We start from the raw sequence: 121,956 nt of genomic DNA, 5'->3' as shown, positions 1-121,956 counted from the left end.
CAGACAATACTTTTAGAAACTGCCCCCCCCCCCCCCCCCAAAAGTAGCGAAAGTGAGATATACATCTGGTGAGAGTTATAGTTCTAATGAAACGGTGGTAACTTTTCAGCTTCGTGCTTCTTCTTGGCGGTCCACTTGATTGACCTTTGTCTTAAAGTAATGATGGACTGTCGTTTCTCTTTGCATATTTGAGCTGTTCTTGCCATAATATGGATTTGGTCTTTTACCAAATAGGCTATCTTCTGTATACCAACCCTACCTTGTACAAGAGACTAGAGGTCGACCGCTTATGGTTTTTCAACTCAGATACTGATTATTGGAGGACCAAAAAAAGCCTATACTGATAATTTTTAGTTTTATTACAACAATACTGAATTATCACTTATTTTAACTTAATATAATACATCAATAAAATCAATTTAGCCTCAAGTAAATATTGAAACATGTTCCATTTGGTTTAAATAATGCAAAAACAACGTGTTGGGAGAAGAAAGTAAAAGTGCAATATGTGCCATGTAAGAAAGCTAATGTTTCAGTTCCTTGCTCAGAACATGAGAACATATGAAAGCTGGTGGTTCCTTTTAACATGAGTCTTCAATATTCCCAGGTAAGAAGTTTTAGGTTGTAGTTATTTTTTAAATAAGTTTAATGCTAGCTAGCAACATACCTTGGTTTACTGCATTCAAGTAACAGGCAGTCAGTCTCCTTGTGGAGTGCAACGAGAGAGAGGCAGGTCGTTATTGCGTTTGTACGGTTGCAAGATTTTATCCCCCGAGCTGACAAGGTGAAAATCTGTCATTCTGCCCCTGAACGAGGCAGTTAACCCACCGTTCCTAGGCCGTCATTGAAAATAAGAATGTGTTCTTAACGGACTTGCCTAGTTAAATAAAGGTATAAAAAAAGAAGCCTTTTTAAAATCTTTTTTTTAAATCGGCAAATCGGCAGCCAAAAATACCGATTTCAGATGGTTATCAATTTGTAAGTCGCTCTGGATAAGAGCGTCTGCTAAATGACTTAAATGTAAATGTAATGTAAATGTTATGAAAACCTAATTAATCGGCCATTCCGATTAATCGGCCGACCTCCACAAGAGACTGCAGAGACAGCATCCAAGATGGACGTTTGTATACACTGTTTCGTGGGGCTTGCCATCTTTCTAGATCCAGTTTTACTGGGATTACTACGCATGCGCACTAGCACTAACAAGGAGCAGTGAAGATGTCATCACGTTTTCCAAAAACATAAGAGAGCAGTTGCTTAGGTACTGTATCTCTACCCGACAGATAATAACAAAACGATCAGTATAACTGACTGATAGTTGTTATTCAGCAATCTTAAAAGTATTATCTATTTTTAAGAACTATTGAAATAGTGATTTTGGCAGACAGCAGGCAGTTTGTTGTTTACTTGTCTCATGATTATACTGTATGTTCCATGTATTGGGCCTGATTACTCTATTTAAACTGAGCTTTAGTATTTCATTTTCTTCTGTTTGTTTGTTTTTTTAAAATGTTTTTTTTCTTAATTGTAATTGTTGTTTGATCATTTTGTTGTCCTTTAATGTGGAAGAAATTCCAATAAAAACATTATTACAAAATTTGGTTGATGGCACCCCCTGGTGGATACAGTGTATTATTGCTGCTCGCGTAAAGTAAGTCATTGGTGATACCTTTACCTACCCTCTACAATTATGATATGGACAAACATAGAGGGCTATGTCAGCAATGTTAGTGTCTGTCAAAACTACTTCCTGAATTTTGTTTATAACCAACAAGAGTGTACATGTTTTAAGAAATGACAACGTCTACTCATTCCTATTCATGTGGTACCAAGTAAAAATTCAAGTTTATTGTCACCCACATAGAATGAAAACACCCAGCTCAGCTGGGGAGAGCCCAACAACCATGTTCCTTCAGGCCTACATCCACCACCTCAGGGTCCGTTTGTTTCATCTGCAATAATAATGATGTGATATAGACCCATGTCAACCATGGATTAGTTTCTCTTGGCCCATAGATATTTTTAAATGGTTATTTAATCTTTATTTAACTTGGCAAATCAGTTAAGAACGGATTCTTATTTACAATGACAGCCTAAGAACAGTGGGCAACTGCTCTTTCAGGGGCAGAACAACAGATATTTTCCTTGTCAGCTCAGGGATTCAATCTAGCAAACTTTCGGTTACTGACCCAATGCTCTAACCACTAGCCTACCTGCTGATAGATTACTTGCAGGTTAGTGTTTTTCGTCATGAATCTTGTTCTGGAGGCAGCTCTGCAGAGTTGTTACTAGCTGGAACAGCCACAAAGACATAAAATCTGATTTTAAACCTAACATTAACCACACTGCTAACCCTAATGGCTAACCTTAGATGAAGACCAAAAAAGTAATTTTTGTTTTCATAAATGTTTTCAATATAGGCAATTTTGACTTTGAAACTGGCCTATCTAAGGGGAAATTGCTCAGTTCTGCCTCCAGGACAAGACCCATGGCAATAAATGTCACCCTACTTCAGGGTGCGGAACTGTCTAACATCAACTTAACTAGGCTGGTGGCGCTCCCTGGGGGATGCAGTGTGTTATGGACACTTGCAGGAAGCAAGTCATTGGCTATACCTACCCCTCTACAATTCTGATGAACCTATGAATCTATGAACATAGAGGGCTATGGGTGTTTTTTGGGTGGTCTGGTTGACACAATTAAATGTTCAAATATTACAGTAACATCTGTGTTTTTATGCGTGCCATCATGTGTTTAATTGTATAGTTGATGGAAACTGGGGCGAGTGAGAGATGGACCAGTCCTAGAGAAGTAAGCCAGCAGAGGGGCTGAGCATAGCCCTGAGTCCCTTCTTAAAATGAAGATGCTCTTCCTCAAGGTTGGGTTGCTGGTAAACACTTTGTGACAAATACTGCTATCTCACTATGCTGTGGTTGAGGACGAGTACACAGGACTAAAGCTTAAAGTTTAAAGAAGGGAAGGTTAAGTCGATAATACAATGCTTTGTACTCAAATGCATGGAACGGTATAGAGGCCATTGCAACTCATAACATGCTAAACTATGGACTCTATGGAATATCCAGTGGTGTAAAGTACTTAAGTAAAAAATAGTTTTAAGTACTACTTAAGTAGTTTTTTGGGGTATCTGTACTTTACTATTTATATTTGTAAATATTTTCATTAGGAATGTAGTGAAGTAAAAGTAATGTACTTTTTACTCCCATACATTTTCCCTGATTTTTCCCTGTACTCGTTACATTTTGAATGCTCAGCAGAATTCACACACTTATCAAGAGAACATCCCTGTTCATCCCTACTAACTCTGATCTGGCAGACTCACTAAACACAAGTATTACAAGTAAAAGTATAAACCATTTCAAATGTCTTGTATTAAGCGTACCAGAAGGCACCATTTGATTTTTTATTGATGGATAGCCAGGGGCACGCTCCAACACTCAGACATAACTCAGACATAACTCTGACATAACTCTGACATAACTCAGACATAACTCAGACATAACTCTGACATAACTCTGACATAACTCAGACATAACTCTGACATAACTCAGACATAACTCTGACATAACTCTGACATAACTCTGACATAACTCAGACATAACTCAGACATAACTCTGACATAACTCTGACATAACTCAGACATAACTCTGACATAACTCAGACATAACTCTGACATAACTCAGACATAACTCTGACATAACTCTGACATAACTCTGACATAACTCTGACATAACTCTGACATAACTCTGACATAACTCTGACATAACTCAGACATAACTCTGACATAACTCTGACATAACTCAGACATAACTCAGACATAACTCAGACATTAGTCTGACATAACTCAGACATAACTCACACATAACTCTGACATAACTCTGACATAACTCAGACATAACTCAGACATAACTCTGACATAACTCAGACATAACTCTGACATAACTCTGACATAACTCTGACATAACTCAGACATAACTCTGACATAACTCTGACATAACTCTGACATAACTCTGACATAACTCAGACATAACTCTGACATAACTCTGACATAACTCAGACATAACTCAGACATAACTCAGACATTAGTCTGACATAACTCAGACATAACTCAGACATAACTCTGACATAACTCAGACATAACTCAGACATAACTCTGACATAACTCTGACATAACTCTGACATAACTCAGACATAATTTACAAAGGAATATTCTAAGTTTAAAACCAAATACTTTTAGACTTTTACTGAAGTAGTATTTTACTTGGTGACGTTCACTTTTACTTGAGTCATTTTCTATTAAGTTATCTTTACTTTTACTCAAGTATGACAATTGAGTACTTTTACCACCACTGGGAATATCCCATCAAATGTGACATCTATTGTTTTAAACTTTCTTATCTGCTCCTCTTCTTTTTCTCTCCCAAATCAAATCCGAGTTGATTTGTCACATGCACAGGATACAGCCAGTGTAGTGAAATGCTTGCTGCTTGCAAGCTCCTTCTCAACAATGCAGTGATAGTAACTTACATAAAATAAATACACACAAGAATATACACTGCAAGGTCAATATCAGTGGCAAACAATGTCATGGATACTGGTGACAGTTATATAATCAGGGTTAAAGTACATCCACCTTAGAGGATCAGACCACAAGCCAGAGTTTCAACAGTTCACTGCTGTGGTCAGTACATATATCTAATAAAACTGATGGAGTTGCTTATTAATAAAGAGTATTTAATCATTTACATTGATTGCTCTTGGCAGAGAGAATGCCCTGCTCCAATGGTGCTCTTCAAAGAACCAACTCCAAGCTTAGATAATACTTTGGGGATAAGAGTCAGCATGCAAAATACTTGTATTTTTTCATTTTCTTTTTGCACAATGATAGTGGGACTGATCCTGGTCTGTGTCTGGTGTCAATATGGCCATTCCTCCATAGCTACCTCAAACACATTGTCTTCTTCAGGACCTTGAGCAAAGCTAATGGGGAAAAGTATCCGTTGTAGAGCCTCCCAGGTTTAGAAAATGACCAGAGATAGTTGTAGAAACAAATGGATTGAATTAGTATAGTCGATTCATTGCTTTCCCAGCATCCCAAAGGGAGAGGGTACAATGGTACTGTAGACCAGAAATGGTCATAAGCTTGCATTTTGAGTGTTTGTGAAACATAGTCAAGACAATGCGTATGTGGACTTCTTATTAGTATCTGATATCATTATGATCAAACCAAAAACATCTAGAGGATGGTTGTGGTGGTTTCTGTGTGTTTAATGACACACACACACACACACACACACACACACACACACACACACACACACACACACACACACACACACACACACACACACACACACACACACACACACACACACACACACACACACACACACACACACACACACACACACACACACACACACACACACAGAGAGAGAGAGGGGCTGGAATCACTCTTCTCACTGCAAAGGAAGAATGTGTTCTATTTTGCCTGATCTCCACTGTGAACCTTTGGACCAGAGAGAAAACATTTAGATGACAACCTATCTGTTTTTGTGAGACTTCAGTAGGTAAATAGAATGAATCATAAATATTTCATCAGAGGCAGACTTCATCTGTTCTATTTGATAGGGCAGAATTTTCCCTCACTAAGGCTCAAAGCAAATAACTGGGGGCTTAGCCCCAAAAGCAGCTCATGATTGGTAGCGAGGCCTGATTCTTTGATTCCTGACAACTGTTCTGCCATAAGATTATGTGCTTTCCTGGGTTTGAAATCACCCAGAGAGAGGAATTAGATCTCCACAGCAGCTCCTGTCGTACACCGCGTTCTGATCTCTTCTCTCCTCATTTTTTCCACTGCTGTCTGTGCCTCAATTCATCTCCCTTTCCTCTGTCCTACACTTTGCTGAAGTTGCAGAGTGTGGTGTGAGCTAACTAACAGAGGCAGAGCAGAGCAGCTGACGAGCACAAAGCTCTCTGCCGCCCGTATCAGACACGCTGGGTGAACAAAGCCCCTCTGCTCCACAGACAGACAATGGTACAATAGCTGACGGGGCTGTTACAACATGTGCCATACTCGCATTACGGAAGGACAGATCTGGTAGATTGGACAATTCAAACGAGTTGGATGCATGATTAATGACAACGCAGTGTTAATTGGAGCAATTAGAAGAACATTGTGCTTTGGAAGTGTTCAAATTGCCTCTGTGTCCGCTGTCATTCCCCACATACAGGACAGTACAGTAGGGCGGTTGGGAACGGTGTTACATAACATTGGGAGTTGCCATTCCCACCCTCATACTCTCCGCTCCCTCTCACTGAGGTGTCAAACAGGGAGTCATTAACGTAGCCTTACTGCAGCAGACAAACCACATATTATTCAGACCAAAGCAAGTTCAGACAAGACAACACTACTTTTATGCAGCTAACCATATGAGCCTATTCTAGCCCTGTTTATACCTGGTTCAAACATGCAGCCTTTGTCCTGATCTTGTCCACATTCTGATTGTGCCCACATTATTAGTGTACAGTAGATGATTAAAAGACGTATTGTGATCTGACTGTGATCTAATCTTATACGTGTAAATAGACAAAATCAGGTCAAGATCAGGTGGACGAAGAATACATGCTAACGGCAGACATAAACAGGGCTATCGATTCATGCACACTCTGCCTACGATGGTATGATACATCTACTGATGCATCATCTGTAGCTGACATCCTGTTGGCTAAACCACAGTAGCAGCCAATCAGCAGAGGGATGTGCTGACTCAGTGGTACAGAACATGGAACATGTTGGCTAACTGTCCCACTTAGTCACCTACCACATCACACTCACCAGATGGCACCCCGCAGATGGCATGAGCAGCCGTTGGAGGGCACAGGAGGGGTAACGGACCTACACATACTGGACAGAGAGAGAGACAAATGGATCCATAGAGTCAGAATCCACATCACCAGAGGAGTACAGGCAGGGGACAAACCCTAAACCTGACTGGGGCCTTTGGTTCAGTAGAGAATTATCTGGTTCCCTAGTCGACTTCTTTACATGTAATTTGGGGTAGTCTCTCCTTTCTCTCTCTCTTTCTTCCTTCCCTCACTGCCTCTCTCTGTGAGTGAAGAAGTCTCACCCAGGGCTCTGTTGTCCGTCTATTCCTCACTTCCTTCCTGCCTCTGGCCAATCTTCTTCCAGAGGGCCAGTCAGCCATGCTGTACATGCTACTGAGAGGCATATGCCTTCTCCTCAGCTCTTTTGGTATGTCAAACACACTCACAAGACTTGTAAGGCATATGGTGTAGTCTGTGTTGTGCATCTGATTGTCCAGTCACTAACAGAAAGGAGACAATGACTCAGACCATAACATTAAGCATTACGACCCAAAATGGGTAAATAAGGGAACGTTATGTAGTGGTGAGGGATGATGCCGTTTGGTGAGAGTATCCCTTCAGAATGTGAATGTTTTCATAGAGTTAGTACAATATACACAGAGTGTACAAAACAATAAGAACACCTTCCTAAGACTGAGTTGCACAACCCAATAAGGGATCATAGCTTTAACCGGGTCAGTCTATGTCATGTTTTGTCCACTCGGTCCAAGTTTATATCCACAAAAAGCTCCAGTTGAAACTGAACAAGGGGAAATCATTTTCATTTTATAGGCCACCTCATGACTTTTAACGGAATACATAACTGTGGGATGGATAAAAAACTGTGAACATTATGTTATGTTTTGAGAATAAATTTGGGCTACTGGCTATGAAGATTTGACTGTTTGTCTGCTATCTGTATTTTTCTACAACTCCACCACAAATGTGCAGTCTGGGCTATGTGTAACATGGAGGAAAAAGTTATCTTGGCATTTATTTAAAATGACTGCTTTTACAGAAGGTCTTTAACCCACCAGAGAAAAGATGTAACACTATGAGATGTTCAGAAAGGGAGTTCACACACGTATCTTTCCCAGTGGAAATTCTTTATTGGAATGCTAAGTGGGGTTTGGTTGAAATAGGAGCACAGTTTGTGTTGGCATGGAGCGAGCTGCTGTGAGCGACAACAACTGTCCTCTCGTATTTCAGCTTCCCAAAAAGCAGACAGAAAAATGCTAAATATGCAGCAGTGTGACGTCAACCCTTAGATCAGCCACTATTTTTCGACAAAGGTGTCTAATTCCTTTCACCTAGGTACTTTTCTCCTTTATCTCCAATCGATCATGTCGGCACACGTACAATACTGTCTAATATATGTAGTTTACAAACAGTAGATTATTATATAGGCTATGTACAGGGGAGTTCAATTGCTAATGGATGACCTAGTTGTTGAGGAGTGTGTTTTGCTTCTTAAATTGCTCGTAGTATGTTCTTATTAAGTTTGATCAATTGTGTTCATGCAGGGCTCCCTTGGAAAAGAGGCCTTGGTCTCCATGCTAAAGGTAAAAAAGAAACTCCTTCAGCAGTAACCAACCCAGCGCAGCAGCACTGCTAAGCTATGAATGGTAATGACCACAGACTGAATAGCTAGGAATGTCAACCAGAGTTATTGCACTGGAGCTCTTCGTCCATCGCTACACCGCAACAGATGCAGCAGTATATTTCCTTAAACAGAGACCCATAAAGATGAGGACAGAATAAAATGTACATACAGTGGGGCAAAAAATGATTTAGTCAGCCACCAATTGTGCAAGTTCTCCCACTTAAAAAGATGAGAGAGGCCTGTAATTTTCATCATAGGTACACTTCAACTATGACAGACAAAATGAGAAGAAAAAAATCCAGAAAATCACATTGTAGGATTTTTAATGCATTTATTTGCAAATTATGGTGGAAAATAAGTATTTGGTCACCTACAAACAAGCAATATTTCTGGCTCTCGCAGACCTGTAACCTCTTCTTTAAGAGGCTCCTCTGTCCTCCACTCGTTACCTGTATTAATGGCACCTGTTTGAACTTGTTATCAGTATAAAAGACACCTGTCCACAACCTCAAACAGTCACACTCCAAACTCCACTATGGCCAAGACCAAAGAGCTGTCAAAGGACACCAGAAACAAAATTGTAGACCTGCACCAGGCTGGGAAGACTGAATCTGCAATAGTTAAGTAAGCAGCTTGGTTTGAAGAAATCAACTGTGGGAGCAATTATTAGGAAATGGAAGACATACAAGACCACTGATAATCTCCCTCGATCTGGGGCTCCACGCAAGATCTCACCCCGTGGGGTCAAACTGATCACAAAAACGGTGATCACGGACCTAGTGAATGACCTGCAGAGAGCTGGGACCAAAAGTAACAAAGCCTACCATCAGTAACACACTACGCCGCCAGGGACTCAAATCCTGCAGGGCCAGACGTGTCCCCCTTCTTAAGCCAGTACATGTCCAGGCCCGTCTGAAGTTTGCTAGAGAGCATTTGGATGATCCAGAAGAAGATTGGGAGAATGTCATATGGTCAGATGAAACCAAAATATAACTTTTTGGTAAAACCTCAACTCGTCGTGTTTGGAGGACAAAGAATGCTGAGTTGCATCCAAAGAACACCATACCTACTGTGAAGCATGGGGGTGGAAACATCATGCTTTGGGGCTGTTTTTCTGCAAAAGGACCAGGACGACTGATCCGTGTAAAGGAAAGAATGAATGGGGCCATGTATCGTAAGATTTTGAGTCAAAACCTCCTTCCATCAGCAAGGGCATTGAAGATGAAACGTGGCTGGGTCTTTCAGCATGACAATGATCCCAAACACACCGCCCGGGCAACAAAGGAGTTGCTTCTTAAGAAGCATTTCAAGGTCCTGGAGTGGCCTAGCCAGTCTCCAGATCTCAACCCCATAGAAAATCTTTGGAGGGAGTTGAAAGTCCGTGATGCCCAGCAACAGCCCCAAAACATCACTGCTCTAGAGGAGATCTGCATGGAGGAACGGGCCAAAATACCAGCAACAGTGTGTGAAAACCTTGTGAAGACTTACAGAAAACGTTTGACCTATGTCTTTGCCAACAAAGGGTATATAACAAAGTATTGAGAAACTTTTGTTATTGATCAAATACTTATTTTCCACCATAATTTGCAAATAAATTCATTAAAAATCCTACAATGTGATTTTCTGGATTTATTTTTCTAATTTTGTCTGTCATAGTTGAAGTGTACCTATGATGAAAATTACAGGCCTCTCATCTTTTTAAGTGGGAGAACTTGCACAATTGGTGGCTGACTAAATACTTTTTTTGCCCCACTGTAACTCCAGGAGATATGGCAGCTTCCAAAGCATGTTGCAAGAGAGCTGAAAATAAGCACCGACCGTATTCACATAATCACAGCTTGTTATGTGAATACAGTGGGTTCTTAGGTTCTGTTTGGTAATGATTGTAAAATATCTCAAACCTAACAACCTAATCAACCCAAAGAGAACCTACACTGTAAGCATCCACTGCCTTCACATAATTCATCCGGTGTGGTATGAATGGTAAAGATGTATTGGCTGCATACTGGCTGTTCGGTCAAGGTCACTGTCCTGTTTGAACCCGGCTAGGATATCTCTGAGTGAGTCTTCTCCCATTCATCCATATGGTTGTATTACAATCACTATGAATCAGCCTGGCACCCTCACTTAACCTGTGTCCATTTGGGTTATTTTCAACCAGCTCTTATGGGAAGTGTGGAAACAACTATGCACTTACATCATGACCCTCACACATAGCCATATAGTGTGGTTGTGGGTTGGTATGCCTGTTTTGTTATTGAGAGATGAATAATGTTCACCTCTGAAGCGCTCTGGGGGTGGGTGACTCATCCAACGCCTTAGGGAGGATTTCTGTGGGATCTGCGTGGTAGCATCAACAACAAACTGCCCATAGCAGAGGAAGCTGGTGGGAGGAGCTATAAGAGGATGGGCTCTTTGTAATGGCTGGAATGGAATTAATGGAAAGGTACAGTGCCTTGCGAAAGTATTCGGCCCCCTTGAACTTTGCGACCTTTTGCCACATTTCAGACTTCAAACATAAAGATATAAAACTGTATTTTTTTGTGAAGAATCAACAACAAGTGGGACACAATCATGAAGTGGAACGACATTTATTGGATATTTCAAACTTTTTTAACATATCAAAAACTGAAAAATTGGGCGTGCAAAATTATTCAGCCCCTTTACTTTCAGTGCAGCAAACTCTCTCCAGAAGTTCAGTGAGGATCTCTGATTTTCAGTTTTTGATTTGTTAAAAAAGATTGATATATCCAATAAATGTCATTCCACTTCATGATTGTGTCCCACTTGTTGTTGATTCTTCACAAAAAAAATACAGTTTTATATCTTTATGTTTGAAGCCTGAAATGTGGCAAAAGGTTGCAAAGTTCAAGGGGGGCGAATACTTTCGCAAGGCACTGTATCAAACCACATGTTTGACTCTTTTCCATGAATTCTATCCAACCATTACAGTGAACCCATCCTCCTATAGCTCCTCCCACCAGCCTCCACTAAAACAGCCTATAGGTTAAGAAGAATATAAACTATATAGTCTATGATTAGGCTGAGACATTTTTATTTTGGTTTATTTCCCCCCTGTAGCCTAGATGCTGTAAAACAAAAAAATAAACATTCAGTTGGAAAATAGGGATTAAAGAAAGGTGTTTAGACACAGCAAGTACAACCCAAACATTTTTAATAACAGAACAGGCTCCAACCGTTTTATTTCGTATGCATTCGTGAGTCTTCGTATGGGTTCGGAAAAGCCAAGTAGAGGGGGCTGAGTCCGAGCCGCACTGATAACTAGGTTGCATGTGACTAATCGAGTTTGCCAGTGAAGTAGGCTACAATTCATTCCTACGGAATGTTCACCTGAGAGAGCGAAAGCACTGCAAAATAACAGGTGAGTCTTCTTAGAAACGCATGTCACTGTTGCAATTGTTCACTAAATGAGTCATGTTATTTCCAATAAGTTACTTTAACATTTTTTGCGGATAAAATAACTTTAAAGAATTATCGTGTCTATCTACTGTAGCACAAACTTTGCTATGAGTTGTTTATAGTTCAAACCCCTGTTTGTTTATGGGAAGGCTAGTTTGTGAAAACAACTTGATACACGTCTAATGTGATTAACTTTACACACGGATAGTAATTCTGAAGTGAGGTAGTTTCATTGAAGTTTGAACCAAATAACACTAACCGTGATTCTCCATTACCTTTTAGACCGAATCGTTTTGAGAAATGTCGTGTCATTAGAAGCGAAGGACGATTGCACCGTAACCTGACTTAAAAACGGAAATTACAAATTCCCTGCTGAAGGAGCGTAGTTTACAAACGTAGTAAAGCCACTGGTGAAAACCCCATACATACAAAACGAAAAAAAGGAACATGGCAACGGGTGGATTTAAACCAAATGCACAGACAGACTTTCTGGAGGAATGGAAGGCTAAACGGGAGAAAATGAGGGCAAAAATGCTCGGGGACATCGCTGCGGCCACCGGCGCGTGCACTGGTGGTATTGCCACTGCGTCCCTGGGGAGCCACAGCAACAAAAGTGAGATGCGCAATGCTACCTCGAGCACCGAACTTAACAACAACGGCAACCCGGACCGCGGGACATCATACCCCATGGCTCGCTCATCATCCTCCTCAGCCTTGAAGAGACCTGACGATGACCCACACCCGACACCAGCCGTCAGAGGAGCGGATACACCGGGGAGTAACCTGAAGAAGACGCCGGAGAAAGTGCCCTGCACCCCACAAGAGTCCAGCCCGACTGCATGCAATGACCATGGCAGTGACAAGGAGAGCCCCTCACCCAGTAAAGGCAAAGAGAAGAAAAACAGTGGTCCAAGCGCCAGGAAGGGGAAAGGACAGATAGAGAAGAGAAAGCTGAGGGAGAAGCGCAGATCAACAGGTGTTGTCAGCATGCCGTCCACCGAGGTGAGTCCAAGCTGTCTAACTTTCATTTGTTTACAAATCATCGCCTAGTTAATTAGCATGACGCATGGTGTTGGATGAGACCGTTTACACTCTGTACTGGCAACCTGTAGGCCTATGCAACAACAACAAAAAAGTTATGAAAAGACGGCATAAAAGTTGGACTTCTGTCTCTTTGGTCGCGTCATTATCATTATGAAACGAACATTTCAATGTACCAAATGGGTTGGATATTTGTGGGGAAATAGTTTGAAACAGAGTAGCTTTAATGACCAATGAGAAGTTATCAAATGGGGTTCTAAAAACGTTCTTCTGACCTTCAAAAGCCCACATAAACATGTCTGTTCCGGTGGAGTGTTTATGAAGACCTTCTGTCAAGCACAGACATGAAAAAAGTCTCCATGAGTATGCTGAAAATGTGCAGAGGGCGCAGTATCGTTGTTATTGCACTTAAATCATGTCACAGTCTGGCCGCAGGGACATTGATGAAAGCTTGACCGCTAAGAACTTCCACCATCAGGGGAATAATGTTTATACAGTGCCTTCAGAAAGTATTCGCATCCCTTGACTTTTCCCACATTTTGTTGTGTTACAGCCTGAATTTAAAATGGATTTTGTGTCACTGGCCTACAAACATTTTTATGTTTTTAGAAATGTTTACAAATTCATAAAAAATGAAAAGCTGAATTGTCTTGAGTCTAAGTATTCAACACCGTTGTTATGGCAAGCCTAAATAAGGAAACAAATGTGCTTAACAAGTCACATATTAAGTTGCATGGACTCACTCTGTGTGCAATAATGGTGGTTAACATGATTTTCGAATGAGTACCTCATCTCTGTTCCCCGCACTTAATAATAATATAATATATGCCATTTAGCAGACGCTTTTATCCAAAGCGACTTACAATTACCTGTAAGGTCCCTCAATTCAGCTGTCAATTTCAAACACAGATTCAATCCAATTTCTCGCAATGAAGGGCACTTATTGGTAGATAGATTAAAAAAGCAGCCATTGAATATCCCTTTGACCATGGTGAAGTTATTAATTACAGTTTTGATAGTGTATCAATACTAGAGGTCGACTGATTATGATTTTTCAACGCCGATACCGATTATTGGAGGACCAAAAAAAGCTGATGCCAATATGTGTGTATGTCTCTCTCTCTCTCTGTATATATATATATAACGATGACAATTACAACAATACTGAATGAACACTTAGTGGGGCAAAAAAAGTATTTAGTCAGCCACCAATTGTGCAAGTTCTCCCACTTAAAAAGATGAGAGAGGCCTGTAATTTTCATCATATGTACACTTCAACTATGACAGACAAAATGATGAAAAAAAATCCAGAAAATCACATTGTAGGATTTTTAATGAATTTATTTGCAAATTGGGAAGTTTTAGGTTGTAGTTATTATAGGACTATTTCTCTCTATACCATTTGTAATTTCATATACCTTTGACTATTGGATGTTCTAATAGGTACTTTAGTATTGTCAGCCTAATCTCAGGAGTGCAATGCTTGAAGCACAGCGAAGAGCTGTTGGCAAAAGTGCTGTTTGAGTGAATGCATACGAGCCTGCTGCTGCCTACCACCGCTCAGTCAGCCTGCTCTATCAAATCGTAGACTTAATTTTAAGATAATAACACACAGAAATACGAGCCTTAGGCCATTAACATGGTCAAATCCGGAAACTATCATTTTGAAAACAAAATGTTTATTCTTTCAGTGAAATACGGAACTGTTATTTATTTTATCCAACGGGTGGCATCCCTAAATCTAAATACTGCTGTTACATTGCACAACCTTCAATGTTATGTCATAATTAGGAAGAAATGGTCTTCACACAGTTCGCAACGAGCCAGGCGGCCCAAACTGCTGCATATACCCTGACTCTGCTTGCAAAGAACGCAAGAGAAGTGACACAATTTCCCTAGTTAAAAGAAATTAATGTTAGCAGGCAATATTAACTAAATATGCATGTTTAAAAATATATACTTCTGTATTGATGTTTATTGTTAGTTGCAATGACAGTGCTTTTTTCGCGAATGCGTTTTTTAAATCACCCGTTTGGCGAAGTAGGCTGTGATTCAATGATAAATTAACAGGCACCGATCGATGATATGCAACGCAGGACAAGGTAGATAACTACACATGGTTGATGATATTACTAGTTTAACTAGTGATTTATGTTAAGATTGATAGTTTTTTATAAGATACGTTTAATGCTAGCTAGCACCTTACCTTGGCTCCTTGCTGCACTCGCATAACAGGTAGTCAGCCTGCCACGCAGTCTCCTCGTGGAGTGCAATGTAATAGGCCATAATCGGTGGCCAAAAATGCAGATTACCGATTATGAAAACTTGAAATTGTTTCTAATTAATTGGCCATTCTGATTAATCGGTCGACCTCTAATCAATACACCTAGTCATTACAAAGATACAGGCATCCTTCCTAACTCAGTTGCTGGAGAGGAAGGAAACAACTCAGGGATTTCACCATGAAGCCAATGGTGACTTTAAAACCATTAGAGTTTAATGGCTGTGATAGGAGAACTGATGATTGCTCAACAACGTTGTAGTTACTCCACAATACTAACTTAAATGGTGGAGTGAAAAGGATGCCTGTACAGAATACAAATGTTACAAAACATGAATCCTGTTTGCAGTAAGGCACTAAAGTACAAAGGCAAAAAAGTGGCAAAGAAATTAACTTTAATTCCTCAATACAAAGTGTTATGTTTAGTCCAAATCCAACTCAACATATCACTGAGTACCACTCTTCATATTTTCAAGTATGGTGGTGGCTGCATCATGTTATGAGTATGCTTGTCATCGGCAAGGACTCCAGAGTTTTATAGGATAAAAATAAACAGAATAGCGCTAAGCACAGGCAAAATCTTAGAGGAAAACCTGGTTCCGTCTGCTTTCCAACAGGCACTGGGAGACAAGTTTACCTTTCAGCAGGACAATAACCTAAAACACAAGGACAAATATTCACTGGTGTTGCTTACCAAGATGACATTGAAAGTACCTGAGTGGCCTAGTTGCAGTTTTGACTTAAATCAACTTGAAAATCTATAGCGAGATTTGACAGAGTTTGAAGAATTAAAAAAGAATATGTGCAAATATTGTACAATCCAGGTGTGCAAAGCTCTTGGAGACTTACCCGGAAAGACTCACAGCTGTAAGGTGAAGGTGATTTATAACAGGTTGATTCAGGGGTGTGAATACTTAAGTAAATTAGATATTTCATTGTCAATAAATTAGCACAAATTTGAAACATGTTATGTTCACCTTGTCATTAAGGGTTATTGTGTGTAGATGGTTGAGCAAAAAATGTGATGTAATTAATTTAGCATGTAGGCTAAAACAACAAAATGTGGAATAGGTCAAAGGGTATGAATACTTTCTGAAGGCGCTGTATAATGGGCATGTTTTATGACATTGACACTGGCTCTGTGCCTTGAAGCCACAGAGTGTAGTCTACATATTAGTAGGGGTCTGGCTTTTCTGACAGCTGCCCACACCCAGAGCATGCCAGTCAAGGAGTTTGAGAGGCTGGTCAGAAGCCAAGCCGTAAAGCTAGGTTTCATCTCCACAGATCATGCCAAACTATGTGCCACCATGCCCCATGCAACATCATTGCCTGTGTTTGTGTATTTCCCATGGTAAATCTAAATCCTGACATGGCGATCACTGTATGATTTGGACCCTCTTCACACAAGGCCTCTCGTGTTATGAAATTGATTGAATAGGTACGCTGGGGCATAATCAGCCTGCATGTTCTGTGGGGCACAATAGCTGTTGAGGGGGTTTCAGAGCAATAAGGAACCCAATCGCACCACTCTCCCTATGAATAGCTGATAATGGCTTCACGGTTAACCGAAGCAAACACTGGCTCTTCTGTGGCGTGTCAATCAGGACCACCTCCTGCATTCCAGGAAGGTGTCTCGTTTCAGCCTCCCTGTCCATCTCACCCTCTTTGGCGGAGAATGGTATGTGTCTACTGGCTGTTGGGGACCTCTGACCCGCTTAACAAATGCTTACTAAACAACGGAATACTGCTTAAGTGATGTGTGTGTTTTGAAGATAACGCTATCTGAGTGAGTACTCACCTTCCCTGAGATATTTGCTCGCTCTCCTTTTCTTTCTCTCTTTAGGTGTTGTGTCCCGTTTCCTGTTGGCATCACCGTGGCTTAGGCCTAGTTGATGAGCCTCATTGTCTGGGGACATCTGTGTTTTATGACCAGCAGTATGTTTATAAGGCTCTGCTTGGAGAGTTTCTTTCACTCAGGAGTATGAACTTTGTTTCATGTGTTGGGCTGGATCTCTTTGATAAAGGCTGCTGCTGTTGTGTCTGGAAGACCCAGGGCTGTTCGTCAGTGCAACTGTGAACAGGCTGTGTGATAGGGCAGGCTACATATTGGTGCCAATTAGCACTGGGCCATTCCATGGTAATGGAAAATATTGAGACTCACATTTTAAAGTGAAAACTGTATACCAAAAAAAAAGCATTGATTTCAAAGTTTAACAAATCATACAACTCTATGCACGAGGACTACTTTTAACATTTTCCACAGGAAATTTAGCAGAAACACATTCACAGGAAGAACTGTGCAGATGCAAAGTTTGGTAACGGAATAAAACTGAGGGAGATTGTACCGTAATTCTGTTGGTAAAATTTGCATCTGCACTGTTTCCAGTAAATGCTTATTTATTTTCTGTGTAAATTGTTCCAAGTAGTCATTGTGCATTCAGTTGTATGGTTTGTTAAACTTTGAAATCAGTAGTTTTTGTTTACATTTAAAAATGAGTCTCAGCGTAATTCCGTTACTGTGGTCATGGGTAGCTTAGCGATTTAAGAGCGCTGATCCAGGAACCAAAATGTGACTGGTTCAAATCTCAGAGCCGACTTGGTAAAAAAATCTCTCTTTGGTCCGTTGAACAAGGCACTCAACACTAATTCTGCTAAATGACTAAAATGTCAAACGTAAAAAGGGTCGGGCCGCAGGGTATAGCCGAGGGGATTTCTCAGAGCTTCTTCCTGGTTGCTGTTGAATCACTTGTGTAGTTTATGCAGATCTGTCATGAGCTAAGAGGAGTGTGTGTTTACCTGTACATAATCATGCTGATGTCTTTCACTCCACGGACAAAGCAATGTGATTATAACATTTATTTTCCTATGTGAATCTGCTTCAACAAAGTGCCCATTGGTAGATAAAGCCACAGCTCCAGCCTGATTGGTTGGATTATCATTGTCATTTTGAGCTCAAACGCAACAGTTTTGTTTAGGATCATATCTAGCTCTGGATATATGCACAACAGTCTCTCCAGGTGAGTGAGTTGAGTTTTCTCTGCAGACAGACCGAAAAGTTATTTCAAAGCAGTCATGCTACAATTACACCATCGAAACATCTTTAAACGCTCTTGAGTGACATACCATCATGTTGAAAGTTTTTCTTCAGCATATCTTGCTATTGTTGTGCTTAAAGTAACAGTGCTGTCAGTGAGGGATAAAGCAGAAAATCTTGAGTATATGGTATGTTGTGAGTCAGAGTTTTGCCCTGTAACTTCATGAACTCCCCCCTTGACCTGTACTGAAGCTCTGGGGAATGTAACATGGATGTGATAAAGTGGCCTGGTTCTAGTTCATATTTTTTGCTTTCAAAACCGTTTCTGGTCAAGCCAATCTGACTCTCACAACCAGAAGCTGTGGCATTCAGACGTCAGACGTTTGGACACACCTACTCATTCAAGGGTTTTTCTTTATTTGTACTATTTTCTACGTTGCAGAATAATAGTGAAGACATCAGAACTATGAAATAACACATGGAATCATGTAGAAACCGAGAAAGTGTTAAACAAATCAAAATATCTGTGAGGGGGTACAGGTTAGTTGAGGTAATTGGTACATGTAGGTGGGGGGGGTGGAGTGACTATGCATAAATAATAAACAGCGAGTAGCAGCAGTGTACAAAAGGGAGGGGGGGAGGTGTCAATGTGAATTGTCCGGTGGCGATTTGATTAATTGTTCAGCAGAGCTATGGCTTGGGGGTAGAAGCTGTTGAGGAGCCTTTTGGTTAAATCAGATCACACATTCCAGTGCTGCTACACTCCTCTGCCTGTCCTCTGGGAGCTGTATACGTTTTTGCTCCACTACTTCCGTACCTTATGCTGGGGCTGTGGTACTTTCTCTCATCCATCTGTGTTCAGTTTCCACCTCTAAAGATACCTCTCTTCCTGCTGTAGTACGATCATAAGTTATTCTGTTCTAAAGGCCTCCCATGGACTGCAGTTCTCAATGGAGTTGTCATTCACGTCTTTGAAAGCAATGGCCAGGGAACGTTTTGAGTATCAGTGCAATAGGGTGTTATTTAATTGTACGGTAATTAGGTCAAATGTAAAGCTTTCTATACGTCTGTTCTCAAGGAATGTAAGTGTGCCATTGGGTGGAGCCTGTTGTACTCGCTCCTAAAACCTTTCCCAAACAAGGTCACATCATCACTGGAAATACCATAGGGATTGGATCATGGGCTTGGATAAGCAAGGAATTATTTTGGCAGGGTTTTGGGTTGTTGGTGGAACAAAATGAATTTGTGAAGTTATGTTCTTTAATCCAAAGAGTGTTTCTTATATACCCAGACTCCTTTGCCAGCTATGTGAGTTTACAAGAACATTTGACAGGTTGACTAATTAGCAGGAGTTGTTGATTTGTTTACGGGGATATCTTTCGCAAAATAAGTTTTAAGGGGGGTGGGACTAATAGAAAAGTTCCAATAGAGCTGTGTGGTGAAAGTTGGGGGAATTCCACAGGAAGTTGTAGAGGAGGAAGAATGTGCAACTACTGTTTGCCTTGTTCCATGACATGGTTACCAGGTAGGCCCCTAATAAACGGGGCACCCAATGGTCTCTCAGCACCTCATAAAACACCCTGCTCCCACTAATGGGCTGTGGCACAGGGTTTTATGTATGTTTTTGGAACGTTGCATAAGCGACAGCTCTCATTAATGTGCCCTCTGACTAGGTGAGGCCCAGTGAATAGCCGTCCATTACCCTGTCAGGTTTAATCATATCACTTAAACAGACCAAGGGTATGTGAAACCTGGAGCCTTCAATCAGAATACAGTAGTGGCCTCTGCTTACTCCCCAGATAGTCTTTGCTTGTCACAGGTTAATGAGCTCACTTTCTGGCAAGGAATCCAGTTTTAAATGTTTTGTGACAAAACATGATCACATGAGTATTTTTACAATGTATGCATTTCAGCAGGCCTGACAAGAAAATAGCCTGCCTAATTTGGACTCCTGTTCCGAATGTGTAGGTTTGTAGAGTGTTCTGTTCTAACTCAGGCCATAGATTTCTCTGCTGTAATTGGGTCAGTGCTCTTTAGTTAAGAGGCTATAGGAGCTCCATGTGGTAGATTATCATTGTCCAAAAAAGAATGCTCCCCTGCGCTGCCCTTCTCTCCAAGAATGCAAACCTGATTGCCCAGGGTCAATGGGTATTGATGTCTTGAGCATGTGCCTGGTGAATGAGTAACAACCCCCCCCCCCCCCCAGCCTTTAGCACAACGGAACCAGACCCTATGAATCTACCTTTTACAGAGACCCCTGTTTGCACATTTTGTTTACGTGAGAAATGACATGCTCCTCTGTCACTGCTTGGATGACGCAGTGGCTGTCTGAGGGGCCAATCATTAACTCACAATCAAAACCAGGACCTTTCAGCGACATGGGAGACTTGTTGGTTACTTAATAAGGTGTTGTTGAGGTTAATGTCCGACTGTGTTGTGAAATGTGACTGAAGGATGGGTCAACTGTTCGAATAGTAAATCCTAACGTGACTGATCTTCCCTCTTGGTGTGTGGTTGACCAATACTTTAAACTATTTGTTTGTACCAAATTGTTTGTGTCCAATTCCCTGTGAGGCACTTCAGGATTTACTCTAAGACCTAGAGTAAAATGCCAATGCCTTCTCCTTTGAACTAAATGGGTATTTCTAAGTCGTTGTCTCCCCTCATAGAGGTTAACACCTTCATGATCCAGTAGCAGATGTGGAGACAGTGATTTTCCTTTCATCTGTCATATGTTTAGGCTTAAGTTTTCCTTTTTCCATACCTGTTCCCTCCGATACCAGCCATCACGCTAATAGTATTAACATGAACTGTTGCATGTTATTGTAAGTGAAATGTCCTGCCCCTGAAATCTGATAATAGCTTATGGTTTCACACGGATAAATGGGGTAGTGGTTTTCATGCCTCCCCTTTGGAAACTGCCACTTAGAACCCCCACTGTGTTCTTGTGGAAGCTTGGGCTGCCACATTCAACTGCTGCATGCAGAGATCCCATAGAGAGATTCAGTGGATTGGGATTTGTCTGCTGATCACAGCTACTGTCAATCTGTGTGTGTGTGTGTGTGTGTGTGTGTGTGTGTGTGTGTGTGTGTGTGTGTGTGTGTGTGTGTGTGTGTGTGTGCGCTCCTGCATAAATGTAACTTGTTTGTTGGACATTCCTGTGTGCTTGGCAGCAGTGGGGGATTTGTGAGTCAGCTGTAATCAGGCCACTGCATGATTAGGCATTCAGGAGAACTGTATGTTTGGATTCATTACAGTAGAACAGAATAGTATGCTGCTGCTACCTCTGTTTCTTTCTCTCCTCTTTCTATGGGCACGGAAAGAGTTGTTTTGGAGTGTTATTCTTCGTAAAACCCTTCGCTTCATTTTTATGGATGAGCTCTTATAGATGCTATGTCCACATACAGTGTCTCTAAAAGAGTTCCGGAACGTTATGTTGGTACTGCACACACAGCTAGAGAGATCCAGCACCACCACAGGCCAATGGGTTCTCTCTCCTCCCATTATGGCACCATGGTTCCCTGTCAGACTTTGTCCCCTGATAAGCGTCAGCAGAAGTAGGCTACGGTATCAGACACGGCAGCATAACAATCTAGCTAACCAAGGTGATGAATAATAAACATGCAAGTCATACTTCTGGGCTATTTTCATTCTGCTTCACCGCGTGGATAAGTGGGAGAGAGTCTTCTGGGTGTCATAGCAGCACCTAGCAGAGTGTAGGAATACGGTTGGTTGGTGATCTACAGGTGGAGGCGGTCAGGAGTGTTTGACATTCCACTGTGTGCTGCTGGGAGGACTGTGGGGGATGGGGGTCTTAAGCCTAGCTCTCAGTCTTTAAAAACACATTCACTTTACATGCATACCTGAGGAGGCTTAAGTTGATTTGTTGGAAGCTGGCGAAATGGGAGGGATTCATAATGCTTTGAAGAAATCGAATATTCTAACTGTTGACGTGTATGTTGTTAGTGTGGCTCATCTTGTTGATTTATGGAAAATACAGCCAGGCAGGCTCACATCAAAAGAGGAACCAAATTAAAAAGTGGTTCAGGAAAACAGCTTGAGAATGTAGCTGATAAACACTCTAAATCAAATTAAAATGTGGGTTCAAAGTGCTGTGGATATAAAGCCTTGATCTTTAAGTTGTTGAACCAAACAAATATGAATGAATGTGTTGTAGAGGATGAAAGTAACCACATGCCATCATACCCCTGGCTTTAAATCTAGAACCTCATTCTGTTTGTGTTTGAGTGTGTCCTTCCCCTACTGATCCTGTTGTGGGTAGAAGGAGGGTCAACTTGGCTGTGTTGAACTGATGCATTACTGGAACACATCCCACAATGTCCACAACAGACCAGTGATTGGCTGCTACTGGCAGCATACCTACCTTCCACCAACCCATGTGACCCACGTATGCGTTCCCAGGGGGCTGAGATGGGCTTCCAACCAACACCCCAACCTCACATCTTTCCTCGCTTCCAGCAGGCCTCTGGGGCACTGGAATGCTGTCCAAATCCCAGTTTGTATTTTTGTGCTGGAAGCCTTAAAGACTCTGTTATGTGGATCATGCCAGCCATGTGCTAGGGTCCGGAGGAAAGCTTGGTTTCCTCCCTGAGGCTGCTAAGAGGCACGAGGTGTACAAGGCCCAAAGACAACAGAGACACGGAGCAGAACAACATGATTGGTAGTCACTCCATTGTTCCAGACCATTTGCTCCTGCTTACACCCCTCATTGCTTACACCCCTCAGTGCCATCCCGTCTTAGAGAACGTTTGTGCGTTCTGTAACGCCCACGGTGACGATTAACCCAGCCAAAGGTTCAATTCTTCTGCTATCAGAAGATATTGCTTGGTATTGTACCCGATGTCCTTATGTGACATGTGGCCTGGCATGAAAAGTAGACACGGTGCTCTTTAATCACATTGGCAGATGCATCAACAAACCCTGTGTCAGTGTCCCCAACCCAGAGCTGAGGAATCTTGACAATATGGATACGCGCTGTCAATAGGCATACTTTCCTCATCACACGTCCTATCAAAACAGAGCGTCCACGTAGCTACAGTATCTAGGGTCATTCTGTTTACTCAAGGCAGGTGTCTTGGCATTTTACAAGCTGTCAAGTGTATGGGTGGTGAGCCTCTCGTTATCATTGATAATCATAGCCGTTATGAAGAGGTGTTGGCATGCATGGTATCTTTCCTCAAATTGAAAGCTCGGCGAGGAGCCGTTGTCCAAGACCACAGTGACCTGCCCACCATCGCAGTTTAAACTAAACAAAGTAGCACTTCTTTGGCCTCCCCAAACATATTTGAAATGTATTTTCACTGTAGGGGATTTCCTTCAAAGGATGAATGAGCTCCAACATGTTAAGTTCATCGAAGCATATCAAATTGGGTGCCAAGTGAATAAAGGCACAATCATTTTCCATCTTAAAAATTAGACATAAGTAAAGGCTTTAATTTCTGGGTAAACCGATGGAAAAGGGGTCTTAGAAACCAGAAAAAGTCTTAAACGGTATGAGAAATGCATCAAAAAGCAATGTTGACGTAAAGACTCCTTTCAAATAATATCAACACTTTATATTTAGTATTTGTTTTAAATTGTTAAGCTGCTTCTGTAAATTAAGAAATATTACCTTGTAATTCCATTGCCAAAAACATCTAAGATATTTTCTAATTTCTCTCCCTCATGAGAAACGGAGTATAATGAAAGTTCATAGAAGTAACAAGTAATGGTAGACCTACCAATTAATTAGTGATTTGACTTTTATCATTCAAGTGATTAAAACTCCTAATTCCGTTAGCAAATTGTTAGTTTTCACTTGTTAGCATTACCAAACTAATTGCGAAGACTGGCAAATCCAGCTCAAAAAGTTATACAAGCTTGGCGGAGTAGCTACCGAATGTCATTTTTGGTGAATGTAGACCATTTACAAGCGAGAGAAATGAAGCACATGTACAATGTTGTGATACATATTTTTCTGAAGGAAGAGCAGCATGTCTACACAGAAGAACGGAGCAGAAGAAAAACTCTAGTGGGAAGCACAGCGGGGGAAGAAACTCATTCGGACCTCTTTGAATTCTGGCAGAAGTGAATTGCATACAAGTGTAACTTCTTCACCTCATGTGCACCGCACAACAGAGACTTGCCAATAGATATGAAACGCTATGGACTCTCCAGATCCTCGCCTTCTCCCGTTGTGCAATTTACAAACATACACGTGACTGGCTCAACTGGTCTGGGGAACTACGGTAAGCTTCATAATGTAAACTAATGTGATGGGTGAAATGAAGAAAGCAATCTGATTTTATCTCCTAACATATTGCAGTTGACTGCAAGTATTAACTTAAAAAGTAGCTACAAATATTCACATTTATTGAAAAACGTCAAATAAATTGACGGTATAGAGAACATCCTGTGTCTTTTTCCAAATTCCCCAGTATATGGTATACCACCCAAGCCTAGTACAGATCAGGGATCCATTACCAGGTGTAAATCTACTTCCTTTACAGTAGGTCAATAACCTAAACAATTGTTTTGAAACTGAAGGTGGGATGTCATAGCTGGTCACCGCATTGTTTCTGCAGACATCTTTGAATCTTAATTCAGAGCAGATATTTAAGTTTTTGGAAAATTTGCTTGCATAAAAACCTGAGGGAGATTTTACCCTAATTGCATTGCAAAAATGTGCATCTACACAGTTCTTCCTCTACATTATTTCGTGTACACTTTTCAGAGGAAGTAGTCCTTGTGTATAGTTTTATGGTTTGTTAAACTTTGAAATCAATGTTTTTTTTGCATACATTTTAAAGTCAAAGAAACTGAGTCAAAGTGGAATTCTGTTACTGTTGAATTGCCCAGTAGCAAGCAATTCCACAGTGACAAAGGGTTATATTAAACAGCAATGTTATTCCAAACAGACACAGCATATACATGTCATTTCCTCCCTGTTTGTCTCTAGGAGTCTGTTACACCTCCAATGTAGATCATCTGCTCACTTACATTGTAAAACTGTCCAGTGGTCAGATCAGTGCAATGAAGTGTGTTACTGCTCTGTCCCCGCCAGCACTTATCTCTTGTTAGACGTTCTCCTTCTGCATACTGATAAGTATCCGTTTGGAACAGTTTTTTTCCTCCTCTCTTTCAAAAGTACACTGTTGCATAATTAATGCAGGCTTAATTGGTTTTGCCAGTTTGCATCACCCCCTCACCTAAAACCCTGCACAAAAGTTTACATTGAAGAGCAAGAGTCTCTGAGAGATGGCAAATGCCTCCTTTTAATCTCCTGGGTGATGACTGCACTTTTCAGAGAGAATAAACCAAATGGTAATTTTCAGCAGGCTTGCCCTGCACCATGTCGCCTCCGCTCCTCTGTGGGTATGATGAACCTTTTGTCTGTGGAGCCCAGCGACCTCTTAAAAGATGCACGGCCAATGAAACGCTCCAATCTAGTGTGACTGATGCAATTCTCATCCCCAAAACGCCCTCATTTATTGTGGATGCCTGGTCTGGGATTCTCATCCCCAAAACGCCCTAATTTATTGTGGATGCCTGGTCTGGGATTCTCATCCCCAAAACGCCCTCATTTATTGTGGATGCCTGGTCTGGGATTCCGCCCGTCCCCTTTTATGCTCGGCTAGCTGCTTGAGTCCTCGCATGGTATTTATTTATGTTAGGCCGGTTCCACTTTTTTGCATTCTTTCCTTTCTTTCTCTGGACTGGGGACTAGAGGTCACTCCTCTCTGGCTTATCTTGTGAAACTGCTTATTTGCATGGCAGTCCTCTAGTCTGCCCAGACCGTGTTTGTTTGTGTCCGCTGTCCAGAGAGTTGGAGATGCACCGCTCCTCCTTGTGTGTGTCCCGGGCTCATGAGTAAACATGAGGTGTGGTTCTCGTTCTTTCTTTCGCTCTCTTGCACAGTCTTTCGCTCCTTTCCCCTCCCCCCTCTTTCCTTTTCCCCTGTGGGCCAGCGGTGAAAGCTAGATGGCTGGATCCTTCTCCAGCAAGATGAAGGGGCTGGTGTTGCCTGCTCCGTCTGTCCACAGCGCTGGATTTATCTTTCCCAGCCTCTGTTCACACAATCCAAGTGCAAATAGTCCATGGACCAGCATTATCTAGAGAGGGAGAAAGGGACAGAGTGCCTCCAGTCAACACTCCTTTTGATGTGAATGATACAAATGCAAACAGCATGCTTCTGGGTAATGGAATTTAACTTTCAAAGGAATGCACAGGAAGAAAGTCAACCAAATTAATGCAGTGAAATGCTCGAAGACATTTGCCAATTTAAAGTATTAATATCAGACAGATGTTTCATGACAACACTCCCCCGTTGGTTATAATAATGATATTTAAATTGAACACTTGTCTTTTTAGTTATTTATCTACCTAACTTAGTTATATGCTTGTCGTTTAATGTAACGTCAGGACATTGTGCCAAAGAAGTATAACGTAGTAGTGAATCATGGTTTCCTGTTTCTGATTCTCTCTTAAAATGTGTTAACAACTTGACAGTGGGTTATAGTGGTCAGGAGGATATTCTCTCACAGAATAACTCACTTAGCCTTCATTCTGTGAACGTTCTCCCAGTATTCCCAGTAAGTATAATTCAGATACCACCAGGAGAACGATGATCTTCACAAGGGGCTCTCCCGAATAGAGCTGATTCCAATATTTTACGAGGACATTTCCAGAAATGGACTTTAACTGCAGCAGCAGCTTTTTGATGTGGTTAGCACAGCATGTGAAATAGAATTTCCTGTTTCCTGAGCTTCGCCGTTAGCCCCCCACGCTAACACAGCAGCCTTGGTAGGAAAAGCCATTTGCTCTGTGAACAACTGCCATTTAAAATCACTCTCTTTACAGTTCAGCTCTTGTACTGATGCCATGTCTCATGTTCTGTGTCATATCTGCACATCTATAGTTCTCAGGTGAAAAGGGGAATAGGGAAATGCTGTTTTTTTTCCTGATCAAACATGGACTTAACCTTTCCCACAATTCCCAGTGATCCCAATGTCTCCTCCTTGGAACCCAGACAGTGCTCTCTATGACTCATGGTCTACTCTAGTCTGCCAATGACCTAACACAATGGCCACTCTACACAAAGCCCCCTTTCTCATAGGAATGCAAAACATGCCTTAATCGTTTCCGACATAGAATATTGGGAGATTGTGTTACTCGTTCGGCATGCCATGCAAGGTGCGCTTTATTTTCCCTGAATGTTACTCCCAAAACCACGTATTGTCCTGAGAACAATGGTGTAACCACAGTAGGGGTAGTTTCTTAATCATTAAAATATATTGACTTTGAGGTGTCTTTTATCAGAGTAACTTAGCACTTTCCCCAAAATCCTCAAAATGAGGTTCTCACCGCCATCAATCCACAGTAGGTGTTCTCTAACATAATACCTAATTATTAGTATTATTGTTGTGCAAGTTTTAGTTTCCTGGAACACGTAGTGTTGACAGAAGGTGAGCGAGGGTTTTCTGAATTTTCTCTTCGCTGCTAAAAATCAGGGGGAGGAACGTGAAGTATATGTCACATTAGACACTTCAGGCAGATTGTGGAGGAGATAGCAGGCACAAAGCCTTGCAGCAGTCACATGCAGACTGTCAGATTTTTCCTAATGTTTCCAACGGTTCCTTGCTCACCTTTGCTTCTCTCTCTCTTGCTATCTCTCTTGCTCTCTCTCTTGCTCTCTCTCTTGCTCTCTCTCTTGCTCTCTCTCTTGCTCTCTCTCTTGCTCTCTCTCTTGCTCTCTCTCTTGCTCTCTCTCTTGCTCTCTCTCTTGCTCTCTCTCTTGCTCTCTCTCTTGCTCTCTCTCTTGCTCTCTCTCTTGCTCTCTCTCTTGCTCTCTCTCTTGCTCTCTCTCTTGCTCTCTCTCTTGCTCTCTCTCTTGCTCTCTCTCTTGCTCTCTCTCTTGCTCTCTCTCTTGCTCTCTCTCTCAATTCAATTCAAATAACATTCTAGTTTTCTCTTTTTTTGTTAATTCTTTTTGATGTGTAGTAATTATCTTTTTGTTTTCTCATGATTTGGTTGGTCTAATTGTGTCGCTGTTCTGGGGCTCTCTTTCTTTGTGAATAGAGCCTCAGGACCAGCTTGCTTAGGGGACTCTTCTCCAGGTGTATCTCTCTGTAGGTGATAGCTTTGTTTTGGAAGGTTTGGGAATCGCTTCCTTTTAGGTGGTTGTAGAATTTAACGTCTCTTTTCTGGATTTTGATCATTAGCGGGTATCGTCCTAATTCTGCTCTGCCTGCATTATTTGGTGTTTTACATTGTACATAGAGGATATTTTTGCATAATTCTGTATGCAGGGTCTCAGTTTGTTGTTTCTTATTTTGTGAATTCTTGGTTCGTGAGCAGACCCCAGACCTCACAACCATAAAGGTCAATGGGTTCGATAACTGATTCAAGTATTTTTAGCCATATCCTAATTGGTATGTCAAATGTTATGTTCCTTTCGGTGGGATAGTACGCCCTTCTTGCCTTGTCTCAGCTCATTCACAGCTTTGTGGAAGTTCTTTGTGCTTTAGGGCTGCGGTGTTTAGAATTTGTATTTGTTGTCCTGGCTTAAAGCTGCATCTCTGTCTCACCCAACAGCCCTGGGGTAAAGTGTTTTTTTTTGCTCATTTTAACCGCACATTTGTTGTTTGTGTACATGGATTTTATAATGTCGTATGTTTTTTCCCCCAACACCATTTTCCAGTAATTTGTACAGCAGACCCTCATGCCAAATTGAGTCAAAGGCTTCTTTTGAAATCAACAAAGCATGAGAAGACTTTGCCTTGGTTTTGGTTTGTATGTTTGTCAATTAGGGTGTGCAGGGTGAACACGTGGTCTGTCGTGCGTAAAGAGACAAATTGACATTTGCTCACTACATTATTTCCATTGAGGAAATGACTACTAGACTACTGTTAATGATAATGCAGAGGACTTCCACTTTTATGGATTGGGGTGATCTCAGTCGCTCGCTTGCTCACTCTTAATCTACTTTGGAGAAGCGGAGGCAGTCGTTTTACGGCAGATGAATAACCGTTGAGTTATAGGGACACTTAAAATGCCTGGAGGTGATGATGCTTCTTTGTTGTCACATGCCTGTAGTTTGGAGGCAGTTGGTTTCCTGTCACACTCTCTCTCCCTCTCTGTGGAGGGTTAATGTCTCTGGAAAAGTTACTGGGAAAAGTACAGACCTCAGTGTTCTGAACCTTTTATCTTTCACTTTGCTTCCTCTCTCCATTGGATTAATTATTGCAGTGAGATCCAGCATGCTGTCACATGCAGAGAGAGGGAGAGATGGAGGGCGAGGTTCTGCAATGGCCTGTAACGATGTAACTCCTCCTTTGCACAGTGTCTGCCACCACTTAAACAAAAACAGAGTTCCAGTATAAACATCAGTGCTTTAGGTTAAAATGATTATTGGTTGAAGATCAATTGGTCATGGAGGTTTGCTATTTAATTTTATGAACAGTGTATTATATAACCCTTTCACAGTGTAGATATCAGATATGGTATCACCATTACAATAATCTAACTATAGGGAGGCCCGTTAGATCAATCATCCAAATACGTTGTGCTGCTACGCCGATCATTAACATTGTTTTATATCGGTGTGAATTCACACCGTCGCCATCATCGGCGTAGATGTAAAAGGATACAATAGGAAAAGCAGGGGTAGTTGCCTAAATCGGTGCTTGCATGACCATCACTAACACTAAGGCACCCGCTTTAAACCTGTTGGCTTCTGCTGTCCTTATCAGGTAATTAGATCTATATTGTGGAGACACACGGTTGCCAGAGTCCCATTTAATCAGATGAACATGTTATCAGGGAAACCAACTGGAAACATGTGAAACACTGCCTCCTCCCTCTCCGGTCTTTTTCCCTCCCTCTCACCCCCGAGTGGCGCTTTGAAGCAGGCAAACGGATCGCTTTGGTTCTAAAATATTCAAGGAACTGCTATCAGATAGCTGTGATAAATGATGTGGGGCCGTGACTTGATATCTCCCCGTAATCTCGCTCTGGAGGCCTTCCCTTTCGTGTTTTGCCTATTTTTAGATGGAGTCAAAATCATGCAAGCCTTAGATGTATGCCTCCAAGTGGTGTTTGAGATTTAGTTCAACCTGAGGTTTTTCCTCATTGTCTGGTTTATGCAGGCATGCATACGAATTCTGCCTTATGATTGTTTTGTGAACTCCTCATTGGTTGAACGTGGCTGCTTGCATGTCTGCAAGGCTCTGAAATCCTCACTATCCCTCTCACTCTTTCTCTCGCTCACTCTATCTCACTGCCTCTCCTTCTCCACACATCTCCCCTGATTCATTCTTGGAGACTGTTACCCAATGCATGCTTGACCTGTTAATGGATTTCCCTGGAAGTAGACCATCTGCACCCCGAACTCTCTCTCTTGCTCCCCACCCCTCCCCCACATGCTGAACTCTTCTAGCGCCCCTCCCTCTGTGCCAGATAAGAAGTGATGGGGTTTGAGGTCATAGACACTGTAATGGCGGTGGCCATCTTGGTCTGTCTTCAGATCCAGAGAGCAAGGGAGAGAAGAGGTTAATTTGCCCAGACATTAACATTCCCAGATCTTTGTGGGGGGAGCAGGGAGCCATTTCTTTATCATGAATAACAAACGTCATGCTGGGCTGCGCTCTTGGCCATTTACACTGACTGTTTGTCTCAGTCTTTCCACGTTGGACCCTCCGGCTCCCTTGAAAACCACACCGGGTCCATTGCACATTTCTGGGGTGATCCTCTCTGAAAGGTGAGACTTAAGCAGAGGGAGGAGATGTATTATATGAATGTGATGGTAGACAAACTAACACAACAGAGATGGTACTTTACCCTCTGGGTGTTGTTTAGATAAACGAGGGAGGAAGTTGCCATGCGACTGTCCTGTGCTGATGGTAAACCAATGGAATGAAGAGCTTTAGACGCCTCTTATCTCACAGCCACCTGTCCCGGAACCACACCTGGTGTGTCAACTGTCAACCACCCAAACAGCCCACTAATTATAGAAACTGTTGGTGTGTTTATGTTCCTGGCATGATGTGATGCCTCGTCACGATCTCTGGGGGTGACCTCCATCTTTGTCATTTCTACTCTCTTTGTGTTCCCTCTTCCTGCGCCGCCAGGTTAAGGGGAGCGGTAAGGAGGATTTCAGTAATGGTTCTCAGGTAACACAGTGGCCATTTTTAATCTACTGTCTCATGTCTCAGTGATGGAATGGACTGGTGGGTTTATGAGCAAATTACCACCAGGGAATCATTCTGACAGAGAGAGTGTGTGTGTGTGTCAGGCCTGTTATTGTTGCTCTAAGCCCGCCCGCTGTCTCTGTGCTAACTGTTTTGCCAATGGAGCAGCAGTGCAGGAATGCACTAAACACGCAACTCTGCTGCCCTGCCCTGCCTAGCAAAGTCTGCCAGACTGCTTTTCTTTGTCAGCACTTCAAAACAAAAGTCCTCAGACCAGACCTGGGCCATTTGGCTACGTTTGCCCTCTCTGGCCCAAACAATGCTGATACAGAGGAAGTTTCACTGTTGTCGGGAAAGTGTTTTTGTTGTTGTCATGTTCTGCCGGGGGGGGGGGGGGGGGGGTAATATAGGGTAAATGCAGATGGGCAACCCTGTTTTTGTGTTTCAGCGTCCCCCCGGATAACTTTTATGTAGAGGGACTAAGAATCTCAGTTCTTGTGACTTTCTTAAAGGACATTCTATTCCAAAATGAATTAAAATAAATATGCTAACACTGTCAAAAATAGAATTTCCACCTTCAAAAAAAAGCCCAATAAGATATAGGTAAAGTGATTTGGTGAAATGAGTTTAACATATGCTTATAGTCTATTCATGGTCCATAGTATCATACCTGATAATAATCAGTAAGCATTATCACCTGTAGCCTATGTGATGCAGCATAGTGGCTAGAAATAAATAGGCTGAAGCATGGTTTTGCCAATCTGCATTTACCCGATTGAGCTAAGCATTAGCTAAATCCCAAATGTGATCTTTTAACAAGTTATCATCATATTTGATTAAATTTACATCCCAAAAGGTGTGCATATATACAGTGACTATAATGTAGGACTACCTGTAAGGGTAACTTGGGGTAATACGCCCCTGCCTGTACTTCTCTCAGAACCCCCCGTCCATCACAATTTGTCACTCCCAAAAAAGATTGAGGTAGGGTCTCGTTTTACCCCAAGTTACCCTGACCCATGTTATATTCAGCCCCACTCTCCCCTATATATATATACTCATGGTGGATTGCGGAGTGGTAAGGTTCTTTACCATGCAACTGCTAAAAAGTCTGGGTTTAAAATGGTGCCATTCGCAAAATATTTAGGAGTTGAGATATAAAGTAACAACAACAAGCTGACTAGGTAAATTGACCAACTATTGCACCTTGGGTTTGTCTGATTTGTCTATTCATTACTCATTTTGTTGCAGAGAAAAAGTAAATGTGGACTGTTCTTGCATCTTCAAAGTGCACCTCGGCAGAAATATTTTTTCCTGTCCCCCATTTTGTTACTGTGGCGGCAATCATTTTGCCATGCTGCAGCTCCACAGTGAATTAACTGCCGCGGAAACACTGGGCTGAATGGTATTCCCCCGCTCTGTACCACAGTGAAACAATGGGTCTCATTCACAATGAAAGGTGTCTCACCAGGATGGGAGTTTCTCTCCACTTTTTACAGCAGCTATGGCAGCACCACACCTTTCTTGCGGTGTTTAACTAACATTTCCAGGCTTGTCTTTCAAATGCATACAGACAAAGGAAGGAGCGCTAACTTCATGGAATTATGGCATTCTTGTTTGATATGGCAATGGAGTAGCTTGAAGCTGGCTTATGTGTGCCAAAGTGAAAGTTAAGCTTTTTCTGGCCTCAATAAACAACTTTCACTCATGAAGCGTCACTTAAACTGTTTTATGTGACCGTAAACTGAGCTATGTGCTTCCCAACAATATTTCATCAAAGGGAGCCGCACATTCCATATGGTAGTGGGATGTTTTCAGGCTCAGAACTAGTTTTTTTTTCTCTCCATTTTAGTAATTTAGTAGAAGCTCTTATCCATACTGGTCCCCTGTGGGAATTGAATCCACAACCCCGGTGTTGCAAGCGACATGCACTACCAAGTGAGTTCTGCTGCACGTGTAACTCTCTTTTATACCAGACAAGACATGCCCAACACCAGCCTCATTATTCCAGTGCCAAAGTTGTTTTACTGCATCTCTATGCCAAACATATTTCAAGCTGAGAGTTTAAATGTTTGTTTTCTCCCCATCTGTTGAGTAAAACAGCTGTTTTGATGTTTTGGCCTCAGAATTCAGGCATTTACTAAGTTTCCCGTGTTTTCTCTACTCTCCCTTGGGATATTGTGATTGATTTTAAAATAGAAAACATTTCTAACATTTCTTAACTATGCCACTTTGTTTACATACTCATCTCATATGTATATACTGTACTTGATACCATCTACTGTATCTTGCCTATGCTGCTCTGTACCATCACTCATTCATATATCCTTATGTACATATTCTTTATCCCCTTACACTGTGTATAAGACAGTAGTTTTGGAATTGTTAGTTAGATTACTTGTTGGTTATTACTGCATTGTCGGAACTAGAAGCACAAGCATTTTGCTACACTCTCACTAACATCTGCTAACCATGTGTATGTGCAAATACAATTTCGCTACACTCGCAATAGTATCTGCAAAATATGTGTGTGTGACCAATAAAATTTGACATTCAGAATTCTACAAACACAACTTGGTTCAGAACCCAGTCTCTGCCTGCCTCACTGGTGAATAACTCTTCCTACAAAGTCCTTAAGGCCCTTTATTCATATTTGCTCTTCATGCAGATAGATGTAACTGACATTTGATACGTGTAGACCTAAAGTCTTTATGCAAATACGCGTCATTCATTCACTTCCTCCTTCCTTATTGAAGCCAAATAAGTAGCATTACTCATGTATGTCATCATTGTCATGTTTGACAGGAAACGTATGAAGCACGGCCCAGAGTGTTTTTTTTTTAAGATGGCAAGTTTTCAAACTATTCAGTTACTGTGTGAGGATATGTATTGACTATTTTAGAGAGTGTTTCATGGTAAGACTGGTCCATGATATATATATATATTTATATTTAAACATGACAGAATGAGAATCTGATAAACATTTGCTGAAAACCAGCCTGTTTTTGTTTTCCACACTCTTATCAGCTCTGCTCGACACTGTCTGTCTGGTTGTTAGTTTACTTTGGGAGGAAAACAACCTAGTCATTCGACAAGTATTTCCGGTTTATGGCGGTATTTGTTGTACTCCATTTTAGATAATGTTAGCTAAATGCTAAATATGGCTAAGTTAGATTTATGTTTTTGTTCAGTGTCTTCCATGGAAGCTGAGCAACACCGGCACATTTCTGAAACAGAAGAAAAGGGTTATGGAGACAACGAGGCCTGACGGGCATAAAAAATGTACTAATGCAATACATTCTCATTGAAGCCCTGGAGAAACATGAGGAAGGTTGCATGTTCTCCTTTTTCAAATAAAAATGTTTTAACATTCCTGTGTATCTGTAGCATTTGCTGTATGAAAAATAGTCTTCTCTTCCGACCTGTAGTGGGTATCGCCACACTGACCAAACCAGCAATGTCAACCCCATCATTGAAGGTCTTTTAACTTACAGTGAAGCAACCCTTATTTACCATCTTTCATTTATTGTAATGAACAGAATAGCATTTTATGGATCTTCACTGGAGTCATAAACTCAGGAACTCTGCAACATCAGGTGTAGTTCACACGAGCCGGTGAGTTCCACTGCCTTGGCCCTCTCACTTAATCAGAAATCCAGATCTCTCTGAAGTGTCTCCAGAAGAACAATGCCCTGGAAGCCATCAACCCATCCTGGATAATAGTGACACTGTTGTAAAAAATCAGCCATTGAACCAGTTTCTCCCCATGTTCTCTCTCCCACTTAGTCTCTCTTTCAAACTCCACCCCCCTCTCTCTTTCTTTCTTGCTCTCTCTATCACACTCTCTTTCTCTCTCACTCGCTCTCTCTCCGTCATCGTCTCCTCAGCTCTCTTTCCCCCCTCTGTCTTCATCTCCTCAGTTCACACTCATTGTTTTTACAGCCCCTTTGCCCCCTCTAGCCATTGAAACATTGTCAGTGTGTTCTGTCTGTATGATAAGTAGATGTCACAAGTTGGGGTATGCCAGTCAAAACAGAGTGTCTAGGGATTTCCTTGACTTGCTCTGAGCCACTCACACACTGATCAAAGCACAATGTCTCAAACATTGTACCCAGTCACCCTCCTGGGCTCCTTCTTAGGTACTTTACATTGCCATATAGTATCATAGTCCTGCCATGTTGGCCTTACACGTGTTAGGTAATGCTAGTCTCCTTTGTGTTGAGTAGTTTAGTGCATTCCCTTGTGAAGCTGCAGGTGTGAAAGGGTGTTGGCTTAACATGTTCTGACTGGATTGTGTATTGGAAAGTTAGGACTGGGAGAGACTGCTCTGGGGGACATGCGAGAGAGAATGAGTGTGGAAGAGAAGTGTTATTGAAGCCATGTGCTGTTAAAACCTAGTGCTTATGGGGATCTTCTACAAAGGGCAAATAGTTTAAATGGCTCAAATAACTTCTGATATCAGAGAGGTGATGGAATTTAATTATGCTCTCTTCTACACTTCACAGAGGATTTGTGGTTCTTAGACTTGGGTTTCAATTTCAAATTGCTTATCGGCCCTGAAACAACAGCCACATTTTTTGCTCAACATCAAAGCACACATTTTAATTCCAGGTTAATTTAAGCTAAACAGTGGTGTTCGAAGTTGCTAAATGGTAAAATAACCTTTTTGATATTGTGATTATCAGCTAATCGTCTGAGTGGGTGGTCTTGCCCTCTCAGGGCCTGGAGTTGATGACTAAAACAAGTTGATTTGAACCTGTAGTCTGTAATTCACACTGATTCTCACTCTCATTACCTCACTGTGTGGCCACGGCTCTGTTCTCACTCAAAGGCATAGAGGTGGCAGTGCGTCCCTTAGCCAGACTTGGTTTAACACTGTGGGCTGCCAGAGCTGGTAGCGGGGGTGGTGGTGTTAGGCCAGCCAGCTTGTCCCGGAAAGCAGGGTAAACTGGCATTAGAGCGCTGGTTCATACTTTATAGCTCCGTAGTGCTGTGAAGTGCTTTATCAGCCTATGGCATTGTTTGTTTTTTATGCCCAGTGTAGCAAATCCCTGTCTGTCTCCATGTGCAGTGGACGTCATCATGTCTATGAACAGATGCCAATGAATCTCTACCCTTTTGCATGACTCTCCTCTCTTCCTGTAGTGCTTGTGGATTTGCAGTGCATGCTGGGACTTGTGGTATGCTTCATTGGCCAACTGGGGTATTTTGATATTACTCCAATCAAAGTGTACCTGTGGTCTGCAGATTGTATTTTGACACTGTTTTTATGGGCTGAACTGAAGATGAGGTTTAGTAGCTCCAGAGATGTACAGTAGGACTGAGGAAATCAGATGGCTGTTTCTCTCCAGTGTACTTATACCCTTTAGGGGTCTGGCAGGAATGGGCTGTGTAGTTGCCCTGCAGGGAAAATAGTTCCTCTACAAAAGAAAGGGACCATTAGACACAATAATGCAGAGCATAATCAAAACTTAATCAGTATGGAGCACAAACTGGTATGAAACACGATGGTAAACCAACTGCAAGAGCCTACTTGCTTTGATTTATTACAGCATTCTGTTAGACACAATTGAGATTACATAAGAGAATCACACAGGCAAAGGCTTCTCCCTCCAGCTCCTATCCACCTACATGTGATTCCACCCACAGTAGGCTACGTGGAAGAGATGGCCTCTAGTGCTGCTATAGCACACTGTTCAGTCCAAAGTACTCAACCTAGAAACAAATAGTATGTTTATTAGAGAAAGAGTTCAGACAGAAGCCTCTCATCTGCTGTGATCCAGCCTCAGGAGAGTTGCATTACCCCGCTTGTCCTGATTCAGGAAGCACCCAAAGAGAGAGCGATATCAAGAAAATGTTTCATATCTGACGTTCTTGTGCTTGAATGCCACCCTTGGCAAAAAGAGACGGAATGCCGGTCCCCGGCCGGGAGGCACAGACGGTGAGAGAGGAGAGGAAGTACAGAATGCCTGAATGCTCACTCTTATTTTTTTTTCTTTCCTTTTCCTTGCAACCATAGGAAGAAAGAATAAACCTGGCCCTGAAATAAGTGGGATGTCTGTGGGTGTTTTGTGTGGGGTCTCTCTCAAAGCACTCTGTGCAATTTCCTTGCTTTTAGAACACTGTTTTGTCTGTCATTCTCACCAATCCCATACTTCCTAGTCCTCAAAATGAGAAGTAAAATACATAGTTGGTTTGGATCTCCTGTCCTGTGGTTCTAACCAATAACAGGCCTAGAACCCCAATGCGTCTTCAGCTCATGTCTCCCCGTTGTCCACCACAGCGTCAACCATAGCCGATAGAAGATATTTGGCCGGTGGCCCCACAAATTTAATCACTCAACCAGACTATTTTCATGTTTGGGAGCTGTTAGGAATCTGGTTTATTTTCTTAAGTCTGCTACTCATCCCTCGCTATGGCTGGGAGTGCAGACAGCTCAAAGTAAAACCCTCAGCAACCCGATGAGTTTCGCACTGGCTGCCACTACTGGGAGGATCCGAACTCAGTTCATTTACATTCCTCTGATATTGGGACTCACTTCAGAGACTCCATTACATTTTCCCCAGAACACCAGTCATCTGCAGACACACACACACACACACACACACACACACACACACACACACACACACACACACACACACACACACACACACACACACACACACACACACACACACACACACACACACACTGGGCCCCAGTTTTGGGATTCATTAAGTCTATATTTTACCTTCTGTGTGTTTATACAATGGGCTTAAAGTTAACGCTGTTATTACAGTATATAAGTCACAAAGGAGTCTTTGTTATACATCTCTGATATACCCCAAAGCCATACTACTTTGATTATCCCATTAACATTTGTTATACCTTAGTTTTAATGCAGAGAGTGAATTTTAGACTTGTACATAGGCCCCGAGAGACTAGTCTCTGGGCCTTCTGCCCTCATTGGACCAACCCCAGCTTGAACCAATCAGAATGGCAATGTAGCGGCTGTCCTCCGCACGTCACTCTTCACCCACTGCGCTGCCTGGTGATTATGACCTGGCTTGGACGCTGTGATTCTTGGACTTTGAGATATGTGTGGGTTATTCGATCCACAAGAAACATATGTGCAAGTGTACACAGTGCATTCTCTCGGTTTTGCGTTGTTAAATGGTACCAAATGTGTGCGGAATGTGTTGACGTTGTTAGGTTGTGCAGTCACAAGGCCTGTGAGGAACCCGGGAGCCTGTGTTGCGGCATTGCACTGTGTGATTTTTATCCAGCCTTTACATGGGAACTCGGCTCGTTAGTTCCTCATTAGTTAATGCCCAGGAATTCAGGGAGCTTCTCTGTCTTGCTGAAAAATAAACTCTTCAGCTGAGCTCTTTTTGTAGAAAACGTCTGTTTTTCTGAGCCTCCTGTTCCCAGCTTCCCTTTTGGTCCCCCTCTCAAGAACCCTTGGAGGAAATGAAAGTAGGAATGAGCTTTGTGCTTTGAATGGACTTGGCTGGGGGGGAATCAGAGGTGCGAAGTACGTCTTCAGTGTTCTCCTGTTTTTCTTTTTCTTCCAGAGGGGCTGTCAATCAAAGATACAGTAGTCCCCTAGAGTTCCCACAGCCGTACGGTAGGTAGTTAGGTTAATGTAGGTGTTCAGTCAGCCCTGTGTGTTTTGGAGGGGCTGTTCTTATGTCTTAACTTCTTGAAGCTACCCATCCCTTAAGCACGATCATTTTCATCAGCAACCGCTGAATAGCATAGCGCCTCAGTCAAATAATATTACTAAAAATATTCATATTCATGAAATTACAAGTGCAATATTGCAAAACACAGCTTAGCCTTTTGTTAATCCACCTGTCGTCTCAGATTTAGAAATTATGCTTTACAGCGAAAGCAATCCAAGCGTTTAAGTTTATCAACCGCATGACAAGACATTAAGTACACTTAGCATCAGGTAGCTTGGTCACAAATCAGAAAAGCAATGAAATGAATCGTTTACCTTTTGATCTTCGGATGTTTTCCACTCACGAGACTCCCAGTTACACAACTTTTGTTCCATAAAGATTATTTTTATATCCAAAGTACCTCCGTTTGTTTGTCGCGTTATGTTCAGAAATCCACAAGAAGGAGCGGTCACGACAACGCAGACAAAGTCCACAAACATGTCAAACGTTTTTTTTATTGGACGGAAAAGCAATACCTATCCAAACTCTGTTGCGTGAGCAAAACTCATATGACCACTTGGCGCGATGTCATCGTTCTGGCTCATTTTTCAAAATAAAAGCCTGAAACTGTCTGAAGACACCTTGAGAAAGCGATAGGAAAATGAATCTGGTTGATATCCCTTTAAATGGAGCAATCGGAACATGGAGTTTTCAAAATATAAGCCACTTCTTGGTTTGAGTTCTCAGGGTTTCGCCTGCAATATTGTTCTGTTATACTCAGACAATATTTTGACAGTTTTGGAAACTTTAGTGTTTTCTATCCTAATCTGTGAATTCTATGCATATTCTAGCATCTGGTCCTGAGAAATAAGCAGTTTACTTTGGGAATGTTATTTTGACCAATCATAAAAATAGTGCCCCCTAGCTTCAAGAGGTTATTAACACTGGACTTAACCTCAATCGGGAATTCTTCATGTGGGGCTACCCATGCAGGGACCAGGGTCATGCACATTTTTTGTTTGGGCCATTGGGCTTTTATACACATTCCTTTTCAAATGCTTTGTTTGGGAGAAGTGCATTAACATAGTTCTCTAAATAGAAAATGACTAATACACACAATGTCAATTTTGTCAACCGCAAAATTGTTAGTCAACCCTGGAGGAGCATGTCTGTCAATTTGATGCCAAACCAACTTTGCATCAAGCTCCTCAAGCACATAAATTGCCATTGTCGTTAAATCCCTTAAAACGTCCCCCCAAGGAAATGCCATATTTTGTGAGTGATCGCCTTTATGTAAACTGTGTACCATGCATCTGCACAAATGAGGATTTCTGTAAATAAATGGTGGTTGATGGTGCAGATGGATTGATATTTTGAGTGGAAACCCTTCATGGATCTGAGGGTGGCTGGCATTTTTCCTTCCATGCACTGAGCGGCTTATAGCACTGCCTCATGTTTGACTAACAGATGATCCGGTGTACAAATGGGAGATGACGCGGTATACTCTGTGTGTGGCATTTCATTTTAGAACCTTGCCTAATTAAACATTCGCTCCATCTTTTGATTCCTTCAAATTAAAGTGGGATGATACAAAAGCTAAGAAGAACATGAGCATGAATGACAAAGCTAATAAGAAAAGAGGAGGACAGTTTGTTTCCCAAGGCTCGGTAATCCCATTACTACATTTGATTCTTGGAGTCAGTCTTAGTGTGTTTTTTTTCTCTCATTTTGAGAACAAGGAGCTCCATGTGAAATAATTGAATTGTGACCTACTCTGGATCAGTGCCCTGCGCTGGTTGCCAGAGGTATGTTTTGTTGCTATAAGACATTATCTCCTTAATTAGTTTGTTGTTGTATTGCCGAAATTGCTTTTAAACAGGCCAGTCCCCTTAATGAGATGGAGGGAAAATATCCTGAGGAGGAAATCAAGTCTTCAGTGCCATACTTTTCTAATGGCCCAAACTAAAAAAAGAGTCCTGCCTTGGAGCTGTTGGAACTAGGCTACACAGCAATACCCCACCACTCTAGTATTCCGGAGAGTGAAACCACATTGGAGGAAGTTTGTGTGTGGTATTTGATTGAATGATGAATACCCCTTCAAACTCAACCTCCAATGTGAAGTGAAGGATGACGCGGGAAATAGAAAGGGACAACATGTTCTCCCACTACTCAATGTCCTCAGTTTCCCCTCAATAAGTGTGGGTTGTGCTATCACACTACTTTGAAATTGCCCTGGGTGCCAGACCAGACTTTCTGCGTTCAACAATGCCATATCATTACAAGACCAAAAGAAGTTAGCTAAAGCAGAAAATGAAACGGGTGGGCCTGGCAAAGAGTATGAGAGAGGTAGAAACTATGCATTTAACATCAGATTGTTCTGATTGAAATATATACTGCACTCTGTCCAGATCAATGCTCCCTACATGTATTTGAGGTCATTGTGTTTCTAGGAGACCTGTTGGAGGTGTGTTGTTTTTATTTAATTTCACCTTTATTTAACCAAGTAGGCTAGTTGAGAACACCTTTATTTAACCAAGTAGGCTAGTTGAGAACACCTTTATTTAACCAAGTAGGCTAGTTGAGAACACCTTTATTTAACCAAGTAGGCTAGTTGAGAACACCTTTATTTAACCAAGTAGGCTAGTTGAGAACACCTTTATTTAACCAAGTAGGCTAGTTTATTTAACCAAGAGAACACCTTTATTTAACCAAGTAGGCTAGTTGAGAACACCTTTATTTAACCAAGTAGGCTAGTTGAGAACACCTTTATTTAACCAAGTAGGCTAGTTGAGAACACCTTTATTTAACCAAGTAGGCTAGTTGAGAACACCTTTATTTAACCAAGTAGGCTAGTTGAGAACACCTTTATTTAACCAAGTAGGCTAGTTGAGAACACCTTTATTTAACCAAGTAGGCTAGTTGAGAACAAGTTCTCATTTACAACTGGGACCTGGCCAAGAATAAAGCAAAGCAGTTTGACACGTACAACAAGACAGAGTTACACATGGAATAAACAAACATACAGTAGAAAAAAATCTATATACAGTGAGTGCAAATGAGGTAAGATAAGGGAGGTAAGGCAATAAATAGGCCATGGTGGCGAAGTAATTACAATATACCTATTAAACACTGGAGCGTTTTGATGTGCAGAATATGAATGTGCAGGTAGAGATACTGGAGATATGAGTCTCCAGCTTCATTAATTTTTGCAGTTTGTTCCAGTCATTGGTAGCAGGGAACTGGAAGGAAAGGCTGCCAAAGGAGGAATTGGCTTTGGGAGTGACTAGTGAGATATACCTGCTGGAGCGTGTGCCATGGGTGGGTGCTGCTATGGTGACCAGTGAGCTGAGATAAGGTGGGGCTTTTCCTAGCAGAGATTTGTAGATGACCTGGAGCCAGTGGGTTTGGCGACTAGTATGAAGCGAGGGCCAGCCAACGAGAACATACAGGTCGCAATGGTGGGTAGTATATGGGGCTTTGGTGGCAAAACGGATGGCACTGTGATAAGACTGCATCCAATTTTTTGAGTAGAGTATTGGAGGCTAATTTCTAAATGACATCGCCGAAGTTAAGGATAGGTAGGATGGTCAGTTTTATGAGGGTATGTTTTAGAGGTTGACCGATTTAAAAAAAAAAACATTTTTTTTAAATTGGGGTCGATTTCAAGTTTGCATAACAATCGGAAATCTGTATTTCTGGTTTAAATGTTTTTTATTTATTTAACTAGGCAAGTCAGTTAAGAACACATTCTTATTTTTGATGTCGGCCTAGAAACGATGGGTTAACTGCCTTGTTCAGGGGCAGAACGAAAGATTTTCACCTTGTCAGCTCAGGGGATCCAATCTTGCAAACTTACAGTTAACTAGTCCAACACTCTAACCACATGCACTCCACGAGGAGCCCGCCTGGCTACTGCGTGAATGCAGTAGAAGCCAAGGTAAGTTGCTAGCTAGCATTAAACTTATCTTATAAAAACCAATCAATCATATTCACTAGTTATAACTACTAATCCAGGTTAGCAGGCAATATTAACCAGGTGAAATTGTCTAATTTCTCTTGCATTCATTGCACGCAGAGTCTGGGTATATGCAACAGTTTGGGCTGCCAGGCTCATTGCGAACTAATTTTCCAGAATTTTAAGTAATTATGAGTTAACATTGAAGGTTGTGCAATGTAACAAGAATATTTAGACTTAGGGATGCCACCCGTTAGATAAAATACTGAACGGTTCCGTATTTCACTGAAATAATAGACGTTTTGTTTTCGAAATTATAGTTTCCCGATTCGACCATTTTAATGACCAAAGGCTCGTATTTCTGTGTTATTAAGTCTGATTTGAAAGAGCAGTCTGACTGAGCAGCAGCAGGCTCGTAATCATTCATTCAAACCACACTTTCGTGCGTTTTGCCAGCAGCTCTTCACAAGCACAGCGCTGTTTATGACTTCAAGCCTATCAGCCTAATGGCTGGTGTAACCAATGTGAAATGGCTAGCTAGTTAGCTGGGTGTGCGCTAATAGCGTTTCAAACATCGCTCTGACACTTGGAGTAGTTATTCCCCTTGCGCTGCAAGGGCCGCGGCTTTTGTGGAGCTATGGGTAACGCTGTTTCGAGGGTGGCTGTTGTCGATGTGTTCCTGGTTCGAGCCCAGGTAGGGACGAGGAGAGGGACGGAAGCTATACAGTTACACTGGCAATACTATAGTGCCTATAAGAACATCCAATAGTCAAAGCTATATGAAATCCAAATGGTATAGAGAGAAATAGTCCCATAATACCCTATTAACTACAACCTAAAACCTCTTACCTTGGTATATTGAAGTCTCATGTTAAAAGGAACCACCAACTCTCATGTTCTGAGAAAGGAACTTAAACGTTAGCTTTTTTACATGGCACATATTGCACTTTTACTTTCTTCTCCAACACTGTTTTTGCCTTATTTAAACCAAATTGAATATGTTTCATTATTTATTAGAGGCTAGATTGATTTTATTGATGTATTATATTAAGTTAAAATAAGTGTTCATTCAGTATTGTTGTAATTGTCATTATTATAAATAAATAAATACAAATTGGCCGATGTTAAAAAAAAAATAATAATCGGTACCGGCTTTTTTGGTCATCCAATAATCGGTATCTGCGTTGAAAAATCATAATCGGTCGACCTCTAGTATGTTTTGCAGCATGAGTGAAGGATGCTTTGTTGTGAAATAGGAAGCCAATTCTAGATTTAATTATGGATTGGAGATGCTTGATGTGACTCTGGAAGGAGAGTTTACAGTCTAACCAGACACCTAGGTATTTGTAGTTGTCCACATATTCTAAATCAGAACCGTCCAGAGTAGTGATGCTGGACAAGAGGGCAGGTGCAGACATCGATCAGTTGAATAGCATGCATTTAGTTTTACTTGCATTTAAGAGCAGTTGGAGGCAGCGGAAGGAGAGTTGTAATGGCATTGAAGCTCATCTGGAGGTTAGTTAACACTGTCAAAAGAAGGGCCAGAGGTATACAGAATGGTGTCGTCTGCGTAGAGGTGGATCAGAGAATCAACAGCAGTAAGAGTGACATCATTGATGTATACAGAGAAGAGTTGACCCAAGAATTGAACCCTGTGGCACCTCCAGAGACTGCCAGAGGTCCAGACAACAGACCCTCCGATTTGACACACTGAACTCTATCAGAGAAGTAGTTGGTGTACCAGGCGAGGCAGTCATTTGAGAAACCAGGGCTGTTTAGTCTGCCGATAAGAATATGGTGATTGACAGAGTCGAACGCCTTGGCCAGGTCGATGAATACGGCTACACGTTAATGTCTCTAATCAATGGTGGTTATGATATCGTTTAGGACCTTGAGCGTGGCTGAGGTACACCCATGACCAGCTCTGAAACCAGATTGCATAGTGTAGAAGGTACGGTGGGATTCAAAATGGTTGGTGATTTGTTTAACTTGGCTTTCGAAGACCTTAAGGCAGGGTATGATCGATATACATCTGTAGCAGTTTGGGTCTATAGTGTCTCCCCCTTTGAAGAGGGGGATGATTGCGGCAGCTTTTCAATCTTTGGGAATCTCAGACGATACAAAAGAGGTTGAACAGGCTAGGAATAGGGGTTGCAACAACATTTACATTACATTTAAGTCATTTAGCAGACGCTCTTATCCAGAGCGACTTACAACAAATTCTGCAGATAATTTTAGAAAGCGAGGGTTCATATTGTCTTGCCCGGCTGATTTGTAGGGGTCCAGATTTTACAATTATTTTAGAACATCAGTTATTTGGGTGAAGGAAAAATGGGTACGCTTGGGCGAGTTGCTGTGGGGGGTGCCGGGCAGTTAACTGGGGAATGGGTAGCCAGGTAGAAAGCATGGCCAGCCGTAGAAAAATGCTTATTGAAATTCTCAATTATAGTGGATTTATCAGTGGTGACGGTGTTTCCCAGCCTCAGTGCAGTGGGCATATGGGAGGAGGTGCTCTTATTCTCCTTGGACTTTAGTGTCCCAGAACTGTTTTGAGTTTGTTCTACAGGATGCAATTTCTGTTTGAAAAAGCTAGCTTTATCTTTCCTAACTTCCCTGAAAAGTTTCATATCACAGGGGCTATTCGATGCTTATGCAGTACGCCACAGGATGTTTTTGTGCTGGTCAAGGGCAGTCTGGTCTGGAGTGAACCAAGGGGTATATCTGTTCCTGGTTCTAAATATTTTGAATGGAGCATGCTTATTTAAGATGGCAAGGAAGGCACTTTTAAAGAATAACCAGGCATCCTCTACTGACGGGATGAGGTCAGTATCATTCCAGGATACCCCGGCCAGGTCGATTAGAAAAGCCTGTTCGTTGAAGCGTTTTAAGGAGCATTCGGCAGTGATGATGGGTGGTTGTTTGACTGCAGACCCATTACGGATGCAGGCAATGAGGCAGTGATTGCTGAGATCTTGGTTGAAAACAGCAGAGGTGTATTTGCAGGGCAGGTTAGTTAGGATGATATCTATGAGGGTGCCTGTGTTTATGGATTTGGGGTTGTACCTGGTAGGTTCATTAATAAATTGTGTGAGATTGAAGGCATCAAGCTTAGATTGTAGGATGGCCAGGGTGTTAAACATGTCCCAGTTTAGGTCACCTAGCAGCACGAGCTCTCAAGATAGATGGGGGACAATCAATTCACAATTGTTTGGGTACAGACCTGGATAGTAAGACAGAACTCTGCAGGCTATCTCTACAGTAGATTGCAACTCCGCCCCTTTGGCAGTTCTATCTTGGCGGAAAATGTTATATTGGAATGGAAATGGAAGTGGCGTGGAAATTTCAGGGTTTTTGGTGGTCTTCCTCAGCCAGGATTCAGACATGGCTAAGACATCCAGGTTGGTAGTGTGCTAAAGCAGTGAATAAAACAAACTTAATAGGGAAGAGGCTTCTAATGTTAACATGCATGAAACCTAAGCTTTTACAGTTACAGAAGTCAACAAATGAGAGCACCTGGGGAATTGGAGTGGAGCTAGGCACTGCAGGTCCTGGATTAACCTCTACATCACCAGAGGAAAGTAGGATAAGGGTACGGTTAAAGGCTATAAAAACAGTCCGTATTCAGGGGACGTCGCGATGAAGGAAAAATAATCTTCGGGCAGATTACGTTGGTAGTCCAGTCGTGATGGATAAGCAGGGCTTCATGTGGTAAAAGGGGCCTAGGCTGATTTGGCAAAATAAGAATAGTGGCACGAGAAATTAGCCGATGGACCTATTAGCGAACAGTCCGATATGCTATAGACCGCTAGCAGATGGGCATTCAGGGGACGTCGCGGAGCCAGTTGCGCAACCCCCTCGAGCAGATTACCCCGGTAGTCCAATTGTGAAGAATCGGCGGGGTTCCGTACCCCGTACCTGCAATAAAGAGGCCCAGGAGTGGTTGATGGACCTCTTCAGCTAGCCTGGAGATGGACCTAGCATGGGCTAGCTCCAGGCTAATTGGTGCTTGCTTCGGGACATAGACGTTAGCCAGGAGTAGTCACTCAGATTGCAGCTAGCTGAGATGATCCAAGTGAGAAAGTTCAGAGCTTGCGGTAGGAATCCGGGGATATGGAGAGAAAAATAGGTCCGGTATGCTCTGGTTTGAATCGCATTGTACAGACTAGCGAGAGCTCTCTGAGCTAAAGGTAGGTAGCTGATGACCGCTAGCAGTGGTTAGCTGACTACTAGCTAGTAGCTAGTTATCTGGCTAGCTTCAGTTGAGGGATTCAGAGGTAAAGAAAAATACTTTAGAAAAAAGCAGATCTACACCACATTGGGTGAGGCGGGTTGCAGGAGAGTATTTTGAAGTTTAGGTTTAGAAAAAATATTTAAAAAGATATGCGAAGAATAATATATATAAAAACATATACATGGGACAAGACGAAGGACAAAGACATCTGACTGCTACGCTATCTTGGATAACATTGTTTTTCTGTGGTGTGTTGTTGCAGGTCTGTGTTCATGTATCTGGGATAGACCTGTAAAGGTATAGTAGAGGAAGTTGGCTGCCTGACAGGGGAGGATGGTTCAGCACTGCCATCAGGTGCCTTCAGGCTACTGCTGCTCTGCTCTCCTATTGGCCCATCAGTCACCATAGAGACACAACACACACTGGTCTGACTCACAGCTATTTTTCTTTTTATCTCATCTCCTTCTGTCACTTGATGAGCAGGCACCCTGATGTGTTACAGAAGAGCTGCACAGCCATCTTATTTGGCTGGTATATGTTTAACCTGAATCTAAAGAACCTTGATTCCAAGCAATTGTTGAGACTGTTATTGAGACCCCTCTTGGAAATTGACTCCACAACCCTGAGGTCATTCTCATGCGTTGGGTTTGTCCTGGCCCTGTGTTTTACAGGGTCATAGTTGTGATTGTATGCACTGGTTTTACATATATCCTTTCTCATGTTCTAGACAGAATATATTATTCTCCCCCCGTGAAAGGACAAAGGAAGCTGGTATTGTACACGGCCCTTTAGGTTGTTTGGTTTCATCCTGGCCATGAGAAGTGATATCTTCCAGTCTGACAACGTGATAGACATGTTGCTGCTACTCCTCTAGCTGGCTGCTGTGCACCGGCTTTACTGCAGCCCAGTGTCTTTTTTGGTCTTTTGATAGCTCTATGAAACCCCAATAGTCCCACAGTTGAGACTGTATGAGAGTGAAGAAGCTGCTGCCAAGATACCGAGCCATTGCGGCCAAAAACCGTGAGGGCTCACACAAAAGGAGCGAGGGACTGAATGGCGCTTGGCTCTGACTGTCGTTGGCTAGTTTTTAAATGTTTTTTTTTTAAATAAACCCAATCAAAGGGACGACGAACCGATGGCTTTCTCTTCTTTAAGTGTCCCGAGGGGTTTTATTGGCTCATACTGGCCCAGCCAAGACATCTCCTCATCTCTCTATTTCCTGCTTTTGTTGGTTGCGAACCACTAGTGACACAATAACCCAGTGTTAAGTGCTGCTGTTGCTGATTCCCCTGCCGCTTGGATGAGCTCCCTGCTCTCCGCGCTAGGTATCCTGAGATCAAAGCATTGACGCAGAATATTATGGGTTGTCAGCTACTGTGTAATGCCCCATTTGGTACTGTATTCTTAAAAACAGGTCAGACCGAGGTTGATGGGTTGTTCATATGTACAGATACCAAGCATTCCAAAGATGAAGGGGGTGTGTGGAGAATGTGGGTCTGTCTGCCTCCTACAGGCCGTATGAGGCTAGAGGTCAGGTTGTAATGGGCTGACACACAGTAGGACTGGCTCAGGAGATGAGCAGCCCATTAAATACTGGGTTAGCATCATATAGTGCATTTGGAAAGTAATGTGACTTTTTCCAGACCCCTTATTTTAAATTTGTTAAATAAATGATTGTCTTCATCAATCTATACACAATACCCTATAATGACGAAGTGAGAACAGGTTTTTAGAAATTGTAGACCTTTATTAAAAATACAAAACATATACCTTATTTACTTAAGTATTCAGACCATTTGCTATGAGAAATTGAGCTCAGGTGCATCCTGTTTCCATTGATCATCCTTGATATTTCTACAACTTGATTGGAGTCCACCTGTGGTAAATTCAATTGATTGGACATGATTTGGAAAGGCACACACCCGTCTATATAAGGTCCCACAGTTGATAGTGCATGTCAGAGCAAAAACTCATCCATGAGTTGGAAAGATTATGTCAAGGCATAGATCTGGGAAAGGGTACCAAACAAATTCTGCAGCATTGAAGGTCCGCAAGAACAGTGGCCTCCATCATTCTTAAATGGAAGAAGTTTTGAACCACCAAGACTATTCCAAGAGCTGGCCGTCCTTTCAAACTGAGCAATTGGGGGAGAAGGGCCATGGCCAGGTAGGTGACCAAGATCCTTATGGTCACTCTGACAGAGCTCCACAGTTCCTCTGTGGAGATGGGAGAACCTTCCAGAAGGACAATCATCTCTGCAGCACTCCACCAATGTGGGTTTTATGGTAGAGTAGCCAGACGGAAGCCACTCCTCAGTAAAAGATACCTGACAGCCCGCTTGGAGTTTGCCAAAAGGCACCTAAAGACCCTCAGACCCTCAGATAAGATTCTCTGGTCTGATGAAACCAAGGTTGAACTATTTTGGCCTCAATGTCAAGCCTCACATCTGGAAGAAACCTATCACCATCCCTAAGGTGAAGCATGCTGGTGTCAGCAGCATCCTGTGGGGATGTTTTTCAGTGGCAGGGACTGGGAGATGAGTCATGATCGAGGGTAAGATGAATGGAGCAATGTACAGAGAGATCCTTGATGAAAATGCGCTCCAGAGCACTCAGGACAGACTGAGGCGAAGGTTCACCTTCCAACAGGACAACGACCCTAAGCACACAGCCAGGACATGCAGAAGTGCCTTCAGAACAAGTCTCAGAATGTCCTTGAGTGCCCAGACTTGAACCCAATCGAACATCTCATGAGAGACCTGAAAATAGCTGTGCGGCAACTGGTAGAGCTTGAGAGGATCTGCAGAGAAGAATGGGAGAAACTCCTGAAATACAGGTGTGCCAAGCTTGTAGCGTCATACCCCAAAACACTCAGATGTATTCGCTGCCAAAGGAGCTTAAACAAATTCCTGAGTGTAAAGGCTTTTAATACTGGAAATTGTAGTTTTATATTTTTATAAATGTGGAGATAAATGGACCTGTTTTTGCTTTGTCATTATAGGGTATTGTGTGTAGATTGAGGGAAAAAAATAACAAAAAGTCAAGGGTTCTGAACTTAACGAATACACTGTTTCTGTCCCATCGGTCCCTCCCACCACTGTGGTGACTCTCGAACAGCACCGACCACCTCCCCTGACGCCCATACCTCTCCCTAAGCGTGAGTTAGCAGCCAACGGAACAAACATGCATGGCTGTCCATTGAGGACGGAAGGAAGGAAGGGAGGGGCGCATTTGAGGCTGCCCTGCTTTCCCTTTTGTCTCCTGGCTACCTGCACTGCTTCCCCTTGCATGCTTCTGTAGGACTGTGTGGATGGTGCGGTGAATGACCGAACAATGGAGGGAGCTTGGCGGCCTGGCCCTGGATGAGAAACAGCCTCACACCATGGGGTTGTTCTACGTGAACCAGAGCGCCAAGTCTAGGTCCAAAAGGCTCCTTGACAGTTCCTACCCCCAAGCCGTAAGACTGCTGAACAATTAACCCAATGGGCACCCTGACTCTTTATATTGACCCCCCCCCCTTGTTTTTACACTGCTGCTACTCACTGTTTATTATCTGTGCATAGTCACTTTACCCCTACCCACCGCTAAAAGCGGGTGGAAGTAAGTATTCGTGCCAGTGCTGAGGACGGAAACAACAGGAGGTTACGCCTCGATCAGACAGACTGCGTCATTGCATAATAAATTCTGTAGTTACATTTTTTTCATTATGTTATCTGTGAGCAAGACAGAGGTGCTGGTCTTGGACTACAGGAAAAGGCAGCCTGAACAGGCCCCCATTAACAACGACAGCACTGTGGTAGAGTGGGTCGAGAGTTTCAACTTCCTTGGTGTCCACATCACCAACAAACTAACATGGTCCAAACATACCAAGACGGTCGTGAAGAGGACACGACACAACCTTTCCCCCTCAGGAGACTGAAAAGATTTGGCATGAGTCCCCCAGATCCCCATAAGGTTCTGCAGCTGCACCATCGAGAGCATCCTGACCGGTTGCATCACCGCCTGTTATGGCAACTGCTCGGCATCTGACCGTAAGGCGCTACAAAGTGTTGTCTTTGTCATCATTCAATTGAAGACTTATTTTATCAAATCAATTCTCTGTAATTATTATTACATGATTAAACTAATGTCAATGTAATTAACTAGGAAGTCTGGGCACCAAGGAAAATCTTCAGATTACAAAGTTATAATTTTCCTAATATAACTTCAGATATTTTAATATCTGATCAATTACTTTTCTAATTAATTAATTGTTCTTTACCTCACGTTAGTCTCATTCCAAACGTCGTAAATTGTTGGTTAACTGCACAAACCCAGCCTTTACTATGAATCATCCATACATCAATTGTCTTAATCATTTATTTACTAACTAATCACAGAAATGCATAAACAAACAGTAGATATTGTTACAAGGAAATTATAGGGGAGTTTCCCTAGTGGGCTAAGCCGAAATGACGGCTTGGCGGACAAAGGGAAGTGGGTGTGGACTGAGAAGGGCGTGAAAGACAAAAGAGAGACGACACAGCTTATACTGAGGTTTTTGTGCTCTCTACTCAAACCTTCGCCCCCTCTGTGATTGAGGTATGCATGGCGTGTTTTTTAAATTCAGAATAGTAGAAAAGGGCTGTCCCATGAGCCAATGACTTAGTTAAACTTTAAAGGGAATATAATTCTCTCACATTAACGGTTTAAAATCACATTCCATAATTTCACAAATAGTTTCATCTTTATTCATTAATTTTATACAATAATTAGACGCAAACCTCATAACGGAGGCTCCTGTATAAACAGAGTTATGTTAATGCGGCTGTATTGTCTTTCATGAGGTCACAAACATGAAACAAAACGGACCGGGTCGTAGCTGGCTTCTCCACCGACCGTTTACACATTCTCCAAAACATGGATATTTTCTCTGCAAGCGGTACCAGAGCGCTAGGACCAAAAGGCTCCTCAAAAACTTCCACCCCCAAGCCATTAGACTGCTGAACAATTCATAAAAATCACTGATGGACAATTTACATTGAACTCCCCTTCTTTACACTGCTGCTACTCACTGTTTGTTTGTTACCTATGCATAGTCACTTCGCCCCCCACCTACATGTACAGATCACCTCAACTAGCCTGTACCCCTGCACACTGCCTCGGTACCGGTGCCCCCTGAATATAGCCTCGTTATTCTTATTGTTACTTTTTTTTTTGTTGCCTACTTGGTAAATATTTTTTCTTCAACTGCACTGTTGATTAAGGGCTTGTAAGTAAGCATTTCATGAGTAAAGTCTACAATGTTGGTTAAGGGCTTGTAAGTAAAGCATTTCACAGTAAAGTCTACACTGTTGGTTAAGGGCTTGTAAGTAAAGCATTACACAGTAAAGTCTACACTGTTGGTTAAGGGCTTGGTATTCAGCATTACACAGTAAAGTCTACACTGTTGGTTAAGGGCTTGGTATTCAGCATTACACAGTAAAGTCTACACTGTTGGTTAAGGGCTTGGTATTCAGCATTACACAGTAAAGTCTACACTGTTGGTTAAGGGCTTGGTATTCAGCATTTCACAGTAAAGTCTACACTGTTGGTTAAGGGCTTGGTATTCAGCATTACACAGTAAAGTCTACTACACTTGTTGTATTTGGTGCATGTGGCAAATAAAGTTAGATTTGAACATTTTGTTCTGGATATGTGTACAACCAACAGTTCAACATTCACCATTTTGCTACTATTTCTGTCAAGTCTACGGATACAATTTGATTAATACGTTGGATTTATCCATTGGATATGAATCTACTTCTGGTGTGTCCAAACGCAATGATGCTGTCAGTCTGAGGCTTTAGACAAAACACAGGACCAGCTTCCCCCGCTGACTCCGTATACCACCACCACAAACCCTGTTATTACTGCTGGTTTACAGGGATTCATTATGATGGTCCTGGATCCAGAGCTGTGGGTCTAAGTACTCTAGCAGGTCCCAGCTACTATCAGCCTGGTCTCACTGTTATACACTGGTTTGAGTTACAGTACAGTACAGGCCCCATAGCTTGTGGATGTTAAATGTATCCCATCTACACTTGCCTTCAGACAGTTTCAAGACCCTCATGCCAACTCTGGGGATGAGATGGTATTGTTGTCATGTCAACAAGAAGAGTCAACGGTGTTATACTTGAAGAGTTGGACGTAACTGTTGGTATCATTTGAAAACCACACTGCCATTGAATAGGGGCAGCAAGTAGCCTAGCGGTTAAGAGCGTTGGGCCAGTCACTGAAGGGCTTGGTTCAATTCCCAGAACTGGCAAGCTCGAAAAATCTGCCCTTCTGCCCTTGAGCAAGGCAGTTATCCCCCAACAACTGCTCCCTGGCCGCCGATGATGTGAACGTCGATTTAAGGTAGCCCACCGTACTTCTCTGATTCAGAGGCGTTTGGTTAAATGCAGAAGGCACATTTGGGTTGAATGCATTCAGTTGGCGTGAGGGCCTTGAAACTGTCTGCAGGCAATCTGAAGATGCATTTAACATCTGGCAAATGACTAGTTACCCCCTTTCCCTTCCCTTTCCCTATACCTGTGGACAGGCATGTCTGAACCTCGAGTCATGCAGAGGTTTCCTGTCATCATCATAGCACAATGAGTCTACCTGCACCAACCAGCTGCACTAGGGTAGCCAGAGCAGTGGACTGGACCGAGTGTGTCTGCAGTTGGATGTGCGCGAGGCACTCCTCCCTGGTCAAACACTAGAGAAAACAAACAGTAGACTTGCAAATGGGGCCTTAACTACAAGCTCCATACCCTTCTATCAGACCCAGGCAAGCAATGTTTATGCAGTGGGCTAGAGTCAACACAGAGATAAAGACCCCCTGGCCAACAGGTTAGTTTGGTCTGCAGAGTATACAGTCCTGCTGGGATGCTTCTATAAGAGGATCTGATAGGTTTAGAAGACTAGACCGATGTATTAAACACTGCTCTCATTGGACGCTGATGAGCCCAAATGTGCTGAATGGACTCAAACGTAGAACTATTGTGCTGAAATCTATTGTCTTGAATATTCATGTTTTATTTCATGAATGGATGCCATGTCCTGGTATGAAAGATGTATGTTATCATCCAAAATCATAACAGCTAGAACAGGCTGCCTTTTTACACAGTGTAAAATCACGTTGTTCTGGAGGGAAGACAACGGGGGGAGAGTGGATCTGTTGGCCATCGGTTACAAGGTGAATCTGTAATCTTTTCAAATGCTTGGCTGTCTTTATTTATTTTACCTTTATTTAACTAGGCAAGTCAGTTAAGTTAAATTCTTATTTTCAATGACGGCCTACAAAAACAGGTCTCTGGTTAACTGCCTTGTTCAGGGGCAGAACGATATATTTTTTGACTTTGTCAGCTCGGGGATTCGATCTTGCAACCTTTCAGTTACTAGTACAATGGTCTAACCACTAGGCTACCTGCCACCCAAGCTAAAGAGAAGACGGCACTGGATGTCTTTTCTCGAAGACGGTCTGTGTACAGTAGCCTATTTCCTCTGTTGCATAAATTCAACCAAACTTCCAGCTGCTAATTATTCATTAGGAATGAAGAAGCAACCATGTAATTAAGCAATGCTCCATACGACTGGAAAATTGCTACATCGTAACATGATCAGCGAATGATTATTATATTCATAATATTTCACACTATTTCCAGAGTTTGTTATGCGGCGTCATCTTCTTACCAAGCTTGTTTTCTCCATTTGAGTCATTTTCGATATTGCTCATTTGAACTCATCTTTTCTGTCTGTCTGTCACCGTCTCTGAATGAATGAATGTCTGTCTGTCACTGTCTCTGAATGAATGAATGTCTGTCTGTCTGTCACTGTCTCTGAATGAATGAATGTCTGTCTGTCTGTCACTGTCTCTGAATGAATGAATGAATGTCTGTCTGTCACTGTCTCTGAATGAATGTCTGTCTGTCTGTCACTGTCTCTGAATGAATGAATGAATGAATGTCTGTCTGTCACTGAATGAATGAATGAATGTCTGTCTGTCTGTCACTGAATGAATGAATGAATGAATGAATGTCTGTCTGTCACTGTCTCTGAATGAATGTCTGTCTGTCTGTCTCTGACTGAATGAATGTTTGTCTGTCTGTCACTGTCTCTGACTGAATGAATGTCTGTCTGTCACTGTCTCTGAATGAATGTCTGTCTGTCTGTCTGTCACTGTCTCTGAATGAATGAATGAATGTCTGTCTGTCTGTCTCTGAATGAATGAATGAATGTCTGTCTGTCTGTCACTGTCTCTGAATGAATGAATGTCTGTCTGTCTCTGAATGAATGAATGAATGAATGTCTGTCTGTCTCTGAATGAATGAATGAATGAATGTCTGTCTGTCTCTGACTGAATGAATGAATGTCTGTCACCGTCTCTGACTGAATGAATGAATGTCTGTCTGTCACTGTCTCTGACTGAATGAATGAATGTCTCTGTCACTGTCTCTGACTGAATGTCTGTCTGTCTGTCTGTCACTGTCTCTGAATGAATGAATGTCTGTCTGTCTGTCACTGTCTCTGACTGACTGAATGAATGAATGTCTGTCTGTCACTGTCTCTGAATGAATGTCCGTGTCTGTCTGACTGCACGCCATATTTAAGGCTGGGAATAAAACATGAAGCAGAGAACTCTCCTAGTAGCAGGATGCCATTGAAAAATCAATGATAATTTTGCACCAGAAATGCGTAATGCAATACATGTAATTAAATATGTTGTCACGTATTTGTATCCATTAAAAAGCCTTTGATATTTTCATGGCGGTTGAGCAACTCACTAAACTATTATTTGTTGTTCTTATGACCATTCTATCGTCTTGCGAATGAAACCGGGGAGAGGTCACGACCACACATCCTCTGAGGTCTCGCTGAGGTCAGAGGCACTGCTTTAGGCAGGATGAGACCTGTCAGGAGACTGACTGGTGGTTCTTTGTATCTCAGTTGGTAGAGCATGGCACTTGTAACGCCAGGGTCGTGGGTTCAACACCCACATGTAAAATGTTATGCACGCATGATTACGTTGCACTGGATAAAAGCGTCTGCCAAATGGCATATTTATTTATTCAAAGTTTAATAAGGTCTGTCTCAGGCCTCTCCTGGGGGCTACATAGACTGATGGACAACCAAACGGCGTAGTACATTGTTATCCATTAGCTGCACATAGCAATAATTGCTCAATTTCATTGATTCTCTGTCACAGAAAACAAGACGACCCCATTCTGTGATATAACATTAGAAATGGGGTTAGTACAGAGAGCTGGGTGGTATTTCAGTTACCATTTTAGGAGTTTAGGCCTGGAGTCTGTTTTAATACCTTCTCTGCCCCCTCTCAAACTCTTCCCCCAAAGCCTCGTAACATGCCCAGCAGTTCAATTCCTGGCTCTTTGTCCAAACCACAGAGGTTATAGAGCATAGAATGAGGCTGGCAAAGCAAGAGCAGTGAGACAGTGTGGTGTTGCATGGTCTATTTCCACAGATGGATTAAAGCTGGGGCCAGAGGTCAGACAGTTGACCTCTGCTTGGCTTCCTGGCTGCCCAGGTCTATCTACAACAGAGAGGGAAGCTGAGGCTAGCACTGTCTCATGATTGATGACCACGGAGGATTTATAGTGCGTTTCCTAGTAGTTGTAGCCTATGTTTTGTAATGGCATACTTTTACTGTCACCCCACATGGAGATTCTGTCCCTGTGTGGTCTGGTGGAGTATTAAACATGCTTGTTAAAACATTATTGCTGAAAAGCCCGTTCCAGGCTTGTGCTTGATAAACATTGATTAAAAAAATAAATATATAAACTCAGCAAAAAAAGAAACGTCTATTTCAGGACCCTGTCTTTCAAAGATAATTTGTAAAAATCCAAATAACTTCACAGATCTTCATTGTAAAGGGTTCAAAACACTGTTTTCCATGCTTGTTCAATGACACAAACAATTAATGAACATGCACCTGTGGAATGGTCGTAAAGACATTAACAGCTTATCAACGATAAGCAATTAAGGTCAGTTATGAAAACTTACAACACTAAAGAGGCCTTACTACTGACTGAAAAATACCAAAAGAAAGATGCCCAGTGTCCCTGCTCATCTGCATGAACGTACTTTAGGCATGCTGCAAGGAGGCATGAGGACTGCAGATGTGGCATGGGAAATAAATTGTAAATCGTCCTCGCAGTGGCAGACCACGTTCAACAACACCTGCACAGGATCAGTACACATGGACATCACACCTGCGGGACAGTTACACGATGGCAACAACTGCCCGAGTTACACCAGGAAGGCACAATCCCTCCATCAGTGCTCAGACTATCCGCAATAGGACTTGTAGGCCTGTTGTAAGGCAGGTCCTCGCCAGACATCACCGGCAACAATGTCACCTATGAGCACAAACCCACTATCGCTGGACGAGGCAGGACTGGAAAAAAGTGCTCTTCACTGACGAGTCACTATCTTCTCTCACCAGGGGTGATGGTCGGATTTGCGTTTATCGTTGAAGGAATGAGCGTTACACTGAGGCCTGTACTCTGGAGCAGGATCGATTTTGGAGGTGGGGGGGGTTTACTTAAATAAGTTGTAATCACAGCCAAGACAAGCTGCATTTTATGAGAATGTCTTGTACACCGTTTGACTTCAAGGCCCAAACCAACCCCTGCAAGGAAAAACAAGTTTATTTGGAATTTTATCTCAGAAGTAAAAAAAAAAACATATTTTGGGAACAAAACCAGTGTGGGATTAACAGGGCCGATAAATCACGCTTTCTGTGTTTGGGGGTAGAGAGAGAGAATTGACACTGATTTTAGAGGCTCAGAGATGGTTTAAGGTTGGCCCCATAGCTGACCAACACCTCCATCTGTCTGACAGCCCACTGAGCAGTTTGCAGCCTCTTCATCACTCTGTCTCTGTGTGTGTGTGCGAGCTTGCCTGAATCTGGGCATTGAACAACACTCCGTTGGACTCTTGCTACAGCCAAGAGGAATTGTGGGTAATGCACTTGTATCCTCACGTTGTTCCCTTTTACTCAGCAAAACAACCATAATTTAATTCAGACTTCACCTAATCTGCCTCCATGATATTATTATTTCACGTTGGACCATAACAGGTTGTTACGGTAACCAGACAGTCATATTTTATGCAAACTCTTATGACCTTGTCAGATGATATCGTTCAGGCCTCATAGCTGGCAAACCTCTACTTTAACCCACATAGGCAACAACGTCCTCAAGTGTCACATTTATCCCCTCGACTCTCACCGTGGATGTTTGTTCTCCCTTTGATCTCTGACAGACCGGAGTTCCTCCAGTCCCTCCAGAGAGCTTTGTGTTGTATTTGTGAGCCAGATCCTAGCTGAGGCTCAATGAACAATGCTGATTATTAACGAACAGTGGGCAGTGTGTGAATCACCTCAGTGCCGTTGTCCCTCTCCTTTCCTCACTGCTCCTCTCTCTCTCTAACACATCATCCAAATGAACTCAGTCAGTGCCGTTGTCCCTCTCCTTTCCTCACTGCTCCTCTCTCTCTCTAACACATCATCCAAATGAACTCAGTCAGTGCCAGGGCAGGCGGCAGGTAATTAATGAACACAAGTCATTAAACACGGTCGCGCAACACCGCCGTCACAGCAGCCTCCAATGGGAAGACAATACCGCCGTCGCAGCAGCCTCCAATGGGAAGACGATACCGCCGTCGCAGCAGCCTCCAATGGGAAGACAATACCGCCGTCGCAGCAGCCTCCAATGGGAAGACAATACCGCCGTCGCAGCAGCCTCCAATGGGAAGACAATACCGCCGTCGCAGCAGCCTCCAATGGGAAGACAATACCGCCGTCGCAGCAGCCTCCAATGGGAAGACAATACCGCCGTCGCAGCAGCCTCCAATGGGAAGACAATACCGCTGTCGCAGCAGCCTCCAATGGGAAGACAATACCGCCGTCGCAGCAGCCTCCAATGGGAAGACGATACCTCCGTCGCAGCAGCCTCCAATGGGAAGACAATACCTCCGTCACAGCAGCCTCCAATGGGAAGACAATACCTCCGTCACAGCAGCCTCCAATGGGAAGATTTGTAAGTCGCTCTGGATAAGAGAGTCTGCTAAATGACTTAAATGTAAATGTAAATGTAAGACAATACCGCCGTCACAGCAGCCTCCAATGGGAAGACAATACCGCAGTCACAGTAGCCTTCAATGGGAAGAAAAGACTAGCGGATGGTGGTGCCCTCTGCTTGTTTATTAATACATTTGAGGAGTAAACGGACAGAGCGCTGGCACGTTAACATGTCGGCGCTGGCAGTCGGCTTAAATTTGTCAAACGGGTCCTCTGAGGAGAGAGACTTTGTCGTGTTGTCTGTCTTGTTGTGATGTGTGCGTTTTGTCATTTATTTATTTTAATCGCAGGCCGCCGTCCCCGCAGGAGGCCTTTTGCCTTTTGGTAGGCCGTCATTGTAAATACGAATTTGTTATTAACTGACTTGCCTAGTTAAAGGGGGGGGGGATATTATGAATGTCAGTGTCTAGGAAGGGATATTAGAGAAGATATTATGAGTGTTAGTGTTTAGGAAGGGATATTAGAGAAGATATTATGAGTGTTAGTGTTTAGGAAGGGATATTAGAGAAGATATTATGAGTGTCAGTGTCTAGGAAGGGATATTAGAGAAGATATTATGAGTGTCAGTGTTTAGGAAGGGATATTAGAGAAGATATTATGAGTGTTAGTGTCTAGGAAGGGATATTAGAGAAGATATTATGAGTGTCAGTGTCTAGGAAGGGATATTAGAGAAGATATTATGAATGTCAGTGTCTAGGAAGGGATATTAGGAGAAGATATTATGAGTGTTAGTGTCTAGGAAGGGATATTAGGTAACCACACTGATATTATGAGTGTTAGTGTCTAGGAAGGGATATTAGGTATAGGACCACACTGAGGAGAGAGACGATACTATGAGTGTTAGTGTTTAGGAAGGGATATTAGGTATAGGACCACACTGAGGAGAGAAGATATTATGCGTGTTAGTGTCTAGGAAGGGATATTAGGTATAGGACCACACTGAGGAGAGAGGAGAGAGAGGGAAGATATGAGTGTTAGTGTCTAGGAAGGGATATTGGGTATAGGACCACACTGAGGAGAGAGAGAGAAGATATTATGAGTGTTAGTGTCTAGGAAGGGATATTAGGTATAGGACCACACTGAGGAGAGAGAGAGATAAGATATGAGTGTTAGTGTTTAGGAAGGGATATTAGGTATAGGACCACACTGAGGAGAGAAGATATTATGAGTGTTAGTGTCTAGGAAGGGATATTAGGTATAGGACCACACTGAGGAGAGAGGAGAGAGAGGGAAGATATGAGTGTTAGTGTCTAGGAAGGGATATTGGGTATAGGACCACACTGAGGAGAGAGAGAGAAGATATTATGAGTGTTAGTGTCTAGGAAGGGATATTAGGTATAGGACCACACTGAGGAGAGAGGAGAGAGAGGGAAGATATGAGTGTTAGTGTCTAGGAAGGGATATTGGGTATAGGACCACACTGAGGAGAGAGAGAGAAGATATTATGAGTGTTAGTGTCTAGGAAGGGATATTAGGTATAGGACCACACTGAGGAGAGAGAGGGAAGATATGAGTGTTAGTGTCTAGGAAGGGATATTAGGTATAGGACCACACTGAGGAGAGAGAGAGAAGATATTATGAGTGTTAGTGTCTAGGAAGGGATATTAGGTATAGGACCACACTGAGGAGAGAGAGAGAAGATATTATGAGTGTTAGTGTCTAGGAAGGGATATTAGGTATAGGACCACACTGAGGAGAGAGAGAGGGAAAGAAGATATTATGAGTGTTAGTGTTTAGGAAGGGATATTAGGTATAGGACCACACTGAGGAAGGGATATTAGAGAAGATATTATGAGTGTTAGTGTTTAGGAAGGGATATTAGGTATAGGATATTAGGAGAGAGAGAGAGAAGATATTATGAGTGTTAGTGTCTAGGAAGGGATATTAGGTATAGGACCACACTGAGGAGAGAGAGAGAAGATATTATGAGTGTTAGTGTCTAGGAAGGGATATTAGGTATAGGACCACACTGAGGAGAGAGAGAGAGAAGATATTATGAGTGTTAGTGTTTAGGAAGGGATATTAGGTATTAGGACCACACTGAGGAGAGAGGATATTAGAGAAGATATTATGAGTGTTAGTGTTTAGGAAGGGATATTAGGTAAGATATTACTGAGGAGAGAGAGAAGATATTAGAGTGTTAGTGTCTATGAAGGGGTATTAGGTATAGGACCACACTGAGGAGATTAGAGAAGATATTATGAGTGTTAGTGTCTAGGAAGGGATATTAGGTATAGGACCACACTGAGGAGAGAGAGAAAGATATTATGAGTGTTAGTGTCTAGGAAGGGATATTAGGTATAGGACCACACTGAGGAGAGAGAGAGAGATATTATGAGTGTTAGTGTCTAGGAAGGGATATTAGGTATAGGACCACACTGAGGAGAGAGAGAGAAGATATTATGAGTGTTAGTGTCTAGGAAGGGATATTAGGTATAGGACCACACTGAGGAGAGAGAGAGAGAAGATATGAGTGTTAGTGTCTAGGAAGGGATATTAGGTATAGGACCACACTGAGGAGAGAGAGAGAAGATATTATGAGTGTTAGTGTCTAGGAAGGGATATTAGGTATAGGACCACACTGAGGAGAGAGAGAGAGAAGATATTATGAGTGTTAGTGTCTAGGAAGGGATATTAGGTATAGGACCACACTGAGGAGAGAGGAGAGAAGATATTATGAGTGTTAGTGTCTAGGAAGGGATATTAGGTATAGGACCACACTGAGGAGAGAGAGAGAAGATATTATGAGTGTTAGTGTCTAGGAAGGGATATTAGGTATAGGACCACACTGGGAGAGAGAGAAGATATATGAGTGTTAGTGTCTAGGAAGGGATATTGAGGTATAGGACCACACTGAGGAGAGAAGATATTATGAGTGTTAGTGTTTAGGAAGGGATATTAGAGAAGATATTGGACCACAGTGTTTAGGAAGGGATATTAGAGAAGATATTATGAGTGTTAGTGTTTAGGAAGGGATATTAGAGAAGATATTATGAGTGTTAGTGTTTAGAAGGGATATTAGGTATAGGACCACACCGAGGAGAGAGAGAGAAGATATTATGAGTGTTAGTGTCTAGGAAGGGATATTAGGTATAGGACCACACTGAGGAGAGAGAGAGAGATATTATGAGTGTTAGTGTCTAGGAAGGGATATTAGGTATAGGACCACACTGAGGAGAGAGAGAAGATATTATGAGTGTTAGTGTCTAGGAAGGGATATTAGGTATAGGACCACACTGAGGAGAGAGAGAGAGAAGATATGAGTGTTAGTGTTTAGGAAGGGATATTAGGTATAGGACCACACTGAGGAGAGAGAGAAAGATATTATGAGTGTTAGTGTCTAGGAAGGGATATTAGGTATAGGACCACACTGAGGAGAGAGAGAAGATATTATGAGTGTTAGTGTCTAGGAAGGGATATTAGGTATAGGACCACACTGAGGAGAGAGAGAAGATATTATGAGTGTTAGTGTTTAGGAAGGGATATTCGGTATAGGACCACACTGAGGAGAGAGAGAAGATACTATGAGGGTTAGTGTCTAGGAAGGGGTATAGGACCACACTGAGGAGAGAGAAGATATGAGTGTTAGTGTCTAGGAAGGGATATTAGGTATAGGACCACACTGAGGAGAGAGAGAAGATATTATGAGTGTTAGTGTCTAGGAAGGGATATTCGGTATAGGACCACACTGAGGAGAGAGAGAGGGAAAGAAGATATTATGAGTGTTAGTGTCTAGGAAGGGATATTAGGTATAGGACCACACCGAGGAGAGAGACGATACTATGAGTGTTAGTGTTTAGGAAGGGATATTCGGTATAGGACCACACTGAGGAGAGAGACGATACTATGAGTGTTAGTGTTTAGGAAGGGATATTCGGTATAGGACCACACTGAGGAGAGAGAGAAGATACTATGAGGGTTAGTGTCTAGGAAGGGGTATAGGACCACACTGAGGAGAGAGAAGATATGAGTGTTCGTGTCTAGGAAGGGGTATTAGGTATAGGACCACACTGAGGAGAGAGAGAAGATACTATGAGTGCTCTGCCTGTATGAGCTGTCTGCAGCTGTAGTTCTGTCAAGGAGCAGCTGTTGGAAATTGTTCTTGAGGATTTTTTTCCCATTTCAAATCAAGGTGAGGATGGGAGGTATAAACTGTCCACTCAGGGAGGTTCTTCAGGGAGGTATAGACTCCATTACATAAGCAGTCCACTCAGGGAGGTTATTTGAGACACTGACATGTCCACTCAGGGAGGTATAGACGCAGTCCACTCAGGGAGGTATAGACGCAGTCCACTCAGGGAGGTATAGACGCAGTCCACTCAGGGAGGTATAGACGCAGTCCACTCAGGGAGGTATAGACGCAGTCCACTCAGGGAGGTATAGACGCAGTCCACTCAGGGAGGTATAGACGCAGTCCACTCAGGGAGGTATAGACGCAGTCCACTCAGGGAGGTATAGACGCAGTCCACTCAGGGAGGTATAGACGCAGTCCACTCAGGGAGGTATAGACGCAGTCCACTCAGGGAGGTATAGACGCAGTCCACTCAGGGAGGTATAGACGCAGTCAGACATTTTGCAAGTTCCTCCTGCCATGGATTCAGCATTAGAATGATAGATTGCGGATCACTTTCCCACAAAAGGACCACATTTCCACCCAGCACACACATTCCTAATGGACTGCCACAGTCGGGACCAGATGTAGCTTCTTAACTGGACTTGTCTTCCCATGATGAACACTGGTGTTTGGAGACCTCAATAACATGTTGAGTAAACGCTCTTCAGAGGCCTCGCGCTTTACGCCTGCCAAGGTCCCACACATAAACAGGAAGAGGAAGGAATGTTGGGACTCTGCTGCTTCTTTTCAGAACTCACTTCCCCTCTCCCCTCTGGTGTGTGTCATCATCACCACTTTATCAGAGCCCCTCGACAGGAGGAAATGTACTCGGCGTTTCCCAGGGCAACCAGTAGTGCCCTCCTCCTGCTTTCAATAGGTGATACTTGTCCCTAGTTTAGCTGTGTGTCTAATGGATGTGTCTGTGTTTGCTAAGTGTGTTTATCTGTATTTTAAATACAGCTGTCTGATGATAAATTGTGTGGTTACACCATGATACTGTATACCCATTCTTAATAATTACTGTGCATTAGTCATACAGTATGCTATTATTTGTATGTCTCTGCCTCCAGTATGAAGGAAGTTAGGTAGTTCGCGAGCCAATGCTAGCTAGCATTAGCACAATGACTGGAAGTCTATGGTATCTACTAGCATGCTGAGGACAGTATCCTATAATACTTCACTATCGGACTTGGTATTGTGAAAGTGAATGCTGGACTAAGGTTATATATTCATGGTTCTATTGACATAAACCTATTTGACCCTGTGGACTCAGACGTGGCCGCCATGACTGATAGTGTACAGAGACAAAATATGGCTTAGCATAGTCTCCTCACTGGCTGGGTCGGAAAAACACACATTCTTTCTGCTGAAATCAGAAACATCCCTTAAAAGGATAAGCCTAGATCTCCCATTGTTTTATCTGGAATAAGACAAATGCATGGAAATGATTTGAATTAATAGTGGGTAAAACAGCCAGCACCGTGATCCAAAATAAATGTTCGTAACCTAGTTCCAGAAGTCCCTCTGTTTGGGCAACTGTGCATAGCAACATTTTTAGTCTTAAAACACTGTTGATGTAGACTGACTTCTGTTAGACTGTAAAATCCCTCATTATTCCATATGTGACTGTTATTAGTTTTATTTTTCTGACCCCTGCTTCTCTGGAGTCTACAGCTGTGTATTTCTGTAGGCAGTTGGGAGGGAGCAGGGGAACATTTGGGCAAATCAAACAGCACAGAGCATCCCTGTTGCCCTTTGCAGGGGTCAGATGGCTAAAGGCAGGCAGTGTGTTAACTGGGCTTGTCTGCACAGACACAGGCACCATGCTCCTAAAAGTAATGTCTGTGTCAATATGTTATAGGCCAGACGAGAACAACTAGCGTTAACCTCTGCCTGTTAGAGCAGAGAAGAAAGGAGTTGGCATTTCCCCAGGCGTGCTGATAAACATTTTGGCAGGAAGGTCTTTGCAAATGACTACATTCCTTTATAGCCTTTTAAGGCTATTTTTACCATTCAAGGGCCTGTTCGTTCGGTAAGCACCGTTTTGTTTGTTGCACAGCGTGAAAACAGGAAAGACTGGTTTGTGTTCTGCACGAGTGAGAGGTTGGCTCCTGTTTCTGTCAATATAGAGGATACAACCGTCAAGTTCAAAGTCAAACTATTTTCTCAATGCATATTCATTTATTTTTTTATGCACTTTTTAACTAAATCGCATATATCATGAATTTCACAATTTCTCGCTGTGACCTGACTGACCCCTACATCACAGGGTGTTTCGGGGACATTCCACAGGTCAAAAAGCCCTCTGACTACACTTCCACAGCAGCAGTGTAAGGACCCCTTGCCTGCATTCTTCCTGTTGCCTGCATGCCCCAGTGAATGTGGCATAGGTTGCATCAGAGCTGTCCAGGGGCTGGGAAAGAAATCATGTCTTAAGAGGATTAAGGGGACCGGGGCCACATCTCTCCGGAGGTGACCACGGTTACAGTGAGAATGACCCCGGCTGTCACCACGCGCCAACATCAGTGGTGGTGTCTCACTACCCATGCCTCTCTCTCTTTATTGCTCTGTACCTCTCTCTCTTTCAATAGATGTACATCATGTTGATATGTTACTTAGTGTATAGCATAGTTAATTTATTTGCACCTAAAGACCATTCAATAAGTTGACCTCTCTTCACACCTTAATTATTCAATAAAGGTGTGTTCAACTCTCTCTCTCTCTCTGTATTGCAGAGCCTGGATGAACTGGATGATGATGACGGAGGGGATAAGGCGAAGGAGGAGGAGCAGCAGCTGACACAGCTCAACACGGAACAGAACGAAGCCATGACCTCTGACCCAGGGGCTGCCACCCACTTACTACAGGTGAGGACCACGTCACCCAACCTCACTGATATTTTACCCCTTAGTGTAATATCTAGGGCCTGGAGTTTTGCCTGACTATGTAACTGGACCTGGAAACACTCTTGGCTCAAGTCATATCAATCAACAAGGCATTTGGCTCCCCAAGTTATTGTACACATTTAGGGGAAAAAAGGGTTTGATCACTTGCTTTATATATGAAACACCTAGAAGTTCTGTATAGAACCCTTTTTATATGGTTCTTTGATCAGAACCCTAGAGGTTATTCACTGAACTAAAATGTTTCCATATACTGTTGAACACTGCATGGTGCCATTTATGAATTATGGCTACTACTATTTTGAAAGAATATACTTTAATAAACAATTAAACGATGGATCGAAGAATACCAGCGAGAATTATTTGCCATTCTATGCAAACATAGTTTGGAAATATGCACTGGTGGCCAGGAAGGCATCTCTTTGTTTGAATGATGGCCCACGTCAACTCTGGCTCACTTCTTTACAATACAACACTTTGTCCATTCTTTAGTGATCAACAAAAAGGTGTCTTCTGCTCTGTTCTCAACCACCACCAAACTGCAGATCTCACACATGCAGTTGAGACAACCACAGGTTCAAGCTGCATGCAGTGCCCCTGGATGGAGAGCATGTTGTGGGGTTAAAGGCCTTGCTCAAGGGCCTAATGTTAGGGGAATGTTTTGAAGATGTGAACCCAGCAGCCCTCCAGTTGTCAGATCAATTCTGTCATTGTTTTTCTCCAGTGCCCAACCCGGGATTAGAACCAGCCACCCTTCGGCCACACGCCGCTGGCTTACCTGCTTGACTGGAGACATGAGTTCATCTCCAGAAATAAGCATGAGTTAACCTGCCAAAATGCTATGCAGACATACAATTATTATATATATCACTTTTTTTAGTAAAGGGTCCTTTAAATATTAATTGAAGAACCAAAAGGATATATATAGAACCCCAAAGTACCCTTTTCTAAGTGTATAGTACAAAACAGGATAGATCTCTTGATTCCCAGTGATCTACAGCTAAGTCCAGCACCAACTTACACTCTCCTCCCCTGAGCAGAATGTGATGATGGATGGATAGATAGATTGACCAACAGTGCCTCTGTTTGGTGGCACTGTGGTAACTGAGAGAAATCACTCTGCTTGAGAAGGAGAGCGCTACAAACAATGCATTGCTCTATTTGCATTACAATACTCTACAAAATACAAAGTATTCTCATTCCATTCTGAGTGTGGTGACATTAGTAGTACTAAAAAAACAGCTTAGACACCTGTGTTTTTGAGATGGTCGCAACACAACGGTCCACAGGGATAAGTGCTTATAGCTTCATTGGGAGCCTGTGTTGCAGCAAGTCTCTCTAAAAACACACTTCAGAGCCATATCTGGAACTAATCTGCATGTATGACAGGCTATTGATATGGAGCATGCAGTTTGGGAACAGAGGAGTCCCTGCCTATTCAGTCCAATGCGTTAATAGATTTCACAGGAGGGCCAAACCGATTTTATATACACATTGTTTTGCAAACAATTATGTTTTGATTGTGGTACTAGGTGCGTAATTGATTTTGAAGCAAACCGTTCCAGAGCATAACATACCTGAATAAGACAGAGTCCCCTACTATCAGGTTTATTATCATTGATACCATTGTTTCTATAAGCAGTGATGTTGCAAATATCGTTTTCTGTTACTTTTCCCTTGAGATCATTACTGTGCAGTCAAAAAGTGTGCAATTGAAGTTCTGTCTAACTCTCTATGCAGAGACGTGAAAGGACTTCAATGAGAATGTCGGTAACGTAGGCAACAGCGGACACACTCGTCTATGAGCTGGAATATGGTACGATTTGGATTTCCTCCCTGTGTTATATTTACAGATGTGTTTTCTGTCTGTACTATACAGTATATCAGATGATATGTTCGTATAAAGCTTTCCAAATGTAGTTAGTAATTTAATGTACAAAGTCCGTAGGCCCACAAACACTTAATTCACTAGAAATACGAGTCCCCCCACACACTCGTTAAACCTGTGTCATGTGTGTAAAAAGTGAAGAGGCTTCTACTCTATTGACATACCATATAGTGAATCCAGTAGATTCACTATATAACACATCCTTCCCACTGAGACAAAACCAGATTACACTTCAGCCATTTCAAATGAGACCTAGAGGTTCTTGCTGAGCCCACCTTACCATTACCACATATTTCCCTTAAGTCAGAGGAGATGTGGGTACTGCCACGGCTAACCACTGGGGAGCTCCCACACTGCATCTCACCCATTGCTCTACCACTCCCTGTCTTTGGCCGAGGGATTGTTCATGGTAATATTTGGTTGTGTGTCGTGCCTTTGTGACCGTTGTGACGAGCTAACGGAGGAGGAGGGGAGAGAGGATCTACAGGGAGCTGTCAAGTCGACATCTGTAAAGACCGAGCATTCCAAAAATGTGCTGTTTCATTCTGACCCCATTTAATCACACAGACAAGCGGTTGCCATGTTGTCTGTGTAATATACAGGTACCTCGAGCGCAAACGGTCAGGTCTTTTAGCTTCGGCACTGGTATCAAGATGTCTGGACTTAGACGGGACTGGCAACTTCAAATACTAAAAAAATGTAGACGTTTCTGCAAAACAAAATAATCCCCTATCGTTTTGAGCCCACACGGTGTTGCGTCAATAATACGTGGACTTGGTTAATGAGCTTTCTGACATTCATTTGATAGTTGATTTGTATTTCTCTCTTTACATCCTTTTTTGGGTCAGTCTATCTGGTACCAAGTAAAACACTGTCCTCCCCTTCTTCTTCCTCTGTGGAGAGCTGTGTGTTCCTGCCCTATAACAACCTGTTCATGGAGATGAGACTAGGTAATAGCAGTGTAACACTGTCCTCCTCTCTTCTTCCTCTGTGGAGAGCTGTGTGTTCCTGCCCTATAACAACCTGTTCAGGGAGATGAGACAAGGTAATAGCAGTGTAACACTGTCCTCCTCTTCTTCCTCTGTGGAGAGCTGTGTGTTCCTGCCCTATAACAACCTGTTCATGGAGATGAGACGAGGTAATAGCAGTGTAACACTGTCCTCCTCTTCTTCCTCTGTGGAGAGCTGTGTGTTCCTGCCCTATAACAACCTGTTCAGGGAGATGAGACAAGGTCCTTCTGTAGCTCAGTGGTAGAGCATGGTGCTTGTAACCCAGGGTAGTGGGTTTCCTCTGTGGACCAGCCCATACGTAGAATGTATGCACACATGACTGTAAGTCCTATAACAACCTGTTCAAATGGAGATGAGACGAGGTAATAGCAGTGTAACACTGTCTTCTTCCTCTGTGGAGAGCTGTGTGTTCCTGCCCTATAACAACCTGTTCATGGAGATGAGACGAGGTAATAGCAGTGTAACACTGTCCTCCTCCTCTTCTTCCTCTGTGGAGAGCTGTGTGTTCCTGCCCTATAACAACCTGTTCATGGAGATGAGACGAGGTAATAGCAGTGTAACACTGTCCTCCTCTTCTTCCTCTGTGGAGAGCTGTGTGTTCCTGCCCTATAACAACCTGTTCATGGAGATGAGACTAGGTAATAGCAGTGTAACACTGTCCAGTAGGGATGTGACAATACCAGTATTGCAATATGTTTCCCATGGCAAAAATGAAAACAGGAAGCAGACAACTCTTTGGTCATTTAAAAACCTGCTGTATGTACAATATTGTGTGCTACAGCTTGGAAAATAAATAAATGTGATTCTGGATGATAACATAATGATTTTTGTTTCTAACAACAGGGCTGTTTTCCTAAAGACGTTAAATCCACTTCGTGTTTTGTTTCATTGCCACGATACTAACGAGCATCACGATGCTGGTATCCTCCCGGCCCTCCTGACCAGCCCGTCTCAGTGAGAGGGAGTAGAGCGAGATTCCTGTAATGGCTGCAGCACCATCTCCCCCACTGTCATCCTCTCTCTGTTCCTTCTCATCTATTTCAACCCGTCCACACCCACACATCTTGTGATACACATGGAATCACACACACACCCGTACGCACGCACATACTCACACACACTGATGTTTTTCTTTCCTATGGTTGCGTTCCTCTGTGAGGTAGTGTAATCAAGTGTAGTTTCAGTAATGTCTGTGTCACAGAGAGGCCCTCTCTGGGGACCCCATGTGGTCCTGGTTATCAGGCCTTACCCCTCTGTGGTATGTGAGCCGTACAAGGAAAACACTTTACCTAAACCTGGAGCCTTGTCAGATAAACAAAACCATAGGTAACATTCAACTGGATCATCTGCTTCTACTGTTGCGCCTGGTCCAAAGGAGAGAGTGGCTTAGGTTCTGAGTTCTGAAACGGTGTGCGCTGTATACGAAGCATTAGCAACACTAATATTATGCCCCCCCCACTTGCACTCAGAACAGCCTCAGTTCGTCAGGGCATAGACTGTTCAAGGTTTTGAAAGCATTCCACAGGGATGTTGGCCCATGTTCACTCCAATGCTTTCCACAGATGTCAAGTTGGCTGGATGTCCTTGTTGTGGTGGATCATTCTTGATACACACAGGAAACGGTTGAGCATGAAAAACCCTGCGGCGTTGCAGTTCTTGACACAAACCGGTGCACCTACTACAGTACAGTACCATACCCCGTTCAAAAGGCACTTAAATATTTTGCCTTGCCCATTCACCCTCTGAATGGCACACATATACAATCCATGTCTCAATTGTCTCAGGCTTAAAAATCAATTTTTAGTGGTGGGGCAGCAGTCTAAGGCATTGCAGTGCTTGAGGCGTCACTACGGATCATAGCTTTCACGTGGTTCGTCTAAGTCATGGAATGAGCAGGTGTTGTATACTAAATATAAATATATTTATATACATATGTAGCTACAGTATATGGTTTTGCAAAACAATTATGTTTTGATTGTGGTACTGTATGTGCAAATGATTTTAGAGCATAACATGCGTGAATAAGACACACACCCACACCCCATTGTGGTATCCAACACCTTAACGCTCATTTGCATTTTTAATTTGCACCTGTCAGTCTTTCTCCTCCCTACCTAGACAGTTTTCAAATGCTGAAGCTTCCCTGCTTAGATGTAATGTTCTTTAAGCTGTTCAGAAATTTGGTTGTTTAGCCTGAGACAATATTTTCTGAGGGTATCACCATTGTTGACCAAAGATTACAAGTGTGTAAATCAGGTTAACCGGATTAATATTTATCCTTTACAATATTGCTGCCAGCTAAAATAGGTCATTGGCTGTAGTCCTCTCATTTTGCCAGTTGAATTCTTAGGCCTCACCTTTTGAAATGTCAATCTTGGACTCATAATATAACGAGAGCCTCCAGAGTAACAGATGGGGGGGATATTTAGCAGCTTTGCAAGGAGACATAGATGGAGAATTCAGGGCATTGGCAGTATGCTGGAATGCAAAAGTAGGCCTATTGTTGAACTTTTATTAGGCATGCCTTCTGGGATTTCAGACATTTTAATGGGCTGTCAAGAGCACAAAGGCTGTCAGATTGCAAACTCATAAATTCCTTTATTTTTTTTATTATAAATGTGCATGTGATTTATGAGCGGGAGAACATTGTCATGAATTATATATTTGGTCATGGATAGATGGGCAGACTGACATAAATCTGTCAACTTTACCATGCAAGGTATTGCCAGTAACAAAGCTTGCGCTTTTATTTCCTCCAACCGAGGTAGTCTTTAATGCAGTAATATGTTTAAAAGTCCCACCAACACCTCAGTATAAAATGTTACCTTTTATCTTACTGGCTTTGGCACACAATAAATCATGAACAGTCTATGTGTAACTCTGTGTTGTCTGTTCACACTGCTATGCTTTATCTTGGCCAGGTCGCAGTTGCAAATGAGAACTTGTTCTCAACTAGCCTACCTGGTTAAATAAAGGTGGGAAAAATATATATATATATATTTATTATTGTCCGACATCAAACTTGTCAATTACAAAGCTTCACTGAATTCCTTTTAATGCATTTATCTCCATTTACATGTATGTGGTTCTGTCCTTGAGCTGGACTTGTCTATGGTCACAGAAATGCTTTAGCATTTAGTCTGAGCGAAGACACACAGGAATCTGCATTTCATATTTTGGTATTGACTTTTAACAGGTACATTTGAAAAGGTCCTTATATCTACCTAAGAAATGATGGGTAAATATACATGCGTGTCAAACTTAAACCACAATTCGGCTTTTAATGTCAACTTTTATTAAGCTGGGATTTCTGAATTTCTACTGTGCTGTCTAGCTCACAAAGGCTTTCAGATCGCAAACACCCATAACTACCTTTTTAAACAATGTGCATGTGATTTATGAGAGGGAGACCATTGCCACTGCGCTTTTCCTCTTTTCCTGGAGTGACAAGTCTATAGGCTACAATATCATGTTGACATTTATGTTGAGCATGTTTTGCTGCTCTAGTGGAAGTAATATTTGATGTGTGTCGTGTGTATTTACAGTTGCATGAGGCGTGAGGAGTTTACAAATGCCTCAAGTGCGACTCGTAATAAGACTAGGTATTTAGCCTATTTAAAATGTTTATCTGACTCCATAAAGATAAGTAGCAATATGCAAGAACACTATAATTGAGATGCAGTAATACGCAATCAAGAAATGTCTGAGAATGGAATTCGAAATACAAGTGTATTTAACAACCTTGGAAAATGAATGGATTCACATACAAGGCATAAAGCTGAAGTTACAAGGCAATACTGACATTAACAAAGCAGTATACTATGCATGATAAGAGAGAAATCATAGCCTGAAATGCCATGCCCCAGAAATCCATGGGGTAGAGAAGGAAAGAAAGAAAGAGAACCTTGAGTCTGCCTCTTTCATAAGCATCTGAGTTGTTGGCCAATAGTATTCCTGTCAAGTTAACCTCCAATCAGATATCAGATCTACATGATGTGACCTCTGCTCATCAGAGGTGAGAGAATGGGGGTTGGAGAAATAAAACTGAGGATGCTGAATTCCTAAGACAACACAGAGGAGTTTCTTGCATACGGTTGATAAGTCACTTCAGGGGCTTCCCTACCCTACAGTACAATTAGTCCTGTTTCGATACATGTCTGCTGCCTACAATTTTTTAAAAGGCAGTTTGGCGATGACATGTGTTAGCAAGATATCAACGTTTATGATGTCTAACAAAGCAGAGTGAAGGTAGGAAAATGTATGAAACGTGGATAAAACAGTGACTTTTTCAAATCATCCTACGGACGTTCATCCAGGTCAGCTTTTACATTTCTTTACATTATCGGAAAGAGCAGATTCTAAGGTTTCTAACATACAATCACTGACAAATGAGGGCATGGGCTCTGTTTCAAAATATCACTTTTTTTGTTAAAGCATTTCCATGCTTTACCGTGACACTGGGAAAAGTAACGTAATTAATCCCAAAATACGCAATTTCATTCTTTTGAAAATGTATTTTATTAGTCTAATGGTTTTTAGGACCTGCATAAACAAATGAATCATGTATTTCTTTGTGATGGTGGATTTATAAAAATAGACGCTTACCCACATCTGCATACCCCCTTTTTTAAATGTTATATATTTTTTTAATTGAACCTTTTATGTAACTAAGCAAGTCAGTTAAGAACTATCTTATTTACAATGACTGCCTACACCGGCCAAACCCGGACGATGCTGGGCCAATTGTGCGCCGCCCTATAGGACTCACAATCATGGCCGGTTATGATACAGCCTGAATTCGAACCAGGGTGTCTGTAGTGACACTTCTAGCACTGAGAAGCAGTGCCTTAGACCGCTACGCCACTCAGGAACCCCTACTCCCACTGTCACCGGTACAGGCATGTGCGCAGGATATATACATGGTTTACCCCGGCACAAACGTGGTAAAAATGGGACTGTTTGAAAGGGGGTCGTCCCCCCCCAAGTTTTTTTTTTTACAGGTAACATACACAAATCACACAGGATTTAGAGTATCTTAGACAAACATGCGTACACACACACACACACACACACACACACACACACACACACACACACACACACACACACACACACACACACACACACACACACACACACACACACACACACACTGCCTCCTGTTGATGCAACAGAGGTTTGTTTTCAGGTATTTCTCAGTTTGATTGTTTTCTATTGTTAAGATCCCATTGTAAATCTCTGTCATATGTACACCTATGAAAATAAAAGAATGCCAACTGTCCCATACCCCGGCTTCATGAAAGACACAACTCTGCACTGACCTCGCTGTCAGCCTCCTAAAGTCTAAATTCAGAGACAGGCTACCCCCTGACCAAAGTCTAGAACAGAAAGGTACATGACGTCACCAATCCCATGTTTCTGCTCATTGATTAATGAGTCACTTTAAGACCACAGGACATTATAGATTTTTCTTTCTTTCCGGGTGTTAGTTTATTTTGTTACTGTTACCCATGAATATGTTGTATGCGCATGGATTTCTGTTTGTATTGACTTCTACATGAGTGTTGAAACCAAAACAACTTAACATAAGAGCTGGAAATGTAACATGCATACAGCTCATTCAGTGTTGTTTCCGAGGCATTCCTGAAGCCTGTCTGTTCTCTGTAATAGTGGCTCTTAGGGCTGCAGCAGAGGCCGTTAATTAAGGATCCAACCCTTTTTTTAAATGTCTGTATGCAAGGTACAACTGGAGGCTGTGTGGTGATGGCTCCCCTGGCTAATAGCTTAACTATCTGTCAGTTCAGCAGCACAGGTACAAGAAGGTTTATACACAACCTACAGGCTCTCTGTAGTAGCTAATCCTGATGACTTTCTGCTGATGTTGACGCAATGCTATTTTGTTGTCGTGTCTCTGTGTTGCTCAGAACTGCGTGTGTGCGTGTGTGTGTGCTCACCCTAGGCAGACTAATCAGGAAAGGTGGGCTTTGTGTCAGGGCAGTGACAAGCTTTTCGAGCTGATTATTTTTGAGTCTCCTCGGTGCATTTCACAATCTGGACACAGGTGTTGAATACAAAAATGCTGACTAAACCGTTTCATAACTCAAGCTACAGATCATAATTTTCCTCGGGCACATTGAGTATGCATCCTAACAAACGTTTCCGCCTCTGATGTGTATGATAGACTTCCCTTGCCTTTGTATTCCTTAGCAATTAGAAATGGCCCTCCCCCTGACATAGCCCACCAGTATGTAATATACTTGTACCAAAGAACCCTGGGCTTTTGTTGTCTGAGTATCCCCTTCCTCTGACATGGCTCTCCTTTGTTTTCCTAGGATACTCCAAGATCCGAGAGTGGCCACCACCAGAGGTGAGAAACCTTCCCTATTACTTCTGTTGAGAATAAGGGTGTGTATTATTGTTTCTGGTATGGTGGGAGTGAAGGTGGTGATAAGTGAAGAAACTGAGAACCTGGAAGACCAGGAAGAGAAGGCAACAGTTTAGGTCATTAATTACCATAGCAGATGACCTTGCATTTACTTAAATAGATTTTGAAGTTTCACCATTGAAAATGCCCTCTGTGTTTACGGTGCCTGTCAGAACATCTAGTTCCAGTTTGATTTCAATGCATCAGAAATGACAGAACAGCTTAACTCGCCGGGTGTCTTCTTGTACAGGGTTTCCCAAACTCGGTCCTGGGGCCCACCCTAATTCAAGTTGGCTTTGATTATTTGAATCAGGTGTGTACCCAGGGGGGGGGCCCCAGGACCGAGTTTGGGAAAACCTGCTCTAGTAGTTGACTGTATGCCAACAACAGGCGCGTACATTTTGTTCAGACTATCGTTCGACAAGTTTGCAGGCAATGCAACGTTGACGTTACACGAGGGCATATCACGCCGATCTGATGTCTCGATAAGGAGCGGGGTGGCAGCGTAGCCTAGAGGTTAGAGCGTTGGACTAGTAACCGGAAGGTTGCGAGTTCAAACCCCCCGAGCTGACAAGGTACAAATCTGTCGTTCTGCCCCTGAACAGGCAGTTAACCCACTGTTCCTAGGCCGTCATTGAAAATAAGAATGTTCTTAACTGACTTGCCTGGTTAAATAAAGGTAAAATTAAAAGGAGTTGAAGTTCAATCAAGGTCTTTATACCACACACTTACTATGACTGACTTATCGGAGCATACAAGAACCAATTAATCCACACCAAGTCAGTATTTTTCTTGCTTATGGTGTGGCCATTGACACCTCAATGTATCTTCTCTAACACTGTTAAATGTCCAAAGCCATTGACACCTCAGTTTTTCCAGACACCACACTGCTAAATTCCCAACCACCATTTGGACATTCTTTTCCACTATTTGCATAAGGACAATCACCATCAAATTGTTAAGTTCTGTGTGATCCCTGCCCAGTTCACTGGCTGACGGTCCCAATCTGGCCCAGTAATGATGTCCTACTGTGATTGGCTGGCCTCCACTGTCGGATGGTCCAGTGTTGTGGTGCAGAGAGGCTGCCAGGTGGGCACCACAAGTTGGTGGAAATATTGGACAACCCGGTCTCTGAACTCCACTGAAACTATACAACAGGCTGCTAATGCATTCACACCATCCTCTCTCACTACACTATCATTATTGTCGATATGGGCTATTATAGCGATCAGCCTGCTGCTGGTTGTCAGTCTGGAGATGGCTTATGACTTTAAGATGGATGGCCTTCTCTGTTCCACTGGGCTCTGCTAGCAGACCACACCAGGCATCTCAGTGCTTGTTGTGTGTGGCCATTGGGTCTGCCTCTCCTCTCCAACCCCCAACTGCTGAGACCTCCAAGAGTGGATCATTGCCTCTGCCTGTCTCCCGTGTGGTCTCTGCGGGGCGCTAATGGACCAGAGTGGGGTGATTAGCACTGAGGGCATGGCCGTTTTAGACGGGGTGCCTGGCAGATGCTGCAAACCCTAGAGACAGAGGGATGTAGAGCGTTTGTGTGTTTGCATTTACAAGGGTGGAGTGGCCTTGAAGACATTCAGCCAAAAACATGTCATTCACTTGGCATAGGAAAGTGCCATGGAGAGCATTTCAAGGACTTTCTCTCTATCATCAAAAGCAATGGGCACTACACTCTTTAGTTCTGAAAAGAGTGAGTGAAAATAATTTCTGTGGGCTCAGCCTCTGAGTTACTGAGGAAGTAAAGTCAAATGGCCCCAAAAAAAACGGCATTACTACCTGAGTGTTTGTATTATGAGTGGTGGAGCTTCCTGGCTAAATAAAAGATATGGTCAGATTTATTTTGTTGCTATTTCTGCTTCTTAGGGAGCTTGTGATCGTGTAGTCTCGGAAAAGTATATTTATTTACTGCTCAGAATAAGTAGGTATTCAACCCCGTTTAAGAAATATTGAAGTGTCCTTTCCTGTAATGCAGACATACTGTACTCCTCCAGAGACTGGGATCCCTCTTCACTTAACTGGTCTATAGAATGCCCAGTAGGTAGCAGTCTGAACACACTTCTACAGCTGGAATACAATGGAATATTATGGTTTTCTGTGGCAATTCCAGAAGTTTCCCTTTTTTTTCCTTTTTTTTTTGTGGTCCTTTTTGAGAAATATGCAGCCAACCCTCTTAAGCAATGAGGCGAAGCCCAGCGGCTGCCCAATAATTTGATTCCAGGAGAGAGTTATTGGACCGGGCACAATCCGCATGGGTAAAAATATGAGGAGCGCAACTCATTCCAAGACTTCCACGTCAGTAATTATTGAAATAAAGCCGCTAGGAAATAAGTTCCAATATTCCCCTCGCTGCCCTCGAGTCTTCTTAGAGAAGAGTGAGAATGAGAGAGAGAAAGGGGGAAGAGAGCTGTTTGTTCCTCACTAGCAGACCAAGGACCGCAGAGCACCTCTTTTCACTAGCCGATGAATAGGGACGCTTTGTTGCTAATGACATGAAGTGGATTTATGCAGCTCTTTACACATCTCAGCATTCAAGATAGTCATATTGAAATGGCCTCATATTCAGAATCCATTCTTCGCCCTTCGAGATAGAACCCTGACAGCGTTTATGTTCTAATGGGATAAAAGGTATAAGTACTTGTTCTCCTCACACTTAAGTCTGACCATTCGAGCTGTATTGTGCGTTCAACAGGCTCTGAGTCATACACTACAACAGCTTTTCAGTTTTATGTGATTCTTTTGAATGTCAAGGAACGTTTAAAAGGTTTATACGTTCCTTATTGGATTTACTTCACAAACGACAGGTTTTTGTGAACGTGTACCGTACCCAACAGTGAGTCGGTGTTTGAAAGCATGGACATTGGTGTTGGTCAGAAGTATTGATGTGTGTGTTGTGGCAGCAGCAGCTCTGGAGGTCCTGGTTCTGAGGAGGAGGCGGGTGGGAACAGTCGACACCGCCACGGCAACCGCCACGGCAACGCCGGAGGACTGGAGAGGAGGATGGAGGAACTGGAAAAGGTACTCAAAATTAGGCTTGCTCTACCATTCCCCCAGAAGTGTGCACTCGGTCACTCCCCCTCATGCATTGAACGCATTGGATTAGTGCAAGCAAGCATAGCTGGGGGAAGGTTCTGCATTAGGCCTATCATTCCCTAGTTGACAACTATTTCAACACGGGCCTATCCATCATCACTATCCAATGTTTATAATGTCACTGTGATGTAAATATCAAAATGACATGTTTTAGTTGATTATTTCAGAATGACTGTTATGCTTCTTGGCACATTGGACCATTTTTATTGATGGTATTTGTTATCCTTCCTGTCTACTGCTATTTCTCTGTCTATATCCATCTCACGTTTCCTGAAAGCCCTGTGTTTGTCCTTCTGTCCATCCGTCGCAGGGGCAGAGAGACTTTGCTAGTTCTCCTCTCCCAAGGCCCTGCTGCTATAACTGTTTTTAAAGCATCTATCAGCATCCTGATAAATCTTGAGGATTTCTTTTTAAAAGATGAATTCCTCTCTGAGTCGTTTGAGCGGCTGCCCAGTCTGGCCTCGCTGTTCGTCTTCAGTCAGATGTCGCCCCTCCTATATTCCTGTCTGCAATAACTCCTCTGTGTTCAGTCAGAGGATGTCTTTTACTGGAGTTAGGGGGAGTTCTCTCTTCCCCAACACTCTGTTTTCCCTCTCAATCACTTTTTAGATTCTCAAATGTCACCCCTGTCCAGTCCATTTCTAAAAGAAAACCTACTGCTTTCACTTGCCACGACGCCTGTAAATGAAGAGTTTGCACATCACTGGCGAGTTCGAGAGAGCAGTCGGTGCACTTTAGTTTTGTATTTATTTCAGCAAGTTCTGTCGTTGGTCTCTGGCTCGTTTAAATGCAGTAGATTTCATAGCTTTATACAACATTGACAAATGTGCAGCGCCCTTGATTGCTGTGAGTATCGCATTGTAGTGTCATTCATCATGATAATGAAAGTATTACTTTGAAGCTTCAGTTACCCATGTAACTCGGGTAACCCTCCATAAAATAACATTTATTTTCCGCGGCCTGAATTTATGGTCGCCGTGGTATGGACATCATGCTACATTGTTTTGATGTTTTCTCATTGCTATATGGATTTCCATGGAAACCAGTTCACTCTTATCTGTAGTAAAAAACAAAGTTAAGTTGGAGAGGCGGATTCCTGGCGAGCCTTCATTTCGCAGCGTAAATATCATCTTGAAACGTGACCATATGTCCACATGGCTGAGGCTTCTATATTTGTTCTCTCTCGGTCTCTCTGTCTGTGGACCATACCAAAGTGCTGCAGGATGTGTTCTAATGTTAACAGAGCTCTTTGCCCCTTCTTCCCCAGGAGCTGGCCAGACAGAGGCAGGAGAACGGGCAGCTGCTGAAAGCCCACCAGGATAAAGACGACCTGATTGGAAAGCTGAAGGAGGAGATTGACTTGCTGAATAGAGTGAGTGTTGGAGAGGGTTCGGCCAGGGTTGAGCGGGTAGAGGTGGGCTAGAGTGGGGAGTGTTGGAGACTGTCATCCAGGGTTGAGAGGGTAGAGGCGGGTAGGCTGGGGAGTGTTGGAGAGAGTCAACCAGGGTTGACAGGGTAGAGTTGGGCTAGAGTGGGGAGTGTTGGAGACTGTCATCCAGGGTAGAGGCGGGTAGGCTGGGGAGTGTTGGAGAGAGTCAACCAGGGTTGACAGGGTAGATGTGTGCTAGGGTGGGCAGCCTCTAAGGCACTGAGATTTTAAGGTATTTTGAAGAGGTTACTATACAGATGTTAGAGTAACAAGGATAGATCTACTTTCACAATTATTCAAATCAAATTTTATTGGTCACATACACATGGTTAGCAGATGTTATTGCGAGTGTAGCGATATACTTGTGCTTCTAGTTCCGCCAGTGCAGCAATATCTAACATGTAGTTTAACAATTCCACAACAACTATCTAATACACACAAATCTAAGTAAGGACTGGAAGAATAATATAAAGATATGGATGAGTGATAACCGAGCGGCATAGGTAAGATGTAATAGATGGTATAAAATACAGTATATACATAAGAAATTAGTAATGCAAGATATGTAAACATTAACATTAAAGTGGCATTATAAAAGTCACTAGTGATCCATTTATTAAAGTGGCCAATGATTTCAAGTCTGTATGTAGGCAGCAGCCTACCTGTGTTAGTGATGGCTGTTTAACAATCTGATGGCCTTAAAATAGAAGCTGTTTTTCAGTCTCTCGGTCCCAGCTTTGATGCTCTTGTACTGACCTTGCCTTCTGGATGGTTGCGGGGTGAACAGGCAGTGGCTCGGGTGGTTGTTGTCCTTGATGATCTTTTTGGCCTTCCTTTGACATCGGGTGCTGTAGGTGTCCTGGAGGGCAGGTAGTTTGCCCCCGGCGATGCGTTGTGCAGACTGTACCACCCTCTGGAAAGCCTTGCAGTTGTGGGCAGTGCAGTTGCTGTATCAGGCGGTGATACTTCCCGACAGGATGCTGTCATTTGTATTATAAATGAATAGTATGCTACTTAAATGATAATGTATGGTGCCCTTCTAGTCTAGAACACAGGTATAGTAATGTATACCTATGTGGGATCTTTTTCTTCCCATAATCCTTTGATGGACAACTCTATCTTGCCATGTCTAACTGCCACAGTTAAAGATGCCTTCCTTTGCAGAAATAGCTCTGCTGTTTCCTGGTTGCAAAAATTCAAATGGTTCGCTTAATTTCAGTTTGTGGCAACTGGCAAGTATAGTGTAGAGAATCATTGTACCATTTAAACAGCTGGGAAATATATTTTTCATAACCCCAAATATTTTATTTTCAGTATTAAAGCTGAAAACTGAAAGAGAAAAATTCCAAAAATTTAACTTATGGGAAGCACATAAATAGCACACGTAGAACAGATCTACCACTTCGACTTGCTTTCAATGAGAATTACTGATCTATAACACACACTTCTATGTGCATTGGTCAGGCCACCCAAAAAGTTACATATTGCAACTTTAATCTTATTATAGTTTCTCTTAATTGTCAGTTGAAAGCTTTGTCATTTTTAGTGACTGCACTGCAGAGGAAACTTGGAGCAATTCAGTCTCTCACAGCTGTGTTGAGGGAAGCCGAGGACTAAATAGAACCGATTGCTAAATGACCACGTCGCTATCTGCAGGCAATCAGCTTGATATTGTAAAGCTGCTCCTCGGATAAGCAGAAGATTACAATTATCCAGCGCTTGCAAGGATTAACACTTGCACAGGCACCCCCCCCCCCCCAAAAAAAGTCATTTTCTCATGTTCTCTCTCTCTCTAACTCCTGTACCCCAACCTCTGAACTGGATCTGATGGGTGTTTTATCAACATTTTAAACTCATTGTCAACCACACGGGTCGTAACCCCATCCGGTTTTGGTCTACAGAGCCTGAAGTAAACGATATGCAGACCCTTTCGAGGGGCAGAGCTCTTCAGTTTCACTCCCCTGCACCCCATGGCAGTTTGGAGAAACAACTTTTTAGTTTCGCTCTGTGCCTCCTGACTTAAAACAGCTCCCCTTTTCAAAACATGTCATTTTCCCTTCCCTGACAGAGAGTTTATCGCATCTAGTCTGAAGAAAACACTAGGCCCCTCCTATAAGTCAAGAGTCCTTATGCCAATCAACATCCTACATGCTGTGGTTAAGAGAAACCCTTGTAGTGTGGAGTACGAGTCTGATTTCAATCATCCCCTGATATGTAACGTGACTTATAACCACTAGGGTTGTCAGCCTATAATTAATTCATCATTAGTCAAGAGTTACTACATTTACACTCCTATACACTCCTGAATGTTATGTAACCATTTAGTAGTCCATGCATTTGGCTAAATCCACAGACTCTGAATGTAAAGAGACAGCTGTATCATGTGCCTCTTTCTCTAGAGACCAATTACATTGCTTCTCCTTGGCACCGGGAAGTCAGATCTGTGACAGCCTACAGGCAAATGCCCCACACCCTGTCTCCATACCTATTGTAGACCCACACTGTATACAGAGAGGCAAAACCCCCACACCCTGTCTCCATACCTATTGTAGACCCACACTGTATACAGAGAGGCAAAACCCCCACACCCTGTCTCCATACCTATTGTAGACCCACACTGTATACAGAGAGGCAAAACCCCCACACCCTGTCTCCATACCTATTGTAGACCCACACTGTATACAGAGAGGCAAAACCCCCACACCCTGTCTCCATACCTATTGTAGACCCACACTGTATACAGAGGCAAAAACCCCCCACACCCTGTCTCCATACCTACTGTATACAGAGGCAAATACCCCACACCCTGTCTCCATACCCCACACTGTATACAGAGGCAAATACCCCACACCCTGTCTCCATACCTACTGTGTAGACCCACACTGAGGCAAATACCCCCCACACCCTGTCTCCATACCTACTGTATACAGAGGCAAATACCCCACACCCTGTCTCCATACCTACTGTATACAGAGGCAAATACCCCACACCCTGTCTCCATACCTATTGTAGACCCACACTGTATACAGAGAGGCAAATACCCCACACCCTGTCTCCATACCTATTGTAGACCCACACTGTATACAGAGAGGCAAATACCCCACACCCTGTTTCCATACCTATTGTAGACCCACACTGTATACAGAGAGGCAAATACCCCACACCCTGTCTCCATACCTATTGTAGACCCACACTGTATACAGAGAGGCAAATACTGTCTCCATAACAGAGACAGAGCAAATACCCCACACCCTGTCTCCATACCTATTGTAGACCCACACTGTATACAGAGGCAAATACCCCACACCCTGTCTCCATACCTATTGTAGACTCACACTGTATACAGAGGCAAATACCCCACACCCTGTCTCCATACCACCCTGTCTCCATACCTATTGTAGACCCACACTGTATACAGAGAGGCAAATACCCCACACCCTGTCTCCATAACTACTGTATACAGAGGCAAATACCCCACCCCCTGTCTCCATACCTATTGTAGACCCACACTGTATACAGAGGCAAATACCCCACACCCTGTCTCATACCTATTGTAGACTCACACTGTATACAGAGGCAAATACCCCACACCCTGTCTCCATACCTACTGTATACAGAGGCAAATACCCCACACCCTGTCTCCATACCTATTGTAGACCCACACTGTATACAGAGAGGCAAATACCCCACACCCTGTCTCCATACCTATTGTAGACCCACACTGTATACAGAGGCAAATACCCCACACCCTGTCTCATACCTATTGTAGACTCACACTGTATACAGAGGCAAATACCCCACACCCTGTCTCCATACCTACCCACACTGTATACAGAGGCAAATACCCCACACCCTGTCTCCATACCTATTGTAGACCCACACTGTATACAGAGAGGCAAATACCCCACACCCTGTCTCCATACCTATTGTAGACACACACTGTATACAGAGGCAAATACCCCACACCCTGTCTCCATACCTTGTAGACCCACACTGTATACAGAGGCAAATACCCCACACCCTGTCTCCATACCTATTGTAGACTCACACTGTATACAGAGGCAAATACCCCACACCCTGTCTCCATACCTACTGTATACAGAGGCAAATACCCCACACCCTGTCTCCATACCTATTGTAGACCCACACTGTATACAGAGGCAAATACCCCACACCCTGTCTCCATACCTATTGTAGACCCACACTGTATACAGAGAGGCAAATACCCCACACCCTGTCTCCATACCTATTGTAGACCCACACTGTATACAGAGAGGCAAATACCCCACACCCTGTCTCCATACCGATTGTAGACCCACACTGTATACAGAGGCAAATACCCCACACCCTGTCTCATACCTATTGTAGACTCACACTGTATACAGAGGCAAATACCCCACACCCTGTCTCCATACCTACTGTATACAGAGGCAAATACCCCACACCCTGTCTCCATACCTATTGTAGACCCACACTGTATACAGAGGCAAATACCCCATCCCCTGTCTCCATACCTACTGTATACATAGGCAAATACCCCACACCCTGTCTCCATACCTATTGTAGACCCACACTGTATACAGAGGCAAATACCCTACACCCTGTCTCCATACCTATTGTAGACCCACACTGTATACAGAGAGGCAAATACCCCACACCCTGTCTCCATACCCATTGTAGACCCACACTGTATACAGAGAGGCAAATACCCCACACCCTGTCTCCATACATATTGTAGACCCACACTGTATACAGAGAGGCAAATACCCCACACCCTGTCTCCATACCTATTGTAGACCCACACTGTACACAGTGAGGCAAACACCCCACCCCCTGTATCCATACATATTGTAGACTCACACTGTATACATAGGCAAATACCCCACACCCTGTCTCCATACCTACTGTATACAGAGAGGCAAATACCCCACACCCTGTCTCCATACCTATTGTAGACCCACACTGTATACAGAGAGCAAATACCCCACACCCTGTCTCCATACCTACTGTATACAGAGACGCAAATACCCCACACCCTGTCTCCATACCTACTGTATACAGAGAGGCAAATACCCCACCCCTGTCTCCATACCTATTGTAGACCCACACTGTATACAGAGGCAAATACCCCACCCCTGTCTCCATACCTATTGTAGACCCACACTGTATACAGAGGCAAATACCCCACACCCTGTCTCCATACCTATTGTAGACCCACACTGTATACAGAGGCAAATACCCCACACCCTGTCTCCATACCTATTGTAGACCCACACTGTATACAGAGAGGCAAATACCCTACACCCTGTCTCCATACCTATTGTAGACCCACACTGTATACAGAGGCAAATACCACACACCCTGTCTCCATACCTATTGTAGACCCGCACTGTATACAGAGAGGCAAATACCCTACACCCTGTCTCCATACCTATTGTAGACCCACACTGTATACAGAGGCAAATACCCCACCCCCTGTCTCCATACCTATTGTAGACCCACACTGTATACAGAGAGGCAAATACCCCACACCGTGTCTCCATACCTATTGTAGACCCACACTGTATACAGAGAGGCAAATACCCCACACCCTGTCTCCATACCTATTGTAGACCCACACTGTATACAGAGAGGCAAATACCCCACACCCTGTCTCCATACCTATTGTAGACCCACACTGTATACAGAGGCAAATACCCTACACCCTGTCTCCATACCTATTGTAGACCCACACTGTATACAGAGAGGCAAATACCCCACCCCCTGTCTCCATACATATTGTAGACCCACACTGTATACAGAGAGGCAAATACCCCATCCCCTGTCTCCATACCTACTGTATACAGAGGCAAATACCCCACACCCTGTCTCCATACCTATTGTAGACCCACACTGTATACAGAGAGGCAAATACCCTACACCCTGTCTCCATACCTATTGTAGACCCACACTGTATACAGAGAGGCAAATACCCCACACCCTGTCTCCATACCCATTGTAGACTCACACTGTATACAGAGGCAAATACCCCACACCCTGTCTCCATACCTACTGTATACAGAGGCAAATACCCCACACCCTGTCTCCATACCTATTGTAGACCCACACTGTATACAGAGGCAAATACCCCACACTCTGTCTCCATACCTATTGTAGACCCACACTGTATACAGAGAGGCAAATACCCCACACCCTGTCTCCATACCTATTGTAGACCCACACTGTATACAGAGAGGCAAATACCCCATCCCCTGTCTCCATACCTACTGTATACAGAGGCAAATACCCCACACCCTGTCTCCATACCTATTGTAGACCCACACTGTATACAGAGAGGCAAATACCCCACACCCTGTCTCCATACCCATTGTAGATCCACACTGTATACAGAGAGGCAAATACCCCACACCCTGTCTCCATACATATTGTAGACCCACACTGTATACAGAGAGGCAAATACCCCACACCCTGTCTCCATACCTATTGTAGACCCACACTGTACACAGTGAGGCAAACACCCCACCCCCTGTATCCATACATATTGTAGACCCACACTGTATACATAGGCAAATACCCCACACCCTGTCTCCATACCTACTGTATACAGAGAGGCAAATACCCCACACCCTGTCTCCATACCTATTGTAGACCCACACTGTATACAGAGAGGCAAATACCCCACACCCTGTCTCCATACCTATTGTAGACCCACACTGTCAACAGAGAGGCAAATACCCCACACCCTGTCTCCATACCTACTGTATACAGAGAGGCAAATACCCCACACCCTGTCTCCATACCTATTGTAGACCCACACTGTATACAGAGGCAAATACCCCACCCCCTGTCTCCATACATATTGTAGACCCACACTGTATACAGAGGCAAATACCCCACACCGTCTCCATACCTATTGTAGACCCACACTGTATACAGAGAGGCAAATACCCCACACCCTGTCTCCATACCTACTGTATACAGAGACGCAAATACCCCACACCCTGTCTCCATACCTACTGTATACAGAGAGGCAAATACCCCACCCCCTGTCTCCATACCTATTGTAGACCGACACTGTATACAGAGGCAAATACCCCACCCCCTGTCTCCATACCTATTGTAGACCCACACTGTATACAGAGGCAAATACCCCACACCCTGTCTCCATACCTATTGTAGACCCACACTGTATACAGAGAGGCAAATACCCTACACCCTGTCTCCATACCTATTGTAGACCCACACTGTATACAGAGAGGCAAATACCCCACACCCTGTCTCCATACCTATTTTAGACCCACACTGTATACAGAGACACATACCCCACACCCTGTCTCCATACCTATTGTAGACCCACACTGTATACAGAGAGGCAAATACCCCACACCCTGTCTCCATACCTATTGTAGACCCACACTGTACACAGTGAGGCAAACACCCCACCCCCTGTATCCATACATATTGTAGACCCACACTGTATACATAGGCAAATACCCCACACCCTGTCTCCATACCTACTGTATACAGAGAGGCAAATACCCCACACCCTGTCTCCATACCTATTGTAGACCCACACTGTCAACAGAGAGGCAAATACCCCACACCCTGTCTCCATACCTACTGTATACAGAGAGGCAAATACCCCACACCCTGTCTCCATACCTATTGTAGACCCACACTGTATACAGAGGCAAATACCCCACCCCCTGTCTCCATACATATTGTAGACCCACACTGTATACAGAGGCAAATACCCCACACCCTGTCTCCATACCTACTGTATACAGAGAGGCAAATACCCCACACCCTGTCTCCATACCTATTGTAGACCCACACTGTATACAGAGAGGCAAATACCCCACACCCTGTCTCCATACCTATTGTAGACCCACACTGTCAACAGAGAGGCAAATACCCCACACCCTGTCTCCATACCTACTGTATACAGAGAGGCAAATACCCCACACCCTGTCTCCATACCTATTGTAGACCCACACTGTATACAGAGGCAAATACCCCACCCCCTGTCTCCATACATATTGTAGACCCACACTGTATACAGAGGCAAATACCCCACACCGTCTCCATACCTATTGTAGACCCACACTGTATACAGAGAGGCAAATACCCCACACCCTGTCTCCATACCTACTGTATACAGAGACGCAAATACCCCACACCCTGTCTCCATACCTACTGTATACAGAGAGGCAAATACCCCACCCCTGTCTCCATACCTATTGTAGACCGACACTGTATACAGAGGCAAATACCCCACCCCTGTCTCCATACCTATTGTAGACCCACACTGTATACAGAGGCAAATACCCCACACCCTGTCTCCATACCTATTGTAGACCCACACTGTATACAGAGAGGCAAATACCCTACACCCTGTCTCCATACCTATTGTAGACCCACACTGTATACAGAGAGGCAAATACCCCACACCCTGTCTCCATACCTATTTTAGACCCACACTGTATACAGAGACACATACCCCACACCCTGTCTCCATACCTATTGTAGACCCACACTGTATACAGAGAGGCAAATACCCCACACCCTGTCTCCATACCTATTGTAGACCCACACTGTACACAGTGAGGCAAACACCCCACCCCCTGTATCCATACATATTGTAGACCCACACTGTATACATAGGCAAATACCCCACACCCTGTCTCCATACCTACTGTATACAGAGAGGCAAATACCCCACACCCTGTCTCCATACCTATTGTAGACCCACACTGTCAACAGAGAGGCAAATACCCCACACCCTGTCTCCATACCTATTGTAGACCCACACTGTCAACAGAGAGGCAAATACCCCACACCCTGTCTCCATACCTACTGTATACAGAGGCAAATACCCCACACCCTGTCTCCATACCTATTGTAGACCCACACTGTATACAGAGGCAAATACCCCACCCCCTGTCTCCATACATATTGTAGACCCACACTGTATACAGAGGCAAATACCCCACACCGTCTCCATACCTATTGTAGACCCACACTGTATACAGAGAGGCAAATACCCCACACCCTGTCTCCATACCTACTGTATACAGAGACGCAAATACCCCACACCCTGTCTCCATACCTACTGTATACAGAGAGGCAAATACCCCACCCCTGTCTCCATACCTATTGTAGACCCACACTGTATACAGAGGCAAATACCCCACCCCTGTCTCCATACCTATTGTAGACCCACACTGTATACAGAGGCAAATACCCCACACCCTGTCTCCATACCTATTGTAGACCCACACTGTATACAGAGAGGCAAATACCCCACACCCTGTCTCCATACCTATTTTAGACCCACACTGTATACAGAGACACATACCCCACACCCTGTCTCCATACCTATTGTAGACCCACACTGTATACAGAGAGGCAAATACCCCACACCCTGTCTCCATACCTATTGTAGACCCACACTGTACACAGTGAGGCAAACACCCCACCCCCTGTATCCATACATATTGTAGACCCACACTGTATACATAGGCAAATACCCCACACCCTGTCTCCATACCTACTGTATACAGAGAGGCAAATACCCCACACCCTGTCTCCATACCTATTGTAGACCCACACTGTATACAGAGGCAAATACCCCACACCCTGTCTCCATACCTATTGTAGACCCACACTGTCAACAGAGAGGCAAATACCCCACACCCTGTCTCCATACCTACTGTATACAGAGAGGCAAATACCCCACACCCTGTCTCCATACCTATTGTAGACCCACACTGTATACAGAGGCAAATACCCCACCCCTGTCTCCATACATATTGTAGACCCACACTGTATACATAGGCAAATACCCCACACCCTGTCTCCATACCTACTGTATACAGAGAGGCAAATACCCCACACCCTGTCTCCATACCTATTGTAGACCCACACTGTATACAGAGAGCAAATACCCCACACCCTGTCTCCATACCTATTGTAGACCCACACTGTCAACAGAGAGGCAAATACCCCACACCCTGTCTCCATACCTACTGTATACAGAGAGGCAAATACCCCACACCCTGTCTCCATACCTATTGTAGACCCACACTGTATACAGAGGCAAATACCCCACCCCTGTCTCCATACATATTGTAGACCCACACTGTATACAGAGGCAAATACCCCACACCCTGTCTCCATACCTATTGTAGACCCACACTGTATACAGAGAGGCAAATACCCCACACCCTGTCTCCATACCTACTGTATACAGAGAGGCAAATACCCCACCCCCTGTCTCCATACCTATTGTAGACCGACACTGTATACAGAGGCAAATACCCCACCCCCTGTCTCCATACCTATTGTAGACCCACACTGTATACAGAGGCAAATACCCCACACCCTGTCTCCATACCTATTGTAGACCCACACTGTATACAGAGAGGCAAATACCCCACACCCTGTCTCCATACCTATTTTAGACCCACACTGTATACAGAGACACATACCCCACACCCTGTCTCCATACCTATTGTAGACCCACACTGTATACAGCGACACATACCCCACACCCTGTCTCCATACCTATTTTAGACCCACACTGTATACAGAGACACATACCCCACACCCTGTCTCCATACCTATTTTAGACCCACACTGTATACAGAGACACATACCCCACACCCTGTCTCCATACCTATTGTAGACCCACACTGTATACAGCGACACATACCCCACACCCTGTCTCCATACCTATTTTAGACCCACACTGTATACAGAGACACATACCCCACACCCTGTCTCCATACCTATTTTAGACCCACACTGTATACAGAGACACATACCCCACACCCTGTCTCCATACCTATTTTAGACCCACACTGTATACAGAGACACATACCCCACACCCTGTCTCCATACCTATTGTAGACCCACACTGTATACAGAGACACATACCCCACACCCTGTCTCCATACCTACTGTAGATCCACACTGTATACAGTGAAACACATTCCTCAGCATTTCTCTCGATGTTGTTTTGCATTTTTCTAAAAATGATTCCATTCACTCACTTTGAAGGTTTCATATATCATTGTCTAGCTCCTGGCATTTCATATTGAGATGAAATCCGAGGTCAGAGTTTCTGTTTCCTGAGTCTACAGTCTTGGGCCAGTGGTCCAGTGTTCCCAGCACTCAGAGACCAACAAACTCTCCCCATCGCCAGACCCCTGCTCACGTTATCTGTGTCACATGTTTTGGCATTGGGAAACCCAGCAGGAGGCCTCTGAAATATTCCAAATACTCTGAAATATTCCAAAAGAGTTTGCAGCCTTCCTCGATGAGGCATTCCAATGCAAACAAGCCCCGAGTCTCCCCCGCCAACAAATACAGTTGCCAAACAGTGTTGATTTTGCACATTTCAGGAACTTGCAAGTGTCCTCAATGCCTGGCTGTCTTTATTATCTTCACATTTCTTCATTAAGATAGGCTGTAGACTGCAGTGGCTATGAGCCATGTGGAGGAGGCCATTTAACTGTTGGATCAGAGACCCCTGATGGCATCACATGAACAGGACCTCATAAGAGGCAGCCTCCCTGTGGGAACACTCGCCGGGGCGATAGTGATCAGAAATGTCCCTCTGAGAGGTTACTGCAAGGCCTGATGGGAAGGCAGGAGATAAGGAACAGATCCAGTGTGGCGTCTCTTTCTCGCGGCGCTTAAAGATTGAACTGTGACTCACTAGCAAAGTTTGTTTTGTAGGGAAGGCTTGGATAAGGCTGAGGTGCTGGCAGATGATATGACCCTGGAAAACATCTGACTCTGGGTGTTGGCTACATAGAATGCAGGCTCAAGCAGGTGCATGCAAATTGAAGTACATGTGGATATAATCTATTTTGGGAGATTAAATGAAATGTGAATAAAGTTATTAGTCGGTTGTAACTTAAAAAGGTTCAAATGGTATGCCGGAGGCAGTCGTCAGATACGAAATGAGACTGCTTTTCTCCCCTTGTGTCAGAGCTCAGACAGTGAGCTGTTCTGTAGCCACAGCATGTCTGTGGCTCTGTGACCTCCAGTGTTTGACTCGCAGACTACCTCGCTTTTTAAGTTTCCGACAAGTACGGCTTAGCTAATCCTGACGGTCGCCTGTCGCTTCCGCCAGTGATGGAGGAAGCCGAAAATTAGAAGTGTCACTTTTAGATCAGCGCTTTGATGGGAGTGTGTCATGGCAATGGGGCTCCTCATTTGTGTCTAATTGGAGCTGTTCAAGTTTAATTTGTTATTATCAAGGCAATTCTGTGGAAGAGAGACCCGGGAGGTGAAACTCTTCGTTCCACCTCTCACTCTCATCTTTCTCTAAACTGACAAGCTAACTCTGAGGTAAAAATAAGGCAGATCTTGCATAATGAAAGTAAATGACTTCCTTTAGATCAAGCTGAAGTGGAGCTGTCGCTTTTGTTTTGCAGGACCTTGATGACATTGAGGATGAGAACGAGCAGCTGAAGCAGGAGAACAAAACTCTCCTGAAGGTGGTGGGCCAGCTGACGAGGTAGAACCCAACGGGCCACGGATCCCCACTTCCAAAAAGAACGAACCAACCCTCCTTCCAACGGAGTGCCCCTCCCAAACTCTTACACCCCCTGCTCTCACCCTTCCCTTTCTACCCTCGGCCCAAGTCCAGCATGTCCTTTCTCTGTGTCAGTGGTGTCTCTGTTATTGTCGCTGGGTGGAAGAGACATTTGAAAGTAGCTTTTAGAGCCTTTGTGTCATATACACACCTTTTTATTGTTCTGAGGGGAACCTGAAGCCACTGAGAGCTCTAGTCCTATTTAGATCCAATGGGGTGTCTAAAGGAGGTTCTGTGATGGTATATTTAATGTAAATCTCTTGTACATAGGCCATTTAGATTTGTTGTTCTTTTTGATGAATCTTAAAAAGGAAAAGGAAATTGAATGTACGTGGTGCATCACCGAGCACATGAGGGATGTTTTTGTTTGTTTTAGGAACTAAAAGAGGCCTTGGACATTTTGACTCTAATGATCTGTTGACCAAGGTATATAATGCTTGCCTAGGTTATGTGCAACCAGCTCTCTCTGCTTCTGTTCATCTGCATCATTACAGTGTAAATGCGTTGTCAGCCCAGTGACCATATTATCCATCTCAGCACTAAAACCTGGTCTCCATCGGCACGTGAAACAACCTGCTCTGTGATGGAGCCTGTGTCATTTAGACCAAATTCAAGACAAAATCCCTGCTACCATCAACCAAAGTGGGCATAATGCCGAGCACGTTTACGGAGGTCTTTTTTGGAAATCCATTAGTTCCATTTCCCCAAGGGGCAAAAAAAAAAAAGCCTGGTGCTTTTTCTGTTCATGTTGATGCCGCTTTTACTCTCTTGTTCCGATTTATACTTGGTACATTTTAATCACTGGGGTCGTTTCAGCTAAACTAGGGTATGCTGGTGACATGGGTGGGGGGATAAAGTTGAAGCTTTATTTACTGCATTTCTACACAATTTAAAAACTCTAAAATGGTATTCGGAGAACAAAAACAAGCTAAATTGACTTCTGCCATAATACGCTAATCTGCTATTGCCTTTTAATGGGGATTTGAATGATTTTAGTAGCCTATTTTATATTGTTGGTGTTGAGCTAGGATATGATGACTGCCATACTCAATTCACGCCCTATTTTTTTAACCCAGGTGGTATATTTTCAACCTGAAGTCATTCAAATATATATAGCCCCATTTATAAATCATAAAAAGCAAGCAATTTGTGTTCATTAATTCTATGCTTTTTAGCCATTTCAATGTTGAAAATGAAATATTATAGTATTGTTGATGGGGAGAGGTCTTGAGGTTACACCCCAGTAGAAATACATGTGGAATCTTTTGAAATGCGTTTTGCATCTGTAACTCAAGCGTTTACAGCTTGTTCTGTTTGCAATATTGATAGGTGTAGCTGCTCTTGGTATATAGTGAGCAAGAGTTGTAGAGTAAGCTACTGCAGTGCATTTTGTTGTAACCAAATCAACTGAAGGAACATACTTTTTGAAATGAATCTTTTTTTTGATTTCTCAAGACAGTGATGTGGCTGTGAGGAGTTCTATTACTTTACCCAGCTGTATTTAGAGCATTGCATTACATACAGGGGCCCATTTTGTGCTGAAACAAATGTGTGGCTCTTGCATCATGTACTCTATAAAGCCCACTGGGTGGTAAAGATTTTAGGTTTTAGACATTACTGGGGTACATCTCGATATAGAAACCCCTCTTACCGGTAGGTAGACACACACACACACACACACACACACACACACACACACACACACACACACACACACACACACACACACACACACACACACACACACACACACACACACACACACACACACACACACACACACACACACACACACACACACACACACACACACACACACACCTTACAGAAAAAAACATGTGAAACCATGTGTTTTTGGAACATTTCATGTGTTAGTTTCACATTAACCTTTCACATTTTGATTCAAATGTGAATCTTTTTTGGAGGATATTTTTCACTTGATTTCACCGGTGATGCCCTGCAAATAAAACAGATTTGTTAGAATGCACACACGGTGCTTTTAACAATGTTTTCAACTCCCATATTTGGCACACTTTGACATACATGATTACGTTGTGTATGTTTGTTTATACAGTAATTGTTATTCCACATGTCCTCGCTGAGGATTTCAACTCCCAACCTCTTCGTTCATGGCATTCCGATATATTCCTACACTTTGGACTTCAAAGCAAATCTGTTTTGTTAAAAGTCCATATTTATCGGTGTGATTCAGGAGTAATGTTAAAACAGAATAGTATGCCCCTCCAGCATTAGACAACTGTACAGAAAACCCTCAAATTGCTGCAATAAGTAAATGAGTTAAATGATGAGAGAATAGTCAGATTAACTAAAGTAAAATGGCAGTGTAGATGGCACTCTTTTGGTAAGTGCAGAGATGTAGGGGAATGCTTCAGAGTTTGTGCCACAACCGAAAGATCAGTTTACCACAAATCCAGACTATGTTAAGAGTTTAAATCCCAGGTGGCCTCATATTGATTTTCCTATTTTAGCTAAACAGCGTACCACTTACTTTAAAACCTCCATACCATGTATTTACTTATCATGTTACATCTTGATGAATTGTAAAACAAAGGTCTTGAACATCTTACAAACATGTTCCTCAATGACTTTATTGGGATGTTGTGTTGTGGTCCACTGGAGTTTTTGTTGTTGTCTAGTTCCAGTTTTGTTCCAGGGACGTCCCCAAGGACGTTGTTAGGATGTTCTTGGAATGTTGTCATGGTCCCCTGGAGGTCTTATCTAGTTCCTGGTTTGTTCCAAGGATTTTCCCCAGGATGTTCTTAGCACATTCCTGGGATGTTGTCATGGTCCCCTGGAGGTTTTGTCTAGTTCCCGGTTTGTTTCAAAAATGTCCCCCAGGATGTTTTTAGCACATTCTTGGGATGATGTTGTCATGGTCCCCCGAAGGTTTTTGTCTAGCTCAAATGTTGTCACATGTAGTTTCATGGTGTCACGTTGACATTTTGCTTCCCAAGTTGTCACGTTTATTTCACATATGTTCTCACATGTTGTTTTACATGTCACATGAACTTCATGTGATGTGTTTTTCTGTAAGGGACACACACCTCATTCTCTCTACATTATGCATGTACAGAAGATGAAGTCATTTAATAAAAGTTTGATTATCTCTCTGTCGACTCGTTAGTGTTTATTAAGGCTAATTTGATGTGGTGATACGACACCACTGAGCTGGTATGTAACGCGACAGCGGGGGTTCAGTTGTGTGCTCCCCGACCATGGTTATTCATCATCGCCAATCACCTCGTCTTCTGACTGGAGAGGGACCACCCATCCCTGGCGACGCCGCGTCTCCAAGACACATCGACGCTGGACTAATTTAGCAATGCCATCCAAGTTAATTAGTCTCCCTCACCTTGAGACATTCATTCCTCCTCCTTCCTGTAGTTTGAAATCATCTCCTTTTTAAACCCCCTGTTTTTGTATTTTTTCCCGTCTTGTTCTCAATCTTGACAGTCTTGACTGCTTCTCCTCTGCGTAGTAAAACTAGCATTAACTGAGTTTCAACCCACTACCTGTAGCTTCATTTAAACCCCCCCTCATCTGTTCCTTAACCAGCCCTCTGAAAGGCACTCACCACAGCCTCATGGGGACATGTTTGGAAAATGGAGGGATGTAGTTTTTGTTCATGCTAAATCCATGTAATTATTCTTACTGATACACGTCATAGTTGGGCTCTCATCAAAGCTCTAATGGCACTAACGAAAGTACGGGACTGCAGCGTTGTCAGATATAATTTGACCTTTACTTTTAAACTAACTTTAAAAAAAATTTTAAATCTGAAATGTAACAGAGGTGGCTTTTTTTCTTCAGTGAGCTGAGGCCTGGAGGCTAGTTGATATGGATGGAATGGCCACGTCTGTGTCCACCGAAATGCATTTGATCCTGTGGAACTGATAGTCATTGGAGAAAAAATAAAACCAACCCATATCTTGTTTATTGAAGGAGGCCATATTTCATTATCAGCGGTTTCTTACTCTTGGTCCTCAGAGCCAATCTCCGCCATCTCTGGGATCTCTGGTGCAAGGAACTACTCACCCAGCTGAGGATGGCAGGGGTCGGGGGGAGAGATTGGTTTATTTTGTCTCCCCTGAATTGGCTGGCTGGTTTGGAACCATCTGCTCAGAAAAATACCTCCCTAAAAGAATAAAAAACTATTTCCCATATGGCATTTTGTTTAGACTAAGGTAATATTTCTCTAAAACCATTCGTAACCAGTAGATCCTGTTCTACTGATATGGAACCTACGAGATCTCCCACACGTCGCACTCGCATCAAAATTAGGATACATTCTGCAGCGAGTCTTTTGTAACACAGATTAATAGCTTTGGCATTTGTGGAAGCTTGGTGGACCCTGTGGCTTGCTACTAGACTAGTGAGGGATTTTTTCGACTCGCGCTCTCCCACCAACGCTCTGAAACGCAAACAACACCATGTCAGAGAGGGGGAGGTGGAAAAACACAAGACACACACATTTCCCTCAACACACTAGGGCCACGCGCTGTGCTGCCCTTTCAGAAATACCCTGTAAAAGTCAATAAGGAGGAAAGGTGCCATTTTCAGACCAATAAGCAACATAAACCATTGACAGACCAAAGGCATTTCATTCACCACAGAACTCCTACGAATGTATGATTCATAGTGCCATAGATTCTCATACTTCCATTTTGGTGTAAGTGTACTTTGATTAGGCTTATAGTAAGTTGTTATTGCTGTAGTGTTACAGGTTTTAATCATTCCTTACCAAGGCACAGTACATACCTCAGGGGACCCATTATAAGACTATGCAATTAGCCTGTTGATCTGACTCCATAAAGATCAAATATGCAAGAGAGTATAGTTGAGTTAGTAATAGGCAGTTGAGAAAGGAATGTGTATTTAATTACTTTGTAAGATGAACGCTACATTATACAAGGCATAAACTTAAGTTACAAAGTATTACAAGGCATTATTCTAAGCATGATCATGGAGAGAGTGAGAGGTCATAGCCTGAAAGGCCATGCAACCAAGAGTCCCTGGCGTGGGGAACGAAATAAATTGTATCTTAGATGTTGACCAATAGTATTATTGTAAAGTTAACCTCCAATCAGATATCTGACATATAGGATCTAAAGAACCTCAGAACCTCTGCATCTCAGAGGTGTGACAGGGGGTTGGCAAGACAACACCGGGAATGCTGAAATCCTAAGACAATAAAACCCCTTTGTTGATAAGGGTTCCTTCAGGGGCTACAAAGGTATCATACGAACATAATATTTATGTTCTACTTTTTTGGGGGGGCGGCATCTGAGTAAAAAGAAAAAAAGAAGCACACCATGTCCTCTGTGCTTTGCTGGGTGCTCCACTGCATTCTTAAATGACAATAACCTTTTCTTCCTCTTAGTTGAATGCGAGGCTTCTAAGCCACATGGACACATGGTCTGTGATGGCCAGTGGGACAAGAGACATTGTTGGGACCTCATTTCTGTGGTCCTTTTGTCAAACTTGAGGTCAAGTTCAAGGCAGGACAGTTGGATAGCCAGGCACTGTAGTAATGGTAGTTATAACGTGTCATTGTTTTTCTGGCTTAATCCACTGGTGCCTCGTTGTCCTGATGACTGTCATGTTGGGGGCATCAATGTCACCTTGAAGCTGCATCCTCAAAATGAACTACATCAGCCTCAACATGGATTTATTCAATAGTATTTGTCTATAGTTGTCGATACTCTAGTCAAAAAGTCCTCATACAACATATAGAACTGTCGAGTCCCATGATTAGACCCGGAGCACGACAGGCGTCAGTAGTGCTCTTCTCAGCTGGAAATAAAGTTGGCTGTTCCAAAGATCCAGTATTGGTCTCCATGGCAACGGGTTATGATGCAGATCCCGATCCATCTTTCTAAACTGTGGTCTGCGCACACCCATGCAGACACACACACAACCTGCCTGCTAATTCCACTAACATCTTTTGCATTGTTGGGTGAGAACACTAACGACAGAATACTCCATATATAGACTATGGGGAATTTTGTTGCCCCTTTTATATTTGCTGGAGAAAACTACCTTGAGCGCCACCTATTTTAATTATGTGGAAGAAACGAGTTGAAATAACATATCCAATGTCTTCAACTTTCAAAGGAATTTCAATTCGAAGAATGACTCACACAACCTACACTGTGTAGATAGCAATCCTGTTCAGTCCCAGTTGTGTTTTTCTACCCTGCTTCAATTGCTCTGCTCTACCAGTGGATGGCCGTGTTCTCACCACATCCATGCAACCTATTCAATCCACTACACTGGGGCTGTCAAACTCATTCCACGGAGGGCGAGTGCCTGGTTTTTCCTTTCAATTAAGACCTAGACAACCAGATGAGGGGAGTTCCTTACTAATCAGTGACCTTAATTCATCAATCAAGTGCAAGGGTGGAGCAAAAACCTGCAGGCACTCGGCCCTCCGTGGAATGAGTTTGACACGTGCACTGATTCATATCTCTCTCTGCTACACACACGGTGTCCTGTTAATGCTTTACCTTTGTTCTGTTTGGGTACAACTGTCCTGCCTGCCATATCTCAGTTGTATGCTTGAGAGGAAATTAAAATGAATGAATTCAATAGCTGCAAATTAAGTCAAATACTGTCGTTTCTATTACATAGAAATGCCCTTTGCACTGTACAGTCACAAATGAACAGCATGTTCTATAAACCAGTGTTGTTATTATGCTAAAGTGGCATGCTAGCCTGTGGAAACTCAAAGCCCCTGTGGGAGTCCTGTGTTCTACAAGAGCCTCCCTCTCACAGCACCACCAATAGCTATGGACAAAACACAAAGGCAGAAGATTATTACTGTCAATACTATGGAGGCAGAGAAAATTAAAAATCTCTTGTCTGCCAATATTCGCATGTGGGACCGTTGTACACTTTAATTTGTTTCATGATAGTGATGAATCTCAATGTAATTCTGGACACTAATAACAGTAGTAGTCGAGTTATGAATACAAAAAGCCCTCAAATAGGTTCCTAGTAGCTATTTCCAGTGAAAGTGCATGGATCTCAAGGTTGTGATGGTTACACATAAAAGCCACATGACATACTGAATATGAAACATCTCTGGGGAGCATCAATGGTCCCTGAAGGTCACTTTACAGTGTTTCCATGACAGCCCGTCTGGCTCCCCTTCTGGGAAAGCTTGTTGCTGTTGTGGTTTTGTTATGTACTGTGATTTAGGGGTCCACACACACACACACACACACACACACACACACACACACACACACACACACACACACACACACACACACACACACACACACACACACACACACACACACACACACACACACACACACACACACACACACACACACACACACACACAGCCTCTCTCTCTGTAGGAGCGAGGCAGAGGTGCATGTTCTGCTCAAAGCAGAGTCTCATTCTCAGTACTCCCCAGGGACGCAAACACGCACAACACGACTAGACCGCTGGGCTGGCGCAGAGACAGCGGAACACCTCCAGGGAATCAAATCAAATTTTATTTGTCACATACACATGGTTAGCAGATGTTAATGTGAGTGTAGCGAAATGCTTGTACTTCTAGTTCCGACAATGCAGTAATAACCAACGAGTAATCTAACCTAACAATTCCACAACTACTATCTTATACAGACAAGTGTAAAGGGATAAATAATATGTACATGAAGATATATGAATGAGTGATGGTACAGAACGGCATAGACAAGATGCAGTAGATGGTATCAGTATATACATATGAGATGAGTAATGTAGGGTATGTAAACAAAGTGTCATAGTTTAAAGTGGCTAGTGATACATGTATTACATAAAGATGCAGTAGATGATATAGAGTACAGAATATACAGTGGGGAGAACAAGTATTTGACACACTGCCGATTTTGCAGGTTTCTACTTACAAAGCATGTAGAGGTCTGTCATTTTTTATCATAGGTACACTTCAACTGTGAGAGACGGAATCTAAAACAAAAATCCAGAAAATCACATTGTATGATTTTTAAGTAATGAATTTGCATTTTATTGCATGACCAATTCAGTTTGTCCGTGATGTGTACGCCGAGGAACTTAAAACTTACTACCCTCTCCACTGCTGTCCTGTCGATGTGGATAGGGGGGTGCTCCCTCTGCTGTTTCCTAAAGTCCACAATCATCTCCTATGTTTTGTTGACTTTGAGTGTGAGGTTATTTTCCTGACACCACACTCCGAGGGCCCTCACCTCCTCCCTGTAGGCTGTCTCGTCGTTGTTGGTAATCAAGCCTACCACTGTAGTGTCGTCCACAAACTTGATGATTGAGTTGGAGTCGTGCATGGCCACGCAGTCGTGGGTGAACAGGGAGTACAGGAGAGGGCTCAGAATGCAGCCTTGTGGGCCCCAGGGTTGAGGATCAGCGGGTGGAGATGTTGTTACCTACCCTCACCACCTGGGGGCGGCCCGTCAGGAAGTCCAGTACCCAGTTGCACAGGGCGGGGTCGAGACTCAGGGTTACGAATGCAGCATCAGTCACAGTCAACAAAACACAGTCATATGAGCTCAGGTGATAGTTGTCATTTGTCTGCTGGACAATGTAGGTACTCAGGTAAAATGGGAGCTGTCTCATTATGGCCTTATGAACAAAAACGCAACAAAGACTTAGTCTATGAAGGAAGGCCAGCCCACTCTTGTATAGAGGGTACAGTGATGAGTGAGGGATTTGGATTTCGTAACAAACCTCATCGCCCAACAGTACACTGTGTCACAGGTCCTGCCTACAGGTCCTGCCTACAGGTCGCTCTTTCTCTCTCTTACTCTAGTTGTGATTCTCTCGTTAACACAGGTGTGAGTGTTGATGAGGACAAGGCTGGGGATCACTCTGTCATGCTGATTGAGTTCGAATAACATTACTGGAAGCTTCAACTGAGGGTGGTGCTTGGAATCATTGTTCTTCCTATGCTATCCATGGTTACCTGCAAGAAAACATGTGCTGTCGTCATTGATTTGCACAAAAAGGGCTTCACATGCAAGGATATCGATGCCAGTAAGATTGCACCCAAATCAATCATTTATCAGATCATCAAGAACTTCAAGGAGAGCGGTTCAATTGTTGTGCAGAAGGCTTCAGGGTGCCCAAGAAAGTCCAGCAAGCGCCTGGATCATCTCCTAAAGTTGATTCAGCTGCGGGATCGGGGCATCACCAGTACAGAGCTTGCTCAGTATTGGCAGCAGGCAGGTGTGAGTGCATCTGCACGCACAGTGAGGCAAAGACTTTGTAGGATGGCCTGGTGTCAAGAAGGGCAGCAAAGAAGCCACTTCTCTCCATGAAAAACATCAGGGACAGACTGATATTCTGCAAAAGGTACAGGGATTGGACTGCTGAGGACTGGGGTGAAGTAATTTTCTCTGATGAATCCCATTTCCGATTGTTTGGGACATCTAGAAAAAAGCTTTGTCCGGAGAAGACAATGTGAGCGCTACCATCAGTCCTGTGTCATGCCAACAGTAAAGCATCCTGAGACCATTCATGTGTGGGGTTGCTTCAGCCAAGGGAGTGGGCTCACTCACAATTTTGAAGAACACTGTCAAAAATAAAGAATGGTACCAACACATCCTCCAAGAGCAACCTCTCCCAACCATCCAGGAACAGATTGGTGAAGAACAATGCCTTTTCCAGCATGATGGAGCACCTTGCCATAAGGCAAAAGTGTTAACTAATTGGCTCGGGGAACAAAACATCAATATTTTGGGTCCATGGCCAGGATACTTCCCAGACCTTAATCCCATTAAGAACTTGTGGTCAATCCTCAAGAGGCAGGTGGACAAACAAAAACCCACAAATTCTGACAACTCCAAGCATTGATTATGCAAGAATGGGCTGCCATCAGTCAGGATGTGGCCCAGAAGTTAATTGACAGCATGCCAGGGCGGATTGTAGAGGTCTTGAAAACGGATCAACACTGCAAATATTGACTCTTTGCATCAACTTCATGTAATTGTCAATAAAAGCCTTTGACACTTATGAAATGCTTGTAATTATACTTCAGTATTCCACAGTAACATCTGACAAAACAAACTAAAGACACTGAGGTGGCAGACTTTGTGAAAATGAATATTTGTGTCATTCTCAACTTTTGGCCACGACTGTATATCATGGAATCCTTATTGACTGTGAATAGACTTTTTCATTCCAAAGAACAAACCGTGTAGCCCCAGAATTCAGAGGATATTTTGCATTCAAGACATGGCGTTCAAGTTCCACATTCGGATTGTAATCAGACATTATACAACTACCTAGAAGAACTACCTAGAAGAACAGAAATGACCTAATTTATCTATCTCGCAAAGCTAAACGTTCCTCACTAAATTAAATAGTGACATTCAGATGGCGCAGATATATATTTTAAATTATAAACCGGGTAGTTTGGGTCCTGAATGCTGATTGTCTGAAAGCCGTGGTATATCAGACATTATACAACGGGTGGGTCTAATCTTGAATGCTGATTGGTAAAAAGTGTATTCCAGCCGGTGTCTATTCCACAAGTTATCACCGGCTAAATCTATGACGTTAAAATGCCTATTTACTCTGTTCCATCTGACAGCACAATCCATCAGTCCAGGCAAGGAAGTTATGAACTTAATCTACACAATAAAAAGCATCTAGACATTATCTCACATTTCTTTTAGGCTAACATTTAGTTTTCAAAAGCTGAGATTTGTAAAAACCTTGCTGTCTCTCTCGACATTTGCAACATTGTTTCAATATTTACATTCGATCTTCAACTGTCCCATAGTAATGAGCGTGTCGGGGTTGGGAGTGGTGATGAGAGAGAGAGGTAGGCAGCGTTTCTCAGCCAGTCGAAATCATGAATCAGATGGCATCATTTTTATGGATATATACAAGGAAATGTCATATTAAGCTAGTTTGCAGTCTTTCCAGCTTCACTTTGAAGTTATTGTGTTTGCTGTGTTGTTGGCTAGCTCCTCTGAACAACAGTGTCCTGAAGAGAGAGCACATTTTCTATGCCAGACGAAATCGTGCCTCATTAGCTCATTGTTATGGATGTATCCAAAGAAATGTCACAGCTTAAACAAATGCAGCTACTCTTCTGACTGAAGACTGAACGACGGGGTTGCGTCTCTGGCAGCCGTACCAATAGAACGAATGACCCGCCGGGTTGGGTAACAACCCTAGATTTGTTTCTGGACTATATCTTGTGGAAGGATGAAACAGTATGAATAAATGTATCAAAATAAAGTTTGAAATGAAAATATGTCAATCATTATTTTAATACGTTTGTAACCCTTGTATAAAAGTGATAATGTCCTCGAAGCCAGGGTTTGGAGGATATATTGGCGTGGTTTGCTTCGACTTCGTCTCGGGCCTAACAAATGCCCGTGCCAATATATCCTTCAAACACTGGCCTCTCAAGCATTATCACTTAATTATAAACTGGGTGGTTCGATCCCTGAATGGTGATTCTCTGAAAGCCGTGGTATATCAGGGTTCCATCTTTCGGATGTGATGTTAAATGGGTGTCCTGACTCTCTGTGGTCACTTAAGATCCCATGGCACTTATCATAAGAGTAGGGGTGTTAACCCTGGTTTCCTGGCTAAATTTCCAATCTGTCCTTCATACCATCACGGTCACCTAATCATCCCCAACTTACAATTGGCTCATTCATCTCCTCTCCCCTGTAACTATTTCCCACGTCGTTGCTGTAAATGAGAATGTGTTCTCAGCCAACTTAGGAGCAAGAATGGCTCAACTGCGAAGTGGTAGGCTACACAAGCTCACAGAATAGGACTGCTGAAGCGCATAGTGTGTAAAAATCATCTGTGCTCGGTTGCAACACTCCCTACTGAGTTCCAAACTGCCTCTGGAAGCAATGTCAGCACCAGAACTGTTCATCCAGCTTCATGAAATGGGTTTTCATGGCCAAGCAACCGCACACAAGCCTGAAATCACCATGCGCAATGCCAAGCTTTGGCTGGAGTGGTGTACAGCTCACTGCCATTGGACTCTAAAGCAGTAGAAATACGTTCTCTGGAGTGATGAATCACGCTTTACCATCTGACAGACAAATCTGGGTTTGGCGAATGCCAGGAGAATGCTACCTGCCCAAATGCATAGTGACAACTGTAAAGTTTGGAGGAGGAATAATGAGGCCAGCACAGAGCCCTGACTTCAACCCCATCAAACACCTTTGGGAGTAATTGGAACGCCGACTGCGAGCCAGGCCTACTGTAAACGCCCATCATCAGTGCTTGACCACACTAATGCTTTTGTGGCTGAATGGATGCAAGTCCCTGCTGTAATGTACCAACATCTAGTGGAAAGCATTCCCAGAAGAGTGGAGGCTGTTATAGCAGAAAAGAGGAGACCAACTCCATATTAATGTCCATGATTTTGGAATGAGATGTTCGACGAGCGGGTGTCCACATACTTTTGGTCATGTAGTGTAACCTTTTATTCAACATTCTGGCTTGAACATCCCACAGCATCTCAAATGGCACATTTAGCTGCATAGATCAGGGGAAGACAACCCTGTACCTGTAGTGCTGCAGGTACTGCAGGATGACGTTCCAACTAGGCACCACACCTGACCAACCGAGGTAATTGGTCTAGATGATGATCACCTTTTAGAGGACATTTCTGGTGCATTGATACTAGAGAGGGAGAGTAACAGGTAGTTTTAACACTTTTACGGAGCTATTAGTGAGTGAACCAAGGTGATGACATTGTGGTGTGTGTGTGTGTGTGTGTGTGTGTGTGTGTGTGTGTGTGTGTGTGTGTGTGTGTGTGTGTGTGTGTGTGTGTGTGTGTGTGTGTGTGTGTGTGTGTGTGTGTGTGTGTGTGTGCGCGTGTGGTAGATGAAAGCGGAATAGAGTTTAATGGATCATTGTTGTGGTGGGAATTATTCTAAATATTCCTACTAAAGGCAATGTGTTAGGGTAATCTGCCTTGACAATTTCATCTTTCTGCTCTGATCATTGGTTGTTAGTAAGAAAGCAACATAATATATAGGCACGCTTTACCTTGATTGGATGATGGGCATCAGCTCTTACAAAGATATGTATGATTGTTTCTGAAGTGTTTTGATAAATCAAAGGCTCCCCTCCATACAAAAATAACATTGAAAACACCACTTAGGTGAGTAATCTCACGCAATCACGATCAAAAGTATTTTGTACATGTTGCTGCTACCGTCTCTTATGACCGAAAATAGCTTCTGGACATCAGAACTGGGATTACTCACCTCATTTTGGACGAGGAGTTCTTCAATGAGTCGGATGCGAGGGAAATACTACGGACACCCAACCAGGCCCAGATCCCCATGATTCGCTGAAAAAGGAAACGTAGGTTTTGCCGAAAGAGATGAAGATGCCTTGTGAGGATCAGGCGACGAGTGGCTAATCTGCCCTTGCCTTCTGTTCTGCTAGCTAACGTTCAATCACTGGAAAATAAATGGGATGAACTGAAAGCATTGATTTTCATTGATTTTTGCAGTTCGTTCCAGTCATTGGCAGCAGAAAACTGGAAGGAAAGGCAGCCAAAGGAGGAATTGGGCTTTGGGGGTGACTAGTGAGATATGCCTGCAAGGAGCAAGTGCTACGGGTGGGTGCTGCTACGGTGACCAGTGAGCTGAGATAAGGCGGGGCTTTACCTAGCAGATGACCTTGTAGATTACCTGGAGCCAGTGGGTTTGGCGACGAGTCTGAAGCAATGGCCAGCCAACGAGAGCATACAGGTCACAGTGGTGGGTAATATATGGGGCTTTGGTGACAAAACGGATGGCACTGTGATAAACTGCATCCAATTTGTTGAGTAGACTGTTGGAGGCTATTTTATAGGTGACATCGTTGAAGTTGAGGATAGGTAGGATGGTCAGTTTTACGAGGGTTTGTTTGGCAGCATTAGTGAAGGATGCTTTGTTGTGAAATAGGAAACTGATTCTAGATTTAATTTTGGATTAGAGATGCTTAACCTCCACCCGACACGCAGGCGTCCCATCTAGACATCTGGAAAAGCAAATGCGCTACGCTAAATGCTAATAGCACTTGTTAAAACTCAAACGTTAATTAAAATACACATGCAGGGTACTGAATTAAAGCTACACTCGTTGTGAATCCAGCCAACAAGTCAGATTTTTAAAATGCTTTTCGGCGAAAGCATGAGAAGCTATTATCTGATAGCATGCAACACCCCTAAATACCCGCAAGGGACATAAACAAAATAATTAGCATAGTCGGCGCTACACAAAATGCAGAAATAAAATATAAAACATTCATTACCTTTGACCATCTTCTTTGTTGGCACTCCTAGATGTCCCATAAACATCACTATTGGGTCTTTTTTTCCGATTAAATCGGTCCATATTTAGCCTAGATATCGATCTATGAAGACTGTGTGATCAAGGAAAAAAACACCGTTTTATAACGTAACGTCATTTTTTTAAATAAATAAAGTCGACGATAAACTTTCACAAAACACTTTGAAATACTTTTGTAATGCAACTTTAGGTATTAGTAAATGTTAATAATCTATAAAATTGATCACGAGGCGATGTATATTCTATAGCTGTACATCTGGAAATAATGTCCGGGTAAAACTCAACCAAAATATCCGGTCGGAGACCGGAAGAAATGCGCTGCCTCGTGTCCGTTTGACCAAGAAACAAATCCTAGGCAAATGACAAGACTGTTGACATCGTGTGGAAGCTGTAGGTATTGCAACCTCAGCCCCATTTAATGTGGTTTCTATTCAACATTACGTTCAAGTGGCGCATGGATATATTTTCCCATTTTCAGTGATCAGATTTTCCTGCGCTTTTCGATGAAACGCACGTTCTGTTATAGTCACAGCCGTGATTTGACCAGTTTTATAAATGTCTGAGTGTTTTCTATCCACACATACTAATCATATGCATATACTATATTCCTGGCATGAGTAGCAGGGCGCTGAAATGTTGCGCGATTTTTAACAGAATGTTCGAAAAAGTAGGGGGTAGGAGTAAGAGGTTAATGTGAGTCTGGAAGGAGAGTTTACAGTCTAGCCAGACACCTAGGTATGTGTAATTATCCACATATTCTAAGTCAGAACAGTCCAGAGTAGTGATGCTGGATGGGCGGGCAGGTACGGGCAGTGATCGGTTGAAGAGCATGCACTTAGTTTTACTTGCATTTAAGAGTAGTTGGAGGCCACGGAAGGAGAGTTGTATGGCATTGAAGCTCGTTTGAGGTTAGTTAACACAGTTTTCAAAGAAGGGCCAGGTGTTTACAGAATGGTGTCTTCTGCATATAGGTCTATCAGTGAATCAAAAGCAGCGAGAGCGACATCATTGATATATATAGAGAAGAGAGTCGGCTTGAGAATTTAACCCTGTGGCACCTCCCATTGAGACTGCAAGAGGTCCAGACAACAGGCAACAGAGAAGTAGTTGGGGAACGAGACGAGGCAATCCTTTGAGAAACCAAGGCTGTTGAGTCTGCCGATAAGAATGTGGTGACTGACAGAGTCGAAAGCCTTGGCCAGGTCGATGAACACGGCTGCGCAGTAATGTCTCTTATCGATGGCGGTTATGATATTGTTTAGGACCATGAGCGTGGCTGCGGTGCACCCATGACCAGGTCTGAAACCAGATTTCAAAACGGAGAAGGTACGTTGGGATTCGAAATGGTCGGTAATCTGTTTGTTGACTTGGCTTTCGAAGACCTTAGAAAGACAGGGTAGGATAGATATAGGTCTGTAGCAATTTGGGTCTAGAGTGTCTCCCCCTTTGAAGAGGGGGATGACCGCGGCAGCTTTCCAATCTTTGGGAATCTCAGACGATACGAAAGAGAGGATGAACAGGCTAGTAATATGGGTAACAAGATTTCGGAAAATAATTTAAGAAAGAGAGAGTCCAGATTGTCTAGCCCGGCTGATTTGTAGGGGACCCGGTTTTGCAGTTCTTTCAGAACATCAGCTATCTGGATTTGGGTGAAGGAGAAATTGGGGAGGCTTGGGCGAGTTTGCTGTGGGAAGTGCAGGGCTATTGACCGGGGAAGGGGTAGCCAGGTGGAAAGCATAGCCAGCCTTAGAAAAATGCTTGTTGAAATTCTCAATTATAGTGGATTTATCGGTGGTGACAGTGTTTCCTAGCCTCAGTGCAATGGGCAGCTGGGAGGAGGTGCTCTTATTCTCCATGGACTTTACAGTGTCCCAGAACATGTTGAGTTTGTGCTACAGGATGCAAATTTCTGCTTGAAAAAGCTAGCCTTAGCTTTCCTAACTGCCTGTGTATATTTGTTCCTGACTTCCCTGAAAAGTTGCATATCACGGGGGCTATTTGATGCTAATGCAGAACGCCACAGGATGTTTTTGTGCTGGTCAAGGGCAGTCAGGTCTGGAGAGAACCAAGGTCTGTATCTGTTCCTGATCCTAAATGTTTTGAAAGGGGCATGCTTATTTAATATGGTGATGAATGCACTTTTAAATAATGACCAGGCATCGTCTGCTGACGGGATGAGGCCAATATCCTTCCAGGATACCCGGGCCAGGTCGATTAGGATGGCCTGCTCGCTGAAGTGTTTTAGGGAGCGTTTCATAGTGATGAGGGGTGGTTGTTTGACCGCAGACCTGTTACGGATGCAGGCAGTGATTGCTGAGATCTTGGTTGAAAACAGCAGAGGTGTATTTGGAGGGTTAGTTGGTTAGGATGATATCTATGAGGGTGCCTGTGTTTACGGATTTTGGGTTGTACCTGGTGAGTTCATTGATAATTTGTGAGAGATTGAGGGCATCAAGTTTAGATTATAGGATGGCCGGGGTGTTAAGCATGTCCCAGTTTAGGTCACCTAGCAGCACTAGCTCTGAAGATAGATGGGGGGGGGGCAATCAGTTCACATATGGTGTCCAGAGCACAGCTGGGGGCAGAGGGTGGTCTATAGCAAGCGGCAACAGTGAGAGACTTGTTTCTGGAAAGGCTCAAATTGTTTGGGTACAGACCTGGTTAGTAAGACAGAACTCTGCAGGCTATCTCTGCAGTAGATTGCAACACCGCCATCTTTGGCAGTTCTATCTTGTCGGAAAATGTTATAGTTAGGGATGGAAATTTCAGGATTTTTGGTGGTCTTCCTGAGCCAGGATTCAGACACGGCTAGGACATCGGGTTGGCAGAGTGAGCTAGGGCATTGAATAAAACAAACTTAGGGAGGAGGTTTCCAATGTTAACTTCTTGTGTAGAGCCATCCCGGATCCGATATCGTGACTACAGCCTCAAGCAACGTTAACTATTCATGAAAATCGCAAATGAAATGAAATTAATCTATTTGCTCTCAAGCTTAGCCTTTTATTAACAACACTGTCATCTCAGATTTTCAAAATATGCTTCTCAACCATTGCAAACAAGCATTTGTGTAACAGTATTGATTGCTAGTGTAGCATTTAGCGTAGCATTTAGCGTTAGCTTTCAGCAGGCAACATTTTCACAAAAACCAGAAAAGGATTCAAATAAAATCATTTACCTTTGAAGAACTTCAGATGTTTTCAATGGGGAGACTCTCAGTTAGATAGCAAATGTTCCGTTTTTACAAAAAATATTATTAGTGTTGACAAATTGGTCCGTTTTCTTCGTCACGTTTAGCTACGAAAAAAAACCTGTATCCAGGATTGTGTAAATCTATCCGCAAGCTCATTAGCATAACACAAAGTTAACTATTCATGAAAATCGCAAATGAAATGAAATTAATCTATTTGCTCTCAAGCTTAGCCTTTTGTTAACAACACTGTCATTTCAGATTTTCAAAATATGCTTTTGAACCATAGCTAAACAAGCATTTGTGTAACAGTATTGATAGCCTAGCATAGTATTATGCCTCTCTTTCACCATGCAACATTTTCCACAAAAAACAGAAAATAATTCAAATAAAATCATTTACCTTTGAAGAACTTCAGATGTTTTCAATGCGGAGACTCTGTTAGATAGCAAATGTTCCGTTTTTACAAAAAATATTATTTGTGTCGACTAATCGCTCCGTTTTGTTCATTAAAACGCAAACTTTTTTCCAAATTAACTCCATAATATCGACAGAAACGTGGCAAACCGATGTTTAGAATCAATCCTCAAGGTGTTTTTCACATATCTATCGACGATAAAATCCATCGTGGCAGTTTACTTTCTCTTCTGAAAGAATGGATCGCGCATGGACCTACAGATTACGCACACAGGACACCGGGCGGGACACCAGGTAAATGTAGTCTCTTATGGTCAATCTTCCAATGATATGTCTACAAACACATCACAATGCTGCAGACACCTCGGGGAATAGACAGAAAGCGCAGGCTTATTCCTGGCGAATTCACAGCCATATAAGGAGACATTGGAACACAGCGTCTTCAGAATCTGGGGCATTTCCTGTATGAAACTTCATCTTGGTTTCGCCTGTAGCATTAGTTCTGGGGCACTCACAGATAATATCTTTACAGTTTTGGAGACGTCAGAGTTTTGTCTTTCCAAGGCTGTCAATTCCATGCATAGTCGAGCATCTTTTCGTGACAAAATATTGCGCTTAAAACGGGCACGTCTTTTTATCCAATAATGACATAGCGCCCCCATAGGTTGAAGAGGTTAACATGCATGAAATCAAGGCTTTTGCGGTTATAGATGTCGGCAAATGATAGTGCCCAGGGGGATGGGAGTGGAGCTAGGCACTGCAGGGCCTGGATTAACCTCCACATCACCAGAGGAACAGAGGAGGAGTAGGATAAGGGTATGGCTAAAAGCTAAAATGACTGGTTGTTGAGTACGTTCAGAACAGAGAGTAAAAGGAGCAGATTTCTGGGCATGGTAGAATAGATTCAAGGCATAATGTACAGATAAAGATATGGTAGGATGTGGATACAGTGAGGGTAAACCTGTGCATAGAGTGACGATGAAAGAGATATTGTCCCGAGAAGTATCATTTAAACCAAGTGATAACACCGCATGTGTGGTAGTTGGAACTAAAGTGTTAAATAAGGCGTATTGAGCAGGGCTAGAGGCTCTACAGTGAAATAAGGAAATAAATACTAACCAAAACAGCAATGGACGTTAGTGAGAGACATGCGTAGCCGAGTGATCATAGGAGTCCAGTGAGTGGCTTCAGGCAGCTTGCGGGCCAGGGCTAGCAAGCTAACAGAAGAGCCTTGGAGGGACGTCGTGACGAAGAAAGTCTGTTGTGGCCCCCTCTCGCTATTACATCGGCAGACGGATCAGCAGGGCTCCTCCATGTGGTAAACCAGGCCAATTGACAGAATAGGTATAGTGGCCATAGAATTTGTCCGGTTGGCCTCTTAAGCTAACAGTCCGATGTGCTCTGGACAGCTAGCAGGCCGCGGCTAGCATGCTAGCAGATGGAATTTCAGAGGATGAAGCGACGGCGGAGCCAGTTGTGAAAAACCCCATCGGGCGATTCACGTCGGTGGTCCAGTCGTGATGAGTTGGCGGGGGTCCAAGCCAGTTGGCAAAACGAGTTATTGTAGCCCAAGTAGTGGCTGATGGACATCTTTGGCTAGCCGGGAGATGGGCCTAGCTAGGCTAGCTCCAGGCTAATTGGTTTTTGCTTCGGGACAGTGACGTTAGCCAGGAGTGGCCACTCGAATAGCAGCTAGCAAGCTGTGGTGATCTAGGTGAAAAAAAAAAAAGGTTCAGAGCTTGCGGTAGAAATCGGGAGATATGGAGAAAAATAAGTCAGATTTGCTCTGGTTTGAGTCGCGCTGTGCAGACTGGTGAGAGTTGTCTGTGCTAGAGATGGCTGATGACAGCTAGCTGACTACTAGCTAGTAGCTAGTTAGCTGGCTAGCATCTGTTGGGGTTCCGGTTCAGACGACAGATCAGCAGGGCTCCGTTTGGTGGGTATATTGGCCAAAGAATTTGTCCTATGGGCCTCTTAAGCTAACAGTCTGATGTACTTTAGACAGCTAGCAGGCCGTGGCTAACTAGTAGCCAGTTAGCTGGTAGCCAGTTAGCTGATGGTAGCCAGTTAGCTGTTGATGAGTTCTTAAGTATAAAAATAGCAGATCTGTACCACTTTGGGTGAGGTGGGATGCAGGAGAGTATATTCAGTCCGTAGATAGAAAGTGATTAAAATATGAAATGTATACATGAAAAAACCAACAAAAACAAAGGAAAAACAATGTTTACAAGGGACAGGAAAGGACAAGACAAAAACACATGTCCGACTGCTACGCCATCTTGGAATCCGATTTACTGCTGCTCTTTAATTATTTGTTTTTCTTATCTCTTACTTTCTTAGGGGTTTTCTTAAAACTGCATTGTTGGTTAAGGACTTGTAAGCAAGCAAGCATTTCACCGTAAGTATTCTGTAAGTATTTCAAATCCACTCTGCACTCCAAAGTGAAACTGATAACCACTCAGCAATAGACAGTAACTGTAGTTTTGCTGGTCCTTTTTAAATATAAGGGGATGTCTTGCGTGAAATAAACATACTTTTTTCGGTTGGTGTGCGTCAGAGCAATCTAAAAAAACACTCCTAATGTTCCCTAATTAAAACGGCATAACTGAGAGCGGAAAATAAATAATATCATAGCTGCACTTAACACGGTCCTTCTTTCCCAACTGGAGTAACTGATGTGTGAAAAATACAATATTCTTGCTCGAATTAACATATCTTGGGAACAGAAAACCAAAGGCATGATTTTACAGCCATTGTCCCTGCGGAATAATGACTCCAATATAGAATGGCAACGTCTTGAGAAAAACATCACGACTACTGATGGAGTTATAGACCATATAATATTCGGGCAAAACTGTACTGTAGATAGTCACGATGAAAGACACCATGATACGTTTTCACTGACTCCTTATAGTAGGTACTAAGTGTACAGTTGACGAGGGTGCAACTCCACAGAGAAACCGTTGCAAGTCACCCACTCGCTGCTTTGAACACACTCCTTCGATGACTGCAGTGAAGATATCCGAGCTGTTCACTTCATAGCCCGTATAGAATGGCCATTCTGCTCTGTCATAAAAGAAGGGCTTGAAAGGGATATAATGCACTTGCCACTCGCACAGACATTCATGTACCAGGAGAAGATGTTCTTGGCAGTAACAGGATATGAGGCAATGGGATATAAGGACTTGACACTCGCTCAGATTAGGGGATCAGGTAGGTTCTCTCAGCCCAGGGAGTGTTCTCCCACAATGCCACTGTGCAGCGGTGCACAGCTGGGAGGCGAGGATAGCGAGTGCGTCCGTCTGATCGTGTGACTTGGCCCAGTGTGCCCTTAAAACACATTAGTCTTTGGGTTTTTAGCTATAGGTTTCAGTGGGGAGCTTGACTGTGTGGTAGACAGTACCCAGATCCCCTGGTGGCTCTGCAGCATGAAGGAACAGACCCCTACATGGTTTTTACTAGGTGGTGTACAGCTATGAATGGAAGTGACTTTTTCATAGCAGGTTAGGAGAATTAACAGAACAGGTTTGAGAATCAGGTTAAAGTTAGGAAAAAGGTTAGCGTCAGATAAAATGCTTTCGTAACCTGCTACGAAAAGTAACTTCTGGCCGTAGCTGTACTCCATCTCGTCACAACCCTGCAGGAGAGCATTCTGGTGATTAGACAGTGGTGGTTGAGCGGCTCCAGCTGACTGGCTGCAAAGCTGCAATCAGTCGGCCCTCACACTCTGATTTGCCTGCTGTGTGAGAGTTAGAAGAGGAAATGTGATCATGACTCAATGTTTGTTGTGGTTGACGAGGTTCATGAAAACTGTGCCATTAAATGCTATTCTACCCCTTGTAAGTCTTTGTGAGATGTGAATGAATTCATGAAAAGGACTGTTTGGGTACTATGACATAAAAAAAAATATGACTGAAAGCATGCCTTTGAGCATACAGCAATATGTCTTTCACATCAAAAAGATGATGCATGTTGTACATCTTTTCAGCATCCCTGTTTAAGACCTGAATATTGAAGTATTGTGCCACCCATAGACCTTGTCTGGTCGTACGTTGAACTCTGAGAAGGAGAGCGACTATGTGATCTATCTGATTAGAATCATAACTAAGCAGGTTTAAACCCTGCCTCTCTGACTCAGGCAGCTAAAGAACAGTGGATCAAGAGAAGCAATCAGTCGAAAAGCAAGGTACAATTTACCCAAGATCACATCTACCTTAGTCGTTGTACTTGCTCAAAGCTACAAGTCAGGTTTAGAGTATACCAAGCCAATCTATAGTAACTTACACGTAACATTTAAAATATATTGAGTACAATACTCATTCAGTTCCATTTGTACCAGATAGTTAAAGCAGCGATTCATGCCTTGTGTTGTCAACCTGCATTTGTGTCCTCTCTCCTGCCACCATCTCCTCCTTCAGCACTGCTTTCCAGCCACAGTCTTGTCAGATAAATGAATGGCTTATCACTGGCTAATTTCATAATAGCCACTTATCGATCTGCATGAGTTGGCGTCACGTAATTGAAATGAGGCTGGGACATTGTGTCTCAGGAAGCCGGTGGAGAGAGTTCTTGAACAATGCCTCAGGGCCTCCAAGGAGATGTCTGTTAATTTTCTCTCTCTCTCTCTCTTTTTCTCTCTCTCTCTCTCGCTCTCTCCCTGAGCAACGTGGACGTGTCTGCATGCCGCCTATGCATGTTTTTATGTCGACACACAGTGGGTTGCTATTATCCTAGTGTATAAATGGCATTATAAAGTGGTCTGGGACTTCTACTGACACTCATGTTTTATGAAAGACGACGTTCCTCTTTGTTTTTGAGTCATTTGGGCAAAAATAAGCTTTGAAAGCCTTTCCATTAGTAAAAGGTCTGAAAATGGAGCAAATCTGTTTTGCCAATATAAAATGGGGATTTTCAATGCACTAAAAGTCTGAGTAGTTGTAATGCAAATGGAGAAAGCAGAAATACATCTGCTAATGTCAGTCAGCAATACAGTGAGATAAAAGGTGAGAAAGAGGAAAGGCTATATGGTAATTTATTCGGCTCGAATAAACGCCACAATTCCCATCACAGTGTTCTGCTGCATCTGTGTGAAATTAAGAAAACCTGCTCAAACTTCTTAATTCAACAGATAAACAAAAGGGAGTGCATGTGTGTGTCAGCACGCTTTCAGTAAGTACACTGATTTACATTATTCATGAACACCTGAATTTTCATTTTCATCACAAACTGCTGCTCCTGTTGCTAAACTTTGCAAAACACCAGACAATCTGCTTGGTGGTTATAGCGTCAGACGAGAGAGATAATGAGAGGGCCACCCCTAAAGTGCGGTGACTGACAGTGAACACATCTCTCTCATTGTTCTCCAGATCATTTTTCTCTCAGGTGTGGGTTTAACAGAAGCAGTTGACCATGCTCGCCGCCCGCTATAACCTCCACCGATGATTTGAAATTTAAATTACAGAGTTGTCTCTCAAGCATGCCATGTGTGACAAAGCCTCCTTTCTTATAAAACAAAAGTACTTAATCGAGCACTTTTGAGTAATGACCCCTTTGTGCCATGTAATGAGGTAAATTATGGAGAGAGTCGCATCGGTAAATTATATGGTGTCAGTCATCTCTGTCATTTCTACTTAAACACCCGTTTTATTTGTACTGACCTCAGATCAGCTTCCATCCCTACAGGAGTGTATGAGGGTGTTAGTATAGCTCAAACTTCTGCATTAAGAACAGTTTGATGTTTGTTAGTGCATTCTTTTTTCTCTACAGCACAGTCACGATTTCTACACATTTCATAGAAATGTGATTTATTGATAAGCAATGACCTTTGTTGTCTGTGTTAAATCTGTGTTGAGGTAAGATACCACACACAGCAGTGGGGGTAGGCTAAACTACAGAGAGTTAACATGACAGTGGTTGACTGGGGTAATATCTGTTCACTGGGGCGTGTAAGGTGAAGATAATGTGTGTTTGTCTTACAGTAAAGGAGGTTTACTGCCCAGGGGCTCCCCGAGCATCACGGTTCCCATCAGACTTCGCTGGAGGAAGTGCCAGTGCCATTACATGAACTACTAGCCTGTTGGTTGACAGAGCCTCAGGAAATTACTCAAATGTCTCTAGATTGCCATGCGTTATTGAGTATTACTGAATATACTGAAAGCTACAGGACGGTAGTTATTTGTCTCAGGCTCTGGGCTGTGTGCGTCTAGCATGTTGGAGCTGTGTGTGTAACGGTTTTATTGTGTCAAAGGAGAGGTGGACCAAAACGCAGCGTGGTTATTATTCATGGTTCTTTAATAAAGAAACTATACATGAATAGACTAACAAAACAAGAAATGTGAAAAACCAAAACAGCCCTATCTGGTACAAACACAGAGACAGGAACAATCACCCACAAACTCCAACACCAAACAGGCTACCTAAATATGGTTCCCAATCAGAGACAATGACTAACACCTGCCTCTGATTGAGAACTATATCAGGCCAAACACAGAAACAGACAAACTAGACACACAACATAGAATGCCCACTCAGATCACACCCTGACCAAACAAAACATAGAAACATACAAAGCAAACTTTGGCCAGGGTGTGACAGTGTGACTCCACATGCTGTGTATTCTCGCTACGAGAACCATAATTAAATCTCGAGCTAGCTGGTGTGATCACATGTCTACCCGCCTAAAAATAACCTCACTCCCAACATACAATGGGGATAATGCCCATAACTCCAAATAGACGCACTGGAGGGAAGTAGGGGAAAACCTAAACCTATAGGGGAGCGTCTGGGTGGGCATTACTCCCTGGTGAGGGATTACTCCTGCTCTGGTGCTCCGAACAGGAGGGCGACTCTGGCAGCTCCGGACAGGAGGGCGACTCTGGCAGCTCCGGACAGGAGGGCGACTCTGGCAGCTCCGGACAGGAGGGCGACTCTGGCAGCTCCGGACAGGAGGGCGACTCTGGCAGCTCCGGACAGGAGGGCGACTCTGGCAGCTCCGGACAGGAGGGCGACTCTGGCAGCTCCGGACAGGAGGGCGACTCTGGCAGCTCCGGACAGGAGGGCGACTCTGGCAGCTCCGGACAGGGGGGCGACCCTGGAGGGAGGAGACGGAGAGACAGCCTGGTGCGTGGGGCTGCCACAGGGCCCACCAGGCTGGGGAGACCTACAGGAGGCCTAGTGTGTGGAGGAGGCACCGGATCACTGGAGCTCTGGTGCGCAGCCTTGGCACCACTCCTCCGGCTGGATGACCACTTAGCCAGGCCCCTCCAGAGTGCAGGCACAGGTCGAACCGGGCTGTGGGGGAGCACTGGAGATCTGGTGCTTACCAATCGCATCTCTCCCTTAGGCTCAATGCCCACATTCGCCCGGCACAGGCGGAGCGCAGGCATAGGGTGAACTGAACTCTCCCAACGCCCCGGAGACACAGTATGCAGAGCCGGCGCAGGATACCCTGGACCGAAACGGAGCACCGGAGACCAAACACGCTGAGTTGGCACAATTCGCCCTGGCTGGATGCCCACTCTCGCATGGTACGGGGTGCGGGGGCTGGCCTATAGCACTCCGGGCTATGAGCACGCACTGGAGACACCTTGCGCTTCACCGCGCAACACGTTGCCTGACCAGTCGCCTGACTCCACCAATCTCCCCGTGTCCCCCCCCAACATTTTTTGGGGGGGGGCTGCCTCTCGTGCCTGCTGCCTCGCCTCATATATTCCCCAGCCTGTCTCCCGGGTCCCTGTCCATCTAAAATCTCCTCCCATGTCCAGGAGTCCAGGAAACGCTGCTTGGTCTCTTTGTGGTGGGATCTTCCGTAACGGCGGAAGTCACAGCGTTCCTTGAGTTCCACATAATATTTATTGTTGAAGTGAAACTTTTAGCCAAAACAAAACAATAAAGATAACAACAACTGAACAGCTTCGTAGTGCAAACTACCTGGTCACTAACGAAGAACAAGATCCCACACAGAAGGAGGGGAAAACCTAAGTCATACCTAAGTATGATTCCCAATCAGAGACAATGATAGACAGCTGTCCCTGATTGAGAACCATACCTGGCCAAACACAAAGAAATAGAAAACATAGAAACATGAACATAGAATGCCCACCCAAATCACACCCTGACCAAACCAAAAATAGAGACATTAAAAGTTCTCTACGGTCAGGGTGTGACACAGTTAGTGATGGCTGCCATAAGGAGGAGTTTCAACATTGAGCAATAGATTGATTCCAGTGCCGTCAGTGACATAGTAATCTGCATTGTGCAGTAATTAGTATCTGTCAGGTAAATGAGGCTCGTCCCACTACTGTACTGTGCTATTCCCCATCAATGGGAATCCTCCTCTGCTAGTTGCCACAGGAATGGTTTGATTAAGATTAAAATGAACAAAATAAGAAATGAAGGTGGGTAGCCTAGCGGTTAAGAGCGTTGGGCCGGTAACCGAAAGGTCACTGGTTCGAATCTCAGAGCAGACTAGGTGAAAAATCTGTTGATGTGCCCTTGAGCAAAACATTTAACCATAATTCCTTCTGTATGTCGCTCTGGCTAAGAGCGTCTGCTAAAATAGTTAAAATTTGTTTATTTCACTTTAGCCGATAGGACTAGGACCAATAGATGCTCATATTGCGCCACTCTCAGGTCTCAGATAATACTGCTTTCACGACCAAAGACAGTGTCATTATGCAGATACATGTATATGACATGCACCTTCCCATGGCAGCCATTTTGCTGTCCTTATTGTACCCCATGTCCCCCTCCCTATGCATTAATCCAAATGGGGCATTGAGCCACTGCTGGAGTGTTGATGAGACTCCTGAGAGCCACGCTAAGGCACTCAACCGTCAATCAAATGAATAGAAATGCAGTCTGTACACCGCTCCCACCTGCCCCAGCTAGGTCCTCATTATTATTGTATGATGGCAATTCCACAGTAACAGTGTGATGCTGAGACGGACTTTTTCCACACAAAAAAAATGTATGCCAAACAAAAACCATTGATTGTGAAGTTTTACAAACCACACACATACAGAATATGCAGAAGTCAACTTTTAACAATTGCCTCTGAACATTTTGCTAAAACACATTTACTTGAGGAACAGAGCAGATGCAAGTTTTGGGAACAGAATGACAGTAAAATCTCCAGTTTTTTGTTTATGCGACCAGATTTTCCAAAAACACTGTTACATATCTACTCCAAATTAAGATTCAAAGATGTCTGCAGAAATAATGGGGTGTCATAATTAATATGACACCTTGAGTTTGAAAACATATATGTTGGTTATTGAACTACAGTAAGTGAAGTGGATCAACATCTGGATGATGGTAAACGAATGACATCATTGGCCTTTGATCTGTACTATACAGAAATACGTCATTAGGAATGTTATTATCTTCACTGTGATGTATCTTAAATAGGTACACAAATGTAGAAAAATGTGATATCCTCTTTTTCGTGTTTGGGTATTATTCTACACACGGGCTATTATTGTAATGAAATCTGCCCCCAAAACAAGACCAAATTTGCAGTGGTGGAAAAAGTACTCAACTGTCATACTTGAGTAAAAGTAAAGATAGAAAATGTGAAAGTCACGCAGTAAAATACTACTTGAGCAAAAGTCTAAAAGTATTTGGTTTTAAATAATAACGAGAGCGTACAGGTCACAGTGGTGTGTAGTATATGGGGCTTTGGTGACAAAACGGATGGCACTGTGATAGACTGCATCCAATTTGTTGAGTAGAGTGTTGGAGGCTATTTTGTAGATGACATCGCCAAAGTCGAGGATCGGTAGTGTCATGTATTGTCATGTTATGTCTTGTTCCTGTTCTTTCTCTTCACTTCATTTCCCCCTGCTGGTCGTATTAGGTTTCCTTCTCTTCCTTTCCTTCCCCCAGCTGTTCCTCATCTCCTCTAACTACCTCGTTTACTCTCTCCCACCTGTTCCCTTTTTTCCCTCTGATTAGGTCTCTATTTCTCTCTCTGTTTCTGCTTCTGTCTTTGTCAGATTCTCGTTTGCTTCACCCTTGTCCCGTCCTGTCGTAATCTGCCTCTTCATCAGATGCTACGTGTGATCAGGTACCTCTGTCCTCTACAACCCGCGCCTACCCGGAGAGACCAGCAGTCTGTTGCCGCTAACCCTGCTATTCTCCTCTGGTGCTAGAAGGGGACTCTCCTGTAAAGATCAGAGGACTTTATGATTTATTTGTCGCCCTCTCTGCGGGTTGTCTATTTTGTCAATCGATACATCTGAAGAGGATATATGTCTTCCCTGTGTTTGGACATTAAAAGACTCTGTTTCTGTTAAACAGCTTTTGGGTCCTCACTCACCTGCATAACAGGTAGGATGGTCAGTTTTATGAGGGTTTGTTTGGCAGCATGAGTGAAGGATTCTTTGTTGCGAAATAGGAAGCCAATTCTAGATTTAATTTTGGATTGGACATGCTTAATGTTGTCTTGATAACTGTGTGTACTTTTGGGTGTCAGGGAAAATGTATGGTAAAAAGGTAATTCTTTTCTTTAGGATTGTAGTGAAGTAAAAGTTGTCAGAAATATAAATAGTAAAGTACAGACACCTAAAAACCACTTAAGTCGTACTTTAAAGTATTTTTACTTAAGTACTTTACACCACACTGCAAATTTGGTCTGTCCAAAATGGACCACATCTGTACCAATAATTGGCGTCTCTGTTTCACAAGTTGGACATTACAGTACAACACATTAAAGTACAGTAGGGAGTATAGTTCAGTACAGTAGAGCAGAGTAAAGAGTATAAGCAGAGTATATTACAGTACAATACAGTCCAGTAAAGTAGAGTATTACATTATACTGTACCTTACTCATGTGTGCTCTACAACACTGTACTGAACTCTACTCTACTTTTCTTTGCTTCATGTGTGCTCTACTGTACTTTACTGTACTTTACTCTACTGTACTGTGCTCTACTGTGCTCTACTGTGCGCTACTGTGCTGTACTGTGCTCTACTGCAACAGATTTTTCGGGTCTCTCCGTTACCGATTTAGTAACAGAGTGACTCCTTTTAATCACTTACTAATTGTTGTCTTTACTTGTTACTTCGCTAAACTTTCAGAATCTACCCTCCTCATGAGGGAGAGACATTAGACTATCTTAAAGATATGTTGGGTTTTGGTAACAGAATGAT

General features: G+C 43.2%; 1 protein-coding gene across 2 annotated transcripts; it reads left to right on the top strand.

Annotated features, from left to right (window-relative positions):
• Nucleotides 1-11,708: 11,708 nt before the first annotated feature.
• On the top strand, nt 11,709-95,999 carry LOC123994458 (PRKC apoptosis WT1 regulator protein-like). Of its 2 annotated transcripts, none has more exons than XM_046297070.1 (7): nt 11,709-11,870; nt 12,191-12,910; nt 66,238-66,369; nt 75,636-75,670; nt 78,643-78,757; nt 80,100-80,204; nt 92,708-95,999. In XM_046297070.1, exons 2-7 carry the CDS (start codon nt 12,356-12,358, stop codon nt 92,792-92,794), a joined length of 1,029 nt encoding a protein of 342 aa, XP_046153026.1. In that variant the 5' UTR covers nt 11,709-11,870; nt 12,191-12,355; the 3' UTR covers nt 92,795-95,999. The 2 variants fall into 2 exon arrangements, with proteins under 2 accessions (XP_046153026.1, XP_046153025.1); XM_046297069.1 differs by having other exon boundaries at nt 78,640-78,757.
• The last annotated feature ends 25,957 nt before the right edge of the window (nt 96,000-121,956 follow it).

This window comes from Oncorhynchus gorbuscha, linkage group LG14 (assembly GCF_021184085.1).
Source record: "Oncorhynchus gorbuscha isolate QuinsamMale2020 ecotype Even-year linkage group LG14, OgorEven_v1.0, whole genome shotgun sequence".
Taxonomy (NCBI): domain Eukaryota; kingdom Metazoa; phylum Chordata; class Actinopteri; order Salmoniformes; family Salmonidae; genus Oncorhynchus; species Oncorhynchus gorbuscha.
Note: the sequence above shows the minus strand (reverse complement) of the source record. Positions and strands in the feature narration are given on the sequence as shown.

Bases quoted from the DNA above. Each gene is read 5' to 3' on its own strand.
- LOC123994458 (XM_046297069.1), top strand. From the start codon at position 12,356: ATGGCAACGGGTGGATTTAAACCAAATGCACAGACAGACTTTCTGGAG. The intron at 12,911-66,237 runs GTGAGTCCAAGC...TCTGTATTGCAG, and splicing joins TCAGCATGCCGTCCACCGAG to AGCCTGGATGAACTGGATGA. The intron at 78,758-80,099 runs GTACTCAAAATT...CTTCTTCCCCAG, and splicing joins GGATGGAGGAACTGGAAAAG to GAGCTGGCCAGACAGAGGCA.